The 121,896-nt window shown below is 33.2% G+C and overlaps 2 protein-coding genes and 1 long non-coding RNA gene across 15 annotated transcripts; all 3 read left to right on the top strand.

Annotated features, from left to right (window-relative positions):
- Nucleotides 1-15,576: 15,576 nt before the first annotated feature.
- LOC143257699 (uncharacterized) lies at nucleotides 15,577-31,701 on the top strand. 3 transcript variants are annotated; one of them, XR_013031983.1, is made up of 5 exons: nucleotides 15,577-16,228; nucleotides 16,623-16,812; nucleotides 22,798-22,937; nucleotides 26,152-26,472; nucleotides 28,611-31,701. It is a non-coding gene; the product is annotated as an uncharacterized LOC143257699 (long non-coding RNA). The 3 variants fall into 3 exon arrangements; XR_013031985.1 differs by having other exon boundaries at nucleotides 22,798-22,897; XR_013031988.1 differs by lacking the exon at nucleotides 22,798-22,937.
- A 17,515-nt stretch (nucleotides 31,702-49,216) lies between these two features.
- grsm (probable aminopeptidase NPEPL1 granny smith protein) lies at nucleotides 49,217-84,972 on the top strand. Of its 8 annotated transcripts, none has more exons than XM_076516804.1 (13): nucleotides 49,217-49,290; nucleotides 56,461-56,544; nucleotides 58,118-58,281; nucleotides 61,436-61,618; nucleotides 64,369-64,617; nucleotides 69,875-69,956; nucleotides 71,073-71,215; nucleotides 73,798-73,875; nucleotides 74,342-74,442; nucleotides 77,149-77,203; nucleotides 77,420-77,665; nucleotides 81,693-81,803; nucleotides 83,827-84,972. In XM_076516804.1, the coding sequence occupies exons 3-13, from the start codon at nucleotides 58,132-58,134 to the stop codon at nucleotides 83,974-83,976; spliced, it is 1,548 nt and encodes a 515-aa protein (XP_076372919.1). In that variant the 5' UTR covers nucleotides 49,217-49,290; nucleotides 56,461-56,544; nucleotides 58,118-58,131; the 3' UTR covers nucleotides 83,977-84,972. The 8 variants fall into 8 exon arrangements, with proteins under 8 accessions (XP_076372919.1, XP_076372938.1, XP_076372899.1 ...); XM_076516784.1 differs by lacking the exon at nucleotides 49,217-49,290 and adding an exon at nucleotides 49,440-49,692; XM_076516797.1 differs by lacking the exon at nucleotides 49,217-49,290 and adding an exon at nucleotides 49,440-49,554.
- Nucleotides 84,973-90,643: 5,671 nt separating this feature from the next.
- On the top strand, nucleotides 90,644-118,188 carry LOC143257722 (uncharacterized). 4 transcript variants are annotated; one of them, XR_013031989.1, is made up of 6 exons: nucleotides 90,644-91,775; nucleotides 105,856-105,997; nucleotides 107,142-107,351; nucleotides 109,021-109,161; nucleotides 113,109-115,317; nucleotides 115,761-118,188. XR_013031989.1 is itself a non-coding variant. In XM_076516768.1 (6 exons), the coding sequence occupies exons 1-5, from the start codon at nucleotides 91,031-91,033 to the stop codon at nucleotides 114,598-114,600; spliced, it is 2,730 nt and encodes a 909-aa protein (XP_076372883.1). In that variant the 5' UTR covers nucleotides 90,644-91,030; the 3' UTR covers nucleotides 114,601-114,616; nucleotides 115,094-118,188. The 4 variants fall into 4 exon arrangements, 3 of the variants coding, with proteins under 3 accessions (XP_076372883.1, XP_076372873.1, XP_076372890.1); XM_076516768.1 differs by having other exon boundaries at nucleotides 113,109-114,616; nucleotides 115,094-118,188; XM_076516758.1 differs by having other exon boundaries at nucleotides 113,109-118,188.
- Nucleotides 118,189-121,896: the final 3,708 nt, after the last annotated feature.

The raw sequence follows: 121,896 nt of genomic DNA on the forward strand, positions 1-121,896 counted from the left end.
ATATATAGATAGAAGAAAACATACAAAGTGGAATTAATGTTACATAGATATAACTCCAGAATGATAGCAAAACAATGAGGTCGTTAACTCAGTCAAATATGAATATCCTACTCTTCACGACTACATAACTTATTATCCTGATGTAAAAATTAATTCTAAAAATAGATAAGTGACTGAAACTCTCTTTCCAGACCAGTTTCACCGAAGAGCTGCCACCAATAAATAGAGATTAATTTGTTTAATTGATATTAAATCAGCTCCAGTTATATATTTATATTTTAATAATATTATCTGACATCTCTCCTGAAAGACTGAAATAAAACGTGACAGTTTGATTCGAGTTTCTGGCGGAGATTGAAGCTATAAGTGTTTCCAGTAAACTAGTGATTATGAAAACATTTGGCAGACAACGACGTCACACATGTAAACATTAATGAGAGTAGTCAAGGTTTTCTACCGTATCTCAAAAATTGTCAGTCACATTGTACTTCATCATATATCTCTGTAGAGCCATCAGAGACAACAACGTTATCCTCTGTACCATTATATATCTCTGTAGAGCCATCAGAGACAACAACGTTATCCTCTGTACCATTATATATCTCTGTAGAGCCATCAGAGACAACAATATATTTTCTGTACTATTATATATCTCTGTAAAGCCATCAAAGACAGCAATATATTATCCCCTGTTCCATTATATTTCTCTGTAGAGCCATCAGACAACAATATATTTTCCCCTGTACCATTATATATATTTGTAGAGCCGTCGGAGACAATACTGTTATCTTCTGAAGCACGATATAACTCCGTTGAGACGACTTTTACCTATCTATCCATCTATAAATATACATATATCTCTGGCTTTTATCCATCTACACATCCATTTAAATGTATCTTTCATCTATCGATCCATCCATCTGTATATATACATACCTGTCTTCTATATAAAGATATATAAACAGAAAGAAATCAACACTGAACAAACACTATCCAAACCTGTATAAAACAAGAGTGTGAAAAGTGTAGAACTATCCATCTGGAATTTTAAACATCATACACTTTCATGGAAAATGATGTAAGACACTTCTTCAATGTTTAGTAAGCTGCCACCGAGAAAAGAACGTTTCAATCACAAAACTCCATTTCTCCTAGTTAGGATTTTAAAAAAACACACCTCGTCACAAAAGCAACCAAGTTGTTCCACTTTGTTTGGTTTTGGCTTTCTTTGTCTTTCGGAACACGACAATGCACTCCACCGACGGTTGATGTTTACAGCAGACAGAGAAGAGACAGCTTTCAGGGCTTGTATCATAGCTAAGCCTACGAATAAACTTTGCTGAAGTTAACGACGCGTTCATAACTTGTCACTTCGTTAATGGTATTTTATCACCATCCAAACTCACATTGTTGTATAACAAGCTTTGGATAATATTTTCTGACGTATCGTTACTCAAAGCATAATTCTAGACGAGTTAAGTGACAAGATACACGACGGCTTGAAAGTCTGTTTTGCTTTCTAGCACGATAAGCAGTTTCTTCTGTTTTGTCTCTAATTCATGATTATCTAACTGACAGTTTGAGTTTTAACAATCAGTTTATCTGTTCATTTTCTACTGCTAATCTTTATCTCACTTCTATCTATCATCCATTCACAAGTATATGTCCTCTCTCTATCATCTCTACATATCTTTGTCTTCTATCCATATCTTATGTTTGTGATCCATTCATATGCACGTGTTTTACCTATCTTCGTGAGCTCACATCTTAGTCTTGTAAAAACCTAATGTTGTGTACATTTATCGATGTGATACCACATTTTAGTCTTGTACAAACTTGAGGTTGTGTACATTTATCTACGTGATACCACATCTTAGTCTTGTACAAACTTGAGGTTATGTACATTTATCTACGTGATACCACATCTTAGTGTTGTACAAACTTGAGGTTGTGTACATTTATCTACGTGATACCACATCTTAGTCTTGTAAAAACTTGAGGTTGTGTACATTTATCTATGCGATACCACATCTTAGTCTTGTAAAAACCTGATGTTGTGTACATTTATCTATGTGATACCACATCTTAGTCTTGTACAAACTTGAGGTTGTGTACATTTATCTACGTGATACCACATCTTAGTCTTGTACAAACTTGAGGTTATGTACATTTATCTACGTGATACCACATCTTAGTGTTGTACAAACTTGAGGTTGTGTACATTTATCTACGTGATACCACATCTTAGTCTTGTACAAACTTGAGGTTGTGTACATTTCTCTATGTGATACCACATCTTAGTCTTGTACAAACTTGAGGTTGTGTACATTTATCTCTGTGATACCACATCTTAGTCTTGTACAAACTTGATGTTGTGTACATTTATCTATGTGATACCACATCTTAGTCTTGTACAAACTTGAGGTTGTGTACATTTATTTATGTGGTACCACATCTTAGTCTTGTAAAAACTTGATGTTGTGTACATTTATCTATGTGATACCACATCTTAGTCTTGTACAAAATTGAGGTTGTGTACATTTATCTACGTGGTACCACATCTTAGACTTCATGAAACCTTGTAGAATGGACGGCAACTGCCTGTTGTGGAGACACAAGTGTAGAGGACGACGTTTCGAAAGTCTTCCGCCTTTCGTCTTCAGGTCAGTGTGTGTGTGTAAGTGTTGTCAGTCTAAGATCGACAACACCTTACACACACAATAACCTGAAGACGAAAGGGGAAGACTTTCAAAACGTCTTCCTCTACACTTGTGTCTCCACAACAGGAAATTGCTGTCCATTCTACAAAGTTACATCATGAATACTCTGCCTAAACAACCTATCAAAGAATACCTAAAGAGGTGTTACGGACCAGTCTCTATCATGAAGATCAATGACTACAATAAGAACGTTACAAAGCTCGCACACTGCTCTAATCATGTGACCTTCCTACTACGCTGCAGGGATTCCAATGTCATCCCAAACTTTCTGAGACTCAAAAAAAACTACTTTCACCAGAACTACTAAGATAAAAATGGCCCTTGACAATAGCAACAGACTGCATATAGAATAACAGAAACGGAAGAAGCACCATCTAACGAACACAACTGGAATACAGTATACTGAGCTTCAACAACTTCTCTCCACAAACATTAGAGCACTAGATATACTAAACCTCTACATCAGACACTATACAGCCAACCTAGAAAACATCAAGAAACAAGTTACAAAATTCAACAGACTCATCAAGACAAATAATCCTACGTCTATAAACATAGTTCACAATCAAAGTTCGAGAGTACTAAGTGCTACAGAAAATAAGATCCTTAACCTAGGTCTAAACTTATCCAACCTAGCACAGTTCCAACTGTTGACGCAGCTGCAACCTTAGAATCTGCTGCACAAAGCCTCCTGAACCCTATCGCTGGACAATTCCACATCAAACGTACACCATCTTCAGGAAGGCCAAGAAACCAAAACCGGACATCACTAAACACGAATACAGCGCACTGGACTGTCTAAAACAAGACAACAATACCAAGATTCTACCAGAAGACAAAGGAAACAGTGTCGTTATCCTACACGTCAACCATTATTACGCGAATATCAAACAGTTACTAAACAAACACCAATATAAAAAGGTCACCAAAGGCAGAGAGACTCATCAGTACAACACCGAACAAACTAAAGAAACAAGATTTAATCAACGAAAAACTAGCCAAAGATTCAAGATCCAAGGAAAGTTTCTCTCCTCAGTTTTACGGACTACCTAAGGTGCACAAACCTGATATACCTCTAAGGCAGGGGTTCTTAACCAGGGGTGCCCGCACCCCTAGGGGGTGCGAAGATGATTCCCAAGGGGTGCTAGGATGCCCATGAATAATTAAAGCAAATCTATATTTTTACATAAGAGTATGCTTTATATTTTTATATTTAAGTTTCCAGGGGGTGCGAGAAATGATTACTGATTTGAAAGGGGTGCAAACACTGAAAAAGGTTAAGAACCACTGCTCTAAGGCCTATTGTCAGTGGTCAAAACTCACCTTGCCATCTACTGGCTACTTTCTTAGTACCTATCCATTACAAGGAAACACTGATCATCACATTCAAAACTCGATAGATTTCATAGGACAACTCAGAAAGCTACACATGAAATCCCAGGACATTATGGTCAGTTTTGATGTCACAGATCTATATACCAATGTTTCAACCTCAGAAACTCTGCTCATCATCAGACAACGACTGCTGAAAGACAACTCTCAACCACACAGAACAGATATGAAAATAGACGCCATAATGGAACTAGCAACATGATGTTGTGTACATTCATCTACGTGATACCACATCTTAAGTCTTGTAAAAACCTGATGTTGTGTACGTTTACCTACGTGATATCACACATTAGTCTTGTAAAATCCTGATGTTGTGTATACTTATCTTCGTGATATAACATCTTAGTCTTGTAAAAACCCGAGGATGTTTACTTTTATCTACGTGATTTTATATTAAATAATGTAAATCGATTCATTGTCTTTCCTCTCGACAACCACTTCAAAATTCGCGACTGTTAGCTGAGATAACCCTAGACCAGCAAGCTAGTTCTGAGTGAAATTTAACAAACGCGTTATAATGCCGTTAAACGTGTACTAACATCATCTTACGACACACTTTAGCTAACTTTGTTTTAGCAGCTGGAGAAAACGTTAGTTTCATAATTAAATGGTTAGCAAAAAAATTGTTTGTTTGTTGGTTTTTCAAAGAAAATCCAGTTACTCTATTTTTGCAGTAACGGAAGGTTCGCGAATCAAATTCACGGAAGAACATTTGTTGTACGTGAACTGAAAGTGACGAAAATAAGTGTGAAGATGAGAAAAATCCACTCTTTCTTAACAGAATAAACCAGAAGAATCATATACTGGCTGATCGTTCTAGTCTGAAGGACTACTGTGCCATGATAGATAAAACTAGAAAAAATAAACCACATTTATACGAAATGTAATACAGGGGCTGTATTTGTGAAAGAAAAATAAAATGTGCTCGAAATAATCTGAAAACTGTCAGCGGTGTTGTTAATGAAAGAGTAAAAACACGCCATCAATGGGATGACAAGAAATGTCTATGTAAATCAGAACAAGGTTAATACTTACCTTGCAAGTCCTAACGCCCTCGAGACAGAAACGAATTTGGATTAAAATGATAAATTTTCTCTCATGATCCATATTCTCTCTATAGATGACCAAAAAGAAAACCGGAAGCATCTCTGTTCCACGTGACAGCATTAAAGTAACCCTCCCCAACCACACACACTCACACAAGATATGGAACTTGTGGATGACCAAAGCAGAAAAGTTAACCCACTACATAACTCAAGATCACGAACTTTAACACATATTTCGAATTGTGACAATTAAGTAACAAATAAATAGAACGGAGAGAGATTTGTACACAGAGAAAATGTTTACTGGTAATCCTACAAATAACAATATAAATAGAAAATATCCCACCAATACAACAGGCAAGGTGTCGCGTGTGCTTTAAGTATAGCTAACAACAGCTGATGAAAACTTTGATATAAGAAAACACCACAACTAACTTTGTAAGTTAAACGATGGTGTAAGATTAAACCACCAGATAAGAACAGACTCAAGATGAGTTAAGATGTTCTCACTTTAATTTCTGTAAACTTCATTGGATGTGTGAAAGTCAAGGCCGCACTTGGACTGTACTAATAAAATAACTCCAAACGACTCTAATAATGGTAGAGCTAACTATACTATCACATAAAACATACTTCATTGTGTTCATAAGACTCTGAAACACTGGCCTTATGATAAGAGTAGACGAAGGAGGCTAAAATTCATCAACAAGAAGTGGATACCTAACACTTCTTAAAATCACAGAGACCGCATGACGTCATCCTGCTGCTCCTCTACAATATTTTATGCGTTTAGATAACTTCAAACTCCATCTTAGAAAACTCAGAAAAACTGAACGATTCGGATCATTTTTTGCAGAGTGATGAGGACCCTCAACCTTAATGTGCTTCAAAACTTTGGTACAAGTCCAATCACATTTTACAGAGCTATTATCCCAAAACTGCAAACATGACCTATATCCCCATTATAAAAAATGCTTGAAAGTGATCCATAATCCGGGTTCGCACTTGGATCTGGGCCAAATTTGGAGAGGGTCGTTCCATGATGACTTTCCATATTGTTTGTTTGTTTTTAGGAATTTTGTGCAAAGCTACACGAAGGCTATATGCTATCGTCATCACCACCTACCGCCAACTCTTTTACCAACGAATAGTGGGATTGCGCGAAAATTCAAAACCCAACAATCAAAAAACAATTATTCTTGTAAGCAAATTAGAAAAGTAGGCGTCATGTAACCCAGTTGGCCCTCCAAGGAAGGTAAAAGTTACTATCCTACATGAGTAATCCGGTGTTTTAGTAAAGTTAATATATAGTACAGTACAACTGCAGCACGAAATAGGATAACCTCCTTGATTACACGGTGCTTTGGGTTAAATTATCACTGTGCAAATATCTATACCACAAGAGCGTTTGTTTAAAATCACGCACAGCGACAAAAAGTGAGATTGACTTTAACATTACAGCATCCCACAAGTAAGAGAGCAAATGTATGCGTTGTCGAGGCTCAAACTCACGGCCTGTGGATTAAAAGTCGAGTAAGCTAACCATCAAGCCAGGTGTGTTACAAGAAGGGTGATGTGCAGTGCATTTTGTACCTTGCGTTTATCATCAGTTCTCAATAAGCTATAACAACATAAACAGAACATTTTACAGATATAATTTCTGTATTTTTAACAGTGTTGCGGCATCATTATGCAACATTTACCTGTGTAGCTTAGTGTTATAAACTATGACATCAACTAATAGGGGAAGAAAGTTTCTTTCTAGTAGTGAAGTTAAACACAGTCAAGTAGCCTAATTTAGTTAACTATCAACATTTTAAGCCTTCTGAACGTAACTGAAACCGAAAACAAGGTTTCTGTCATACTGATGGATCGTAATTTTCTTCAGCGAATCCCGTAAATACTGTTCCAGTGTCAATGCTGAATGAAAGACCTCAATGTGACAGGCGTGTGGTATGGGCAAATTTGGGTTGAAATATTTTGTTTTGTTTCTTTATATTCGCGTTACCGAATACATAGACTGTTTAGTCAAGAGTAAATGATGATCAATAATCGTGTAGCGTTATTTTATCAACCGTTTATCCAAGCTTCAATTGAAAGAACGTATTACCTAAATTTGAAGGCAACAACTTATTACACATAATTTAATTAACCATGAAATGGACTTTTTCACGTACTTTGTAAGTAACGAGAGTATATTCCTTTAAAAAATATGTACTAAAATAGCTAAGTTCTACAGAAGGCGCTCTCTTCATATGACGAAATAAAGAAATAACCAATGATTCGTTTCTCCAATAAAAATGCTGATTTCGTAATTATCCAGTTTCGATGATGTATCGAATTAGAAGTTTTCAATAACTGTAACAGCTGTTTCAGCGGAAGAAACAATAATTAGTTTGTAGCAAACAACCAAACGACCACGATTCGTCTCATAGTGTAACACTAAAAATCTTCTAAGATTACGATGTACCCATTATTGTACTAATACAATCTAAAGAAAACATACTATAGAAAAGAATTATTGATAAACGTCAATCAGTCTTCACTTTTTGTTATTAAAAAGTGTGGATAAAACCTTTACTGTTCAACAGTTTCATCTATCACATCTTTGGTATTCACTGTCAACTGGACCTATTTTATTTATGTAATTTTCTGGTAATAATAAATAACATGATATTAGTTTGTTTCCAACGCCTCTATACACTTCGTATTTTCTGGTAATAATAAATAACACTCTCTGAGTTTGTTTCCAATGCCTCTATACACTACGTATTTTCTGGTAATAATAAATAAAACGATATTAGTTTGTTTCCAACACCTCTATACACTTCGTATTTTCTGGTAATAATAAATAACACTATATTAGTTTGTTTCCAATGCCTCTATACATTACGTATTTTCTGGTAATAATAAATTACACGATATTAGTATGTTTCCAACGCCTCTATACACTACGTATTTTCTGGTAATAATAAATAACACTATATTAGTTTGTTTCCAACGCCTCTATACACTACGTATTTTCTGGTAATAATAAATAACACGATATTAGTTTGTTTCCAACGCCTCTATACACTTCGTATTTTCTGGTACTAATAAATAACACTATATTAGTTTGTTTCCAATGCCTCTATACACTACGTATTTTCTGGTAATAATAAATTACACGATATTAGTTTGTTTCCAACGCCTCTATACACTACGTATTTTCTGGTACTAATAAATAACACTATATTAGTTTGTTTCCAACGCCTCTATACACTACGTATTTTCTGGTAATAATAAATAACACGATATTAGTTTGTTTCCAACGCCTCTATACACTTCGTAATTATTATTATTTTCAAAGAGTAGCAAAAATTTGTTGCTAATTTCGTGTTTGAAACTTCTTTCTTAATGAAAGTAAAATACACGAAATATTTCTCTCTCAAACTGTTCACATGTTATTTCTTAATTTCTTCAGTACATATTATATAACTATAGTAGCGATAATAAATGAGAACTAAATTTCACACCTCGTAGGTCACATGAGCTCAAACAGCCAATCAGTGCGTGAAGGACATAAAATAAAACAAAAACAGTCTATGTACAATACTATCACATATGTTTACTGATTATTATGTAAACTAACAAATACAGTTTCATAAGTGTTAATAAAGTTTATCAATTTTATCCGTTGTAAGTAACTACGTTTTACATTTATTCTCTGTTTTCTATACCTTTACAATGTTGACTACAAACCACAATCACTTATCTGAACTTCGGTGCACATTACATCCGCTTTAAAACAAGCATGTGAATAAAGAGGGCGCTGCTGCAGCTTTTTCTCATAAGAAAGGTAACGACTCGTGAAAAGTTGTAACTAGAGGAAATGACGTTATTTGTTTTCCGACTCTAATTAGTTACTCAATTCTTTGAACGTTTTAGTTTTTCTTTCTTAGCCAATTACACGATAATTTCATTTGTCTTTCTATAATTAACTTCCGCTTTCTCGGGATTCCACTAGGGGGTGTTAGTTTCCACGTGATTCACGATCGTCTCAATGTCACTCATACGTTCTTCTTTATTTTTACTTTTAAGTAGTTAAAATCACTAAATCACTAAAAAGGAATATCACGATAAGAAAACTATTAAAATACATTCCTAATTAGATGTACAGAATATAACCACGAAAATCAGTTTCAACAACACTCTATTCTAATGTCTTATAATAATCAACAACAATCACTGTCTTATAATAATCAACAATCAAATATTCTATTGTCTTACAATAATAAACAGCACTGTACTTAATGTCTTATATTAATCAACAATACTGTATTCTACTGTTCAATAACATTACATTCCACTGTCTTACAATAATAAACAACACGATGTTGTAATGCCTTATAATAATAAACAACACTATATTGTAATGTCTTATAACAAAAACAACACTATATTCTAATGTCTTATGATAATAAATAACATTGTATTCTAATATCTTGTTATAATCAACAACACTGTATTCTAATGTCTTATATTAATCAACAACACTGAATTCTTCTGTTCTTTAATAGCAACACTATATTCTACTCTCTTATAATAATCAACAACACCATATTCTACTGTCTTATATCAATCAACAACACTGTATTCTTCTGTTCTTTAATAACAACACTATATTCTACTGTCTTATAATAATAAACAATACTGTATTCTAATGTCTTATATTAATCAATAACACTGTATTCTATTGTCTTATAATAATAAACAAAACTGTATTCTAAAGTCTTATAATAATAAACAACACTGTATTATAATGTCTTATAATAATCAACAACACTGTATTACAATGTCTTATAATAATAAACAACACTGTATTCTAATCTTATATTAATCAACAACACTGTATTCTAATCTTATATTAATCAACAACACTGTATTCTAATGTCTTATATTAATCAATAACACTGTATTCTGTCTTATAATAATAAACAAAACTGTATTCTAAAGTCTTATAATAATAAACAACACTGTATTATAATGTCTTATAATAATCAACAACACTGTATTACAATGTCTTATAATAATAAACAACACTGTATTCTAATCTTATATTAATCAACAACACTGTATTCTAATGTCTTATATTAATCAATAACACTGTATTCTGTCTTATAATAATAAACAACACTATATTCTACTGTCTCATAATATCAAGCATTACTATATTGTACTTAACATATTTTTCCAAGTTCTACTGGACGAAAATCAGTTGTATTTGAGATTCGGTTACTTGGAAAAATCATTACTTTTGAAAAAAAAACAAAAAAAAACGTAATGTCTTATATTAATGTAATGTCTTTATCTTTAAGAAAACTAGAGTTTGTATCTGAAGATAAACCAAGACAACCTGTTTTAAATACTATGCGTTGCTGAGTCACTCAGGCTGTTATTTCTGCATCAGTATAATTGCAAGGAACATGTATGTGATATTCATTTCATTTTATTAACACCATCTAAACCTATTGAAGTAGAAGGAAATAAAACATTTAAATAACAGCGATTTGTAACAGAATTCTTGTGTTAGATTTCCTTAGTATTAAAATAACTAGCGAAGCCCTTCATTCGATTTTTGGAACAGTTTCGATATGTCTTTTGAACAGATAAATTACTATTACTTTAAGAAAGAGTTTTATCTTAATTGCATCTCCCTATTATACGTTTCGTTTTTTGTTTTTTCACAAATGATTAAACCAAAAATGTTCATACAATCTGAACTGAATTTAGTTTTTTTTAAACTAAATAACTGTTTAAACTAAAACAAAACAGCATTGTCAATCAATAGATAGTTTGTCACACTTTTTATTAAAACTACCAAGTTAATTCCCTCAAGTCTAACACACGGGAAACTCATTTTCAATCACGCTTTTATAATTAAACTTCATAAATACATTAGTTAATGCATATAAGTAAACATTGCATGCAAGTATTTAAAATAGAAGGTATTTCCTTTGTAAATTTCTAACTTATTTTATTCAGGTTAGTTCAGCAGTAACTCTGCAGGTTTACTGTGCAAAACAAAAATCAGGTTTTCAATACTCGTGGTAAGAAAAGCGCAAATAGCCCATTCTGTAACAATTGGTTTAACAATAAACAAGCTAAGTCTTCTGTCCATAATTAACAACTTCAAAGTGGTTAATGGTTTTGTTGAAACAACTTAATATTATTTCACATATTTCATTAAGGTCCACACGTTTCTTACATTTACAGTATACTGTATAACAATGATTTAAAGGGTTTTTTTATAAAACAAATAACTAAAAACCCACATATAAATATGTATAGACAGATAAATAAATAGACAGGCAAGCATACAATTTTTTTTTTTTTTTGGCTAAATGAGTTTAATATGATTAAGACAAATACACTTTGAATTACAGAAATAACATTTTAGTCCACTTCGCATCACTATAAGTATCATGTACACATTATTATTTCAATGCTCAATGCATTTCAAATAAGTTGTTGACTCGTGGCTTACCAAGAGTTTATCTTCATCAATGTCTACAGAACAGAGGGTGTTGTTGACTCTTCATAAAAGCTTCCAGTGTTTGTTTGTTTTAGTTCAAAATTACACACTAGGTTATCTACACTCTATCCGTCACGGGAACCAAACCCCAGATGTTTGTGCTTTGACTCTGTAAACTTACCACTGACTCATCGGAGGGACATTTTTTTCCAAACTGAACATAGGTCATTTCAAGAGAACCATCACCAACACCACTATCGTACGCGTGTTGATGGTTTAATAATTCATAGAGGGCTGTAAGATATCCAAGTCCCATTAAACGAAATTAGAATGAAAATCCATCCGTATAATAAGTAGCTTAAAGCTTCACCTGTCAATTTCAAAGCACCATCAACCCACGTGGGATCCAGATCATATTAGAGAGCTACCATGTGCTCCGCTGACGAGAATGTCTGTTACACGTGACATGCTTTCGGTTCTAAAGGACAGGGAATAATGTATTCATCCTTGTGAATGTAAAATAGCTTCAGTCACAAACATTTTATGTATTATACCATTCATTACAAACCATAATTGGTCTCTCCTAGTCCATTCACTTACCGAACTATGTCTTTCTTCCTACTTTCTATCTCCTAAATAAAGTATGGCCTGTTCTTCATTTTTTATATTCACGTTTTTTCCTACGTTTATCATAAATATCATAAACTTCAAAGAAGATGCCAGTTCATCTAAGCTTCTTTATTCAAAGTTTTTTCTCGTTACGTTAATGTATTTTACATTACAATATATATATATATGAAACCTTTGCTATGTTATTGTTATTCTCTGTTCGTGTACGTATTTTCTTCTTCATTTTTACACTGAAAATATATTTTGTGTGTAAATTTCAGGGTTCTATACCGGAAATTTACATTCTTTTCAATAATATATAACAAAAGAGTAGAATTCCAGTGCTTTTAAGGCCTTTGAAGGGTCGTTGGTATTTCAGTCTTTATGGTGGTATTTTACTCTCAAGACACTTTATTTAAACGTCATAGCGCGAACCTGAAAGAGAGCTGTATGAATTCGTTTATATGGTTTTTCATATTTAAAATCGTCAGAATCATGTCGATCCCTTAAAACACGAAGCTAATCTTTCAACTTAAACGTGAAATGGTTGAATCTTAACGTAAAGCATCTTATTCAAACTGACAATTGTATTCATTTTTACTGACAAGAAATTAATTGGTTGTTTTCTATAAAGTATCTTAGTAAAGTAATAGTTACTTCAGTTTCAGCTTCTTATGGTGTCAACCACTGAAAGGGTCAATAAAAATTATTTTATCTTCTCAGAATAGTAATATTTACTATTAACACATTAAATTGACTTATTTAGTCCTGTTTACTTAGAATACAATGACCGTATTCTTAACTTCTTACAAGCTTAACACATTAAATTACTGATTTAGACTTGTCTACTAAGATTACACTGACCATTTTGTTGACTTTTTACCAGTTTAACACATTAAACTAACTGATTTAGACTTCTCTACTTATATTACATTGACCGTTATATTATATTCCTACCAGTTTAACATGTTAAACTAACTGATTTAGACTTATCTACTTAGATTACACTGACCGTTATATTACATTCCTACAAGTTTAACACATTAAAGTACCTTATTTAGTCTTGTCTACTTAGATTACACTGACCATTTTAATACCTTCCTACAAGTTTAACACAATTATTAAACTAACTGATTTAGTCTTCTCTACTTGGATTACACTGACCATTATATTACATTCCTACAAGTTTAACACATTAAACTAACTGATTAAGTCTTCTCTACTTAGATTACACTGACCGTTTTATTTACTTCCTACAAGTTTAACACAATAAACTGATTTAGACTTGTCTACTTAGATTACACTGACCGTTATATTACATTCCTACAAGTTTAACACATTAAACTAACTTATTTAGTCTTGTCTACTTAGATTACACTGACCGTTTTAGTAACTTCTTACAAGTTTAACATATTAAAGTAACTGATTAAGTCTTGTCTACTTAGATTACACTGACCGTTTTAGTAACTTCCTACAATTTTAACATATTAAACTAACTGATTAAGTCTTGTCTACTTAGATTACACTGACCGTTTTAGTAACTTCCTACAAGTTTAACATATTAAACTAACTGATTACGTCTTGTTTACTTAGATTACACTGACCATTATATTACATTCCTACAAGTTTAACACATTAAACTAACTTATTTAGTCTTGTCTACTTAGATTACACTGGCCGTTTTATTAACTTCCTACAAGTTTAACACATTAAACTAACTAATTTAGACTTGTCTACTTAGATTACACTGACCGTTTTATTAACTTCCTACAAGTTTAACACATTAAACTAACTGATTTAGACTTGTCTACTTAGATTACACTGACCATTATATTACATTCCTACAAGTTTAACACATCAAACTAACTTATTTAGACTTGTCTACTTAGATTACACTGACCATTATATTACATTCCTACAAGTTTAACACATTAAAATGACATATTTAGTCTTGTCTACTTAGATTACACTGGCCATTTTCTTAACTTCTTACACGTTTAACACATTAAACTGATTTAGACTTGTCTACTTAGATTACACTGACCGTCATATTACATTCCTACAAGTTTAACACATTAAACTAACTTATTTAGTCTTGTCTACTTAGATTACACTGACCGTTTTATTTACTTCCTACACGTTTAACATATTAAACTAACTGATTCAGTCTTGTCTACTTAGATTACACTGACCGTTTTAGTAACTTCCTACAAGTTTAACATATTAAACTAACTGATTAAGTCTTGTCTACTTAGATTACACTGACCGTTTTAGTAACTTCCTACAAGTTTAACATATTAAACTAACTTATTAAGTCTTCTCTACTTAGATTACACTGACCGTTTTAGTAACTTCCTACAAGTTTAACATATTAAACTAACTGATTAAGTCTTGTATACTTAGATTACACTGACCGTTTTAGTAACTTCCTACAAGTTTAACATATTAAACTAACTGATTAAGTCTTGTTTACTTAGATTACACTGACCGTTTTATTGACTTCCTGTAAATTGAACACAGTAGACCTGGTTACCAGTGGGGTATTTAGGTAGGGGATAGATGGGTATCATCCCTAGGGTTGATGTTCTTAATGAGGGCCAGTTGATAATTTTATTATATGTAAAATTACGTATGATGTAGAACCCACACAACTCTTAAAGGGCTAGATAACCGTTGTTTTTAAACGTACACATAATAAAATAATTATCTTTCTGTGAGTTTAACGGTCGTGTTTATTTCTGACTTGACGTTATTGTTTTTACAACTGAAAATATGATAAAGAATCGTATAAGAGGCGTACCATAACGTTCTGTTTTAAATTTTTAACAAAGTGTTGAAATGTTAAATAACGTAATATGGTCCTACTTAGTTTTGGTGTCCCCCTTCTAACTTGTCGCCTCACATGTGTAGAATAATACGTTGGATTTCTCTTGGACCCTAGAAGATAATTGCTATTATGTCAAATATATTTAATAAGCAGTGACACGAGGGTTCTGTTGTATTGTAATGGAGACTGTCAAATATCAATCGTTGTTCTGGTTAGTATCCAATGTGATCAGATATTGCTAATACTTAGTTACCAATTACTGTGTATCTCAAGTTCCTGCTGAATATTCTTCTCGGAAGGGATTTTCTACAGTTGTCTTTGGTGAAGTTCGATCCCGGATTTTTTCATGGAAGAGCTGGTGTATGATCCGCTCGTCTGAAGTTATGTAATTAATTATAACAACGATTACAAAAATTCTGCTTAAAACGTTTCACACAGTCATAATTCATCTTAACTTGACAGCAGGAGGTTGAGTAAAGCAACGAGAAATAATTTAAAAGTTTTTTCTTTACTAAATCAATGCTTAAAGAAAGAGTGTAAGATGCGATGTAAGCGACTAGAGACCGTGCGGACAGCACAGTGATGTGTGTCCCTACTATAATCTTAGTTTCATGGTTTCAAAGTTGATGAATTTTGTTGTTCAGTGAAATGTTGTACGTCTCCCATATTTAAAATTCAGAACGGTGTTCCTCTGCGTCTCACCATCAATTTTGTTAGATAGCCACCACGTCCACCTAAAAACCACTGACGACGGCCACCAAAGATTGATTGCAAGTCCTTGCCCAAGTAGTCCCATGGAACTGGAGTAGTGTGGAAAAAGGAAGAAAACATCTATCGAATTTGGAAGTTTAAGAACAGCCAGCACAACGTGTTGGCGCGAGAAAAGAAACCGAAGTGCTGTAAATCTATTAGTGACGAAATGGTATATGTTGGTTGCCTAGGTAACAGAGCTGTATCTCAGCCATTGTTGTTTGGTTAAAGACAGTTATGGCAGTCTCGTGAATCACAGTGTTATCGTAATCAAATAAATGTTTGTATAGGTGTATCTGCGGGAAGCTATTATGTGAGCAAATGGATACTGGACACCCGATATGACGGCAAATTTGTTTTTCAATTTCCAGTAAGTAATAAGTTTAATTTGTTTTTAACTGAAAGCTGTCAGGTGTTAACATAGTCCAAACGTTCCGCTGTTTATTTATCTCTTGTTTAAACTGAGAGAAAAATGTTCATATTAAACCTTCTGCAACGTTCTGAAGTTATATAAACAGTATAATAGATAAATTAACATGAGCTACACTGGGTTTCCTAACGTATGATTTTTGCTTATTAGCCTTTAAAAATGTCAGGTTTCGTAATTCCAAAATTTAAAAATCTTATGGTTGGTGTGACATTGTGATTACTATGTTACAACTGTCTTTTCTCAAGTATATTAGCGATAGGTGATGTTGATTATAATTGTTTTCTATCAAGACTATTAGCAGTGGCTGATGTTGATTAAACTGTCTTCTCTGAAGTCTATTAGCGGTGGGTAATGCTGACTACAGCTGTCTTCTCTCAAGTCTATTAGCGGTGGGTGATGTTCACTACAACTGTCTTCTCTCAAGTCTACTAGCGGTGGGTGTTGCTGACTACAACTGTCTTTTCTCAAGTCTATTAGCGATGGGTGATGTTGACTTCAACTGTCTTCGCTCAAGTTTATTAACGGTGAGTGAGGTTGACTATAACTGTCTTCTATCAAGTCTATTAGCGGTGGGTGATGCTGACTACAAGTGTCTTCTCTCAAGTCTGTTAGCGATGGGTGATGTTGAATACAACTGTCTTCTCTCAAGTCTGTTAGCGATGAGTGATGTTGGCTACAACTGTCTTCTCTCAAGTCTGTTAGCGATGGGTGATGTTGAATACAACTGACATCTCTCAAGTCTGTTAGCGATGGGTGATGTTGACTACAACTGTCTTCTCTCATGTCTATTAGCGGTGAGTGATGTTCACGACAACTGTCTTCTCTATCTACCCTATCTACAGTACTACTTGTTCATGAAGTAACCCTATCTACAGGACTGCTTGTTCATGAAGTAACCCTATCTACAGGACTGCATCTTTATGAAGTTAGCCAAAAAACAGAACTACTCATGAAGTAAGCCTACAATCAGTACACTGTGTTGATGGAGTAAGCCTACAGTTAGTACACTGTGTTGATGAACTAAGCCTATAGTTAGTAAATTGTGTTGATGAAGTAAGCCTAAAATCAGTGCATTGTGTTGATGGACTAAAACTACGGTTAAAAGAGTGTGTTGAAGAACTAAGCCGACAGTTACTACATTGTGTTGGAGAAGTAAGCCTATAATCAGTGCTTTGTGTTGATGCACTAAAACTACGGTTACCACACTGTGTTGGAGAAGTAAGCCTATAATCAGTGCATTGTGTTGATGCACTAAAACTACGGTTACCACACTGTGTTGATGAGCTAATCCTACGCTTAATAGTTTGTGTTGGTAAGGTAAGTGTACGGTTAGTAAATTGTGTTGATGAAGTAATCCTACAATTAGTACATTGTATTGATGAAGTAAGCCTACAGTTAGTATATTGTGTTGATGAAGTAAGCCTACAGTTAGTACATTGTGTTGATGAAGTAAGCCTACAGCTAGTAAACTGTGTTGATGAAGTAATACTACAGTTAGTACATTGTGTTGATGAAGTAATCCTACAATTAGTACATTGTATTGATGAAGTAAGCCTACAGTTAGTACATTGTGTTGATGAAGTAAGCCTACAGTTAGTACATTGTGTTGATGAAGTAAGCCTACAGTTAGTAAACTGTGTTGATGAAGTAATCCTACAGTTAGTACATTGTGTTGGTGAAGTAAGCCTACAGTTAGTACATTGTGTTGATGAAGTAATCCTACAGTTAGTACATTGTGTTGATAAAGAAAGCCTGCATGCAGTTAGTACATTGTGTTGATGAAGTAAGCCTACAGTTAGTAAACTGTGTTGATGAAGTAATCCTACAGTTAGTACATTGTGTTGGTGAAGTAAGCCTACAGTTAGTACATTGTGTTGGTGAAGTAAGCCAACAGTTAGTACATTGTGTTGGTGAAGTAATCCTACAGTTAGTACATTGTGTTCATGAAGTAATCCTACAGTTAGTACATTGTGTTCATGAAGTAATCCTACAGTTAGTATATTGTGTTGATGAAGATCCTACAGTTAGTACATTGTCTTGATGAAGTAAGCCTACAGTTAGTACATTGTGTTGGTGAAGTAAGCCAACAGTTAGTACATTGTGTTGGTGAAGTAATCCTACAGTTAGTACATTGTGTTCATGAAGTAATCCTACAGTTAGTACATTGTGTTCATGAAGTAATCCTACAGTTAGTATATTGTGTTGATAAAGAAAGCCTGCATGCAGTTAGTACATTGTGTTGATGAAGTAAGCCTACAGTTAGTAAACTGTGTTGATAAAGAAAGCCTGCATGCAGTTAGTACATTGTGTTGATGAAGTAAGCCTACAGTTAGTAAACTGTGTTGATGAAGTAATCCTACAGTTAGTACATTGTGTTGGTGAAGTAAGCCTACAGTTAGTACATTGTGTTGGTGAAGTAAGCCAACAGTTAGTACATTGTGTTGGTGAAGTAATCCTACAGTTAGTACATTGTGTTCATGAAGTAATCCTACAGTTAGTACATTGTGTTCATGAAGTAATCCTACAGTTAGTATATTGTGTTGATGAAGATCCTACAGTTAGTACATTGTCTTGATGAAGTAAGCCTACAGTTAGTACATTGTGTTGATGAAGGAAGCCTGCATGCAGTTAGTACATTGTGTTGATGAACTAAGCCTACAGTTAGTACATTGTGTTGATGAACTAAGCCTACAGTTAGTACATTGTGTTGATGAAGTAAGCCTACAGTTAGTACATTGTGTTGGTGAAGTAATCCTACATTGTGTACGAATAATGAATGGAAAATTTAATTTCAGTAAACATTTATATGAAAAGCTAATTAGCAAAAATAGATTGTGGTTTGTACTCTTGGATACCTCAATATGGGAGCACTACACTGTTAGCCAAAGGTTTGGGGTTGAAGTCACTTATCGGGTTTATTCGTGTAAAAATGTATCTTAAATGTGTTTTTTCAGTTCGAAAGATAAAAAGCAAATAGCCTGACTTTAAAATACAAAAAAAGATAGAAAATATGAAATAATACATAAATAGCTCATAAATCCAAAACGAACTTGTTGCGGTCAAGTGTTTAGTATGCCTGACTGTGAATCCAAGGTTTGTTTCCCTTTGCCACAAAATCACACTTCGCTTTTCAGGATGTGGCGGGTCAGAATGACAGTCAAATCTGAATGTTCGATTAGAGTTTGTTTTTTGAAGTTGGCGCAAAACTACATGAGGGCTATCTATACTAGCGTCCCTAATTTAGCAGTGTAAGACTAGAGGGAAGGCAGCTAGTCATCCTCACCCACCGCCAAATCTTGGGCTATTCTTTTACCAACGAATAGTGGGATTGACCGTGATAGTTGCTTTTTGCTAGTTTTATATAAAACGTCCAAGCTTACAAAGTCCAATATTGTGCCTTGTTCAATTTAAAGATACGTAGAGACAAGACAAGATGAGAAAATTAGAACACAGTCAACAGATTCTAAGAAACATTTTGTTGCTGTCGTGTTTGGATAGTTAAATACAAACATGTTTATGACAAGAGATTTTGTTGTTTTATTTGTGGTTTTGCAGAAAAAGACCGGATAACAAAGTCCGATAGTTTTAATTGTTTAGTTTAAAGAAATATACGAGTAGTGTTGAAAATAAGGTGAGTATTACTAAATCAGATAATATTTATTACAACGTTTCATCCACAACTTAAACAGTTGAAATATGATTAAATTTCTCATCACAAGACGTGGAGAATCGAACAATGAATGTCTCGACAAAATATTAAATCAGGCATATATCTTTATTAGTGGTAACATCAGCTACATCCCTCTGAACATCTGTATTATTATCGTATTTAAATCACAACACATCCGAATGATTAACTTAAACAAAAACATCGTATGCCGCGATAAATCTCGGGTTCTGGATAAACAGTTAGGTTCTTCTAATTTAACTTCAGTCTAACACAGTCAGGCATTCATCTGAGTCTTCGGATAAAAACTGTTCAGTTATTAGATAACCTAACGAGTGTAATTAGTAAATAAAAACCTCTAACCTAGCGCATGTAATTATTAGATAAAACCCTCTAACCTAACGTGTGTAATTAATTATTAGATAAAACCCTCTAACCTAACGTGTCCAGACATAAAATAAAACAAGTTTTTAATTTGAATAAACAACTAGATATTCAGTTTCTTCGTTAATAATAAGGAAAAAAGTTATTTTATTTTATTAACTATAAGAAGTTCGTTATAAAACGGGGATTTCCATCCCTTTTTTCTTGGGAGGGAGGGAGCTAATATTCCCCAAAGTTATAATACATCCATTCTGAAGGAGGACTTTCAGCTCGTTCCAGTTCTATCTGTTGCTGAATTTCGTATTATACAAACACGTGAGTATGCTCGTTGTGTCCGTACTAAGTTTATATATTACGTCATACATACAAACCTGTTCATTTCCCCCCTCCCCCTCGAGAGCTCACTTCCCTCAAGGGGTCACTTATTTCTTCCAGTGAATCGCTGATGTGAAGAAAATACTTTCTTCAAATATGGTCTTTTCTTCCCCGAACGCCACCTATATGATTTTTTTCTTTACCAAATACGTCAAGTACATCGTTTTATGTTATCTTAAGCTGAAAAGGAAGAGAAAAAATAGAGAAAGCGAAAAACTTGTATTGGAGAGTATAATATGACGAAAACACCAATACTTTCACACGTGATTGTTTAAACGTCGCCATGTGTCGTACCATACACCAAAGCCGCCATCACGGGAGAAATACCATATTATATTTTCAACATTTTCGTTTCTTTGACCCAATCTGTTCAGTCACGTATGGTCACTTCTATTTTTCTATATTTCTCTTTTTAATTTTATAAATTGCGGAAATTCGCAGCTACGTTCATGCATGGTATGGATTGGTTTGTTTTGAATTTCGCGCAAAACTACAAGTTACAGCTGTATGCTGTAATTTTCTTCTGTCTGTTCTATTTTCCCTCAAATATTCTTCGTAAGAATAATTTTGTGAAAATTCTACTTTATAAATTTAATTTATAATAAACTACCGTGATTTGATTGGTTTGAACTTTGCACAAAGCTACACGAGGGCCATCTGCCCCTAATTTTGCAGTGTAAGACAAGAGGGAAGGCAGCTAGTCCTCACCACCCACAGCCAACTCTTGGATTACTCTCTTACCACCGAATAGTGGGATTGACCGTCACATTATATAACGCCCCCACGGCTGAAAGGGCAAGCATGTTTGGTCCTTTCGGGATTCGAACCCGCGACCCTCGAATTACGAGTCAAACGCCATAACACGCTTGGCCATGCCGGGCCGAGAAGGAAGCTAATCAACATCAACCACCGCCAACTTTTTGGTTACTGTTGTCTGACTAGATTGTGGAATTTGATTTTCTCACTGTAACACATTTACGTTCACAAAGTGCGAAACTAGTTTTTGAGTCAAAGGGTCTCTAACCATGAACCCCTGGGTTTAGAGTCCGAGTGCCTTAACCATCTGGCCACCGAGCCGCGCGGTGTAGAACGGAATTGCGTAACGACAGAATGTAAATTTAAATTTAGCGCCCTAGTTCGTATTTAACAAATTAATCTATATGTAACATATTTCAGTTTTCTTGGAATATTTAGAACAACGGTGTTATACGGGTTACTTGTGCGGCAAGTGGGTTAGCGGTTTATCTTAAGAGACCCAATAGTTCAGATACAGTCAAAACAACCCATCATTTTTTAATCTACTCTTACACGAACAGATGAGTTGACTGTCACCGTTCTGACGCACTCTAAGGGAAAGTGGTACATTACGGCTCGAAACTCGGACTTCCCAAATCGCAGCCACTAGGCCTTGTCAACCCTAGAAGCACAACACCAACAAGAATATATCCAAATAAACTCGTGTTTTCACTAGATGGCGGTGTAGTCGAGCAGCTAGCTACTTCACTTTTTGTTTTTACTCGATGTTTTCGTTATTTTCTGTTTGTTAAGTTGTTTACCCAGTAATAATTATAAATTAACAACGTTCCAGCAAAATGTGAAACACACTTACGAGATCAAACACAGTTTCAAAACTATAACAGTCGTATATTTTTGGAAAACACATTCGAAGTTCAAAACTCTGGAGATTTAAATACGTGTAAACACGTCAAGTGACGGTGTCGGTTTAAATGCACGCGCTAACGAGTACTGCTACTACCCAAAGTTCCTTACGAATTTTTATTCGAATTAGCTGTTTTTTTTTAGGGTTACACGTATTTAATTTCTCCTAAAATTCAAGTACTTATAACATATTATTCCCTTAAGAAAAAAAACAGCTAAAGAAATGGACGAGATAACTATTGTTTACGATCACAAATTACATTTATATTTCAATAATATTCCCAGACAAGTAATATTGCAAAAATTACTATTTCTTCCTTAAAAGGAGTGATTCATTTTAATTTTCTATTATTGAATAGCAAGAATAAGGCTTGGCGGTACCATTAATTAACCAACTAATGCATATCTTATGTTTGTTCTACAGAAAAACCACCTTGGAACATCTCCTGCCACTGTGAGAATTGAACCCTGGATCTTAGCATAGTAACTTCGAACACTAAAAGCTATGTTACTGGGAAACACATGTAATATGTCACCTCGTTTTGTTGTTTGTTTTTCCCTGAGGTAAATTACTGTCATTGTATAGATTATTTTAGGAATTTCACAATTTCAACGTTTTGGTGCTAAAAAACGTAACCATCGAAACTTGGTAGCTGTTTCTAATAGTTCAAATATAAAATTAATAAGAATGTTCAATGTTTTAAAATGTACAATAATTTATTGTACAATTAAAACATCCACTTGTTTTGATTGGAAAAGTTCCACCATCTTCAGGACACCAGAAGAAACGCATAAATGTTTATGTTTTCATACCAGGACGTTCGCCTCCCAGTGGCTCAGCGGTATGTCTGCGGACTTACAATGTTAAAAACCGGGTTTCGATACCCGTGGTGAGCAGAGCACAGATAGCCCATTTTGTAGCTTTGTGCTTAATTAAAAACAACAACCAGAAGGTGCACGTGGACAATTGGTATATTATTAATGTAGCACGTGATAAAATTCTTGACATAACATTGGATGAGATAACTTTAAAAAGTTAAGCTAAAAATGAATTAAACATAATATTTTCAAATTAATAAACATAAAGTTATTTTGAATAGAGGTACAGGCTCAGGTGCCACAGAATTAATTTTTTGGAAATTCTGTAGATGGCGCTGTATAATATGCAAACAATAAACGTGCACATGCTAGTACCAGAAGAGTAAAATTTAACAATTAACAGTTACTGCTCTTGCCAATGAAATATCAGAACAGGGCGGGAAAAGTTAAAACAATGCGCAACGTGACAACAAGGCTTTAAACTGACAGGTCGTAAAGAAACGGCACTCGCAGTTTCGGGCTTTGGCGAAGTATATAAACCATGAAACAGGAAAAAGGATGTTTTCAAACGACGCTGGTGAAGTATAATCTTTTGTCGTATCAACGATAAAACTTTAAAGTTGTAAGGGATACGATACTGACTTTCGTCCGTATCCACATAGTAGACTAACTCAGTAAAGTTGTCAGGGATACGATACTGACTTTCGTCCATATCCACATAGTAGACTAACTCAGTAAAGTTGTAAGGGATACGATACTGACTTTCGTCCATCTCCACACAGTAGACTAACTCAGTAAAGTTGTAAGGGATACGATACTGACTTTCGTCCATCTCCACATAGTAGACTAACTCAGTAAAGTTGTAAGGGATACGATACTGACTTTCGTCCATCTCCACGTAGTAGACTAATTCAGTAAATAATTAGTTATCTTCTTAAGCCTTTTAAGCTCGCGCGCTGACCATTACGTATGGTAATAGATGACGTCGACCTGAGTCCGCTGCAGAAACATTTCTTCTAAAAAGGGTACAAACTCACTTTATTATGTTTGTCGCCATCACTTCCTTTCTGACTGTTAGGAATTATGGTGGGCGTGGCTAAATCCATTACTGGGTTCTGAATTAACACCTTCCCTGATGAACTTCAAAAGGTCAAGGTTATTAACCTGTTGACTGCCAAGTATTTCAGCTGCTACAATACAACTATAATGCTTCTTCATTTTGTAACGTTTGTCGTGACGCCATTTTGGATCGAAAGTAAAACTATTTGTAAGTAGGTCAAATGCATGTAAGGTGCTGACATGTAGTGTTGAAGTTAGGTATTACTGAGAACGAATTAACTCGTCCGTGGCACTGTGTTACCGATCGGCTTGGACGAGTTATCTCGTCTACGGCACTGAACAGGTTAAAAGGACTTCTCTCGATCCAGATTATCACTTGTTCTACCGAAAGTGAAGTAAAGAAATATAGTTTAAAAGGTAACTGAAAACGTAACATTCGAGAATATGTAGAAAACATTCTAGAAAAGTACAGGATTGGATGAAATTTACCACAATGGATGGCCGTCTGTATTTCTCAATATAAACTTAATTTTTACATCGTAATTGTCTTTCTACTGAGTCATTGGTAAGTTTAAAGACTTGCGATGCTAACAATAATCCAGTGTTCGACTCCCCGTGGTGGACGGAACGCAGATAGTCCATTATGTAGTTTTGCACTAAATCTCCTTCATCATCAACTGTTGAACTTAAGCATAGGGGGCACTGTGCTTTCTTGTTATTATTTTATCTATAATTAAGCACAAAACTGCACAATGGGCTACCTATGCTCTGTCCACCACTGGTATCGAAATCCAGTTTCTAGCGGTGTGAGTCTGCTGTGCCACTGGGGGGCGTTTACTTATTAACTAAACTCACATCATGTCATATGTCATGTGGTCTATGTCTATTTGACTGAGTAAACTTATCAACTTCTACGAACCCAGTAGCTTGTAACGTAAAACACAAATATTCTAAGTATTTTAAAGTCTCTAATTAATAAAATTACAATATACAAATGAACAAAACATGCATTTAGTTCTAGGTCCTAAAACTGAACCAAAAGGTTTCTGTATATGAGATCGGACGGAATAAAATTATAGTTTTATTTTAACCCACATTTATCGTTTAACACTGTGGGTGGCGTTCCAGCTCCATTATATGACTATATTGTGGTACTTCTCGAGTCCGGAAACTTTATTAATTTGCTTGACCGTTTCTTTGATTTTTTAAGTTCAAATATTATGAAAAGAATATCTGCACTGTGGTCACCGAGGAGATCGAACCCCGGATTTTAAGGCCGTTGACTTATTGTTGCAGTCATGAAACATGTAAACAAATAAACCCATCCAAAATCGCTACAATTGAAAAAGACTTCACATTCCAAAGCTGAAAGAGTTTTATTTAGATGTGCTCATGAGATTGTGTTGACTGCTGAACAAACAGACAACCGATCCGTCTTATAAAAAAAAATTACACTAACATCATTTTTCATAAAAAGAGGATTGTTTTTTTTCTAGAAAACACAAACAAAACAAACGCTAGATCTTGTAGAAACTTTCAAATTCCAATAAGTATTTTAATAAATAAAAAACACCCCCTTGTGAGAAACCCCTGTTGCTCTCCAATTTTCGAAGTAATTTTTTTCTTATCTTAAAATTGAAAGCGAGCACAAAAGAGAAAGTAATAAGGATAATGTAAAAAATGTTGTAATGTATTCCTGATAAAGGCATGGTCTTAGTACCATGCCATAGAAAGGGAAGCAAAAAAAGGCTTAACTGATAGAAAAGAAGACAAACAGCAACACCCTCTGTCGGTCAATAAGACTTGTAACATTCTTACGCGGCCCATTTTAAGTTCCTTTTTTCTATTTCACAAAGTAGTGTTTTTCATGTTGTATAAATCTACTTTATTATGTTCACAGTTCTTTACAAGAACGTCCGCTGATCTGTGATGACAAGGATTAATGGTGCCGCTGTAGGACATTACCAGTTCACTGTTGGAGGTGGACACGCCAAACGAGGCGAGACTGACTGAATGTCTGAAGACTGGTGTGCTGACGTGACGAACCATTACCAACGCCCCCTGTACACAGATATCAATGTGCTTACTGAGAACAAACATCAACTACCAGCTCCGGACCTACCACTGTCAACAAATATAACTTTTCAGATCATAAAACACACGTAAATGATGAATTCGGTGCAAGCTATCACAAACTTCTTTTCTTTAGTTTCTTTGTAAGGTAAATATCATTGTTTATCTTTAATGTTAAAGATTATGAAAATCTTTGTTTTTTTTAATGTTTAAGTCGTGTATATCTCTAAATTGTCTGAATGTAAAAAATGGGGCTTTCCTTCTTGTTCTGAGCCCCTCAGTGGCTCAGCGGTATGTCTGCGAACTTACAACGCTAAAAACCGCGTTTCGATACCCATGGTGGGCAGAGCACAGAAAGCCCATTGTGTAGCTTTGTGCTTAATTCAAAACAACAACTTTCAGCTTTAAAAGCATATTTTCAAGTTTAAAGAAATTAATAACTTTTTCAGACTTCTATTTATTCAAACACTCGATTTTAACCCTAGAATTATTGATTAGGTTTCAATCCTTCATCAGCTGTTTAAAACTGTTTATGCACTAAGTTGTGTGCGAGTCTGTGAGTTTGTTGAGCAATACAGGGTCACTAATATAAGTCTGTTAATTAATACAGGGTCCCTAATAATATACGAGTCGCACACAAAAATGTATACAGAACAACATCAATATTTCAATAAGTTTCACTTGTAACTGTTTGGGTTACACTTCGTGTTAAATATCTTTTGTTTTAATTTTATACTCGTGGGTTTGCTACTCTAGCCGTCCCTAATTTAAAATTAATAGATAAGAGTGAGAACAGATAGTCAACTCTACCCACAGCCAGTTCATGGGCTACTCTTTACTAACAAAAAGTGAGATTGACTGTCACATTATAACACTTCTATGGATGAAAACACATCATGCTTGGTAACAGGATTCGAATCTGTGATCCTCAGATTCCGAGTCGATTTTAGGCAGTTTTTTTTTCATCGAGTATCATAACAGACAAAAACATAAAATTACCCAATGTGACACAATATGTGGACCTCACTGATGTGGAAACAAGTTAGTAATTTCCGAGGTAATCTTTCTGTTTTAACTCTTCTCTCACGGGTCAGAATAATACATAAGTTTAAAATGAATGCGTCCTTATAAGACAAGCCTTTAACATGTAGATGTAGTCAGAATAATACCGAAGTTTAAAATAAAGATGTCCTTATAAGAGAGGCCCGGCACTCGACTCGTAACCCTCGTCACACCAAATGTGCTCGCCCTTTCAGCCGTGGTGGCGTTATAATGTGACGGTCAATCCCACTATTCGTTGGTAAAAAAAGTAGTTCAAGAGTTGGTGGTGGGTGGTGATGACTAGCTGCCTTCCAAAACAAACAAAAGACTACATCTACATGTCAAATGCTTCTCTTATAAATTTTTTGAATTTCGCGCAAAGCTACAAGAGGGCTATATGCACTAGCCGTCCCTAATTTAGCAGTGTAAGACCAGAAGGAAGGCAGCTAGTCATCACCACCCACCGCCAACTCTTGGGATACTCTTTTACCAACAAATAGTGGGATTGACCGACACATTATAACGCCCCCACGGCTGAAAGGGCGAGCATGTTTGGCGCGACTAGGATGCGAACCCCAGATTACGAGTCGCACGCCTTAACACGCTTGGCCATGCCGGGCCAGATGCAGTCTTTCAGTTAACTTTTATGTCCCGGTGTTAGTGATAATGAACTTACTGTAGTGATTGGCTGTTAATCGAACTGTATTGATCGGTTCTGAAATTAATAGTGATGAAGCAGGAATAAATTCATAATAATCTTTGGTTCGGCAACTTTGATTTAAAACTCAGCTAACCCTAACAAAGTAATCTACCATTACTGAATGGCAGTTCGTCGACAACTTATGTTATATATGCAAAATAAGTGATACACTTATAAAATAAAACTTTTAGCTTTAATTAAAGAATTCCCCAAAAGGAAGCGAATAACAACACAGGCCTGCAAATTTAAACTTCGTAATAGCTGTTTTAGTTTTCATTACGGATTTTTCGTAATTTAGCTACGCAGATTTCGAAAATAATATATTTTTTCTATCACGCAGACCTGTATAATTCACTTACACAAACACTTACTTGAAAATAATAGATTTGATAGCTTTACTTTCCCTCGTTGTTATAACTACATCTGTACGTGTTTAAAAGGTTTTTTTTTTTCATTTGCAATAATGCTTTATTTACATCTGTTATAAATGGAGCAACTTGTTGATTCGCTTTACTGACACTAGGTGGTGCTGTTTTCTCTAACAGTTTTGTCCCAGCATTTGAGTTACATGACTCCTGAAGTCTACCCACAGATGGACGCGTTCACAATCATCAGACATTTGACAGTAAGAGGTTTCAGTTTTCTTTCTTTTAAAAAGGAAATAGTATTTCTATTCAATTCGAGAGTTGGTTTATCCTAAACAGACACTTTGATAAACAGAGGTCCTATGTTCAAGTCCGTATCACAGTTTTTTTTTTCATTTATTGGCTTTTATTCACTTACAATAATATTTGTTGAAAATTTTACTTTCTTTGATCCATGACATGAATTAAATATGGTAATAAGACACACATACAACTTTATTTTTTTGGACATGTAAATTCAAAACTTGAAAGTAGTAAACTAGGAAAAATTTTGAAAAGTAAAACAATTTGGTGGTAGTGTCTCAAAATTATCACACTAGTGGAGTTTTTAATAAGTGTTAACATTAAGAAAAGCTATCTTGACTCTTGTCCATCTACACCCAGATCTGTAAAGCTGGAATGAACATTTCTAACTTAACGTAATTTACAGGACAACGTCGACTGTGTAAATAGAAACAATAAAATGCCCCAATTTTTACTAAAAATATTCACCTTACATATGCTTCTGATGGAAGATAAATATGGCACCATGTCTACACAAAATACACCTTACCACCGTCTCGTTCTAACGAAAAATATTGTTCACAGTCATACAGATTTAGGGTTAGGAAAAAAGAAGAAACTTTTCCTTATCTCGTTATTTGTTGAGTCAGGAAAGAATAACACACTCGTTTTATCTGCACCAATCGACTCTTTGTTTTCTGTAACAACAAAGAAAGCAGCAAACACAGCTAACGTCTACCAGGTTGTTTTGTTTTATGCTCTCCCATGCAGCGAGCTCTTCGTGAATATAGAAAACACGATAAGATCTAGAAAGAACCTTCTTTCGAGGCTATGCATTGTAACATAGACTGTGTACGAGTGGATAGTCATAAATTATAGTTTAATATAGTTTTTCCTGTTCAATCGCTGAAACGGTAAAGTATCAAACAGACACGTCTCACAGCTTATGATTAAAGCATTATTTGAAATATGTCACACTTCAAATATTTTAGTATTATTTCAAAAGCTAAGATTATTATTTAAAACGACACTTCTTTTCTTGAAACATGGGAAACAGAGACTATCCAAAATCGTTTTGACAATGTAGATTTTGTCTGCTAAATCAGGGTCATAAGGAATACGGAACCATTAAATCGCCTGTCACTTAAATGAGCGACTTTTTGACAGAACATGAGTGTGTTATAAGAGTTACAGGTTAAATCTTACTGTTCCTTGACAGCACAGTAGCGGTGAGTGCTATTGTATAGCTAGCCCCCCACCCTCCAGTGGAAAACTAAACACGATTATTCGCAGATATCCCTTGTGTAGCTTTACGTAAAAAAAAAAAACTTCAAAAATCCATAGACTTTATCATAACTTGAACAGGAAAAAGTATTTTATTCTGGTTAAACTATGGCATATTTTTGAAAAATCTGTAAAAGCTTTTATCTTTTATAAAATACAGTTTCTTGTGTTATGAACACTTGTGCAAGGCTCTCAATGGTTATCTGCATATACCTGTCTCTAATTTTAAAGTAATAGAATAGAAAGAAGACAAATATATTGAAATCATAGACACATATTTTTCTCTCTTTGTTTTATAAGTGTTATTTCTCTTAACAAAATAAAAAGAAAATGCGTTACAGAATACATAAACATATAACAAACCACTACAAACCATGAACTGTGCTGTTTCATTCTCTCAGAACACTTCAGGGGCTGTGGTGTTTTATACTGTTCGCAGATAAAAAAACTTTTATATACTCTTCAAAACAAGAAACGCAAAAGGGATATTTTTGTTATTTTAAAGAGAAATATATGTAATAACGTTACAAGCTCAGAGTATGTGATGTTACACGTGTTAAGGCACTGATTGTCAGACCAAAATGACAATAAAAGTTTTGCACTTTGAAAACGGAGGAAAACATCGGATTTTTCGCCAAAACGCATGCGTGTCCAATAAATTTGTGTGGGAGATCTGCATGTTCTGCAAGTGCAACATGTGCAAAATCCCTATAAAAGTGACGGGTTCTCGGTTTCCATAGCTCAGTGTTAAGCCACCGACACGCAATACAGTTACGCCAAGACTGACTGAAGCACAAAGCAACAACGCCATTGGTCGCTTGGAAGCAGGCAAATCTTGATCAGATGTTGCCAGAGCTGTGAATGTCCACCCAAGCACCATCACAATGGTATGGAATCGTCACCAACAACATAGATCAACTCGTGACCGTCCACGATCTGGCAGACCTCGTGTGACCACGCCCGCACAAGATCGCAACATCCGGTGGTGGTCACCTTCGGGATAGGACCACCACTGCAACGTCTACTGCCTCAACCATACCAGGGCTGCGTAGGATTTCCGATCAGACCGTACGCAACCGTCTAGATTCTTAGGCCCCATGTGCAACCCATCATGGTGAACGTCAACGACGTTTTTCAACATGACAACGCCCGTCCTCACACAGCCCGACTCACCACTGTCTTCTTGAGACACCACAACATCAACGTTCTTCCCTGGCCCTCCAGATCACCAGATTTAAACCTCATCGAACATCTTTGGGACTAGTTGGACCGACGTCTGCGACGGCGACAACCTCAACCGCAGACTACCTCAGCTTTGCAGGCTGAGTGGACAGCCATTCCACAGGATGTGATTCGTCATCTCATCGCTTCCATGGGCAGGAGACGCCAAGCAGTTATTGATGCTCATGGGGGGCATACTCGTTATTGACGTTGAGTGACGTTAAACTTCACCTAGTGAGTGTAGACTTCACCTTTGCAGACTTTGGATGTTCAGCAATGAATGTGCAAAGTTTCACACGTCATGTCTCATGTTTTTCCTTTTGCGTTTCTTTTTCTTGAAGAGTATATATGTGATATATCTTTACACTATATTTGTCGTAAAACATTAGTATTAGGCCTAAAAGTAATGCCTAACGATAAATGTAAATATATATATGTGTGTGTGTGTAATTATTTAAGCTGTAACTGTTATAAAGTTTGAAAATAAAATTTAAAAATGGGAAAAAAACTCATTCATGATGCATCCAAGAAGACAGCTCAATAGGCAGGTAGTTTTAAAAACCACTATTTATGACTTAAGCCTTGCTTGTACACAACTTTCTAGTGTAATAAAATACTTAAAAGTTAGGCTAAAGGTATGCTCGCTACCTAATTACTTGATATGGATAAAACAGCCAAAATAATTACGAATCGTCTATATATGTATAATGCTTTCATCTAATTGTCACTAATTATTCCTTTAATTACACATTACAGTCGTCATTACTTTAGTATAAAGAAATTATAATTACTCTCAAATAACCGCTGTTTAATAACAAACCGTCTAACACAATTCGTGGTAACAGAAGTCGGTTAAACCCACATAGCTAACAATATATGAAAACCGTATATTTGGATGTTTTTTCTACTAGTCTCTTTAACAATGTTAAATTATTTACCTTTTCTTTTTAACTCTTAACAATTACTTATAAGTTGTTTTTTTTATTTTTTTAGTCCAGTGAGTTAACCAATGAGATATTTGCTACAACTGTGCTTGGCGATTGTAGTGGTAATAAAAATATATATATCAGTCATTAACGGTAGAGGAACCTACTAGACAGAAATCGTTGGAACAGAAAATTTATCAACCATGGTGTTAATAAATTACTTTCATCCAGGTAGAAGTTTTCATTAAGTATTTTACTCGGCGCTTAAATTTTGTTAGTCGATACAATAATTTTTGACAAGACACCTGATGTCACTGAAACTGTGTCAATTTTTGTCTACAATTTGCTTTTTAAAACAACTAATATGCTTGCCCTTTCAGCCGTGGGGGCGTTATAATGTGACAAACAATCCAATTATTCGGTTTGTTTTTTTGGAATTTCGCACAAAGCTACTCGAGGGCTATCTGTGCTAGCCGTCCCTAATTTAGCAGTGTAAGACTAGAGTGAAGGCAGCTAGTCATCACCACCCACCGCCAACTCTTGGGCTACTCTTTTACCAACGAATAGTGGGATTGACCGTCACATTATAACACCCCCACGGCTGAAAGGGCGAGCATGTTTAACGCGACGCGGGCACGAACCCGCGACCCTCGGATTACGAGTCGCACGCCTTACGCGCTTGGCCATGCCAGACCGCCCAATTATTCGGTGGTAAAAGAGTAGCATCAAGAGTTGGCGGTGGGTGGTGATGACTAGCTGCCTTCCCTCTAGTCTTACACTGCTAAATTAGAGACGGCTTGCGCAAATAGCCCTCGTGTAGCTTTGCGCAAAATAAAGAAAAAACTGTTCAGTTGCTTTGGAACAATTTCTTATTTCGGAGTGGATAAGTCTTATAATGCCTCGACTAACACTTGAAAGTTAAATTTTGTTCTGGTCTTAAAGGTTAAACTTCAAGGAGAACACTTCTACTTAATAACAGATCTAAAAGTTCCGTCTTCTTTGTTTTTAGGCACCAATCTACACCATGCGCTAATTTTTGTATACAACGAGAATAGCGAGTCTGATTATTAATATTATAAACCCTCAGTTTTACCGTTAAGCCACGAGTAGGAAAATAAATTTGTCTCCTTGTCGAATACAATTTAATTGTTTTTAATCATGTACTTTAAAAGGTGCATGAGTTTAACAGTCAGGTCAGAGACCCCTAACGTTCACCCATTATTTTAAAACTGCTGATCAGTGAGAAGGAAGCCGTTTAGCAAAATTCACTGCCACAGTGACTTTAATCGACTTTGAACCTAATAACGAGATTGACTGTTACCCTTACAACGCGTTCACATCTGGAATTACGTAGAGTGTTCAGTAAAAGTGCTGCGTTTTACTATCCATAAGACAAAACCTTTTTTTCATATTTCAACCTCTTTGTTACCAAAAATTTATAGCAACTTTGAATAATTGGTTTCAAATACACTGTTGGCCAAAATGTTAAGGCCAATGAACATAAAGAAAAAATATGCAGTTTGCGTTGTTAGACTCAACCACTTATTTGAGTAAAGCTTCTAAATTTGAAAATAAGAAAAGGGAAAATATAAATAAAAAGCTTTTTTAGCATTTAATAGGGAAAATGTGAACACTATGAAATTATTCTAAATACTAGCTGGTCAAAAGTTTAAAACCATACCAAAAAGAAGTCCTAAACAGGGTAGGAAATGCCCAACAAGAAGTCTCAGTAGTGAGCTCCACGGCCATCATTGCAAATAACTTCAAACATTCACTTTGGCATGGTCGATATAAGCGTTTACAGAAAGCTGGCTGGAATGTTATTCCAAGTGGTAAAGATGGCTTCACGAAGATCATGCACTGTTTGGAATTGACGTCCATTTCTATAGACTTCCCTTGCCATCCACCCCCAAACATTTTCAATTGGGTTCAGTTCGGGCGAACACGCTGGATGGTTCAAAAGAATCACGTTATTCGCCATAAAAAAGTCCTTTGTCCTGCGGGTACTGTGAATTGCAGCGTTGTCCAACTGAAAGATCCAGTCATTTCCACAAAAGCGAGGGCCTTCAGTCAATAAGGATGCTCTCTCCAACATGTCAGTGTAGCCAGCTGCTGTTTGATGCCCCTGTATAACTTGAAGCTCCATTGTTCCTTGGAAGGAGAAAGCACCCCAGATCATGATGGAACCTCCTCCACTGTATCGTGTAGAAAATGTCTCCGGGGGGATATCCTTATCGTGCCAGTAACGTTGGAAGTCATCTGGACCATCCAAGCAAATTTTTTCTCATCAGAGAACAAAACCTTCGTCAACTTTTCTACGTCCCATGTTTGGTGCTTCTCAGCAAAGTTTAACCGAGCTATTTCGTGGTGTGGAAGGAGGCGTGGCCTTTGAATACGTTTACGGTTTTTAAAGCCTTTCTCTCGTAGATAACGTCTTATTGTTCTTGAGCTGCATTCTGCGTCCGTAAGGGTCTTAATCTGGTTCGACAATCGGCTGATGTCTTGCCAGACAACCCGTCGAATCCTCCTGCTCAACGCCGGCAACTTTTCTTCAGCCGACCACTTGAAATTCTCGTTCCGTATTCCTCAGTCTTTTAAGATATTTGCAATAGCAGTTTTACTACGCCCAATCTCACCAGCGATGGCACGTTAAGAGAGACCTTGCTTTTGCAGCTCGACAATTCTGCCACGTTCAAACTCTGTCAACTTTTTAGCCTTTGCCATGTTTTTACCCAATGTAACACAGAAGATGTCAATTGGAGATGGTGACAACGCTTGTGCTTTAACACAAATGACTAAATTTCGTTACGTGTTTACCGATTAACGCTTTGTTTTAGTATGGTCTTAAACTTTTAACCAGCTAGTATTTAGGCTAATTTCATAGTGTTCACATTTTCCCTATTAAATACTAAAAAAGTTTGTTTGTTTTTTTTGCCTTTTCTTATTTTCATTTTTCGAAGCTCTACTCAAATAAGTGGTTGAGTCTATCAACTCAAAATGCATATTTTCTCTTTATGTTCATTGGCCTTAAGATTTTGGCCAGCAGTGTATATGCTTCAAAGTTGTTGCTTTTTAAGTGTAACTCAAGCTTGCGTTAAAAGTTGTTTTCTTAGTCACTGTTTAACTGTGCAAAACATTTCATAATGCAAACAACACAATGAAACCAGCCCAGAGAATCAGCATCTGGTGGTACAGTTAGAGCTGTTTTAACAAGTTATTTATCCGGTATTTTTTATAAATTTCTGTCTAAAAATAATGATTAAATAGATTCGTTTTTAAAAGAGAAGTCCGATTTTTTCTGACATTTTTTTCTGTTCTTTTAACTATTTATCTATAACATTACTTTCATCGTGTCTGTGGTGTTTTATTCTAACTAGAAAGAAATTAATAACACTACTTGATGATTATCGCCATTAACGGTCTTTTAATTCGGAAGTGATAAACTAGAAGGTTTGTTTCTGAATTTCGCTCAGAGCTACACGAGGACTGTCTGCACTGGTAGTTCCTAATATAACAGTGTAAACTAGTCATCATCACCCACCGCCAGCCCGTGATCTGCAAATTGAATGTGAAACGGTTAAACAACCAGGCCGTTGTCGGCTTTCAACGTGATTTAGGTAGGTATCTGAAGTCTCTATATTGTATATTGTAGCGCCATCTTTTGGAAATAATTGTACATATAATGATCAGTTTAGATATATTCAGTTAATGGAGATCGAATGTAATCTGTATATTTATAACCCAACAAAATTCCAGTTTCATGCTTATTTCTTTCATTACAATATTTAAAACATATATACGATCTTGTTTGTACCGTTCTATGGTGGCACAACGTTAAGCCTAACGACTTACAAAGTTAAAATTCTGGGCTCAATTCTCTTTGACGGACACATCAAATAGCCCACTGTGGAGTTGCTTTGAAACAAACTTTTTACTACATCAGGCCTCCGAGACGCATGCATCAATTATTTAGCCACTGCAACATCTCGCAAAAATAGAACCCATATTTGTTATACTTGATACATATCACTAAGAGACTATTATTAAAATGTTATTGTTTTCCACTCTGAGCTATACTCGTAGTCGTCTATCAATAAATTGAAAATCAATATAAAAATCCAAGATATTTCCTTATCGATTATCAGAAGCTGCAACTGTTATGACTGGTGACTTCATTTTGGAAGCATCCACGTTTTTACATCATATTATGTAAAATGCTGTCCATTGTTTTCCAAGACAAAAAGAAATGTATATTGCTTATATTTATGTGAAAAAGTTTTGAGATTTGTTAGTTTTTAATTTAATACTTTGTGTTATCTAGTTACATCGTGAATAATAATAACAAATACCACGTGTTTTCTTTTGTGTGTGTGTATGCATATATCTGCTATTGTACACACAACATGGCTTAAGCAAGACAAGACAAGAAACACAAATACATGAACTCAGATCAATGAGGCAACCATAGAAAACAGATGGAAATAAAAAACGAAATCAAAATTTTTTTGTGATCAACTGAAAGACCGTAAAGTCTTTATCCATTCAAAATCGATTGGTTGAAAAAAAATCAAAAATTCGATTTCAGCTTAAACAGTAGGTGGTATCATAAGCAACTTGGCATTAGTAACATTGTATCGTTTTTATTCATGCTCTGTGTGTAACAACGAATTCAGTAAACCACATTTTGTTCAGTACATTTAACTTAGTGATGGTTCTTAGTGTTTTATTTTAGCTGTTTTTGTTTGTTTTGTTTCGTTTCTCTTCAAACATATTTCGGTAGCAGTGACTTACTTTTGTTACATTAATCCAAAACATTTATAGTTTAATTGTTATTGTTTAACTACACCTTTGATAAAAAAAAACAACAACTTGTGCAAGTAAATATTATAGAAGTCAGAATATTACTAATATTCCACTCATTATCAAATAGCTTACATGGGATTAGAAAGTGTTATCTTCAAGGAAGAAGAAAAAGCCGAAATCAGGAGCCATGATGATCAAACTTTGGGGACTAGAATGAACTGATATTAGGTTAGTCGAAAAATAATAGCAATTTTAAATTTTAATAAGAAATAAAACATTCAACTTTATTAACCAAAACGGGAACGTAGTGAATCTACACACTCCAACAAGAAACAAGATTATTTATGTCACAACAATAAAACTCTGAAGTCCTAGAATTCAAACATTCTTTGAAGTCATTCTCTGCTGTTGTCCTGTTGTTGAATATTTTGTTGTGTGAAAAGTTGACAAATGTTTGAAAAACTGGTAGTTGGTGGGCGACAGGTCTTGGGAGTAAGGAGGTTGAGGTAGTTTGTTGAGTTTTGGGAACGTCATTTGAACAACGTCTGGTCGACCATTATTACGAAATAAAATTGGTCCTCTTTCATTAATTAATGATGGAATTTTTCACAAAACTTCATGAATTTCTTCCAATTATTGTAGTTACCTTCTTCAGTGATGTTCTGGCCCTGATTGAGCAAGCTGTAATAAATAATACTGGCCACAGACCACCATACAATGGCCATAATCTTATGTTGGTGAAACTTTGGCTTTGGGAAGTGTTTTTGAGCTTCGTCACGGTTAAGCCACTGCTTTTCCTGTTGTCGTGAAGGATCCACTTTTCGTCACAGGGGACAATTCGGTTAAGAAATGGGTCGTTTCTGTTACACGAAATCAGCATAGAGCACAATTCAAAAATACGATTTTTCTGATTTTCACTGAGTTTGTGTGGAACCTACTTCTGTAGCTTTTTCACTTTTCCAATTTGCTCGAGATGGTCCGAATATGTGGAAATGCCAACACACAATGCTTGTGTCATTTCTCGAATAGTTTGGCACGGTTTCCACCTTCACACACACACACTAATGTTCTCAGTTGGTGGACTCCAACAGCAGAAGAACGTCCTCCATCCTCGTTGGTGGACTCCAACAGCAGAAGGACGCCTTCCATCCTCGTTGGTGGACTCCAACAGCAGAAGAACGTCCTCCATCCTCGTTGGTGGACTTCAACAGCAGAAGGACGTCCTCCATCCTCGTTGGTGGACTCCAACAGCAGAAGGACGTCCTCCATCCTCGTTGGTGGACTCCAACAGCAGAAGGACGTCCTCCATCCTCGTTATCTCCATTATGAAACTTTTGGAACCAATGCTGTACTGTATGTTCAGAGGTGGTTCCTTCATCCCATGCTTGGTTGATATTGTAAGCTGTTTGTGATGTATTATGACCAAGTTTGAATTCATGCAAAAAATGATGCGCGACTTCTGTTTCTATCATTAATTGTAAGGGTCTGAAATATTGGAAATAAAGGTTTAGAATAGAATAAAATCACTATTGAATTGAAGAAAGCTTTAGTTTTTCAATGGTTTGCATGAAGTCGTTAAAAACGTAGGTTTCTTATCCCTATAGATGACTAAAATTTTTATATAAAAATCCGCCATTATTTTTATGGAAGTATATTGTGTTTTTATCAATCTATGTTCGCTTTAATTCACAGCTAATGTGGCATACTTTCAAGAATAATTATTTATTTACTCGCGGTATGACTTGTAGATACCGTAAAGTTTGCGACAGATAAATTAAAGATTCACTCACCATGGTCACTAGGTACTCGCATTTCGAGCGCTCAGTCCAGCATTTGCAACTGCACTTGACATACTTGATATTTGGAGTTACTTCAATTAGAAGTGAATCATAGTGAAATAAAGTTATTTTGAAAACTATTTTAAAGCAGATTATGTCTTTTTTGCCGATACATGACATATTTTGGATGAAAAGTAATTTCATTACCTATATCAATTTAGACTTTATATCTCAGTGTATGATGACAGTCACATATATCTATATCATGTCAGTTTTCTGTCTTTTTAAACAACAAAAACAACATAAAAATGAAATATATGCCCTTTATTTTCTTCGCGCATTATTTATTGAATTTTCACTGATTGAAACGCTGTTAAAAGTTTAAGGATATACTGTCTTATTTCTACCTAAACGTATTTCAACTTATCAGCCAAGCCCCTGGTGGAGGCTTTTCGATAACTTATTGTCAAGTATTATTAGTTGCGCAATTCGTATAAAATAAAGTGATATTTATTCGCTGATCACAATAACCTAAAACCGCAATAAATCGACTGAATGACAATTCCTAGGAACTGACATAAAAGGGGGAGGGAGATTCAAACACTGACCTCCTCAACACTCCTAGAGAAAGAGGCCCAATGTTTGGTTTGTATCAGTCCGTTTTAACACCTACAGAGACGCCTCTTCAGATTCATATATCAATATCAAAGAAATGAATAGTGTTTTTATAAAAGAACTTTTCACCAGTTTTCAATCGAAGAAACATGCTGTAGAGCCTTACAAATTATTGAAAGTGACGTCACGAAACCTTTACGTTTCTCTTAATGAAAATTAAAATGTATTGTTTCCTCAGTTGTTAACGGTATTGTCGGCCTTAAATCCAACGACACGTTACGAGGTTCGGCCAGTTTAGGATATTTTAAATTAATTCGAAGAAGCTATATTAAGCTAGCAGTGCAAAACAACCTGTATAATAACAAAAATTAAGTTAAAAAGTACATTAATATATTAAGTGGACTAACAAATACTATTAACAAAACTAACAATAAATATATAACACAATATGTTTTCAATACAGGTAGAGAAACTATTAAAATTAATACTTCTACTACTTAAGGTTTGGTTTGTTTTGAATTTCGCGCAAAGCTACACGAGGGCTTTCTGCACTACTACTTAATGAATATGAGAGTATCTTATTACACTATGTATATGACGTATTTTCTTGTTTCAGTTATACGTACAGAGTTTTTGTTTTTTATAATTTGTAAGTCATGATGTAGGCTTAGCTCGCCGTGACATTTACCAATAATACACCATTTTGATTAACAATTTAGTAATAAAACAACAATATAATGAATGTTATAATCCAGCAGACGTTGTTATAAAAATCCCGCTCAATATAGGCGTTATTATATTTATCCACGATCATCTTAATGTATATATTTCGGGTTCAAAACGAAAGGTTTGTTAACACATAAATCGCTTCGCAAGAGGCCTATTTTTAATACCAGAACTTATCAGTGAAGCTCAACAACGTCAGGGAAAAACTCAGTGAAACGCCATCTATATACATATAACAATAACTATAATTTAAAAATTTCGGTTATTATGCCAACCGAATCATGATGCGTAAAAAAAAGCCCATTACTAGAGCTATGATATTACAGGAGTGAAACAGACGGACAGAGAAAACTACCTCAGCAAATCAAAACAGTTCTAAATTATTTATAGATAGATATGTAATTATTCACTTAACATTTCCCTTATTTCAAGTTACATATATCCTAATATTTTATTATTATTAAAGCTTTATATGCTATTAGATAGAGTACCCGTCCTCTGGACAGAAGTTGTGTAACTTCATGTTTAATAAAAGGTTATCTTAAGACATGAAAAGTTCTTTCCCTTATAGTGTAAAAACGAAGAAACCTTCACAAAAACTGTAAAACACAAAACTGAAAATTTTTATGTCTCCCCCCATAAATCCACTGAACCTCAATACCAGGGGCGTAGCCAGGGGTGTTAACCCCCCATGGACCCAAACTTTTTAGACAAGTTCAGTTGCTACCTATGAAGTTTCATAAAGATCCGTGATTGCATGACAGATAATTTCACACACAACAAATGGTCAAATGCAAATTTCTGATTGAACACTTTTAATACAAGTTTTGACAGAACTAGAGAAATACAATCGAATATCTATGAAAGGCTCAAACACCTGTTTGTTCTTGCCAGGACATCTACAACACAGTTTGGTTCAACTTTAATATCACAGTGAATGTGTAATGAGGCCAGGCCATTCAATCGATCTTCATTGGTGGTATTTCTCAAACATGTTTTGAGTCTTCTGAGAGTTGAAAATGAACGCTCCACTGAGCTAGTTGACACAGACAGCGTGGCAAATACTTTCAACAGTCTAGAAATGACTGGGAACATTTCTGCATTGCACATTGCATATGCATCTATGACATTTTTTGGTCTGTTGTTTACAAGTGATTTGTACCAAACCCTAAGTTGACCTACTGCAGCTAGTAAAGTGCTGTCAATGTCAGCTTTGTATATATTGGCCAACTCTTTAATTTGGTCACATTATTGTGCTGTAGGTTCTGACCGTTCTGTGGTAGATCCTAATGGTAGTAGACACATGAAGTTTTTAAGGAAAGTTTTGTGACTGAACAGACGGTCACATATTTGTGAAAGAAAGTGATCAAAAATGGTACAAATACAACAATACGAAAGTACTCCTCAGGGCTAGTGGTTTGTGTGTTAGCACGGTACATCTGTCTTTTAGCCTGCCTTGGCATTATGATGTCAATTTGAAGCTCACTACACAGAGTTTGAGGCTCACAGAAAGTGTTAAATTCATTCACAGTATTATTTCTGAGTGAACGGATTACATCTTCCACTATTTCTGCGTGATGCATCGCAGCACCTAAATCAATGTTCCGTTGCTGCAGTAAGTTGCACAGAGGTAAACTAAAGGAAAACAATTTAGCAATGGTAAGTAGAGTTATGATGAATTCTGGCTGTGTTATAGAACACAACAATTGATTGGCTTGCATGGCAGAATCTCTGTTTTGTGAACCTGGTATGATCTCAAGAGCATCTGCAACTGCATGTATTAATTCTAGGAAGACAATGGCTGAGTCGTGCCTCTCAACCCACCGGGTGGGGCAGAGACCTTTCAAACTTTTTTTGATTCAGGTGCTTTATTCTCCACCGAAAGAGCCAAAACGTGCTTTTGTTGGGTGTATTGAGAAAGTTTTCAATGCTAGAAATTACTCCCATGCAATTTCGCACAGGAACTTCTTTACAAGCATCAGAAATTGCCAAGTTTATGGAATGGACACTGCAGTGTACATAGGGTGCAAGTGGGAATTTATCAGTTATGTGTCTCTGGACACCATTGAATTTCCCACTCATAGAGGTAGCACCATTGTACCCTTGTCCTCGCAGGTAAGCCATTTCAGTACCATATTTTGCCAGATTGGTTATGATAACATCAGCCAACTTTCTGCCTGTCACATCATAAACAGGTATAAATTGCAAAAAAAATCTCTCATTGCAACAGAGTTGTCATTGGCATCCAAATATCTAACACACAGCGAAAACTGTTCATTGCCTGAAATATCTGTTGTTTCATCAGCTAATATTAAGAAACACTTTGCAGCATTAACCATGTTGACCAAAGCATAAAGAACATGAGTATTACAGGCATTGATGATTTCATTTTGAATTTGAGGACTCAGATATGTAGCCTTCCTCTTTGTACTCTTAAGGCTTGCTGAAAGCTTGACATCACCCTTTGCCCTGTAGCGCAAAATTGCCCGAAAATTCCCATCATTATTGATGGGCTCCTCATCAGTTTCACCAACAAACATTGCACCAGAATCATATTTTCCCTCAAAGCTAAATCCTGTCTCCCACACAGCAATACAGTATCAATAATAGGCATCAAATATTGCCGGTTCTGTTTAATTTCTTGCTTGTAAGTAGCATCAAGCTGCAAGTGCACAGAAGAACTTGTGTTTACGACCTGTAAAAAACTGTTAGCTTTTTCTTTGCTGTCTTGGTGATACTGTTTCAATTTATGTACCTTGAAGTCTTTAACAGCCTTCTTCCAGTATTTGTATGGACATTTCACTAGTTGTCCCAATTTCTGGCTTCCAACACCAGCACCATCAGGAGCAAAAAGACAACAGTAATTGCAGAAAGCAACCTTTGCATGTTGAGTGTAGAGTAGCCATCTCCACTGTAAAAGCCAACGATACAGAGTGTTTGCATAATTTTTAATACAAAATTAATATAATGAGGAGTCGACTTACCTGTTTACCAATGCTGACATCATCAGAAATGTAATTTCCAATGTCCCAGACTGGACCTCAGGTGGTAGTGGCAGCATTGGTAGAAGGCCACGGTGATGACTCTGACAATTCAGTTGACAATTCTGATTCAACCTGATTGGCTGCAGCAGATTGATCAGGTTCAGCCTCATTAATGGGTTTAGAGAACTCATGCAGTGTCTTTTGCGTTTTCAGGCTTGACATAGTGAATGATTGTTTATCGCAACTTCTGTTTGTCAACGTCACAATGATTCACTATAGATGGCGCCAATGGTACTAGGTTAGTGTCATGGTGCTGACAGCCTGCCACGGTGCCACCCACTGTTTATTTGTGAAGTTAATTCTTGAAATCCAGGAAATCTGAACATACACTGTCTATGATATTTGAATACAGATTATAGACACTATGCATATATTCTGCACTCTCCTGAGTGATTCTATATTTTATATGTTGATGACAGGACTGTAAGCCTACTTTGCTGGGCCTGATAACTTTAAGTTATATATTATATATATACAAGCCTATATATTTATTTATGATTAAAAAAATAAGACAAACACCTCAGTGTGCCATTCTGAAATTTGTCAAAAAGGTGGTCTCAGAATGCATAATTCAAGTTTTTCTTTTATGTTTTTATTAAAAATTTCCCGGGGGTCATGCCCCCGGACGCCCCTGCTCTATACCAAATTTGGTGAAACTTCATTTACATGGGGATCAGAAGTGCCATAAGGGGGAACTCTCATAAAAACCGCAAAATACAAAACTGAAAATATTTACATACCCCCCACATGGACCAAATGAACCTCTCTACCAATACTAGTGAAGTTCCACACACAGCCTGCAAAGTAGTTACATGGGCATACAACAAACAGTACTATTATGTTTATACAGATACGATCTTCCAGATGACGTGAGATATAAAACTAATCGCTAATATGAGGAACTCAAGACATTCCCCACTTGCATTTGCACCTGTATTTCAAAAAAAACATCTAAGTTCCCAAGTCTGTCTTAGTTAGCCCTACTTTACAAATTATAGACAGTCCAATTATATTTATGTAAATGCTACTTAATTTATTATAAAGTTTGAATGTTTTACACATTTTCCTTATTTTTCAGGCGGCACAGTGATATGTCTGTGAGAAACCAGGTTTCGATACCCGTGGTGGGCAGAGCACACATAGCCCTTTGTGTAGCTTTGTGTATAATACTAAAACAAACGTTTTTCCAGGATACTTCAATGTTGTTTAAGCGGATAAAAAAAAAACATTTGTTTTTGTTTTCTGCTAGCTAATGGTTGCTTTTACTTTTCCAGGAGCGCGTAGTGGCATAGCAGTTAGCGTGTCCGGACTTTGAATCTAAGGATTTGTGGTTCGCGGCCTACAGCTGTAAAAATATGTTCAGTATTTTTGGGTTGTGAGTATTCGATCAGACGTGAGTAACTGAAATAATTAGTGTTGGATATTGTCTCCTCTGAAGTACATCAGTTCAAAGGTAAGAACGGCAATGCTTGAACAACATTTGTCGGTTACAAATCTGTGTCTTCCGCAGTTCTCTCATCACTCTTACAACTTTCCAATAGTTGCGAGAACATTTTAAAATACATTATTTCTCTAGTGTGCGAAAATCACGTCAAGCTGTGATTTATAAAATTACTTACAGCTTTCTATACTAGTAACTGTTATATATTTTAAAAACCTTACTAATCAAAGTAGGCCCTTGAAAAATATATAAACGTTTTTCGCCACCAAGAGATTTAAATATTTCGAAATATTAATTTATTAATCAAGTTTCAACATCACCTTTTATCATGGAAAATATTTTTAGTTGTAACATTGATATATAACTTTTTTAGCTAAAAAGCCCGCATAATAATGGATAAAAAAAATTTTCTACCTCATAAATAAAAATTTAAAGTAATTAGTTAGGTTTTATATACGATTTTTTTATCTTCAGAGCCCATTCATACCGTTTATATTACAACTAAAAAACTTTATACACTTAAAAAAGTCGTTTATCCATAAAAGGCTTAAAGCTAAAATAGGCTTAGAGAACTAAAAAGAACGTACGCAAAAAAATAAAAATACCTAAAATAGGCCTAGACAACTAAAAGTGCTTAAGCACCTAAAAGAATACTTAAACAAATAAAAAAGATTGAACAGCTAAAGAAATACTTAAATAATTAAAAATGACTCAAGTTGATCAGAAGACTTAAACAGTTAAAATTACTTAAGCAACTGACAGATACGAAAAGACTTAAGAAAACGTATTACATACCAAGTTTTAGGAATTTGCTCGTCTTACTTCTGGAGCTATTTTTTTCAATATTTAAAAGAAAAATAGACCAAAAACGTCATTAAATTGTTTTAAGAAACGTATTTTCCTTGTTACCATAGTTCCTTATAGATTTTTCCTGCAGTTTATTTTACCCTTGTTTACTTTTTTTTTGTTTCCAACAACATCTTGCGTTCCATCCAAGGTATTTGTTCAGCATGGAATGCAAACACTCACGTCATAATCAAACGGAGCAGTAAAAAAGGCCTTTCCAATAAATGTTCAATATTCAACTGATAGAGTACGATAATTTTAAATGGTATCAGTGTAGATTTAGAAAAATACAAAACATTATTTATTTTGCATGCAGATAACATTTCAAATGTAACTACCTGTTTGTTTTAGTTACAGTATTGCTTAACATTTACAAAAAAAATAAAAGAAAATTATATATATATATATATGAAGTTTGTTTTTTGAATTTCGACGATTATCAGATTCAGTTGTTTATAATTTCGAAATGATAAGAGTAGAGGGAAGGCAGCTAGCAAACACTACCCAGCGCCAACTCTTGGGCTACTCTTTATCAACGCACAGTGCTTCTGAAGCTACTTTTATCACTAAAATTAAAAATATATATATAGACAAAAGACGCCATTAAATTTTGAAATGATAAGAATAGAGGGAAGGCAGCTGGTAAACACCACCCAGCACCAACTCTTAGGCTACTCTTTATCAACGCACAGTGGAATTAACCATAATATTATAGCGCCCACATGACTAAAACGCCAAGCATGTTTGGTGGCATAATTCGAACTCACGACACGCAGATTGTGAGTTGAGTACTCCAACCAACAAAGACATGCTAGGTTATTTATGAAAGAATGAAATTAGGGAAGTTAAATAAAACCCATGTTGCGAAAATCTTGTTGCAATAAAGTTCATTTCAAGTTAAGTAAATTGGGGAGATGCAACGAGAACCTTTCATATCGGCCTAGAGTGTGACTCAGAAAAAGCGAAAACTTTGTGCTTAAAACACTTGATGACACCCATTAAGTACTGACCCATTTTATCCACTTTTTTATATCTAACGTCTTGACCTTACGACACAGGTCACTGAGGAATTCTGAACTAAGAGTATATCGGATTAGGAGCGACAGCTGCTGACTTTCACAACATACTTATATAATTAAAATTCAGCCTAAAGACATCTAGATTTGTTTGTTTGTTTTTAAGCGCAAAACTCCAAAATGTGCCCGATACAAGGATTGAACCCTGATATTTATAATTTTATAAGATATCGAGCTTACCAGTGAACCACCAGGAGGGGGGATGTAATATATAAGTTTACATACTACTTATTAAATATTCAACACCTCCAGGTTATTTGCATGTTGCAAACTACGTTTTCATCTGTCTGTGTTTTTGTTACATACTCTTTTTAAACTTGTTATAAAAATTTATATTGTATGAATGGGGATTATTATTCATGTTTTACTTTCTTTTCATTTTACTACTATGAACCAGTGGTTGACATACATGCGTTATAGGTGTGACAGCCAAATCTTACTATTCGGCCAGAGTAGAGTGGTTCAGTAGTTAATATGATGAACTATGAATCTATTGATCCAGTGTTCGCGTACCGCTACTGAAAACAAAATTGCGCTGCACTTTGGGGTACTGTGTGCGCTATAGGGAAGACCATCAAATCTTACTATTGTTCCAGCCACCGAACGTGCTCACTCTTTCAGCTGTAAGTTTGTTTTAAATGTTTCTTCTAACAATATTTTTGTTAACGTGCTCCACGTAGAACTTACATAATTTGTTTGTTTTTCGAATTAAGTACAAAGCTACATAACAGGATATCTGTGATCTGCCCACCACGTGTAACGGAACCACTTTCTAGCTGTTGAATACGCAGACTTACCGCTGCAGGGCTACTTAATGTAGATATTCTTTATACTCTAACCTTTTAGCAATCCTGTCTTCAGTCTTTTCATTTTTTATGTAACACTTTTTAAAGTGCCTCACGAAACGATTTTGCCCGAAATGTTGTAAATAAATATAACGTTTTTCTTATAGATGTGTGTTTTATCAATTTTTGAGAACTTTTCCATAAGTTCGCTATAATGTTGGGGTCAATCCCACCGTTTATTGTAAAAGGAGTAGCCGAAAAGTTGGCGGCGAGTAATGTTGACAAGCTGCATTTCCTGTAGTCTAATGTTTCTAAATCAGGAACAACTAGCGCAGGTAGCCATCCTGTAGCTTTGCTAGAAATTCCAAATGAAAAAAAAAATTCTCTGTTGTTCAGCCGCTGGAAACAGTTTAAATAAATTTAATTCTAACTTCTGACTGTGATTTACTTTTTGTTTTTCATGTGTGTGTTTTTACATGATCTGCATTTTCATTTTTAAAATTTTCTTTTTTCATGGAGTTGCTGTTTTGTATTGGCCAGATGGTTGACGCAATCAACTAGTAATGCAAGGGGTGCGGGTTCTAATCCCTGCTAACTACAGCTAATAATAACTACAGCGAGTAATTTGATTTCCATAACATCTAGTTTCTTAATCTTCCAAAACCTTGACTTCAGTTCTACCTTCAAATTTAGCTCATACTAACATACAGACTTAGTCTCCTCATTAAACACTTATTTCAGTACAAAGTTTAAGTACCTGAACGTTCATGGCTTATGCACGTTTAGTGACTGAAAGGTAACGCAGATTGGGAAAGAAAACAACAAGAAAACGAAATTTAAAGATTAGAATCTGTGAACATTTAGGATTTCTTTTGGTTTTTTTTAATTTGCACAAAGCTACTCGAGGGCTATCTGTGCTAGCCGTCCTTAACTTAGCAGTGTAAGACTAGAGGGAAGGCAGCTAGTCATCACCACCTACCGCCAACTCTTGAGCTACTCTTTTACCAACGAATAGTGGGATTGACTGTCACATTATAACGCCCCCACGATTGAAAGGGCGAGCATGTTTGGCGCGACGGGGATGTGAACCCGCAACCCTCAGATTACGAGTCGCACGCCTTAACACGCTTGGCCATGCTGGGCCACGAATATTTAGGAGTATTTAACATAACCAACCGTTTACTTCTTAAACTCAGCCACTCATTCATTCTTTCATAACTTAAAATCACAGGTAACAATATTTCGTAAAATGCTTTCTCTGTCATTATCACGGATCTACAGACCTTAAACTTTATATTAAAGTATGTTTACTCAGCTAAAGATTGCCCGATTCTTAATGACCCACAAAGCTATTTGAATCTAAAATTTCACACTTAAAACACGACTGTTTTGAAATAGGTCTGTAATCTATTGTGGTTTTATTCTTCCCTTCTCTTAACAACGTCTCTTAACAACTAAGTAAACTAATGATTACGATATTATAGTTTTAGTTAATAATAATTTGTGTAACACAGTTTTGAGATTACCCTAATAATGGAATGAATGTGTTCAGAAACGTTTGAATCTTATAAATAAAAAGCAGTCGTTTCATCTTCGTTACTAGACAGCAGTTATTTTCTTTTACACTTTTACTTTCTACCACAAACGCGTCTTGGCACACTGATTAATATACTTTTACAGTTAAAGTCTTTTGTTTGTTTGTAGATTCTAATCGGCTACATGCGCTATACTTAACAAAGATATCAAAACACACTTTTAGTGTTTACAAGAAGTAGTCTTAACATCAAATAATTAGCGAAAATAAAATGTTGTTTTTCTTTAAAAATGCAAAAATAGCTGAATTTAATAAAAGACAAAAATTTATCTAAATTATAAATATCAGAATAATCTTCAAAAATGAAGAAATAACACCTTAATATACTTTATTGCATTAAATTACATATTATTTCTCTCTTAGCCACAAGAGGTCTGAATATAAGAGAATATAGCGTACTCTAATGGCATTGACGTAGAATCATTTACGTAGAAAATAGGTAAAATAAAAGTTTTGAAATAATCAGAAATGCAGTAATAAGTGATGCTGTATTATTTTTATTCGTTCCATTTGCTTAATATGCAACGGTATTTAAATATATTATAAAAATAACCAATCGGTTATTTTTTTATTTTTCGCTACGATTGCATTTATTTTCCTTTTTTTTTTATCTTGAATCCGCTCGCCTTCTTTTTTTACTTAGCTTTTCAAACTGTGAGGGTTCGCCCATAGGCTACGGTGTTCCGAACCTTAACCTTGCAAAGTATTTTAAATTTAATGAATACTTAGGTATTTGCTGTTAATTTTTAATCCCTATCAAATCAGAAATAAGGGTCTGTTTACTATTTTAAGGCATATGAATTGGGATAATCGTAAATAATATATATCGTAAAGACTAACGGTAAGGTAAAACTGGTGATAAAAATCGTAGCATATAAAATATATACAAGTTTACTTGTTGCCCACTACTAACGTTCACAGTGGGCCTAATCGAACACCATTAAATTTAAACTTCAGCTAAAATCTGTAAACTATGTCATAGTATTTTGTATCTAATTATTAATGTGAATTAGAATATGTGTGCATAATTCCAGTATAGTAATATAAAAAAAAAATAGTATAAAATACTGTTCTCAGAAAAGTAAAATTATATCTATTAGACTGGGCAGTTTGAGTATTTAATTATATTATTAATATATCTTCCCCACTTGTTTAAGTCACGAGACAAAGTTACAAATGCATGTGACGTAGTACTTTTATTTTTATCCTTAATTATTGGGATAAGCAACTCATACGGACTTGGATAATAAGTAATAATGTACATATTTGTGTTTACTTTCTCAGTTATACCCTCTGGCAGTATCTATAACACTTTATAGAATCATAATACACTAATAGTAGTAAGTTTAAATATGTTGGGTGGCCTGTAGTATTGATATATCAAAAAAATCTAGTTGTTTTTGTCCATATTATGATTCTTTTCAGGCTGATAGTTGTTAATAGTGGGAATAATATAAAAAACTTATACAAGTGGAATATGTGGTCAACAAATTATCCATTGCTCTGGAATATGCTGACATTTATTATAATAGATATGAATGAAAATGAAATATGATTTCATTAGAGGATATACAAACTATTTTCATGACCAGTGGGGAGGTGTTATTATTTAGACTATTTTTGTGTGCGTATTATTTTTAGTGTGTTTTTTTTAATCCTCAGATAGAGACAGTGCACTGTATACTAAACCTTGATAATTTTGGTATAGATATATGAAATTAATCGCCATAGTTTTAATTGGTATCTATGTGAATTAGTAGAATAGTATTTTACTTTACAAAAGATCACCATAAGAGTTGCAAACATTTGTTTTAAAATAATTCCAGATGGTAGTTGGAATGTGTTATTCAAATTTGACAATGTCAGTATATTTGTACTGTGCGAGCTTTTCACCAAACTGGCTTTGGTTTTGGCTATTGTACACAACTTTAGTTTTCATTACTTGATATAAAGGCCAATGTTTTGATCAGCAAGGTTGACTCTAATAACCATATTGAGTATTTGTTTTTAAATACGATGGACGTGGTGGGTTAACTCTTGAATTTAGGTTAACCTGTCCAGTTCAAGTGTATTTAAGTTTTCTTTGAAAATTAATGTGGTTTTCTTTAGATAGATTTGTTAAGGAAAAGCAGTCTGTTGATGTTTTGACTTTGGAATGTTTTTAATATGTCTTAATTTATGTTACGTTTACTTGTAATTCATTGATGTGATGTAGTAGTAAAAGAGAGTATACACTTGGTGAATGTAAAAGTGTGACCTAGCAGAGAAAAAAACTTGAAATGTTCGGAGAAATGTATCCATTAACACTCCTACGAAAAGTGGGGCCTAATAGGCCCCAGAGCAACTTGAAAGGTTATTAATATTAGGCTAATAATTTTGTATTTAAATGAAATTGCCATTTAAATCCATTAATGAATGGATTAACGAGATTCCCACTGTCCCTATCTACTATCTAGCGAAACCACAGCCAGGGGAACGGGTTTGGAGAAATCAGGACTAGAAACGTCTTTTCGTAGGAGTGTTAATGCCTCGGGTATACATGCTGGTTATCATAGTAATAGGAATATTTAGTTGTTTTTAAAAGCTCAAGCTGATGTGTTATTAGGTTGTTATTGAAAGTTAGGTTTGGTTGATTGTAAACTGTTTAAAAATTTTAAAGGCTTAGCTATATCAAAAGGTGGGGAAGTTAGATACACTGTAGTAGAACTTATTTTTAAAATAAGAACTTTAACATTTTGTTAGATATTAAAGGTTGGTAATATAACCAACAATCTGTACAATTTAATTTTGTTTTTCTATCTACTTGTGTTTTGTTTATTTTTATAAGATCTCAATATTGAGATACGTAGCCATGTTCACCAGAGAACTGAAACTTTAGGAAATTCTACCTTTATATATCCAGTCCTTTCATATATCTTGTTTTCACATCTGTTAAATTTTCTGTTTTTAATTTTATCTTCAATTTATGAGAGAGAGGAGATAAAGGTACCAGTGCACTTATTGTGGTTTTTATATTTACAGAACAGAAATGTTATTATTTCATTCAAAATGGGTGAATGCATGTTTGATAGTTTGTTACGTATAGAGTTTCAGAACAACAAAGGATCTGTTCATCTCTTTTTAAACTATCCCATCCATTCAACTAAACTCAGTAATGAAATGCTCAAAGCCAGCATTTATCAAGCTTTCATTTGAACTGCGTTAATCCTTTTGGAGTACAATTACATTTTGGGCTGATTCCCAAAAAGTACAGTTATCCAATAAAAAATTCAATTAGGAATTTTATCTTATCCAGTCCTTTTTCAGTATGGAAAGGAGATAATATATTTATATTTTTGATATCTGCCACAAAAATTCCATGATGTACATGTAAATGATAAGCAAGTGACAAATGATGAACAGTGACTTGTACATTCTCTTTACCACCATATTACAAAACCTTTGTGTTATGTTGGTATCTGTCAGATACTAGACTACATATAAAAATGTTAATATATCAAGAATATGAACCTAAATTCATGGAACTGCTTATATGTGAGCTGTGTTTATGTAAACACATCCACTATTTACAGAGGTGTGGCATGATTTTCAAGGACGTAAGGGTATTCCTCATTGTTTTCAGTGGAGGAAAGGTTTTTGTGAATCCATGAAGTAAATCTGCTTGTTGCATCAAGTGGCTACAGGTGTCAAAGTGGATATGTAATGGTTAAATTAACGGTATTCACCACATCTGAGGGCAGATCCACCATGTTAGAAAAATATAGCTGTCTTAACCAAAGATGACTCCTACGTTGTCAGAATTTGTATTTATGTCCTCTGATTTTACATTTCTCACCATTAAATAGGAAAAACAAAAATCATCAACACTGAATTTCATTAAGGATGTTAAACACCTCAATCAGATCCTCTCTTCGTTTTTCTAGAGAAAACAATCGAGGACTTTTAACTTCTCCTTATTCCCTCTTCTATATCATTTTTTCTGTAAGTTATATTTCTCAACCCTACTCAAGGATAGTAGAAACTTACTATTCTTTCCATATTTCCTTTTGGTGTGGATTCTTGTACATGGTGAGGAGTACTTCCAGATAAGGTTCTGTTCTTTCAGTTTACCATCCCTGGGATCTAAATATCCACCCACGTGTTTGCCGTGCATGGTGACCCGTGAAGAGTAGGAGAGGATCCTGGTGGTTGAGGGGTCCAACCCTAACACACCACTTTGGCCTTGAATTCCTGTAGATGGATGGCCTTGAGGTGACCCCCCCAGGATCAGTTGGCTTGTCCACTTGGGTTAGGGTCAACAGAGTACCAGTGTTGGATATTTTCAGTGGGTGTTGTGGACATTGTGTCTGATGCTGGTGTTTTGGTATAGTGCTCACAAAACCCTGACGTCGCTGCAGTGGTCTTGTTTGACATTGTAGTGCATCTCCTCATAGGGCTCCATGTTGGGTGGGGTCAGTAGGTACCTAAATATTCTTTGTTATGTATCCCCAAATAAAAATAAAACAGTGAAAAACCAGACTATAAGTAAGCAACCACATATCGAAGATTCTGAACAATAGCCTTCAAATTCTTCAACATCTGTACTCATTTTCTGATATTACATTCTTTATCAGACAACTCTTTAGGGCAAATGTCTCCCTTTTTTATTCAGAAGAGACTAGAGTGGCTTGCTGTCTCTCCAAAGTCAATCAAAAAGCTATGTTATGAGGACATCTTGGTGGAAACATCCACTCCAAAACATAGTGAACTCCTCTTGTACTTGAGGACCATTGGGGACATGAAGTTACTCCCCATGCAACTTTGAATTAATCACAAGGAATTATTGTTAACAGGAATTTGAAGAACATCCTTGACTCAGAGATCCTTGCTGGTTTCTATACCCAAGGAGTTTCTGTAGTGAGGCACATCTCCACTCACAAAGATGGAATTATGATGCCAACCAGTGACCTAATTTTGACGTTCACATCATCACGCCTACTTGCTACTATCAAGGCAGGTTATCTGAATTCCAAAGTTTGGTCATACATTTCAAACCCTCTCAGATATTTCCAATGTCAATGGTTCAGTCACTCAAAGACATCATGTCATTGTTCCTTGATGTGTGCTCGTTATGGTGCCAAGTACCATAATGCCTATGAGTACAAAATGAACCTTCATTGTGTCAGTTGTAGTGGCTCTCACCCATCTTATTTTCGTTCATGCCCCAGGTAGGCAAAGAGAAAAGAGGTGCAGCACTTGAAAACGGTTCACAATATTTCTTACCCAAGGCTCGAATGGTACTGTCCATCATCACTCCATCTCAGAGGTATGCTACTTCACTCCACTGCCACAGTGGGAGTCATTTTCAAACTGCATGGAAAGTCTTTTGCTCCTATGGTTATGAAAGTTGAGGAGTCAATGTCAACACCCATCTCTGTCCTTACTATTCTTTCCAGCAGCTCCCTGTATCCACTTCCTTTGATTCTGGGTTTGGGCATATCCTTGGGTCCATCTTCTTCTCTGGCCCCAAGATGCAGAACGGTTATTAGTTCATACCATCAGTTGCTGGAATCTTCCAACAACAGAGACCTGCCCACTCAACCCAGGTCAGGATCGATAGAGGTCAAAAGACCTCTTTCTGCTAAAGAGAAAAGACTATCTGTTCCCCTTCACTTTTTCCTCACTTTTCTTGAATTATTGACAGTGACCCATGGGACAATGATCATTGTCCTATCATTGAGAGAGAAACTGGCCAGAACAATGTTTTGACCTTATTAGGTCATTTTCAGGTTAGAGTTTGTACACTGAGTCTCATGAACCTCCACTACACCTTCGCTGTTTGCAACTTTCTTTTCTCTATCCTTCGAAAATTCAATCCACACCACAGCATCCCACCTGGGGTTGTGTCTTCATTTCTCAGAGTGCAATGCTTTTTCAGAATAGACTGTCTGTCATTGTTTCCTTTACCCTTTGTATCCAGGCTCAGTTGGATGAATTGGGTCTGTTCTTGGATGACATTGCTGTATCCACTGGTCAGCCCATCTTACCATGGCTTATTACCATCCCCAAGTGTGACTTTACTTTGAGTCATCTGAATCAGGTGGCTACTCTCAATTGGAAGTACCATCTTCTATTTGTCAAACATCTTTCGAACCATTCTGTTGTACTCATCTGTATGGGTGATTCAAAATCAGGAAACTCTGTGGGCTCTGCTATGGTTTGCTGTGGTTCGGTTGTTGCACACAGGATCCTCTCTACAGCTTCTGTGTTCACTGCTGAATTGTGTGCTATTTCCCTTGCCCTGAATCACATAGAAGCTATTCAGTACATGAACTGTACTATTTATACTGACTTGCTTAGCTCTTTACTGGCCTTGGAATCGCTTCACATTAGTTCTCACCTGTTCTCATTGATATTCAGAAACGACTGGCCCATTTCTCTTTGTCATCCACTTCTCTCCAGTGTTTCTGAATACTAGGCCACGTCATAATTCATGGGAATGAGCTTATTGACACTGAAGCTAAGTCTGTCTGCTCTGGCACTATCACTGCTGTGCCTGTTCCATACATGGACTACGGTCCTGTATTCAAGGCTCAGCTCCGTGCCAGTTGGCAGTCGACTTGGGGTGAGGAACAAGATGACAAGCTTCTCCAGACAAAACCTTCTGCTGTACTTTGGCCATATCTGTAAGGATTGGAAGGAAGAAGTTGTCCTGGCTTGGCCAAACATTCCATATTGTTTCTGTAGGGATTGAAAGGAAGAAGTTGTCCTGGCTTGCCAAGCATTCCATATTGTTTCTGTAAGGGTTGGAAGGAAAAAGTTGCCCTGGCTTGGCCAAGCATTCCATATTGTATCTGTAAGGATTGGAAGAAAGAAGTTGTCCTGGCTTGGCCAAACATTCCATATTGTTTCTGTAAGGATTGGAAGGAAGAAGTTGTCCTGGCTTGGCCAAACATTCCATATTGTATCTGTAAGGATTGGAAGGAAGAAGTTGTCCTGGCTTGCCAAGCATTCCATATTGTTTCTGTAAGGGTTGGAAGGAAGAAGTTGTCCTGGCTTGGCCAAGCATTCCATATTGTATCTGTAAGGATTGGAAGGAAGAAGTTGTCCTGGCTTGGCCAAGCATTCCATATTGTTTCTGTAAGGATTGGAAGGAAGAAGTTGTCCTGGCTTGGCCAAACATTCCATATTGTTTCTGTAAGGATTGGAAGGAAGAAGTTGTCCTGGCTTGCCAAACATTCCATATTGTTACTGTAAGGGTTGGAAGTAAGAGGTTGTCCTGGCTTGGCCAAGCATTGGTTACACTTTTTTATCTTATCCTTTATCTGTGACTGATGCACCAATGTGTGGTGTGTGTGTGTGACACTAAAGTCACAGTAGCCCACATTTTACTGTCGTTATGACTGTGAGTGATAGCACCATTGTAGACATGTGTTTACCTTAGGTTCACCCCTGATGCTAGACAGTGTCGTTGGTGATGGTAACACTGTCTGCCTTACTAATGATTTTAAAATTTTTGGACCTTTTAACTCTTTTTAAATTTTTACCAGCTGTTTAAAATTTGTTTAGTTTTATTTTGATTCATTTTTATATTTTATATCAAATTTATCTTTATCTTATTTTTTACCAGTTGTTTGGTGCAGATAGCCTAGTAGCTTTGTGCCAATAAACACCAACTAACCAACTTCTCCATATTTACCCCACCATATAGCTGGTAAGTTGTGCTTAGTTATATGCAGAAGATCATTGATTGCTTAAAGATTTTCCTAAAAATAATCTCAAGAAAATGAGATGTTTATGTAGTTTTTAAATTGATTGTTTTATAGAAATTGTAAAAAGTAAAAAAGGTGAACTTGTTAGACTGTGACAAACCTGTAGTAATAAAGGTTATTGTTTGTCAGCTGTTTGTGTTGGTAACTTTGTTAACCTGTAGTAATAAAGGTTATTGTTTTTCAACTGTTCGTGTTGGTAACCTTGTTAACCTGTAGTAATAAAGGTGATTGTTTTTCAACTGTTTGTGTTGGTAACCTTGTTAACCTGTAGTCATAAAGGTTATTGTTTGTCAGCTGTTTGTGTTGGTAACCTTGTTAACCTGTAGTAATAAAGGTTATTGTTTTTCAACTGTTCGTGTTGGTAACCTTGTTAAGCTGTAGTAATAAAGGTTATTGTTTTTCAACTGTTCGTGTTGGTAACCTTGTTAGCCTGTAGTAATAAAGGTTATTGTTTGTCAACTGTTCGTGTTGGTAACCTTGTTAACCTGTAGTAATAAAGGTTACTGTTTTTCAGCTGTTTGTGTTGGTAACCTTGTTAACCTGTAGTAATAAAGGTTATTGTTTTTCAACTGTTTGTGTTGGTAACCTTGTTAACCTGTAGTCATAAAGGTTATTGTTTGTCAGCTGTTTGTGTTGGTAACCTTGTTAAGCTGTAGTAATAAAGGTTATTGTTTTTCAACTGTTCGTGTTGGTAACCTTGTTAGCCTGTAGTAATAAAGGTTATTGTTTGTCAACTGTTCGTGTTGGTAACCTTGTTAACCTGTAGTAATAAAGGTTATTGTTTTTCAACTGTTTGTGTTGGTAACCTTATTAACCTGTAGTAATAAAGGTTATTGTTTTTCAACTGTTTGTGTTTGTAATCTTGTTAACCTGTAGTAATAAAGGTTAACAGTTTGTCAACTGTTTGTGTTGGTAACCTTGTTAACCTGTAGTAATAAAGGTTATTGTTTGTCCACTGTTCATGTTGGTAACCTTGTTAACCTGTAGTGATAAAGGTTAATGTTTGTCAACTGTTTATTTTGGTAACCTTGTTTACCTGTAGTAATAAAGGTTATTGTTTGTTTACTGTTTGTGTTGGTAACTTTGTTAACCTGTAGTAATAAAGGTTATTGTTTTTCAACTGTTTGTGTTGGGGACCTTGTTAACCTGTAGTAATAAAGGTTATTGTTTGTCAACTGTTTGTGTTGGTAACCTTGTTAACCTGTAGTAATAAAGGTTATTGTTTTTCAGCTGTTTGTGTTGGTAACCTTATTAACCTGTAGTAATAAATGTTATTGTTTGTCAACTGTTTGTGTTGGTAACCTTGTTAACCTGTAGTAATATAAAATAGTAACTGGTTCATGTTATTTGTTCATTGTCCTTTGTTTTGTGTGGAAGCTGCTGGTTGTAATAACTGGCTTCACGTGTCACAGTTCAAGTCTGGGCTGTAGTAAATGTGTCACATTCATGTTTTATGTGAGGTGTCAGTACTACCATATTAGATGGTGAATAATTTTTTGTTTAACATGTACATAGGTGTGAACTAGGAGATGCCAAAAGGAATGATCAAGTTTGGGGGTCAGTTGTCTGTATCTGACCCCCATCAGAGTCCAGTGCTGATAATAGGTCAGACTAAACACTTGTCTAGAATAACGTTTAACGACGTGAAAATGAAACTGGAACCGAAGGTGACTGAAGAGGCAAGTGTGTTTCTGTTTACTGGGAAGTTGTATGTGTTGTTTGATGTGTGTTTTACTGTTTTCAGGCACAATAATCAGGTTCTCAGTAGCTGTTACAACATTAAGTGGACAAATCCTTGAACCATTACTATTAATGAGATCCCATTTTATATACAATGCCTGAAATGGATATTGTTCTTTTGGGTTTGTGAAAAACTTTAATAATTCAATGTGCCTCTACCTGTGATAGGTAATGAATTATTATATGGCATAAGACAGTAAGTGAAACAACACTTTTAAGAGAAAAGGAAAAAAGGAAAAACCCAATATTATCAACATTCTGAATGTAAACTTTCTCACTGATCCATTACAAACTTAAAGTAACTCCTACAGTCAGCACGTTATTGGACAAGCTACCACATCTGTGAGTAAACATCAGAACAAGACTTCCTCTCTATATTCAGATCTTTTACTAAACTAAATTTATTGTTCAAGTACATAATTTCTCAAATCCTGGCAATTTTAAAATTCAAATGAAATCAACTCTGCTGTCCCTAAATTTCAGTAAAAGACAATAGAAAACTGGAAAATATTCATCTTTGATTCAAATGATCTTGTCTGTGAATTTTGTGTGTAACAGTTCTTGTACTGATATAAAAACAGAACTCAGTAATCCAGTGGTATTCAAACCAGGTTTTTCTATACATTTGCACCATCCTTAGTGTCATTTGTTTTAAGAGAATAGACTGAATAGTTTACTCTACAGTTAACACTGTGTTTAGGTGAGTCTTCAACAGATTATGATTGGATCAAATAATACAGGCTTTGGTTCATTGTTTTTATAGTTTGAAGCAGGATAGGAAAACAAATTGGGTTAACCTAGATGGGCCAAAATGTCTCTTGTGTAATTGAAGAGTTTTAATCTTAGTTTTAATCAAAACTGCAGCAATAGTAGAAGTTGAAACATTAGTTTCCAACAATTCACATGTACTAGAAATCAGGCACACCTGTAATATGTGGAATCTCATAGCAAAATTATATGTACAGCTGGTAACATAATAGTTCAAGGGAACAGGACTACAAGAAGTAATCTGTATATTTTATTGGTTTGTTTTTAATTTGTATTATAGTATTAATACATTGCATACTCTTATAACATTAACACATGTACGTACTGTTATAATATTAACACAAATACATATTATTATAACATTAACACATGTACATTGTATTATTATAACATTAACACATGTACATTGTATTATTATAACATTAACACATATGCATTGTGTTATTATAGCATTAACACAAGTACACAGTATTATTATAACATTAATACACGTACATAGTATTATTATAACCTTAACATACGTTCATAGTATTATTATAACCTTAACACATGTACATAGTATTATTATAACCTTAACACATGTACATAGTATTGTTATAACATTAACACATGTACATAGTATTATTATAACCTTAACACACATAATAGTATTATTATAACATTAACACATGTACATAGTATTATTATAACCTTAACACACATAATAGTATTATTATAATAATAACACACTTACATGGTATTATTATAACATTAACACTTGTACATAGTATTATTATAACATTAACACTCGTACATAGTATTATTATAACATTAACACACGTACATAGTATTATTATAACATTAACACACGTACATAGTATTATTATAACATTAACATTCGTACATAGTATTATTATAACATTAACACACGTACATAGTATTATTATAACATTAACACATGTACATTGTATTATTATAACATTAACACATGTACATTGTATTATTATAACATTAACACATATGCATTGTGTTATTATAACATTAACATATATGCATTGTGTTATTATAACATTAACACATGTACATAGTATTATTATAACATTAACACACGTACATAGTATTGTTATAATAATAACACATATACATTATTATTATAATATTAACACTTGCATAGTATTATTATAACATTAACACTTGTACATAGTATTATTATAACATTAACACTTTCGTTACATAGTATTATTATAACATTAACACTGCGTTACATAGTATTATTATAACATTAACATAACGCACATAGTATTATTATAACATTAACATAATGCGTTATAGTATTATTATAACATTAACACATGTACATAGTATTATTATAACATTAACACATGTACATAGTATTATTATAATAGTTACACACGTACATATTATTATAACATCAACACATGTACATAGTATTATTATAACATTAACATTCGTACATAGTATTATTATAACATTAACACATGTATTATTATTATACATTAACACATGTACATAGTATTATTATAACATTAACACATGTACATAGTATTATTATAACATTAACACATGTACATAGTATTATTATAACATTAACACATGTACATAGTATTATTATAACATTAACTCATGTACATAGTATTATTATAACATTAACACATGTACATAGTATTATTATAAGATTAACACACGTACATAGTATTATTATAACATTAACATTCGTACACAGTATTATTATAATAATTACACATGTACATACTATTTTCCATATTCCTTAGGAAGTTTTTCAGTGTTATTTCTGTGATTTTGTTATTACATTTTAGTGCTGATAACGTACTAAATTTGAACTTCGTATCCTGTTGGTTATTTCAGGATATTAATTGTACTTGAGTCGTTTTTAATAAAACATACACATGTTGTAACATTTAATAATGTTTTTATTTAAGCATGAGCTTTAATTATCTTTCAAAGAGCTGATTCTTCGGTGGGAAGTTTAAGTTTGTCTCAGTGATTCAGCATAAGTCTACCAGACTAAAATCTGAGTTTCGATACCCCTGGTGGACAGGGCACAAATGGTCCATTGTTTAATTACAACTAACTGAACTTTGAACTTAGTTTATTTGTATAAAGTTTTAAAATTATATTATTTAAATTAATGTTGAATTCATTGATGAAAGGGTAAAAAAAAATTAGGTTTTCTATTTATGTTTAATCAAAAGGTTTAGGCTGTGTATCTGTGATGGCTAATTAAGAAACTGTCCAATTTTTTGTACTTGATCGCTGACAGCCAGTGAGATTTAAAATTGTTACATTAATTGTGGTAAATTTCAGACCTTCAAGTCGGCTGTGGAGATGTTACATCCTTCCCCGACAGACGTCTGCTCCCTCTATTTAAACCTTGCAGCTGTTGCAGCTCTGCCAACAAAATGTTCTAGACACAACAGTCCAGCACAAAGTCATGCCGTTACCAAGCTCGTGAGGAACTGGTCCAATGGGACTGATGAATCCATAGTGGTATGCTCAAAGTAGATTTAAATATTATAATACAGATCAGTTAGGTACTGAAGTCAGTGACAATTCATTTAGGCACTTTTATTTTCTGAATTTCAGATATAGTTTATTCTCTTTGAAGTGTTTAGATATTTTATTATAAAACAAAACATCTTAAAATGGTTCTATTTATGTTGGTTCTGTTGGTGAAACAAATTATTGAAACAAATAATTAATTATAATTATAATTTTCAGCTTTTGTAAAGTGCTTGGAAAAGATGATATACTAATAAAAACAGTTAACATAATGAAATATGAAAGTTTCATGGAAAGTCAGTTCTAAACAACATTTCCTACACCTGCTGAACAACTTGTTTTGAAAATGGTGCAACATTTATAAATTGGTAAACCATGTTAATAAATATAAGGAAAGCATTGGAAAGACACTTGAAACAGAAAGTGGGTTTCTTTCTCTCTTGATGTACCTGTGCAGCAGTTTTTACCATTTGTTTTAATCATCCTATAAATCAGAAATATAACCACCTCATTCAAATTATATATGTATTATTAATAAACCTGCTTTGGTTCTAGTGGAGGCATTAAAATAAGTATCTTAGCAGATACTTCAATAAACCTTTGAATATTTCTCAGATGAAAACATGAACATGCTTATTCATGTTTTATTCTACCTGTTTATACTGAGATATATACATAAAATGTGGAATTGTAATATTGAAAGCAATTAGTTTTTATCTTTTCAACAGAACTGCTGGGTGATAACGTTATGTCTGCTTGATTTACTGTTACTGTGTTTGATTCTGTTTAATTTGAATGTATAACTTGATAAGTTTATTGAAAGATTCATTGGTGTTAAATTAAATACCATCATGTTTTCAAACACTAAAAACATATTTATTTCTAATTTTCTTGGTGAGTGGCTCAACTGCATGCTGTGATTCAATACCCATGGTGGGCCGAGCATGGATAACCCATCCTGTGGGTTTGAGCTTAAAACACACCAATCAGCAAATAAACAAATTGTCAGAAATATAATATAAAAATCTGACAAAGCATTGAAAACTAAACTATCTTAACATTCATGATATAATAGGCAGATATTTTTTTAAGTATTCTTCATGACTTGTCTGTTTCAAATTTCCTGTCATTTGAACCCTGCAATTAAAAGACTAAAAGGTTTTTAATTAATACCAGAAGTCATTATTCGAGCAAGATGATGAGAGTAAAAAAAAGTTTATTTGATGTAAAGTATAGGAATTGGAAATGAACAGATTATTTGTATCATTGTGAGTTTCATTTATTGCACTTCATGAGGCTTTAGTGACTTACATTCACATTTTATTTGAATACTTTTTGTTTATGTTATACCAATTAATATAGAATAAAACTGTAACTAATAATCCATATTTTAATGGTGTATAGGTTTTCAGTTCTTAATTTTATAAGGAAATAATATTAAAAATCCTGAATTTCCCATGTTAGTGTGAGAAAAGTGACAAGTTTTCAGTAGGCTTTCCATATTCTCTACTTTAATCACCACCCTCCAACAAATACAAAATTTAATGTAAATAATTCACTATAAGATCATCATTGCTCAGACAAACCATAACTTTTAATTTTCTTTGGTTACAGAGCTATGAAATAGAAAAATCAGACCCATACTTCCACATCCACCTGTCACATCCTCTTTTTCACTATTTGTTACTAGTTACCTTTTATGTTAAATTCTGTATTATCCATAACAAATAGAAAGTTGACGTTTTTATTTATTTGAACAGAGTTGTCAAGTTCTCTTCCAGCTTTGTTTCCAAGGAAAATATAATGACTAGCTAGAATGAATTTGTGAAAGCCCTTAATGTATAGTTAGAAAGTCAGAAAAATTGTCATAGGTAGAGAAAATTGTCTGTGTTTTCCATGTTATTATTCTATGTTCGTTGGTGCATTATTTGATTAAATAAAAATTATTTTTTGCACTACTACTAGTATAAAAGTAGGGTTAATTGTTATCAACAGTTGATAGCAAAACACTGGAAAGTGATTTATTTCCTGTTTTATATCTTTATTTTTTATTTATTTTTATAAAAGTTACTAAAATGTAAAAATATGGATTGCTTTATGCTACTTAAAGTTACGTTTGGTAAAATAAACAATAATAAGAATATAATAAAGATATGCACATGAGCAGCTCGGAGTAGTTCGTGGATAATGTAATTTGATTACATAATGTTAGCTGCACATTTTCCAAGATATTTAAAACTTGATAAATACATGTATACTGTTATGAATGTGAAGCTACTAAGGATAAATGAATTGTTTCATGTTACAAATGAAGTCATTCTACAGAAGAAGAAAAAAAAGAGTAACTTAGATTTTTTTATTTTTGGTGGTCACAAGGTCAGTCAAATTGACTCACCTTGTATACAACTAGGATAAATAAAGTATAAAATTTTGCTGTAAGCAAACATTTCAAATGTATTTAGAAGGTTTTAGAGGTTGCTCAAGTGAAATGATGTTCGAGATAAAAAAAAAGTGTTTAATTACAACATCAAAAATCACTTTGCACATGAACTGTTTGAAACAAATACTCCAACGTAGGGCAGTGTTTCTGCTAGTGTAAAGAATCATCTTTATGTGGCATTATTTTCTGGACAGAAACCTTCAAAACATTAGGATTTACTGTTTATCTTTTGTTTTGTCTTTCACTTAAATTATTTGTGTCAAATATAATCAGAACACAATTTCTTTTACGTATGTAGATTATATGTGAGAAGAAAGATGCTTTTGCTTCAGCCTGTGCTGTAGCTCGGGCTTATCCACTCTATAGCACCAAATCCAGTGGTATGTCTACATCACATAGTGTAATGGTGGAATTTTTGATTGTCAATGATGAGAACTTGAACGAAGCAGATCTTCAATGTTTGACTGTTGCTGCTGAAGGGGTTCAGCTAGCTGCTCGTATAGTGGACACTCCTTGTAGTGAGATGAACACAACAGCTTTTCTTAAGGTTTGTATTGGACAATATTAGTAGTAGATATAATGGTTTTTCTTAAGGTTTCTTTTGAACAATATTAGCTGTGGATTCAGTGACTTTTCTTAATGTCTGTACTGGACAATATTAGTAGTGGTTATAACAACTTGTTTTAAATTATGCATTGGACAATATTAGTAATGGATACAGTGGTTTTACTTAAGGTTTCTTTTGAACAATATTAGTCATGGATTCAGTGACTTTTCTTAATGTGTGTACTGGACAATATTAGTAGTGGATACAATGGTTTTTCTTAAGGCTTATATTGGACACTATTAGTTGTGGATACAGTGGCTTTGTTTGATGTTTGTATTGGACAATATTAGTTGTGGATACAATGGTTTTTCTTAAGTTTGCATGGAACAATATTAGTTGTGGTTATAAAAACTTGTTTAAAATTATGTATTGGACAATATTGGTAGTGGATCCACATTTGACTGGTTTGTAAATACACACACACACACACACATATAATGATCTGTGCCCAGATAACAATTATGTTTATTAAAGTTTATTGTGTAAGTGAATATAAAACAGGATAAAGAGATTTGAAAGTTAAAGAAATTAAATAGAGACATGTAATACAGAAATATGTAACAAAATTAAATAGAAACATGTAATACAGAAATATATAACAAAATTAAATAGAGACATGTAATACAGAAATGTGTAACAAAATTAAATAGACATGTAATACAGAAATGTGTAACAAAATTAAATAGAAACATGTAATACAGAAATGTGTAACAAAATTAAATAGAGACATGTAATACAGAAATGTGTAACAAAATTAAATAGAGATATGTAATACAGAAATGTGTAACAAAATTAAATAGAGATATGTAATACAGAAATGTGTAACAAAATTAAATAGAGACATGTAATACAGAAATGTGTAACAAAATTAAATAGAGACATGTAATACAGAAATGTGTAACAAAATTAAATAGAGACATGTAATACAGAAATGTGTAACAAAATTAAATAGAAACATGTAATACAGAAATGTGTAACAAAATTAAACAGAGACATGTAATACAGAAATATGTAACAATATTATTTACAGGTTTTTACTTCACAAGTTGCAGTAAGATCTTTTAACTTGCAACATACTAAATACGAGGCTTCCTCAAATTTTATACTTCAGTTATTCATTTGTGAGATATCCTTGTTTGAATGGCCTTCGACGATGAAGTTGTTTTGATTCAGTTGTGAAAATATCTTGTATTTTCCCCTATTCTAATGGTTTCTTCCATTATCCCTTCTGTTTTTCTTTCTTTTTGTTTGTTTGAATGTTTTTGATCACTTTAATTTGTAAAATTTGGTGTAACGTCTTGGTGGTAGATCTAAACACTTTTTGTTTAGTTTTGGGATGAGTTGATAGCAGTTTCTTCATGAGATTTGAGACTTTTCTGGCATCAGACAACTTGGTAAACTTTACCGATTCTTTCTGTTGTCAAGAGTGGAATAAACTTTACTACATATAACATATCTGTTCTCTTTTTCTTTTTGTACAACTTTTCACTGTCTGTATTTTTGATAAAAAACACTACATTATGAATTGCTTGTTATTTCATTTATGGTTGGTATAATATACATACATTTGGGGTGAGTTAATTAGTACTTTATAAAACATTTATAAAGATGTATGTATCATAAAAATTAGAAACCATCCATTGATAGACATGTTTATAAAGGTTGTATCTTCATTTTCATAAAGAGGATACCTGTACATTTGAGATATATAATATGAACACTAGGATTAGTGTTACAGCATGATTTTATGATTTAAAAATAGTTATATATGTCTCAAATTTTTATACTCTCTGAGTAATAGAACAGTTGATAGACCTAAGTTTATATTCACCGAGTAACAGAAGAGTTGATAGACCTAAGTTTATATTCACCGAGTAACAGAAGAGTTGATAGACCTTAGTTTATATTCACTGAGTAACAGAAGAGTTGATTGACCTTAGTTTATATTCACTGAGTAACAGAAGAGTTGATAGACCTTAGTTTATATTCACTGAATAACAGAAGAGTTGATAGATTTTAGTTTATATTCATTGAGTAACAGAAGAGTTGATAGACCTTAGTTTATATTCACCGAGTAACTGAAGAGTTGATAGACCTTATTTTATATTTGCTGAGTAACAGAAGAGTTGATAGACCTTATTTTATATTTGCTGAGTAACAGAAGAGTTGATAGACCTTATTTTATATTTGCTGAGTAACAGAAGAGTTGATAGAAGTTAGTTTATATTCACTGAGTAACAGAAGAGTTGATAGACCTTAGTTTATATTCACTGAGTAACAGAAGAGTTGATAGAACTTAGTTTATATTCACTGAGTAACAGAAGAGTTGATAGACCTTAGTTTATATTCACTGAGTAACAGAAGAGTTGATAGACCTTAGTTTATATTCACCGAGAAACAGACCTTAGTTTGTATTCACTGAGTAACAGAATAGTTGATAGACCTTATTTTATATTTGCTGAGTAACAGAAGAGTTGATAGAAGTTAGTTTATATTCACTGAGTAACAGAAGAGTTGATAGACCTTAGTTTATATTCACTGAGTAACAGAAGAGTTGATAGACCTTAGTTTGTATTCACTGAGTAACAGAAGAGTTGATAGACCTTACTTTATATTCGCTGAGTAACAGAACAGTTGATAGACCTTAGTTTATATTCACTGAGTAACAGAAGAGTTGATAGACCTTAGTTTATATTCACTGAATAACAGAAGAGTTGATAGACCTTAGTTTATATTCACCGAGTAACAGAAGAGTTGATAGACCTTAGTTTATATTCACCGAGTAACAGAAGAGTTGATAGACCTTATTTTATATTTGCTGAGAAACAGAAGAGTTGATAGACCTTATTTTATATTTACTGAGTAACAGAAGAGTTGATAGAAGTTAGTTTATATTCACTGAGTAACAGAAGAGTTGATAGAACTTATTTTATATTCACTGAGTAACAGAAGAGTTGATAGACCTTATTTTTTATATTCACTGCTTGAGTAACAGAAGAGTTGATAGAAGATAGTTTATATTCACTGAGTAACAGAAGAGTTGATAGACCTTAGTTTGTATTCACTGAGTAACAGAAGAGTTGATAGACCTTAGTTTATATTCACTGAGTAACAGAAGAGTTGATAGACCTTAGTTTATATTCACTGAGTAACAGAAGAGTTGATAGACCTTAGTTTATATTCACTGAGTAACAGAAGAGTTGATAGACCTTAGTTTATATTCACTGAATAACAGAAGAGTTGATAGATTTTAGTTTATATTCATTGAGTAACAGAAGAGTTGATAGACCTTAGTTTATATTCACTGAGTAACAGAAGAGTTGATAGACCTTATTTTATATTTGCTGAGTAACAGAAGAGTTGATAGACCTTATTTTATATTTGCTGAGTAACAGAAGAGTTGATAGAAGATAGTTTATATTCACTGAGTAACAGAAGAGTTGATAGACCTTAGTTTATATTCACTGAGTAACAGAAGTGTTGATAGACCTTATTTTATATTTGCTGAGAAACAGAAGAGTTGATAGACCTTATTTTATATTCACTGAGTAACAGAAGAGTTGATAGACCTTAGTTTATATTCACCGAGAAACAGACCTTAGTTTGTATTCACTGAGTAACAGAAGAGTTGATAGACCTTATTTTATATTTGCTGAGTAACAGAAGAGTTGATAGAAGTTAGTTTATATTCACTGAGTAACAGAAGAGTTGATAGACCTTAGTTTGTATTCACTGAGTAACAGAAGAGTTGATAGACCTTACTTTATATTCGCTGAGTAACAGAACAGTTGATAGACCATAGTTTATATTCACTGAGTAACAGAAGAGTTGATAGACCTTAGTTTATATTCACTGAATAACAGAAGAGTTGATAGACCTTAGTTTATATTCACTGAGTAACAGAAGAGTTGATAGACCTTAGTTTATATTCACCGAGTAACAGAAGAGTTGATAGACCTTATTTTATATTTGCTGAGTAACAGAAGAGTTGATAGAAGTTAGTTTATATTCACTGAGTAACAGAAGAGTTGATAGAACTTATTTTATATTCACTGAGTAACAGAAGAGTCGATAGACCTTAGTTTACATTCACTGAGTAACAGAAGAGTCGATAGACCTTAGTTTACATTCACTGAGTAACAGAAGAGTCGATAGACCTAAGTTTATATTCACTGAGTAACAGAAGAGTTGATTGACCTTACTTTATATTCACCGAGTAATAGAAGAGTTGATAGACCTTAGTTTATATTCACTGAGTAACAGAAGAGTTGATAGACCTTAGTTTATATTCACTGAGTAACAGAAGAGTTGATAGACCTTACTTTATATTCGCTGAGTGACAGAACAGTTGATAGACCTTACTTTATGTTCACTGAGTAACAGAAGAGTTGATAGACCTTAGTTTACATTCACTGAGTAACAGAAGAGTCGATAGACCTTACTTTATATTCACCGAGAAACAGACCTTAGTTTGTATTCACTGAGTAACAGAAGAGTTGATAGACCTTAGTTTATATTCACTGAGTAACAGAAGAGTTGATAGACCTTAGTTTATATTCATTTAGTAACAGAAGAGTCGATAGACCTTAGTTTACATTCACTGAGTAACAGAAGAGTCAATAGACCTAAGTTTATATTCACTGAGTAACAGAAGAGTGGATTGACCTTACTTTATATTCACCGAGTAATAGAAGAGTTGATAGACCTTAGTTTATATTCATTTAGTAACAGAAGAGTCGATAGACCTTAGTTTATATTCACTGAGTAACAGAAGAGTTGATAGACCTTAGTTTATATTCACTGAGTAACAGAAGTGTTGATAGACCTTATTTTATATTTGCTGAGAAACAGAAGAGTTGATAGACCTTATTTTATATTCACTGAGTAACAGAAGAGTTGATAGACCTTAGTTTATATTCACCGAGAAACAGACCTTAGTTTACATTCACTGAGTAACAGAAGAGTCGATAGACCTAAGTTTATATTCACTGAGTAACAGAAGAGTTGATTGACCTTACTTTATATTCACTGAGTAACAGAAGAGTTGATAGACCTTAATTTATATTCACTGAGTAACAGAAGAGTTGATAGACCTTAGTTTATATTCACTGAGTAACAGAAGAGTTGATAGATTTTAGTTTATATTCATTGAGTAACAGAAGAGTTGATAGACCTTACTTTATATTTTTCTTGCTAGGAAGTTGAAGAGGTTGGTGTTGCTTTAGGTATTAAACCAATGGTTATTCAAGGCCATGAACTTGACCGAAAAGGATTTGGAGGTAAATTAACACCATTAATACTCTGTTGAGTGTGTATGCAACTATTTTATTTTATTGTCATCTGAAGATATAAATTAATAAAATCTAGCATGGTTTTTCTGTCTAATGGTGAAATTACTATCTATATGAAGATAAAAGATATATAAATTGCATCTCTGTGTTTCAGTTATATTATACATTCCTCAGAATCTGATTATTGTAACTTGAGGTGTGAGTTTTTCTCCTTAAAGTTTTTCTACAGACTTTATTTTCAATATGTGTATGGCAAAGAACAAATGTTACATTATGTATTACATGTTTCATTAATATTTATCAGAAAGTTCCATTTTGTACATCCAGTCAATTTTATTTTAAACTGTTTTGTGACCTTAATTGCTTACTAACATAGATCTCCACTGTAAATCATCCAACCAGAACAAGGCTTATCTATCATTGACCGGTGACTTTTTAATATGAGGTCACAGTCATGTTGTAGGACATGATGTTTTACCAATGCAGTCATTATTTCTAATAATTATAGTATATTTTGAATAGATAAATTATTGTATTTATGTGTATTGTTTAAATACAATAGTGTTTTAAACTCACCGTAAAGGGTTTATCTCTGTCACCTATAATACTTGCTAATGTCTTTTTTATTTTAAGGGGGGACAGCTATTTTTTTCCATTTTCAAAATCAAAGATCTTAGCAGTCCTCACTGGTACTGTAATAACTATGGGTTCACAGTTGAAAGAACAGATAGTTTAGAAATATCAAGTTAATATCAAACTGATAACAGAAACTGAAACCTTACTGAGGAAATAAACATACACCCAGAAACCTGTAAGAGAATATAAACCAATCAGTGTCCACACTTCAAACAACCAAAAGCATGACCATCTTTTCAACTTTTACTTATGAAATACACTAGGTATGAAGTATTTAAGGTTGAAATATCGGTTCTTTGGTGTGTTTGAGGTGAAAATATTAATGCTTATTAAGTAAATTCAAAAGTTGATTTATAAGTTAGCATTCAGGGTGACCTCAATATTCATGGGTCAAGAAATTTTAAATACACAGTTTTATGCTTTAATCAACAGTAAAACTTGTTGTTAACACATAGCCCCAATGTCTAGGTATTTTTTCGGTGGGTAAGGCAGCGTCTCACCCTCCTGCTCTTGCTGTGATAAGTCACACCCCCGAGGGAGCACAAGAAACAATAGCCTGGGTTGGCAAGGGAATCGTTTATGACACTGGTGGTTTGTGTATCAAAGCCAAGGTAAGGTTTGTTTTAAAGTGTTTCTGGACCAAACATAAGTTAGTGTTAATTTTAAATAGGCAGTATAGTGTTACCTTGTTTTTTCTTCTTCTAAACAAGATGTGTGTTTCAAGCTTTTATTCTATTCAGCGGTGAGCAGTAAACTAGACTTTTGTCGTTTCATTCTGGACGAGGCTTAACCAACCGTTTCATTGGATTCTAGAAAATAAAGATAGGAATATTAACTTGTTTAATTATCTTCTAGATCTAAAATAATTATTTATCCACCTGTTTTATGTTTACTTTGACTGAAGGTTTTACCAACTGTTTCACTCTATTATAGTCTAACAAGACAGGTACACAAACCCATTTTATTATACACTAATGTGAATGATATACAAACCCATTTTATTTTATTACAGGCTAATGTTAAAGATATACAAACCTGTTTTATTTATTATAGACTAATATTAAAGACATACAAGCCCATTTTATTTTATTATAGACTAGTGTTAAAGATATACAAACCCATTTTATTTTTTATAGACTCATGTTAAAGACATACAAACCTGTTTTATTTTATTGCAGGCTAATGTTAAAGATATACAAACCTGTTTCATTTTATTATAGACTAATGTTAAAGACATACAAGCCCATTTTATTTTATTATAGGCTAATGTTAAAGACATACAAGCCCATTTTATTTTATTATAGGCTAATGTTAAAGACATACAAACCTGTTTTATTTTATTACAGACTAGTGTTGAAGATATACAAACCCATTTTATTTTATTATAGACTAACGTTAAAGACATACAAGCGCATTTTATTTTATTATAGACTCATGTTAAAGATATACAAACCCATTTTATTTTTATTATAGACTAATGATAAAGACATACAAGCCCATTTTATTTTATTATAGACTAATGTTAAAGATATACAAACCTGTTTTATTTTATTATAGACTAACGTTAAAGACATACAAGCCCATTTTATTTTATTATAGACTCATGTTAAAGATATACAAACCCATTTTATTTTATTATAGACTAACGTTAAAGACATACAAACCCGTTTTATTTTATTACAGGCTAATGTTAAAGATATACAAACCTGTTTTGTTTTATTATAGACTAATGTTAAAGACATACAAGCCCATTTTATTTTATTATAGACTAATGCTAAAGATATACAAACCTGTTTTATTTTATTATAGACTAATGTTAAAGACATACATGCCCATTTTATTTTATTATAGATTAATGTTAAAGATATACAAACCTGTTTTATTTTATTATAGACTAATGCTAATCACATACAAGCCCATTTTATTTTATTATAGACTAATGTTAAAGACACACAAACCTGTTTTATTTTATTACAGACTAGTGTTAAAGATATACAAACCCATTTTATTTTATTATAGACTCATGTTAAAGATATACAAACCCCTTTAATTTTTATTATAGACTCATGTTAAAGATATACAAACCCATTTTATTTTATTATAGACTAGTGTTAAAGATATACAAACCCGTTTTATTTTATTATAGACTAGTGTTAAAGATATACAAACCTATTTTATTTTATTATAGACTAGTGTGAAAGATATACAAACCCGTTTTATTTTATTATAGACTCGTGTTAAAGATATACAAACCCATTTTATTTTTATTATAGTCTAATGTTAAAGATATACAAACCCATTTTATTTTTATTATAAACTCATGTTAAAGATATACAAACCCATTTTATTTTATTATAGACTAATGTTAAAGACATACAAGCCCATTTTATTTTATTATAGACTCATGTTAAAGATATACAAACCCATTTTATTTTTATTATAGACTCATGTTAAAGATATACAAACCTGTTTTATTTTATTATAGACTAACATTAAAGACATACAAACCTGTTTTATTTTATAACAGGCTAATGTTAAAGATATACAAACCTGTTTTATTTTATTATAGACTAACATTAAAGACATACAAACCTGTTTTATTTTATAACAGGCTAATGTTAAAGACATACAAGCCCATTTTATTTTATTATAGACTAATGTTAAAGATATACAAACCTGTTTTATTTTATTATAGACTAATGTTAAAGATATACAAACCTGTTTTATTTTATTATAGACTAATGTTAAAGACATACAAGCCCATTTTATTTTATTATTGACTAACTTTAAAGACATACAAACCCTTTTTATTTTATTACAGGCTAATGTTAAAGATATACAAACCTGTTTTATTTTATTATAGACTAATGTTAAAGACATACAAACCCTTTTTATTTTATTACAGGCTAATGTTAAAGATATACAAACCTGTTTTATTTTATTATAGACTAATGTTAAAGACATACAAGCCCATTTTATTTTATTATAGACTAATGTTAAAGACATACAAACCTGTTTTATTTTATTATAGACTAGTGTTAAAGATATACAAACCCATTTTATTTTATTATAGACTAGTGTTAAAGATATACAAACCCATTTTATTTTTATTATGGACTCATGTTAAACATATACAAACCCATTTTATTTTATTCTAGACTAATGATATAAAAACCCATTTGTTTTATTCTAGACAGCAATGACAGGTATGAAGAGAGATTGTGGAGGTGCAGCTGGGATACTTGGAGCTTTTTATGCATCTGTAAAACTGGTTAGAAACATTTAACAGATATATTACACACTACATTTATAGTTGTGGATAATGTTGAAGATGGATAGTACGTAGATACATTAGTCCAGTATTCATATGATGTGATACATGAAGAACATGCCTTAAAGGTGTGATTGGTCTTAAAATAACCTTGTATACGTACTTTCCAAAGATCTCAGTGTTACCTAAAATTGACTGCTGTTCTAGTGATATAAAGGTTACATTTGGACATAGTACCAAACCTTAAGGATATTAAACTAAATTAAGTTTTAATGAATACTGAGTGTAATTATAAGTTTGCATTATAAAGCTATTAACCTAAGATCCTTGAGTGTTTGTGAAATGTCAGACTTTGTAGAAAATAATTTCATTGGTGAACTGTAAGAAATATGCAAAGTTCTTTCACTTGATATATAAAATTAAGTGTCTGTGTGACTTTCTGGAAACTTTTGTTTTGTCTTTGCAGGGTTTTCGTAGCAACCTTCATGCTGTGTTCTGTCTAGCAGAGAACGCTGTAGGTCCAAATGCTACACGTCCAGACGACATTATTACTATGTACTCGGGAAGGTAGTTCTACTAACTATTAGTTTCTGATCATCCTTACCTAAATTAAAAATTCATATTTTCTCATACAAAAACGTTTCTTTACAAATAATATTGATTGTTACTAAAGCCTGGTCACATCTCATAAATAAATTATTCATAATATTGTTTCTTTATCATTTCCAGGAGCAAAACCATAAGCTGAAGTAAATTATTTATATTATTTTACTACCAAAATAAATGGTTTGTATGTGATTTTACTTCTAAATCAAATGTTTTATGTGTGATTCTACTACCAAAATAATTGGTTTGTGTGTGATTTTACTTCTAAAACAAATGGTTTGTGTGTGATTCTACTACCAAAATAAATGTTTTATATGTGATTCTACTACCAAAATAAATGGTTTGTGTGTGATTCTACTACCAAAATAAACGGTTTGTGTGTGATTCTACTACCAAAATAAATGGTTTGTGTGTGATTCTAGGTACCAAAATAAATGGTTTCTATGTGATTTTACTTCTAAAATAAATGGTTTGTGTGTGATTTTACTACCAAAATAAATGGTTTGTGTGTCATTCTACTACCAAAATAAATGGTTTGTGTGTGACTCTACTACCAAAATAAATGATGTGTGTTATTCTAGGAACCAAAATAAATACATTTTGGTGATTATAGGCAGTTTTTAGAAAGTAACGTCATAACTTAATAATTGATTGAGGTCAATTATAAGAAGTGTCCAAATGAAACTCTTTCAAATTTTTGACAGTGGTCATACAAGTTAACTGTGTTTTTGATTCATGCTTCTACTTCTGAATATAGTTGGGCAACTAATATACTGATCGACTGATCATCTGTCCCATTGATTGATTCCATACAACCATGATCATTGTTGTCACATGAAATTTGAATAGTTTGTGTAATCAAAGCAGTAATTCTAGTTTGTTGATTATTTCTGTGATATCAGTATTTAATCTCTTATTGTATCCGACTTATCACTGTGATCAGTGCTCATGGGTAATAATTTTAAAATATATTAAAACAAACTGTAAAACCAGTATTGTTCAGTAAATAAAGAAAATCATAAAAAATAGTCAAACTGAAAAACAGAATAACACTAGGTTTATTGTATCACAGTATAAATAGTATGAAATATCACAGTATAAATAGTATGAAATATCACAGTATAAATAGTATGAAATATCACAGTATATATAGTATGAAATATCACAGTATAAATAGTATGAAATATCACAGTATATATACTATGAAATATCATATGAAATATCATAGTATATATAGTATGAAATATCACAGTATATATAGTATGAAATATCATAGTACAAATAGTATGAAATATCACAGCATACATAGTATGAAATATAGTACAAATAGTATGAAATATCACAGTATAAATAGTATGAAATATCACAACATAAATAGTATTAATATCATAGTATTAATAGTATATCATAGTATATATAGTATGAAATATCACAGTATATATAGTATGAAATATCATAGTACAAATAGTATGAAATATCACAGCATACATAGAATGAAATATAGTACAAATAGTATGAAATATCACAGTATAAATAATATGAAATATCATAGTACAAATAGTATGAAATATCACAGCATACATAGTATGAAATATCATAGTACAAATAGTATGAAATATCACAGCATACATAGTATGAAATATCACAGTATAAATAGCATGAAATATCACAGTATAAATAGTATGAAATATCACAGTATAAATAGTATGAAATATCACAGTATAAATAGCATGAAATATCATAGTATAAATAGCATGAAATATCACAGTATATATAGTATGAAATATCACAGTATAAATAGTATGAAATATCATAGTATATTTGAAACATGATGTTTAAGAGTATTCTTAACTGTAAGAACACGGATCTTTTCTTGTATTTTTTAATTTTAAATTTGTCCAATTTTACCTACAGGCAAATATCAGAACTAAAAGAACCCGATGATATGTGGTACATTACACGTTTTGTTTTACAAGTCATAATAAAGTGAAACTGACTTTAATTAGATTATTAAATAATTCTTCAACTTTCTCCCTGTTTAGAAGAGTGAAAAATATGTGTTCTTGTTTAATGAAGATAGAGTTATGGAATTGAAATGGGTACAGTTATACAAATACAGCAATTAACTTAACCCGATGTAAGAGGTTTGATTGGTTGGTTAGGCCACATTTATTGTGTTGTGTTAAGGTTTGGGCTTCTTGCCAAAAATGACATTGAATGATTAGAAAAGTTTCAGAAGAGGTTGACTGGGACGGTACTTGGTGTGGAAAAGGGATTTCTCTGAGATGTTTAAGATTTGTAAGAGATTTGATAATGTTATTTAGTGGTGAAAATGATAAAACTAGAGAACACATATGAACTGTGACAAGGTAGGAGTCAGCTTTAGGATGATTGTATTTTGTAGTTGTCTTCACATGTAGTAGGTGCAACTAATTTAAGAGAGCATGAGTGAAATCTTAATAAATATTTGAATGAATGATAAAATCTGACATTGAGGTTTTTAAGGGTTCAGTTTTATTTGCTGGACAGGACATCCTAGCTGAACTAAAAGTCTCATGTTAACCTTTAATGTCCTTTCATGTAACATCTACAGACACAGTATTAGATTGTTCAATTGCTGACATTTCACTTAGTGTATGAAGAATTTTTCATTTTCTAATAATACAGAACTGTCGAAGTCAACAATACTGATGCTGAAGGAAGATTAGTTCTTGGAGACGGGGTAGGTAGTTCTTATCTTTCTCTGATGATGTTACAAGTTACACTTATCATGAATTATTGTATGAAGATACAAATCATGGATTACAAAGGTGTTACATGGAAATTTTAAATGGTTTAAGCTGCCACAAGCTGTGTTTTATTTTATATGTTTTGCAGAATTCCTTCCATATGTTTATCCGTATAATTGTGTCTACTAAAACTAACTTTATTCCCCTAGGTTGCATATGCTCAGAAAGATCTACATGCCAATATCATCGTTGATATGGCAACTTTGACAGGAGCCCAGGGTACAGCCACAGGAAAATATCATGCAGCTTTGTTGACAAACAACAGTGACTGGGAGATAGCTGCTGTTCAGGCTGGTAAGAACTGCGGAGACCTTGTCCACCCTGTACCGTACTGTCCCGAGCTCCACTTCAGTGAGTTTTCAAGTGCTCTGGCAGATATGAAAAATTCAGTTGCAGTAAGTTGAATTTTATTTTGTATGCATAGGAACTACGTCTTAGCATAATAAAAGTACTTTATTATCAATATGTACAAATAAATTAAGTTTTTATTTCTAAAGGAGATAGATAAACTTTCAGTCTCTGCTTGTCTAAGCAACATGCAAGTGTTCGTTTTGACTTTAAAATTTTCTGGTTTTGTTTTTATGAACCCTGTGTGACATCGTGTGTTCAATGTACATTGCTAATTACAGTATAAATATTACTAAAGTGTAGCCTAATATTTATCGTACCCATTCCTTTCAAGGTACAGAGATATAAGCCAGAAAATCAAACCTACTTGTTACACCCTCCAATCACAGCCTCTCCTTCTGTCGCACAATTTACTGTTAATTATACCTAACATTTACTGTTTTATCACTTATAACTACTAGAAAGACAAAACTCTAGCTTATCAAATGACATAATTTTCTTTGATCTCAGTGGATAATTTCAATTATTCTACTACACATTGAAAGTTGGTATCATGTGGTTGAAATTCAACACTTCATATAATTATAGACAGTTATGAATTCCTGAGAAAGCCAGTCATGTTACAATAGTTATAGGATATTGTTTGCTGTGTGCATGTTATTATTTTGTGTTTGTAAGTGAATATTTCAAATAAATAAATAAATAATTATTTAATATACCATACCATTATTACAAAAAGTAGACTTTAAAATTAAATTGGTAGGCTGACTACAACACCAAAACAAAGGAAAATACTCAATTGTTTCCATAAGTGTTTGTTTATTACTAAAAAGTAATTAAGATGTAAAAATTAAAAGATTATTAAGTTACAAAATAAAATATTTGTTCACTAAGTGTTCTTGTGAGCAGCTTTAATATGATAGCTTCAGTTTATCATTCAGTGTGTGGTTTGTATTGCAGGATTATTAGTGAGCAATGAACCAATAACATTAGATATAAACTGTTGTGAGTCTAAAGCTGTTTAGGATGAATAATTATTATTTTCTGTTACAACCTGAGAAGAGAAAAAGGGTTGTTTGGATTTATATGTAATTTTTTGTGGTAATGACAAAGTTGATTATTTTGACCATGTCCGTATAGTGTTAGGGTGTAAAGAAAATAACAGAAAAGATGTAAAGTTTTATAATAAAAACTCATTTAGGAAGTTCTAGAAATTATGCAAATGAAATATGAGAACTGTGAAATGAAAAAAATTTATTTAATCTTCAACAAGAAAATTACCTTGTGTTCAGTTTAACTAGTCAAATTTAGAGACTACAGGCAAGTCTTTTGTAAAAATAATTCATTCAAAACCTGATTTTTTGCATACAAAATGTTTGCATTGTTTACTAATGGTTGCCAAATTACATTAAGATCCACATACTCCATTAAAATTTGTAGTATGGATACTTTTGTGGTTACAGAGTCGGTCAATATGGCTGAGCTCGTATGGAGAGAGTTAAACAATTTTCTCAGATTTTGCAGAAGGTTCATTGATTTAAACAAAGTGAAAGAACAAATATTTTCTTTATATTTAATTATTAATTCACATTAAAAGTCAAAAACAAATTACTGAAACTCTCCCACCAAGCCGTTAAATGGCACCTGAGGTTTCATTGACTCATCTATATTACAAGCACCAATAAAGGTAATTATAAATCAATAAAAACTACAAGATTATGTTCTAAATATCTTGAACTATTTTGTATGTATCATTTGTATCTGTGAATGAATTTTTATATTTTCTCTTTTTTTTTTTACATATGAGCAAAAAAAATTACATTCAAATGCAAGAATTTATATATTTCAGTAAAATAATCTGATAACTTGATGCATTATTCTCTAACAATAATCCAAATACTCATGATGTAATTAGATATACAGATAAGTCCTCTTGTGTTCCAGTGTAGACTTCATATTCAATATGAAATTATAAAGAACTTACACTTTCCATTCGTACGACTTCAACAGTGAATGTTTACAGAGCAAACTCCAGCTGTATTGCAATTACATGCTAAGTAAAAGTTTTTCAATATCTCGTGAACAGTTTCATTATCCATGTAATGAGATAATCTTTCAGAAATGTGGATCGTACTTACATATTTTATGGGTGACTGGTTATCTATGTGTGAATAAACTTACAAACTCAAGTTTACATTATTTGACATTTCAGCTTGAATAGTTTTCTATCTCACCTTGGGTACCATCTGTGAATGACTTGGTGCAGTTGTGGCATTCTTGTCTGTACAAATTACTGACTTTGCACACCAGTCGGTGGTGCTCACACACTGCACCGTATCAAGCAATTAAATAATTTTGCTTGTACAAAACTGGCACAAAGATTGAGTAAGATCGCTTATTTTGTGTTAAGTGCATAGGGGACAGTCAAAAGTAACAAGTTTGATTAAATCAAATAGTTGTTTACAGAATGTTTTTTTGTTTGATCAACATGTTACGAGGGGTCACATACCCCACAAACTGGTGGGCCCATAATTCAGTTCATACATAATTTAGAAAAGGATGTGAAGCAGGGTGGATCCATGAACTCCAGTTGGTAATTCTAGGCCTAAATGTGATGACATATTCACAGTACAACTGTCTAGTGTAGACTTCTGGTCTGTAGTTCTAAAAACAGTGAAGAAAAGGCTCCCAATATAAGATTTATTAGAATTACAACTGTCAGTTTAGGATCATCTTCTACCCAGTATGAAATTCATGCTCAACTATTTCTCGATCGTGATGCTATTACACGACCTTTGTTCGAACAAGTTGCTTCTTTGTAACTCAGATAACTACGGTCTGACTTATTAGTTACTGAAAACAAGATTGCTGTGTCACACTGTCCAGTATGGTGTCTGTAGTGCTGGAAAAATCATTTTTAACATTCAGTATTGTAGTGTCATACACAACATTTAAATTAGATGAAGGAATGTACACATGAAAATCAACCATGTAATTTGTTTATACCCAACATTTTGGCTTCCACTTTTTGTAGAGGTTACATTTCAACTGTTGTTATTGCATGGTACAGCAATAGTGTACATCAATATGAAGTGTTGCAATAATGTACATCAATATGAAGTGTTGCAATAATGTACATCAATATGAAGTGTTGCAATAGTGTACATCAATATGAAGTGTTGCAATAGTGTACAGCAATATGAAGTGTTGCAATAGTGTACATCAATATGAAGTGTTGCAATAATGTACATCAATATGAAGTGTTGCAATAGTGTACAGCAATATGAAGTGTTGCAATAGTGTACATCAATATGAAGTGTTGCAATAGTGTACAGCAATATGAAGTGTTGCAATAATGTACATCAATATGAAGTGTTGCAATAGTGTACAGCAATATGAAGTGTTGCAATTTTTATGAATAATACTTCTAGTGTAATCTATGGCATCTCATCTATAATGTCATCTGTGTAATAACTAATAACAGATGGAAGAACAAACATGATCTTCATTACAACTTTTTAAAAACGTATATAGATGTCATAGGTAAACTTACTGCATTTCATAAAATGTAATGTTCTCACAGAACTACAGCAAACAAAAATTTACACATTATCTTACAACAGGCATTGTTGCTAATTTGATGTATTATCTATCTTTTAAACTTCCTAACTAATACTCAGTGTTTGATGTTGTGTCTATTGTGTGAATTAATTGTCTCATACAGAAGACATCAAAATTGACCTTATGTTTGATGTTGTGTTTATAGTGTGAATTAATTGTCTCATACAGAAGACATTAAAACTCTGACCTTATGTTTGATGTTGTGTCTATAGTGTGAATTAATTGTCTCATACAGAAGACATTAAAACTCTGACCTTATGTTTGATGTTGTGTCTATGGTGTGAATTAATTGTCTCATACAGAAGACTTTAAAACTCTGACCTTATAAGGTTATATGATCACTCAGTGTAAGTTAATGATATAAAGGATTCAGACTTCAACTAGTTATAATGTTGTGAAAGTTTTGTTTCCATGTTAATCAGTTTTTGTTCTGTTACTCTGTTGTTTCTTTAGGATCGTTCCAATGCTCAGCCCTCTTGTGCAGGGCTTTTTATAGGAGCTAATCTTGGATTTGATTACCCTGGAGTGTGGGTTCATGTGGACATGGCCTATCCTGTCCATTGTGTAAGTACATTCTATTTTTTGGACAGTATTTTTGAAACTTTGGGTGAAGTTCATTCCATGTGATTTTTTGTTTATTTGTCACACCATAAAATAACCTCTTGTTGCACCATTTGTTTTTACTGAGTTTTGTTATTATTAATACTTGGATTAAAAATCACTGTAGGTAGTTATAACTTACTTCTGGCCTCCTTTGTAAGTTTTTGGCCTTTCATAAGAGATACACTAATGAAATATTACAAACTGTAAATCAGTGATAAACCCAATAACATAACATACACTGGTCGTTTGTGTCTTTATGGGAAGCTTAAAAAATAGACAAAATAACCACAACCATAATTAGAATTAAAATGTTATTCTTTGAAAGAACAGTTTCAACTGCTACTATCATAACATTTAAAACCATCATTTATCAGTACATTGGTTAACATTAATCACTAACAGTTAGCTGGACGTGGTTTTAATTAGCAGAAGTTTCTTGTTAAAGTTGTCAGTTATGTAAAGTATTGATGTATAATGGATGACACTTCTATAATACGTTTCTTGATATTGACCACATGAAGAGTACAATCTCTGTTTTTAACAGACTTCATTAAACTCCTACATCTGTAGTCTTATATATGTTATATTCTCCTTAAGAAAGGAGAAGGATCCCTCAACAACTATAGAATAAATCTTTGTCCATTTTGTGTGAGTAATGATATGGATTACTTCTGTTCTTATAGCAAAAAAAAATAATAACTATCCTGCAGTTTTATCAAACAGTTTTGTAACAATCATAATAACTATCCTGCTGTTTTATCAAACACTTTTGTAACATCCATAATAACTATCCCACTATTTCATCAAACACTTTTGTAACATCCATAATAACTATCCCACTGTTTCATAAAACACTTTTGTAACATCCATAATAACTATTCCACTGTTTCATCAAACACTTTTGTAACATCCATAATAACTATCACACTGTTTCATAAAACACTTTTGTAACATCCACAATAACTATCACACTGTTTCATAAAACACTTTTGTAACATCCACAATAACTATCACACTGTTTCATAAAACACTTTTGTAACATCCACAATAACTATCCCACTGTTTCATAAAACACTTTTGTAACATCCACAATAACTATCACACTGTTTCATAAAACACTTTTGTAACATCCACTGGAATGTATTTCATTAATTACTTCTTACACACACTTCGTCTTTAACTCTGGATTCTTTACAGTAATGAGCTATCACCTTTTAAAAGTAAAATTCTTTGATACAAAATTAGCTAAGTGATAGATAAATAACTACAGTAAGACTTTATTTATGTCTGGATATGTTTCTTTAGGAACAACGTGTCTCGGTGTGTGTATTTCTTTCTATTATTTACACAAATATCATATGACAGACTGAAATTCCCTGTAAACACTATTGATGTTGAATCACCTTACTTGTATAGTAAAGTACTGGGAACAATAAATGTTACTTATTATATTATTTAGTAATCTGTTGGCTGTTCCTGAAGCCTGACTGTTGTTATTCATAGTTCTGATTGTAGCACCAGTAACTTTTTCAAGTGTACAATTTGGCTGCATCAATTCATTACAGCATAATAAAATTCTTTACGTCAGCTTCTTTGTGCTGTTTGTTCTGACTGAGAATAATTGATTTTTTGTGTGTATAATTTTCATGAAACTTGTTAACCCAGAAAGTATCGGCAAAGGTTACGAAAACCCACGTAACAATAAGAACACTTTTGTACACCAAACTGTCCTGTATGCAAAGTGGATGTTTTATGTGTCATTTAAAATAGGACAATTATCTAATAGTTATGTCTATGTATAAAGCAGTTGGCACTGCCAACACTGGAAAGTAATTATTTTGACTTGACATGTTTTTATTTTTAATAGATTCAGAGCTTTCCTCCTTTTTACAATGTGACATAATGCAGAAAAAGCACCAAACCCCTTGCACTCCTGACTGTATGTCAGATTTGTAAACAGACTAATTTTGTTTATTTTTTCTAGGGTGAACGTGCCACTGGTTCCGGGGTAGCTCTTCTTGCTACTCTCTTTGGCCACGAATCCCAACAAGAACTGCTACGTAACATTTCACCATTTGAGCAGGCCAATGGTCCGGTACTGGAAAATGCCAGTAAAAAAATCCGCCTTGTTTGACAGCCACTTCAGCTTAGGCTTTAAAACACAGGCTTTGTGTCATAACCCAGTTGTCCTGGGTAGCGAGGTCAGTGTTAACCATAGCAATTCCTATTTGGACAGGAAATTGTTGAGGAAACTTGTTTTTTGTTTTTTTTAACCAAGTCTGACTTCTGTTGGCTCATTTTAATATTCTAGAACCCTATGAAAAAAAATACAATTGTTTAATAAGAAAATTAACATAATTTTTTTAAATATAATGATCAAGATTATCAGTTTTTTTGTGTGTATACGTAATGGTTACATGCAAGTATGAATATGAACATTTTTACATTAAGTTTCATGTTGATTTTAGTAAGGTAAGACCTACCTCAAACCTTAGAATTCGTAGTTTTTATAAGTAAAAGTAAGATAATATTAAAACCAGGAGGTGGTCCGATGTTTGCTGGAAATGAACTGCGGGAGGTGGTTAATAAGACCATTAACAAATCTTTGTTTTTATTTGTTTGCTACTATTTTTATTGTTTAAAACCACTAGTTATCTTTCTGTTGCTTAAGTTGTTGTTGTTTTTTAATGTAGCCCTTCACCTCCCATAATATATACTTTTGTTGTGGTAAAATATAAAAGAACTGTTATATACAAAGATATATATTTTTACTTCAGCTAATTAAGATTGGGTACTAGTTCACACGTGAAACTAGTTTTTAAATCTGTTTCTATTTTGTTAAAGTCTTGGACGGGTTAATCGAGCTGATTGGTGGAGAGTTTCAGTCAACACATTTTATTGAATATTTCAAATTAAAAAATCTACAGTTGTACAGTAGTTCTCAACTAAAACTTTAAAATAATAAGAATCATTTTAAACTTCTTCCTTTTGTAACAATAAGGTATAAATTTCAATCCTGTACATTAATACCTTATACAAGTACTTTTTCTCTACCATTATTAACAAATGCACTTTATTAAATGTTAATTTTGACTACTAGATCCTGAAATAAAAAGCATTTATGTATCCATGCTTTGCCTACTTTATTGAAATTCAATTTGTGAATAACATACATGTTTCTATCCACCTGTCAATCTTTCATAGGGCTAAGCAAGTAGCAAGTTAAAACAGCTTTAACAAAAGGGGGCAGGGTTTAATACTACATGATGCAAACGTTTCACTACAGTTATGTTGGCACCATTATACATTTGTAAAATTCATGGGATACTGCAAGATGTTTTTATATTAACATTTAAAATCATTCAAGATATTGTAAAAAAATATATATATTAAAATACAATATGGAACTGAGATTCTTTGGTTTGAAACCTGTTTCTGCCAAAACTAAATTCGCACTAATTACTTTGGGGGTTGTGAGTGCGTTTAAGTGTGACAGTCAAATCTAATGACAAGAGTTTGGATTCCTTTTATTGCTTGAAAATTAAAGACTGCTAATGCGCAAGGCACAATTAAAAATTGTTATAAATTAGTGAAATTAGATATACTTTTTATTAAATGCATATTTATTATAACATACCTAAAAATAATGTTATTTCCAGGAGTTCAATACTTGTGTGAAACCGTGACGTCACAAGTCGTTTGATGAAGAAGACACGCTATTGGTTAAAATACAATCGTTATTTATACAAAACAATAAAAAGTCCATGTTGTGACCAAATTCTTGTCCGTAAGACTGTTAAAACACCTAATCAGTATGTAAGTAACTGTCCATACGTCATGATAAAGGGATTTTGTATACTAATTAATATAAATGTTGTCTTTCTTTTCTTCATGGTAGTTTTACAAGAAGAAATAAATTCTGCATTCGATTATATAATGAAAAAATGTTTATTGCCAAATTATAGAGCTCTTTACCTATTCATTCTCCTTGTTTTGGCCCACCTTAGTACGTCTGCGGAATTATACTGCTAGAAACCAGGTTTCGATACCCCTTGCGGGCATAGCACAGATAGCTCTTTATCAAGCTTTATGTCTAATACCAAAACTTTTATTTTAATTTTAGTACTTTAAATAACAATAAAGTCAGCACACAGTGAGAGGAAGATGTGTCCTTGGTGAAACATTTACAATCTAGGTTTTGATCCAAATAATAATAACACTAGGTTACAGAATACTAGGATGAACGTGGTATATCACAGTGTTTGATGGGAATATCTTCAAGATAAAGTTTTACATGTATAGATAAAAACATTTGTTGCACTCATTTATCCACGTGTTTCTTTGGTTGTGACAGTTTGTTTAGAAATGGTGGTTGACACTTAAGAAGATGTGATACATTAGACAGCCCTGTTGATATAGATAAGTAACGGGTAAGTTCGTTGCTCTCTGCTGAAGTGAAAAAACAAAAAAAATATACGTACGTGAATTATACGGCTGGGACAGTTTAGGTATAACCAACTCTAAACTTGATCTGCTAACAAATGTGAAAGGGAATCAGCAACAATCGCCGTCACAATGTCATCTGGCTCTTTCAACCGAATCACAGATTTGACTGTCACTTTTATAACGCGTTTACAGTTAATAATGTAGAACATATTCAATGACATCAAATCTTAAACTCCAGGTTTACTCGCACCCGAACTACTAGGCCATGTCCTACCTTCATTATTAAATACCTAGCGACATCTTATGAACTGTTTGGTCATTTTTAACGGATATAATAACTTGCACCCAAGTGTGGTTTACAGTAACTCAAGATCGTCAGTTTTTATTAGTTTTTTTAACGCTTGACGTAAAATTATTTTACACGGAAAAGTTAGTAACATTTTATATTCGCTGGAACACACTAGATTTTTTTTTTTACATTTTTCTGGAAGAAAGAAAGATTATATAATATTTAGGCAAAATACAAAATATATTTCGTTAAAAAAACTAAGAAATTTAAACCAAAGAATTATCAATAGAAGAAATGACATCTATTTCATTCAACAATATAGAAAGGAACAACTAACCCGAACTTTGTAAAGGTAAAACTATCAAAAAATTTTAATACATACACAAACATTCTCCAAAATTTACAGAAGAAACTACTTAAAGCCATGTTGAACATGAAATACAAAGAACTACATGACTTACAAAAACATGGACTTAGACCATCAACTGGCATGCTGCATCAAACCAGAGATTTACTGACTTATACAATGAAACATAAACCAAATCAATACTAAGAACGACAGAGACAAAAAGATCTGCTAGAACAAAAAACTAAGATGTAAACAACAGAAAAGACATCAACACGACAAACCGTTGACTAACCTTATAATTAACATATCCGACCGACAATTAAACACAGACTAGATACATCTACTTAACAAAGGACTCAACTTCGCAATAGCACCAAGGTACATTCCAACCATAGAAATCAAAACATGTTTAGAAGATCTAGCCAGGAGACTTGTGATACTTTCTACAGTAAACAAGAAAACAACCAGCAGAAAGAAGACAACTTAGACAATTTTATTGACATCCAACAGCCAAACTTCCCAGGTAAAATTAAAAATTTATATTTTCCAGAAACACCAAAAAAACATCTTAAACGAATTTTTCAAAGAATTTTATCACAAAACCATCAACATAATTTCACAAAACAGAAAGCTAAAAACAATCTTACAAAAAAGAGACATTAATTCCATTAAAAACTCAATACAGGACAAAAACATTAAAATTCTAAAAGCAGATAAAGGTAACGCTATAGTCATTATGAATACGAATGATTACATCGAAAAAATAAAGAACATCCTATCAGACACGAACAAATTTAAACCAGTACACACAAATCTAACAAAGACACACGAAACGCAACTATACAAAATACTGCTAAAAATGAAAAAAGCCAACACAATTTCACAGACACTGTATTCCTACCAACGCAAAACCGACTCGCGCACACCACAAATATACGGCATCCCCAAAACTCATAAACCAGATTGTCCATTACAACCAATAATGTCTACATATAAATCGTTTAATTACAATCTTGGTAAATACATATCATGGGCATTATCCAAATATGTAACAACAGCCAGCTCATTCATCAAGACTCTTTTAATTTCAAGTCTAATCTAAATAAACTTAATCATAAAGCCTTAATGGCCAATTTCGATGTTATATCCCTCTTTACAGAAGTTCCAACCACTGAAGCCTGCAAGATAGCCTTAGAACTCTATATCCGCGACCCTAACCCATCTATAGACATTCCCAGCAACCCTCATAGAATTCTCCACGATGAAGACAAACTTCATGTTCAACAACCAAAACTATATACAAACAAATGGCCTAAGCATGGACAACCCAATATCACCAGTTTTAGCCAATATTTTTATGACATAAGTTGAAACACAAGCAATTAACACAGCATTACATCCACCACTATGCTGGTACAGGTATGTAGACAACACAGTTGCGGGATTCAGATCTACAGAACACACACTCAATTTTTTCAATCACATTAACTCTGTAAATCCCAACATTAACTTCACATGTGAACAGAAAGAAAGCAATCAAATATCGTTTCTTAACCTCAAAATTACGAGAACCGACACACAATTTAAAACAGAAATCCACCGAAAAATCACCCATATGGACTATACATTCCTTGGGACTCACTCAGCACATGAAACAAAACAAAAACTCAACATACTAAGAAACCAAATAAACACAGACATAAAACTATGCTCACCAGATAAAATTAAAGATGAATTAGACAAAATAAAACATACTTCATCAACATCAATAAGTTTCCTCCACAAACCCTAGAAATCATTATACGCACACACCTAGACAGAAAGCAAAATCAACCAACTAAAGTAAATATATCTCACGAATCAAAAAATCACGAAACCATATACTGCTGTATGCCATATATTCCTGACATCAGCAAACAAATAACCAACATCTGGCAAAAACTAGTAACAAAATATGACATTCCAGTTAATACCAAATTTATTCAAAAACCAGGCACACAACTAAGGTCTATACTATGTAAAAACTACACTGAGAAACACCACACCAACATTATTTACAAAATACAATGTGATAACTGCCACGACTTCTATATTGGAGAAAAAAGTAGAAAAATGGAAACCATATTTAAAAAACATAAAAAAGTCACCTTCACACGTTTTCGAACACTGCAAATCAATAAACACAACATAACCATAGAAAACACTCAAATACTCAATGAAGAAACAAACATAAACAAACGCAAAATTAAAGAAGCCTTACTTATACAACAACTTAAACCCAAAATAAACCAATAAAAAAAGAACACCCTTATATCTATATTAAAAATAATAAAATAAATAATATAAAATTATATATTCAACATCTAACACCGCCCTCTACATTCCGACCTCAGTTACACAACCCCTTTCAAACATGTGGTCAGCATCCGGTCAGTTATCTCTCTTTGTGAACCTGACGATGACCGAAGAAGGTCGAAACGTTGTTCGCTCCTCTACGTAAAATATTTTCTCAACCAAAACGAGCCGTTTTTACATATATATTTCTTTATTGCTTTAATATAATGGCTTATTTGGTCTTATTCTGGTACTTTTCAGCTAGTGTGTAAAAAAGTTAACAGTATTTATGTATTGAATATTATTCATAAGTCGTCCTTATGTTCTGTATTCTCATCTGGAATTTCAGGGTCTTACGATAGATGAAATTAGGTATAAGTTCAGGAAGTGCTGTAAAAAGTTGTTAATAAAACGTACTCTGCGTGAGAAATATTCTGTATACAATGAGTAAATGATTTGTAATTTGAATATGATACGTTGTCCTAATACGTTAGGGCACGATTGAAATTATAGTTGTTGCTTTTCCAGATATATTTTCACAAAATTTAATTACTTACCTTGTGTATTTTGAAAGTTTTGACATTACTCTAAAGAACCTTGTACGTAATCTCAGCAAAATAATAATGTGAAACAATCTTTCATATGCTACAACAACAATTTTTAATATTTCTTTATATTATTCTAAGTTATGTTTTTAGTGTTTTAATTTAAATGTTAGCAATAAGATGCATCACATTAAGATAAGAAACTTCAACTACTATCTAGACATGGATGAATTAGTTATAAACACTGAGTAAGCAGCTCAATGAACGAAGTATTTATTGGGTGGCGCTTGGGAAACCATTTAATTCGTCAGTGTGTAAAATTTATGGATCGAATAAAATTAATTATTAATTTAGTCAGTCTTGTCAATCGAGCACATCTCTTTTGGACGTTATTAATATAATAGATTTATAGTGGCTTCGAAGTTTGTGTTGAAAGTTCGTTTGTTACCTTGGGTTGTATCAAAGTGAACGTACCTTGTAGAAAACGTTACTGAGACAATAGATTAATGTGTTATCGTTACTTGGACCAAACTTGGTATTTTGTTCATCAAATAATCAAAACGAATCTGCTCGACGATATTATACATTACAATATTTTTCATGGTTTAAAGCATAGATGGTAACAGTCCTGGGTTTCACAATAGGCAAGACTAAGTAGGTTCTTAGAGCCTCAACAACGCAGAGGCACACACAAAAGAGAGAATTGTTTTAGTTTGTTTTGAATTAAGCACAAAGCTACACAATGGGCTATCTGTGTTCTGCCTACCAGGGATATCCAACCCCGGTTTTTAGTGTGTAAGTCCGAAGATGTGCCACTGGGGGGCGAATTGTTTTAGAAAAAATTTGATATTTTAAAGAAAACATGGACGTAGTTATCACTGCAATCAGAAAACCTAGAAAGAAGCTATTTTAATTTTAGCATACATCTAAGTTTTGTTTCATTTCGAAAGATAAAATTTATTTTACGATTTAGTATGTTTTTTGTTTTTGTTTTATAAATTATATAAATATGGGCACCATAATATTTTCATTGCTTAGGGTCTATAAATGTCTTAATCCGGACCTAGACGGTAACTTATTTCATAGTAAAAATATTTTGCGTCACAGGTATCACCTATCTTTTTATTGGAAGTAATGGTAGGCGGTTGCCCCCTCTTATGGCAGAATATTAAAAACACAAGGTGCGCTGAACTTATGCGCTATTGGTTCGAAGTGACCCGTGTTTATGGCTCAATGTTTGGGGAAACAGATAGACGTAGAATACACGGTGTTATTTAATATTTCTCACGAATGTATTGCGAGTCTAAAGGCGACGTTGCCGTTCATCGCATTTCGTCAGTTCATGATGAGTGAAGGAAATTCTCCTATTTCGAGCATGCAAAATATTCACCATTGTAATAAATACGATGGGAAAATAGCAGGCTTGTACGACCTGGGAGATGCAATAGGACGCGGCCATTTTGCAGTGGTCAAATTGGCAAGACATGTTTTCACTGGTGAGAATGTTGCCGTAAAAGTAATTGACAAAACAAAACTGGATGATGTATCTCGTGCTCACCTGTTCCAAGAGGTTAGATGTATGAAACTGGTGCAGCATCCTAATGTAGTGAGACTTTACGAAGTGATAGACACGCATACAAAACTTTATTTGATACTGGAGCTAGGAGATGGGGGTGACATGTATGATTATATTATGAAACATGACAAAGGAGTGGACGAAGAAACTACAAGGAAGTTTTTCCAACAAATTGTTCATGCTATATCGTATTGCCACCGACTTCATGTCGTGCATCGTGACTTAAAGCCAGAAAATGTAATATTTTTTGAGAAACTTGGAATGGTGAAATTAACAGACTTTGGGTTTAGTAACAGATATTATCCTGGACAAAAACTTGAAACTTCTTGTGGGTCGTTAGCCTATTCTGCGCCGGAGATTCTATTGGGTGATTCGTATGATGCACCCAAAGTTGGTGAGTACAAGTTCTGAATGACAAAATGTAGATTTGTAAAGTTTTAACTTTCATCTGTATCAAGTTTTATTATTTTGTTGTTTGTGGTCAGTTTCTTGTATGCTTGTTATTAGTTGATGAATACCATATATCATGCATTAAATTTGTGAGATATAAAGATAATTTCATTCTCGTGAATATTTGTGTTTACCTATCATATTTGTAGAGTTTGGATATGTGACATTTAACATGTGGAAAACAAGTGACTGTTTATTACTTTACAACTGTTCTTGCTTACCTACTCTTGAAAGTTTAGACCATTTTCTACCTTTAAGGCTCACTCCACTGGTGATGACAACTCAGTCCCTAATTCTGTTACCCTGTTAGAAAAATAAAACTGTTTAACGGGAACCTAGCCTGCCTTTTTTCAAGTTGTAAACATTTGACATTGTGTAACATAAATATTTGTTATTGGATGTCACAGAGTATTTTCTCAGGAAAGAAAACTAATTACTATATTTTATAACAGAGCTTGGAAAAAATATCAGTTCTGTTTTGACAAGAGCTTGTACCAGGCATAAATGTCTTGTAACCACAATGTCATTTGTTTATTTCTGTTTTTGTTTGAAATAAACACTGTTCACTCTGGATGTGTTGTTGTTAGGTAAATATAGCATTAACAGGGTATGAGAGAAAGCTTGGAGATCTACTAGATGTATGTTTTATATCTTTAAACGTATTTCCAGAAATGTGTTTCATGTGAGAGAAACACAATAAAATTGCAAAAGTAGGAAGGAAAGTTAGATGTACTTCAGAATATCATATACTTCAATCTGGAGATCACATGATATCATGTACTACCATTGGTAATGATAGTATATACTTCCACTGGAGATCACATGATATCATGTACTACCATTGGTAATGATAGTATATACTTCCACTGGAGATCACATGATATCATGTACTACCATTGGTAATGATAGTATATACTTCCACTGGAGATCACATGATATCATGTACTCCCATTGGTAATGATAATATATACTTCCACTGGAGATCACATGATATCATATACTTCCACTGGATATCACATGATATCATATACTCCCATTGATGATAATAACATATACTTCCACTGGAGATCACATGATATCATATACTTATATTGGTGATGATAACATGTACTTCCACTGGAGATCACATGATATCATATACTTATATTGGTGATGATAACATGTACTTCCACTGGAGATCACATGATATCATATACTTCCATTGGTGATGATAACATGTACTTCTACCAGATATCCCATGATATCATGTACTTCCACTGGAGATCACATGATATCGTACTTCCATTGATGATGATAACATGTACTTCCATTGGTGATGATAACATGTACTTCTTCTGGATATCACATGATATCATATACGTCCATTGGTGATGATAACATGTACTTCCACTGGTGATGATAACATGTACTTCCATTTATGATGATAACACGTACTTCCACTGGAGATCACATGATATCATATACTTCCATTGATGATGATAACATGTACTTCCACTGGAGATCACATGATATCATATGCTTCCATTGATGATGATAACATGTACTTCCACTGGAGATCACATTATATCATGCATTTCCATTGATGATGATAACATGTACTTCCACTGGTGAAGATAACATGATATCATATACTTCCATTTATGATGATATCATATACTTCCATTGGTGATGATAACATGTACTTCCACTGGTGATGATAACATGATATCATATACTTCCATTGGTGATGATAACACGTACTTCCACTGGAGATCACATGATATCATATACTTTCATTGGTGATGATAACATGTACTTTTACTGGATATCACGTGATATCATATACTTCCATTGGTGATGATAACATGTACTTTTACTGGATATCACGTGATATCATATACTTTTATTGGTGGTGATAACATGTACTTTTACTGGATATCACGTGATATCATATACTTTCATTGGTGGTGATAACGTACTTCTTCTGGATATCACATAATATCATATACGTCCATTGGTGATGATAACATGTACTTCCACTGGTGATGATAACATGTACTTCCATTTATGATGATAACACGTACTTCCACTGGAGATCACATGATATCATATACTTCCATTGATGATGATAACATGTACTTCCACTGGAGATCACATGATATCATATACTTCCATTGATGATGATAACATGTACTTCCACTGGAGATCACATGATATCATATACTTCCATTGATGATGATAACATGTACTTCCACTGGAGATCACATGATATCATATGTTTCCATTGATGATGATAACATGTACTTCCACTGGAGATCACATTATATCATGCACTTCCATTGATGATGATAACATGTACTTCCACTGGTGAAGATAACATGATATCATATACTTCCATTTATGATGATAACATGTGCTTCCACTGGTGATGATAACATGATATCATATACTTCCACTGGTGATGATAACATGATATCATATACTTCCATTGGTGATGATAACACGTACTTTTACTGGATATCACGTGATATCATATACTTCCATTGGTGATGATAACACGTACTTTTACTGGATATCACGTGATATCATATACTTTCATTGGTGGTGATAACATGTACTTTTACTGGATATCACGTGATATCATATACTTTCATTGGTGGTGATAACATGTACTTTTACTGGATATCACGTGATATCATATACTTCCATTGGTGATGATAACATGTACTTCCACTGGATATCACATGATATCATATACTTCCACTAGTGATGACATATTCTTCCACTAGTGATGGCATGATATCATGATACATGACTATTGAATTATTTTTTCTGTTTAACTATTAAGAATCTTTGTTTTATTTGTTGCCTTATAGAGAGAAATTTTAATGTAATGAAAGTCTTACAGCTAGAAATATTTACTAGTACTAAAATCTGTTACAGTAAAGTGACTTTGTTATTGGTTCTGTTATATTTGGCATGTTGAGAGTGATTGTAGATCAGTAACATAAAGCAACATTTATACTATCGTGAGTTCTTGAGGTTCAGATAAACTTGTTATTGTTTACTCTAGTATGTGAAGAGGCCTTCGTACAAAGGGCTATTATTTTGAAATACTTGTAAGCCACACAGTAACTCATAATCATCAGTTGTTTGAGTTTGTCAGTTCTCAGTGACTTTCAAGTACAGGTTTAGAGAAGAAAATGTGATGGTTTGGATATATTCCTTCTACTAGGGTTACACACTGTACACTCTAACCATATAGTACTTGTTATTATATACTGCCTAACAGGATAAATGTTATATAGATGGAGAGTACCATTGGTTATTATGTATACTTTTCATTTTAAAGTTACAGATATTAAAAGTGCAATTGCATACAAGTTTTACACACATGGTATATTTGTTGGCTGGCTAGAAACAAAGATATAGATTACTCGTAAATCAGAGTTTAACCACATATTAGGATTTTTTCATAAGATTCTTTTAAAAATACTTCCATGTGATTTGTCACGTTTTTCTTAGTTTTTTAAATACATACAAAAAAGAAAAATCTAAATAAAAACTGAAGAAGTGTTATCAAATTTTGAAACATTATTACACCTTGGTTCTTGTACATCAGATATATATATATATATATATATGTAGTGTGTGTGTGTATGTTTCAAAAATAAATATAAAAGAGCAATATATGCTTAGAATTTTTCAAAACTCTTGAGAAAAGAAAAACTAATAGTCGTGTAAACAATTTTCCACACACAAGAGGGACCATTTATGAATGTTTATAGCATTACTGTAAAATTAACATTGTGTGATGAATAGTAAGGGATAATCTTACTATTAATCATTTATTTGTCAGAATTATGATCTCTTTAACAAAAATTTGTATTTAATTGGTGTGGGAGAAACGTGACCCCAAGTTTAACGGGTTTTTTTTTTCTTAATTTACACATGACAGCATAACCAATGTCTGCATTTCTAGACTTAGTAAAATCAAGTCTGGGTCAGTGTTACCAGATTTATAGCTGTTGACATAGTTTGTTTTTTGTTATTTGGCAGGTTGTGTCCTAGCCAGACAGTCTGATTAATGACCTGCAAAAAGACATCTGAAGTCTTTAAAGAAGTGTTTGATGCTGTTACATCATAAAAAAAATAGTTTAATTTTTTTTAATAGTGAAATTACACTAAATATTTCTAACAACCTATTAAAATTATATTGTGTTCAATTTCAACTGTTTTTTGCTGTAGGTAAAAATTCCATAATTTAAATTTTCACATATAAATGTTGCTTTCTTTTTCCAATTAATAACTTTTATTTTGCATAATTTTATGTTGTCAGCCACATAAAACCCTGGGCCCAGAACAAACTATTGTGATACATTTCTGTGTGGTAATGTAAGTTTAACGGTGTAATGATGCACGTTTTACATTGTGGTGTTTAATGTCATGTCCATGTTTTAAATGTAAAGGTCAGACTAGATTGCCAGACTTCTTTTGTTCTACAGTCTTTGTAACTGTGGTGTTGCTTTTCAAGAGATCGTAACGTAACTTTCTGGCTATAAGTGTATGTCATCCTCTCTTGGGTATTTACTCTCATGTATGTGTGTGTAGAGCTTTTATTTGTAAACTTGGCAACAATATATACCTTCACAAAGAAACAAATTATTTAGTAAAAACTTTTTTTCACTTAGAAATTACTGAGGAAAATACTGTAACTTTGGTAGTTTTGTCTTGTCATGTTGTTAAGAAATAAACACACAACTGATATTTTTATTTGTGCCAAGTGTATACAGAATATATCAAGTTCAGTTGCTTGTTTCTTTGTAGTTGCCACGAGTTGGAACCTGAAGTGAAACCTTCCATCACGTTTTGTTATACAAGTGATTTAACAATACTTTTCTGGTTTTCTTATTTAAATTGTGATTATTCAACTAGTTTTTGCTCTGTCAGTTTTTTTGTATGTGCAAAACATTTTGGTTAATGTTTAGATCAGTTATAGAACAACACGTCCAAGTGAAAACATAGCCCCAATGGAGGTCAGCACTACACAGGTGGGCATTAACCATTGTGCAATTTTGTTGACTTGCATTCAAAGTTTATTGAACTATTTTATGAATTTATCTCAATAAGTTTGGAATCAAATTGTAGATTATAATTCAAACTTTAATATTATATTTCAGTTAATTTCTGAATTTAAAAGTAAATATTAAAAGAACACATCAAAATATAGATTTTAATGGGTCAGACAATATGTTGAATGCAGCACTGTTTAAGTTAGATATTTGTGATGTCAAAGCATTAAGTCTATAGTTTTGTACAAATTAAGAACTTGAGCAACTAATATTGACAAGTTGGAATATAAAATAAGAACCTGGTATCTTTTTATTTTGTTGAGACATGGCTTATGTATTGAATCAAACACGATGGTCCTTTTCAACTCTTTTTCAGTCCCTTATATACACTTACTAAAGTATATGATAATGTTGAAAAGGCTACCGTGTTCTTTTGATTCAAGTTTTCAAGTTGTGTCTTTATTACGGTTGAAGTTTCATTTTTTTTTTTAATCTATATACATCTTAGTTAATAAGCAAAATAAATTATAGTGGAATTCTATGGTATCAGTGTAGTTACTTATAGTATTTTGATTATTTAACTCTCTATATATAAAACTGTAAAAAAAATGTTTGATATCCTCCACATGGAAAATTTTAAAAGGCTTAGCAACCTGTCCCCAACAACAACTGAATACAAAGGACTTAGCAAGAAGAGATGATTGTTTGCTTTACTTCTTGATTTATTGTTCTATATTTTAAGAAAAATAACTTTAGTAACTTATTTCTAAATAGTAATAATCTGTTTACATATATGATATATGTATAATAATTGAAATATGACTATATTACAAAATACAGCCAAGACAGTGAAGGTTAAAGGTTAGTTTTATATTATTGAATACTTAACATGGGTGCGTGTGTACCCTGTACACGTGCCCTGTGTACGTCTGGAAGGCCAATATAATAAATAAACTTTATATAAATATATAGTGTTATGAGACTTAAGCTTTGTAGACTAAACACTTGTATTTTCATGCTATAATCTGTTGTCATTCTAGCATGAGAAAAGTATAATTTATATTTAGTTCTTAATTTTTTTATGATAGTTACAAGGTTGGTAAGTAACAGACCATGTGTAGAGTATGGAAAATAACATGAAATATAAAGTCTTGCTGAAAACAAACCTTTGAAATGTATTTATGAGCTTATAGAGATTACACAAATAATATTTGAGATTTTTGGGACAAAGATTTTTTTCATCGTAACATGAAATCACTTTGCACTCAGACTAGTAATGAAACAGACTCTATTTTCATAAATGGATATTTAGTAAAAATTTCATTTAAAATTTGATTTTTTGTATACAAACTACTTGTAATCTTTATTAAAAATTTGCTAAATTTTGTGAAGATACACATGCTGTATCAAATATTATGGTGCGAATACGTAGAACTGTAATATATTATACCAAGCCCTTAGCAAAAGGGTTAGTACAATGTTATAACCACATGCCGTCGTTTTCTGCTTTACTTGCCATATTTATGATATTTATAAGCAATGTGCAGGATTTAAACTTTTCTTTCTGGTGTTAATTTTAACCCTGTTACCATTCCTTTCTGTTGTGTTAATGCTGAGATGATGTTAATTAGTGTTTCATTCACACCTGTGCTTCCGAAGTAAGTGGTGTAAATCCATGGAGAATAGAACTGCACTGTGTATTTTTTGAAAAGTATCATTCCTTGAAATGTTTAACACATATTACTGCATAATGCTTTGAAGTCAGTTTGTGGCACATATTAATGTATTGTATCAATATCCAAGAAAATGACATGAGAAGTCCGAAGTCCACATTGCAACATTGTGTCAGTTAACCCTTAAATGGCAGCCATCATAAATTGATGCTACTGCCTACAACATTTCCGCTGTTTAAGGGATAATGTTTATCTTTAATGTAATCATTTTATGAATAAATAACTACATTGTTTTTGTTTTAGGTGCAAACATTTGTTGTAAAATAACCACTGATACAGGTTACTTATTCTTACATGAGTCATAAGCATTTCTGTCACGATGTGTTGTGAGGTCCAGGACAACCCCATGATATTGTCTGCATTATATGCAATCCATTTGAAGATCTCATATCTTTCATTGCCTGATTGTGGTTTCCATGTGTTTTGTATATTTTTGACCAGTAAAACAAAGACCTCTCCTAAATTTTTATATACAATAAATATAATTCCCCTAAAATTTTTTGTGTGTTTTCACCTCCAGGTTAGGAGAGTATGTTGTTTGTGTTATGTAGTAGAGGACCCTAAGTACTTTTTTGTTTTGCTGCATGAAAGGGAGATCCTGATATAATCTGATATTTTTCTTCTTGCATGCTTATCTGCCAAGAAAGAGTGGCACATCTGTATGTTTGTTTTGTCCCATGAAAAGTAGGCCCTGATATTATCTGATATTTTTCTTCTTGCCATGTTTTCTACCCAGAAAGAGTGTATGTATCTGTAATGGCACCCAGGACAACATAAATAGTGGTGTAAGCCAACTTCATACACGTAAGTTACTGTAAATAAACAGAATTGTTGTTATTATGGTAAAGATGTTTCATGCTTCTTGTCAGGAATTTCAGAAAGAAAATTTGTATGTCAATGTGTGTATGTATATATGATCTTGTATTACTTCAATGTGTATATGTATATATGATCTTGTATTACTTCAATGTGTATATGTATATATGATCTTGTATTACTTCAATGTGTATATGTATATATGATCTTGTATTACTTCAATGTGTATATGTATATATGATCTTGTATTACTTCAATGTGTATATGTATATATGATCTTGTATTACTTCAAAGTGTGTATGTATATATGATGTTGTATTACTTCAGTGTGTGTATATGTATATGTGATCTTGTATTACTTAATGTGTGTATGTATATATGATGTTGTATTACTTCAGTGTGTGTATATGTATATATGATGTTGTATTACTTAATGTGTGTATGTATATATGATGTTGTATTACTTAATGTGTGTATGTATATATGATGTTGTATTACTTAATGTGTGTATGTATATATGATGTTGTATTACTTCAATGTGTGTATGTATATATGATCTTGTATTACTTCAATGTGTGTATATGTATATGTGATCTTGTATTACTTCAACGTGTGTATATGTATGTATGATCTTGTATTATCTCAATGTGTGTATATAATCTTGTATAACTTATACAAAAAGAAAATATTTTCCTTTCATCATGATGCACTGACATAGAGCCAAGAGTTACTGTAACAGAAATGATATTATTTCTTCTTTCAGGTTGAGGCATCTGCTGATCTCATAATCAGAACATATATCATCATATCATTCCACACTCACATATTTTATTGGTAATAAATTACAAGTTTTCTCCTTTTATTTTGTGCAGTCATTGATGACTAAACTTAAACTGCAGTGTGTGATTTGACACAAAGTCAACAAGTGATGACAATGTATAAATAATTAACCACTGGGTTAAGATAGGCACAATGAGGGTCAGTGATCTCTTGTTATTATTTCTTCAGACATTATCATGTAAGTTGTAGTGACTGATTGGATTTGTTTCTCAGCATATTTATGAATTTTTTGTGTAATTCCTCTTAATGTGTTAATAAATGTGTTCCAGGAATGCTAGTCAATTGTTCCTAATGAGCCGGTCGACAACTTATAGTTGTACGTGTTAAAGAAGAAGGTTGTTACAAAGGAGATCTTTCCCTTTCTCTGTTCACAATTATTCACTTAAGGTTTTGAGTGTTAAATAACTATACAAACAAAAACATCCAGTGTATAATTACACATAAATGGAAGAGAACTGAAATACACCAAAACTTTATGGAGAGTGTACTGATTTGTGAGTTGTTCAAAAACAAAATCCAAATCCATAACATTCCAGTCAGAATTATGGAAATAGTGGAAGCTCATTCTCAGAGAGGTATGTGTGTGAGCCATTACTGCCCCAATGTTTTGTATTATATTCATATTTTGTTAGTAAGTTGTTGCTTTTGTTTTTTATACATAATTCACTTGGTTATATGAATACACAGTATCATGATCAGCATGTGTGTGACACCACCTTTATTGTATTTTTACCATTATTTATCAATATGTATTCATACACTTAGGTCATACTGATGTGTTTATATTGTGATTTAGAACATCTAAGACAGGAATATCTCTTGAATTTAATAACATTAGAAAAAAAAGATATGAATCAATTTTTGATGCCAGAACCATCTACAAAGTGGTCTGCAACAAGTCGCACACAGCCATGGTAAACGAATTTTGGCATATTTGTAACTATTGAGAATCCAAAGAAGTAAGTGGCAAAAGCCATCCACGTGTTTCAAACAATAGTATGTAATATAATCAACAAAAAATATTTATCTGGAAAAATGATAAAATTTGCTTCAATGAAATTGGTATTCATGATATTCCATTGGAAGGCATACCAGCAAGTCCTCAGGTGTGACTGGAATGTTGAAATGGGCACTGGGAAATCGTTATCCCTGTACATTAGATGGAATGTAGAAACATCGAGTGAGGAGTTGTGTGTTTTGGCACACAAATTTTAAGACTGAACTCTATGTAATGGGAATTGTGGTGCAGGTCTGTTGTCAAGATGCATGGAAGTGTTCAGAGTAGGACCAGAAATGATGACATGAACTATAACAACATGGTGAGGGCCCAAAATCATTTTAACCCTTTGTCAGTGAGTCAGCCATTATTGATCAAGTCATTGATGGTTTACAGAATTTATGCTCAAAATTTAATGGAACAACATTATTATTAATGTATGTCAATATATCTGGCATCAAAACATAGTTTTTGATTATTAATATCATATAAGTTTTAATTTTGAAAGAAAATACAAAAACAACAACATTAAGTCTTCACTCATTATGTGCTCCTTCTTGGTTTTCCCACTTTTAATTTGTGTAATTTCTGTAGTAAAGCTTTCTTAATGTCTCACATAAACAGAGACTAAAAAATTATTAGGTCAGCTGTACAATGAAAACATCCTGGCTTAATTTGTTGAAATATCTATGTATTGTCAAACCCATGATAGAAGCCCCAAATTTAAAACTGCCTGTCTTAAACTCAACAAAAGCCAAGAGTAAAGTTACTGTTACCCAGGTGATCTGTATTTTTTAATGAAAATGAAATTAAACAGCTTTAAGAAAAGGTGTATTATTGGTAACTAATAACTGTGTTATATATACACAGACGTGCTTCATAAGGCTGCAGTGTGTTATTGGTAACTAATAACTGTGTTATATATACACAGACGTGTTTCATAAGTCCGCAGTGTGTTATTGGTAACTAATAACTGTGTTATATATACACAGACGTGTTTCATAAGTCCGCAGTGTGTTATTGGTAACTAATAACTGTGTTATGTATCCACAGACGTGTTTCATAAGTCCGCAGTGTGTTATTGGTAACTAATAACTGTGTTATATATACACAGATGTGTTTCATAAGTCCGTGGTGTGTTATTGGTAACTAATAACTGTGTTATATATACACAGACACGTTTCATAAGTCCGCAGTGTGTTATTGGTAACTAATAACTGTGTTATATATACACAGACGTGTTTCATAAGTCCGCAGTGTGTTATTGGTAAGTAATAACTGTGTTATATATACACAGACATGCGTTTCACAAGTCCATGGACTCTAGTATAAGACAATGGACAAGCACAGGAATTCTTATTAATATGGACCTTGTTCTTACCCTGTTGAGATGTCACTGAGGTTGTTTGATGTTACATCCTTTGGAAAGATTTTATTATGCATCGTACAGCCATATTTCAGTTGGGGTCTTGCTGTGTGGCATAGTTTGTGGTTACAAGTTAATCCAACCTAAATACTAAATTTCATTTGAGGCTCCTTCAAGTTTAGAGGGGTGCTCCTGTCATTTCTCTATTTCTGAATTAAATAAGTTTTAATGAATGAACTGTGTGTGTTATGTATAAATCATTGTTATGATGTTAAAGAGGTGAAAGAGTATGATTATAATTAATTATACTCGTCAGAAGACATTAGTATTAAATGTAATAAATTTGTTTAACTTTTAGGGTTTTCCAAAATGAAGAAGGGTATATAATAGTATTTGAACCAAATGATAAGTGCCCTATTTTGAACTGAGCATAATGAACTATCCAATAGATATATTTTTGATAAAATTAAGCTTCAACAACTTCAGAAAGGAACTATAATTTCTAAACTGTAGCATCGATATATAATGCTAGGTGTGAGTTTGATCTTCAGTTGTAAATACTAATGTATAATGCAAGGTGTGAGTTTGATCTTCAGTTGTAAATACTAATGTATAATGCAAGGTGTGAGTTTGATCTTCAGTTGTAAATACTAATGTATAATGCAAGGTGTGAGTTTGATCTTCAGTTGTAAATACTAATGTATAATGCAAGGTGTGAGTTTGATCTTCAGTTATAAATACTAATGTATAATGCAAGGTGTGAGTTGATCTTCAGTTGTAAATACTAATGTATAATGCAAGGTGTGAGTTTGATCTTCAGTTGTAAATACTGATGAATAATGCAAGGTGTGAGTTTGATCTTCAGTTGTAAATACTGATGAATAATGCAAGGTGTGAGTTTGATCTTCAGTTGTAAATACTGATGAATAATGCAAGGTGTGAGTTTGATCTTCAGTTGTAAATACTGATGTATAATGCAAGGTGTGAGTTTGATCTTCAGTTGTAAATACTGATGTATAATGCAAGGTGTGAGTTTGTTCTTCAGTTGTAAATACTGATGTATAATGCAAGGTGTGAGTTTGATCTTCAGTTGTAAATACTAATGTATAATGCAAGGTGTGAGTTTGATCTTCAGTTGTAAATACTGATGTATAATGCAAGGTGTGAGTTTGATCTTCAGTTGTAAATACTGATGAATAATGCAAGGTGTGAGTTTGATCTTCAGTTGTAAATACTGATGAATAATGCAAGGTGTGAGTTTGATCTTCAGTTGTAAATACTGATGAATAATGCAAGGTGTGAGTTTGATCTTCAGTTGTAAATACTGATGTATAATGCAAGGTGTGAATTTGATCTTCAGTTGTAAATACTAATGTATAATGCAGGGTGTGAGTTTGATCTTCAGTGTAAATACTAATGTATAATGCAAGGTGTGAGTTTGATCTTCAGTTGTAAATACTAATGTATAATGCAAGGTGTGAGTTTGATCTTCAGTTGTAAATACTGATGAATAATGCAAGGTGTGAGTTTGATCTTCAGTTGTAAATACTGATGAATAATGCAAGGTGTGAGTTTGATCTTCAGTTGTAAATACTGATGAATAATGCAAGGTGTGAGTTGGATCTTCAGTTGTAAATACTAATGTATAATGCAAGGTATGAGTTTGATCTTCCGTTGTAAATACTGATGAATAAGGTGAATATTTTATTGAAATTTTCTAATATTTAATTGTATTACATCTCTGGGAGTGTCTGCAACCATACTTGTAGGTTAATCCACAACTACACAATACATTAAATTTTCTCGCTGAAGGCTGTAGTAAAATAGCCAACTGTCCTGTTAAATCAGTGGTTCCCAACCAGGGGGACAAGATAGCATTTCAGGGGGTGCGAGATAACATTTTTTCTTTTTCAAATGTTTCATTTTTGTTTACATATCATTAAAAACTCATTATAAAAATTTGTTTTGGCCACCTTCACCTATATTCTTAAATAAATAATTACTGTGAGGGGTGCAAGAACATATTAACTTTTTTATGGGTGCAGGGCATAAAAAAGGTTGGGAACCACTGTGTTAAATGAAACTTTGAATTTATCAGTAAATAAAATCATTGATATTGAATAATATAATAAATAAGATTTGCTTACTCATAAACATACCTTAACATTATACTTTCATTCAAGAGATTAATTTGTATTGGTATGTTTTTAGGACTAACCTAATTCTACTAAACTGTGTGAACCATGTGAGATATTATTGTGATTACAGTGTATTTCAAGTTGCTTGTTACGTTTGGCTGCTCGTAAAGGTTAACGACATCTAATTTACTATAGTTTGTTCCTGTTCTGATGTTATTACTATACAATTTATTTTTACATGAATATTTTTACAGTGATGGTTCATTAAATGGCTCATGTTGGATAATTTTAAGGCACTTTTGAGTGTTTGTACCTTTTTAAAAAAACAAGATAAAAGTAGGTGTGTGTGTTTCACATAATAGATCTTATTAATTGTGATTGCAATCAATAATTCTGTACTTATAATGTGACATGATGTGCTTATGATATTATGTAGTTGTCAATGTTACCAGTAAATAGTATGAGAAACATGAGACTGGATATGTCCGTGCGTGATGATATTTGTTAAAAACATTACTCAGTAAGGTTTGGTCTTGGTACAGTTTTTTAAAAAACATTTCTCTACTACATATCTAGCTTGTTTTTGTCATGAATTAGAATTGTGCTTCCACAGTTCGAGATCAGCGAACTAGATGTACTAGTGTCCAACTACAAGATTTTGCAAGTTCTGTAAAATGTCCAGAACAGGTGTTGACAGTAACTTAAGGAAAGACGACAGTTTGAGATGACCAAACACATAATGTTTGTTTATATCTCATTTTTATCAATTTTGTATGTTACTAATTACAGAGACATTCAAGGATTTCAAATATTTCTTATATAAATTTTGTTTTTATAAATCTAGGTATTAAACCAGTGATTTCAAAGTTTCTCTCTAATCACCCAGTTCATCAAAATAATATTGATATAACGTCTTGTTGAAAATTATATGACGACTGAATCGGTGTAAGAGCTTATAAACAGACTGAAACAAAGTGTTGTCAACAGTCAACGTTATGATCCTATAAAGTAATTTGCCCCCTCAAAGTATCTTGTTTGCATTAGTAGTTTTATAGAAAAAAAACTTGCTCATTGTCATTTCAGATGTGTGGAGTATGGGTGTGATATTGTACATGCTTGTTTGTGGCCACGCCCCTTTCCAGGAAGCCAATGATAGTGAGACTCTGACAATGATAATGGATTGTAAATATTCGCTTCCAAGTCACGTGTCACATGGATGTAGCAAGTAAGTATGCACGTGACACATTGACATTTTATAAAGTTGTAGAATGTGATTAGTATAACATTTTTAATCGGTCTCCAGATGTCACCCATATTCTAGTTAAACACTCAAATATTGTTTTAAACACACATATATTTAGCCATTTCTGAAGTAAAATATCCCTGACTCCTTTTCACATATACTCTCACCATCGACTACATTGTACCAAAAATGAGATGCTTACAATAGTAGATAGAAAAATACAGTTCCTGGCAAACTGGATGATCTTCATGATGTCATTAACTCCTTTTGTATACATGACCATCTTCAGTTTGCTCCTGAAGAAGAAAAGTCCACTTTAGAATATTCAGTGCTGAAGTAGTTTAAATATATGTGTATATGTATGTGGTCAAATCTAAATATTTTAAACTTACGTTAAAAAAGAAATTCAAATTGTATACTAATTTTTGCTGTCTTCAGTTCTCATAAGGATTGACAGATTTAGAAAAATATGTAGTTAATTACTTTAGTAGTTTTTATATACCATGTGTCATTTTTTAGGTTATAATGTGTGAAAATGATGCATGTGGTACGTCAAAGTATATAGGTGCTTAATTTTATATTTATGTAAATTTGTTTGTTTTTCATTACTTAAATTTTGCTTATAAAGCTGCTAATTATATCAACAAATACATGGAGCCACACAAAGAGTGCGTATTGTTAGGTAACACTTTTGGATGTGTTTTTCATTTTTATGTCTATCTGTACAAAACAAATGCAGAACTTGGATGAGTATGCACATGGTGTTAGATACACTTACTTTTATCAGAGCTATTAAGGACCAGTTGTTCTACAACTTGCTTTATCTTAGATATTTATACTCATTGAGGAATGCTAATGAACTTCTGTGAGAACCAGCAGTCACATGTTGATGATTGGTTAACTTCTGTGAGAGTTTGCAATTGAAAAATGAAGAGTATATTTAAATTATATGAGAAATGTAAAGCTTATTTTACTTTATTAACTTCCACGAGAATTTTAAACAAAAGTATTATGGAATATTTTTTAGGTATCTTAAGTTTTTGCTTATGATACGAGCCAGCAATACAGTTTATTACAGACATTTAATTAACACATGTTTTTGCATAATTTCTTTTGAAACGTTCAGTCTGATAGCAAGTATGCTGGTACGAGATCCAGAAAGGCGAGCCACGTTAGAAGAGATTGCAAACAATAGCTGGTTAAACTCGGGAGATCTCATTCAGCCAGCCGATTATCTACCTTTAATTTCTCACGAACATCTTTCTGAGAAGGACCACGCACTTATTATCCAGAAGTTAGTGAAGGGGAGCATTGCTTCAAAGGAAGAGATACTAGAGTAAGTGCTTGGCTGCTTCTGTGAGAACCAAAGCTTGCTTCAGCCTTCAAACATGTACATATAAATATGTAGAAAAAAAATAAATTTTAATTGGCAGTAAAGTGTAGTTTTTATTGCAAGATTTATTGTGTTTTTCATGCTTCTTATGACAGTTTTACAAATAACCAATGACTACTACTTTCTGTTAATGTTTTAATCATTTTCTAACTACTTGTTCACTTTTTACACATCCGTCGAATGGACACAACATCTATAAAGTTTCAGTGTAGCCATATCCCTGATAGCTGTAACTTTTACAAGAACTGAAACCACAGTTGCAAGTTTATGGAATGTAATTCTTACTTTGGGCTACATATAAGTATATAAAGCTGTCAGGATCCATACTTTAAGATTTATATTCTTTAATACTATCGTTTGTTTACATTTTATATTTGACCTGTATGAGGTATATACTTTACTTTTAGAAACTGTTGCAATTCTATCCATTGATATATAGCGCCATCTGTTGGGTTGAAAATATATTTATGTATTTACCATTTATAAAAGAATATGTGCATATTTATGAAAACATTAAAACTGGATACCCACAGACCAGTGAAGTAAGCTTGTAGCGATAGTCCGAGTTGTCTAGGGACTAGGTGTGAACTTGATCAGGTAGGTAGCATACAAAATAATTGCCATTTTGTAAATTCTTCAATTCTTGTGGCTGAAATGTCAACCTATGTTATTAAGTATTTAATTATATCTTTAGTACATTGCCTCATAAAATAGAAAGATGCAAGTTACAACTACAAAAGTTTTTAGTTCCCCACACACCAGAAGGAAACAGAAGACTATAAATATTGTTGGTAACAGTATTGACGAGGGTGCTTTTCTGTAACCATCACAGAATGTTCAAATATAACTAGTTTAAGTATAAAATCTAACTCAAGAATCAGTGAAGAAGTACAAGTGGAATTCGTTGTTAATGTGGGTACTTGTAAAGAAAACAATTTAAAACACCCGCTTGCACTGGAGCTGTGTTAGAAATAAGGCTCTAAAAAAACTTTCTCAAAAACTATAGTGAAAATGTGGTGTAATATTTGATCGCATGTGCCTTTATTTGCAGTTTTCTTTTTATTCCTAAGAGAGTGGAGTGAGGGGAAGGAGTTAAGTGTGCGTACGGTCAAGTTTTAAACTTCATCAGGTTTGTTTGGCCTAAACAATTTCTTTACTTCCAAACTTAGACATTTTACACTGTAGTAATTCTGATGGTTTATTCTTACATACACTTGCCATGTTGAAAAACGGTTTGCAAAGACGGTTTCTCTGTAAAGATGTCTGAAGACTACATCTCTCAAGTAGTTGGAAATGTCTTAAAGGATTTCCAAGGTATAACACAATTGACATAATTCTCCAATCAAGTGTGTGCTCAGAATGATGCAAGTTGTGCCACCAAAATTGTAAGAAGTACTGTTTATTGACAGTATAAAGGTTCTTAGCTTGAATGACAAGTACTGGCACAAACAGAATGCATCGATAAACCTTCTTGTGATTGGTCATGCAGATATGTATATAATGTTTATTTAAACCCTTGCAGTTCACTGTTTAACTATAGTTGTTGTATATAACTATGGAAAGTTGTATGGTTGTTTGTTAATACGAGACGTTTCTACTGATTTTTTTTTAGAGCGCTAAAGAAGAATGAATATAATCACATCACCGCCACCTACTTCCTGTTGGCAGAGAGAACTCTTCGAGGTCAGCGGCAGGAGAAGGCTCGTAGAATAAATCGAACTTCCAGAGGAGACCTTTCGCCTGTTACATCAGGGTTAGTAAAGTTAGGAAATTGTAACACTGAGAGACATTTAGCCAGTAAACAACAGAATGTTTTGAAGATTTTCTTCACAGGAATATTTTTATTTCAAGAGTATTGTGAATGTGCTTAACCTTAAGATCTGACCTGTGTTTAATTTGGGAGTTTTTTGTGTTTTTTTTAATCAATGTTTTGGATAAAATGTTCTGCTCATATTAAATCTTTTAAAATAACTCTGGTACTCAGCAAAGCAGTATTATTACTAAAGTTAAAATAATAGGCTGTGCAAAATAGTACAACATAACTAAACGATTATGGTCATTTAATGGGGTTAGGGCATATATGAATTACATACACATCCAACTAATTAAACACTACAAGTGTTATAACATGATGTTCAATCCCAGTTTTAATTTGTAAAACACACCTCAAGAGTAGGTTGGCTCACTTAGCTGTCTTTTCTCTAGTCTATTTCTTCTGAATTAGAGACAACTATTGCATATAGTTCTTGAGTAGCTTTAGCAAAATTCAGTAAACAAACATTAGAGCAAGATGTGGCTTAATGGTTTGTTATGTCCAGACTATATAGAGTCTTATTTATCTACAATTTTGTATTTGGGTCTATCTGTCTTAAAAATACGTGCCACGCTTTTTGGCCACAGTTGTTCCATAAGAGTAATGTTAAAGTCCTGTTAGTCAGTCAGGAATGAGTGGATAGTGGGTACTCGTGTGTAGATGTGTTTTGTAAGGGATGGCTAGTACGGGGTGCCGTTTTATAGTTTTGCACCAATATCTGAAACAAACAAACCTTTAACTTTATATATACAAATGCAACTAAACATGTAGCCGAGAAATTCCACTTTCAAGAGAAAAATTATCTTCAAAACCTGTGGTAGTAATTTATTTACTTGGCAATGTTTTAAGAAATATGCACTTTTTCAAGTCTGTGAGTTGACTCTGTCAGTCCGACCAATCATGTGACCTCTAAAGTCTTTATAGATTTAATATTACAAACTTCTAATATAGTGTCTATATCTTCACAAAATTTGGCAATCTTTCAGTTAACAATATATATTCTTTCACACATAAAAAATCATATTGTTTTTGGTAAAGTATTTCTAATAAACTAAAATAAAGTTTTGTCCTTGAAAATATAGTATTTCTTTTGCTGTGTGCAAAGCACTTTTCATGATAAGATTAAAAATACTTCATTTCAAAAACTGCAGATTTTCTTTGTGTAAACCTTAAAACATACTAAACACATTTCAAATATTTCCATTAAAACTTTATACTTTCTCTGTTATTTTTTCTACCCTATTTTTATACAGGCTTGGGCAATTTGACCAACCTCATAATCACAAAAAAAAAGATTGAAATCAATCTTTTTTTTTTTCTCCCTTCTAGAATGACTTCATTTGCAACATGAAACTACATTCATTTAAACTCCTAACAATCTTCATCTATTTATCATTATGTTTTATTATTTCATTGACCCTTGAACTGTGTCTAACTACTATTCACACCATTATAAGTTGTAAGTTACTTGGGAAACTTTTCACTTATGCTGTTGAATTGTTACCCATGAGCCACTCACTTGCATGCCTTATGAAACCTTTGTTTTATTATTTATTTTATGCAATCTAGTCTGAATAACAATAGTCTGTTCATAACAATTAACCCTACTTTTTTATACAAATAAAAGTAGTGCACAAAATAATTTTTATTTAATCGAATAATGCACCAACGAACATAGAATAATAACATGGAAAACACAGACAATTTTCTCTACCTATGACAATTTTTCTGACTTTCTAACTATACATTAAGGGCTTTCACAAATTCATTCTAGCTAGTCATTATATTTTCCTTGGAAACAAAGCTGGAAGAGAACTTGACAACTCTGTTCAAATAAATAAAAACGTCAACTTTCTATTTGTTATGGATAATACAGAATTTAACATAAAAGGTAACTAGTAACAAATAGTGAAAAAGAGGATGTGACAGGTGGATGTGGAAGTATGGGTCTGATTTTTCTATTTCATAGCTCTGTAACCAAAGAAAATTAAAAGTTATGATTTGTCTGAGCAACGATGATCTTATAGTGAGTTATTTACATTAAATTTCATATTTGTTGGAGGGTGGTGATTAAAGTAGAGAATATGGAAAGCCTACTGAAAACTTGTCACTTTTCTCACACTAGCAAGGGTAATTGAGGATTTTTAATATTGTTTCCTTATAAAATTAAGAACTGAAAACCTATACACCATTAAAATATGGATTATTAGTTACAGTTTTATTCTATATTAATTGGTATAACATAAACAAAAAGTATTCGAATAACATTTGAATGTAAGTCACTAAATCCTGGCTACCTGTATAGTAAGTGATTCCCATGCAGGTAGGATTAATTACAATTATGCAAACATTTTGAAATGTCTCCAAGTAAATAAATTACTACTATAGTTTTTAAAGTGATTTTTCTTTGAAGTTCTAAATTTCATTATTGTTGCATTTTTGCATTTTTCTACTAAAACACGTATTTACAAGCTTTATTATCTGACATTTGCTGAACGTGGACAATGCCAGATAGACAAAAATTGTAGTTAACAGAAGTGTTTTGTTTTAGAACACTTTGCAGTAAAGATTTTGATACTCTAAAGTGCAGCATTTCTAAACCGTCTGTAACAATACTAAATATTGTAAAAAACAACAACATAAACTGTATGCAAATTTTGATTTCTTGCTAGAATTAGAAGCCATAACTTCAGGATATAGAAAGTATTTAAAGGTAAAGCAAGTATAATGTAAATCACAGTGCAGGTGGCTAACTACTGAAGCTTGCTGGTGGAAAAGAACTTAAGCAAGACTACAGAAGCATTGGATAACTACAGTTCCAAACTTTTAGAAAGTTTTAAGAATGTTTAGAGACATTCTGAATAGAATTGTGATGAATTCCAGTTCCTACAGTTGGCATTGGTATTTGGAGATATTGAAGGTTTTATGGTTGGAAAATCCTTCCAGATGCAAAAATATCAAAATTTTTACTGTGTGTAAAAACATTGTTTCCAATAGTCAAGTAAGTATCAACATTGAAAGGAAGGACTGCTTTTAAACATCAAACTTGTCATGAAGAAACGTTTTAACTATCAAAACAGGCCTTAATAACTGAAGGACTTGACTGCTTTTAAAATGGGAAGATCAAACTTGTCATGAAGAAACATTTTAACTATTAAAACAGGCCTTAATAACTGAAGGACTTGACTGCTTTTAAAATGGGAAGATCAAACTTGTCATGAAGAAACATTTTAACTATCAAAACAGGCCTTAATAACCACAAGAAATAATTAGAACAAGAATGCTGCATAAATTTTAGAAAATCAGCAGGTCACAATCTATAATATGGGATATAAGATGTGTTCTGGTCTGTTGAGGTGACTGTAAAAGGGTTTATGCCCAAACCCCCAACAACCTACATCTCAATCACTATTCACTGTCTGCAGAAAGATGTCATCTGTTCTCCAATTAAAGTTTTCAATGACTGCAAGTTTTTACTTATCTTGTATTTTACACTTTTTTATTAAGAAAGAAATTTTTAGGTACAATAGATAAATGTCTGATTTGTTTTTATCTGTAAAAAAATATGGTTTGCCAAGAAATTTATAAGGATTAATTTATTTATTTTTTATAAGCCATTATGTAATTATTACTAACAGTGTATTGAGTTTTGTAATTATGTAATGTTCTTTCATCCATGGGGACATTACAATGTTATGGTAGAGGCTACTATTTATTTGTAAAGAGTAGCCCAAAAGTTTTTGTTGACTAACTGCCTTCCCTCTAGTCTTTCACTTCAAGACTAGTGATAAGTAATTAATACTGATAGCCCTTGTGTATTTCGGAAATTCAACCAACAAAATTATAATATTCCATTAATCATTTAGTTTTTTTGTTTCTGTCTTCAGAATTACAGGTGACTTCTCACCAGGTCAAGAAAAACCAAACTCAGTACTTCAGAGTTTAATATCACCTCGAGTGGTAGCAAAACCACTTGGTTCAACCAACTTTCTTGCTTCTTCAAGTTTCTCATCCACTGTTGCACAGAACGGCCAGTCGTATTTGCCGATTGTTCGTAAATGTAGCGTAGTGCGAGAGGAAGACGATGGCTTGGCAAGGCTGTCACCCTCACAAGCCTCTGTACCAACCAAGAAAGACAAAAGCAACATTCCTCTGGGGTCTCTGAGCACTTCTGTTCAGCCACAAACTGTGCAACGCCCCTCACTTCCTCTTCTTTTCCATAGTAGGATAAAGTCCTCGACTATTAATCCAAAACTGTCTCCAGTTTTAGCATTTCCAACTCAGAAATTTAAGACGTTGCCTTCATCTGGGCGAGGGCTCCATGCTGTGAAAAGTTCTCCCCAGTTACTTCTGAATGAAATAGATGAGGAAGTGGCATCAGACACTGAACCTTCCACAAAGACTCTCGGTTCCAAACACTCGCGAAAACACTTCCACAGTGGAAAGCATAGTCCACATTCTGTTTTATCACATGCAATGTTTCGTCTGGTAGGACAGCGTTCAAAAACAGGAAGATCTCGTACAACCAGCTGCAGTAGTTCTGAGGCAAGTGACGATGATGGGGAGGGGCTTAAAAGAAAGATGGGAAAATTGAAGAGTTCGGGGAGGAGAGACAGCAGTGAAGACCGTTCGGGCGAGGGGTCGGGGGGGTCGGGTCGACCCGAGCCTGGAGCTGGAACGTCTCATGGTAACGTGAGCAGAGGGGAAGGGGGTGGCCAAAGTTCTGTAAATAACAAGTCGGGCAGCAGTAATAGCAACAGTAACAAGTCACAGAACAAACAGAACGAGGCAGTAGAAGAGGCCAGCCTTTCTGTACAACCTTCCTCTGTTAAAACTACCGTACTTTCGACAGACAGCACCGACAGCTTAGACATTGAGCAGTGTCTCACCAGTTCTGTTTCTTGTGATGACCTTCTTGTGAATTACTCGGAGGACAACCAGTTAACAACTTCACAAGACACAAAATTTCAAGATGAATCTCGGAAAAAGTCAGAAGAGGATTCATTATTTGCAAAACAAGAAGGTCATGGCAACTTGACTTTCCAGGAATCTTCAAGTTTGACAGATCCATCCAATAAAATTCCACTCAGTTTAAGCTTAAACACTGGTTTTACTCTCCTTCAACACATTGAAAATCTTCCTTTGTACAGCAAAACTGACAGCAAATCGGCCAAAAAAGAGCAAGGGCATAGACTGAAAAACATAACTCATGGACTGACACAACTGGTACATTCTGCAACCAAGCTTGATATCGGTCAGAATGGCTGGAGGGAACATGGCCGATCTAAAAGTGTGACGAGAAACATCCAGTCTCTTGAAAATGAATGCCAAGTTGTTGTTGACACAAAGCTCTCCTCCAAGTGCTGTACTTTGTGTTAACTAGTTATTACTTCTGGTAAGAATAAATAAATATGTAGTTCTCTTGTTGCCCAGAGCAATGTCATAAAGCTTATGAGCCATTTTGTTTTCTAGAGATCAGGTGTGATATGCCTGTATGTTGTAAGATATAAATCTGAGCAGACAGTGGGCTTGTGAAAATAGACAGTGTTTTTAGGCTTGTGTAAATAGAACTTAGGTTGATTTTACACCCTTGTGGTCATGTAACAGTTTTAACATCTATGCCACCATGTTATTGATGAGTTTGAAAATTGATTTATTAATTTTTATCCTGCACAATCAGTTGTTCAGAATCCTACTTAACACAAAACCAAATACTCGAGGTGAGTAAAAGCTGCTATACAAGTCTATTAGACATAATTTTCAATTTTTATAAAATTAATTACTGCTACTTTGATATTTTGAAGGCACTGCCTTAGTAGATTTTTAAGTTAATCATCAGTAATTATCTGTTTTGTTTGTTCCCTGTACATAGTTGTAGGTTAGTGGCAAAATTTTCATGTGTTCAGAAGTATGAACTTAAAGTCACAAAAGAGCAAAGAGTGAACGTTTTTTTGCTGAAAGTCAAGAACACTACACAGAACCAGTTGCAGCAGGGCACTAAAGAAGAATGTTGGTGTATGAGTAGGCTCTAGTCACATACAACATTACTCCTGTAACAGTATGGTCCACATAGATAGCAGTGTTCTCTTCATACTGGTAAGAATAGTGTTAGAAATTACAAAAATTAATATATACTCTCAGCATATGGTAGCTTTCAGACATACGTGCATGTGAAGATGGTCATGCACACACACAGAAATACATAAATATACTCAAATATATGGTATGTAGATGTTTCATTAGATTCTTATCTCTTAGATCTAATGTCAGGTAGTTTACAGAACATCGGACTTAAAAAATATCATGCAAATATCTTGCCTACCAATGTATATCTTTTTAACCCACACAATTCTAACTACTGTTTTCCTTTACACATTTTGATAAGTATTTCATAATCAAAAAATATTTATAGGTCACTTAAAGCATATTTACTGTAATTTGAAGACTGGATCTAGTTTCTTTTTTGTTCTTTCTCTGTTTGTTACACTAGAAAGATTTTAAGTTCCTCTTGTAACACCTATTTTTTTTTTTCATCACAGTGGTGAAAGAACAAATCCTGTTATAAACATGTCCCTGCATCAACTAAAGATTATGCTGTCATTTAAACACTAAGTAGAAGTGCTTAGTGACCCTTGTCTAGTGTACAAGTTGTATCTTTATAATTTAGTGGCGAGATTAAACAACTGACAAGGGAACAACACCCAATGTCGTGCTAACGTGTTTCCTTCGTCTTGAAAATGGATCCAGTTAAAATTTATACTAGTTTAAAAAGTAACAGTTGATATAGTTTTAACATCAACCCTAACTATATTTATTAATGTTTACAAAGCACAAGAATGTTAACATTATGGAAGTAATTGACAAACAAAGGATTACTTGACTAAGTAAACTTGTTGAGATATTACTTGTGTATCTAATAAGTATGCTCTTGTTCCAGAAAGTTCTGTAGTATTGCAAGTCTGTACATTTCAACAGTTAGAAATTCTGTGTCTTTTCAACTCAGCTAAAGCCTCTTTGTAGTGGTTCCACAGTAATGGATGTGAATTGTGCAAATATTGTGTGAAAGAGGACACACAGTGGGTGAATCTCTAACAATTACATACCCATAACTATTTATCTTTCATCTTTTTAATATTGTTGGTGATTGTTAATGGGTACCAGTAAGTGCTAGACAATATCTGTATCTTTTATTGTTACTGAAAGTTCAGGAAATCTCTTATTATTCATCTCAATTTGATGGTATTTGGACCAACAACTCACATGAGTTGAATTAAACTGTTTTAAAAAATCGTAAGTTGTAGTTCCACATACAGATTTCTGTAGTACATTGTTAATATAGTATCATTCACTGACTACCTTGATCTTGAGTACCATGTTAAAATAAACTAACAGTAGTACCAATTGAGCTGGACATGTTGATCTTGAGTATCATGTCAAACTAACAGTCGTACCAATTGCGCTGGACATGTTGATCTTGAGTATCATGTCAAACTAACAGTAGTACCAATTGAGCTGGACATGTTGATCTTGAGTATCATGCCAAACTAACAGTAGTACCAATTGAGCTGGACATGTAGATCTTGAGTATTATGTTAAACTAACAGTAGTACCAATTGAGCTGGACATGTAGATCTTGAGTATCATGTCAAACTAACAGTAGTACCAATTGAGCTGGACATGTTGATCTTGAGTATCATGTCAAACTAACAGTAGTACCAATTGAGCTGGACATGTAGATCTTGAGTATCATGTTGAACTAACAGTAGTACCAATTGAGCTGGACATGAATATCTTGGGTATCATGTTGAACTAACAGTAGTACCAAATGAGCTGGACATGTTGATCTTGAGTATCATGTCAAACTAACAGTAGCACCAATTGAGCTGGACATGTAGATCTTGAGTATCATGTCAAACTAACAGTAGTACCAATTGAGCTGGACATGTTGATCTTGAGTATCATGTTAAAATAAACTAACAGTAGTACCAATTGAGCTGGACATGTAGATCTTGAGTATGATGTCAAACTAACAGTAGTACCAATTGAGCTGGACATGTTGATCTTGAGTATCATGTCAAACTAACAGTAGTACCAATTGAGCTGGACATGTTGATCTTGAGTATCATGTTAAACCAACAGTAGAATCAATTGAGATGTACATGTAGATCTTGAGTATCATGTCAGACTAACAGTAGTACCAATTGAGCTTAACATGTAGATCTTGAGTATCATGTCAAACTAACAGTAGTACCAATTGAGCTGGACATGTAGATCTTGAGTATCATGTCAAACTAACAGTAGTACCAATTGAGCTGGACATGTAGATCTTGAGTATCATGTCAAACTAACAGTAGTACCAATTGAGCTGAACATGTAGATCTTGAGTATCATGTCAAACTAACAGTAGTACCAATTGAGCTGGACATGTAGATCTTGAGTATGATGTCAAACTAACAGTAGTACCAATTGAGCTGAACATGTAGATCTTGAGTATCATGTCAAACTAACAGTAGCACCAATTGAACTGGACATGTAAATCTTGAGTATCATGTCAAACTAACAGTAGTATTTGTATACCTGATGTAATATTTGAAATCTAATTTATTTTATGAACAACTTATTGTTTTTTACATTTCCAGTTACCATGGTTATCACTTGGAGTGTGTTGTGTTAACTTGTATTCATTATAATTATGTTAATATATCGTATCGTGATACCAGAAGGCTATAAAGTCTGACAGTAATTATGATAGATAGATGGTATAATAACTAAAAGCATTAATATTGATAAAATCTTTAACCAAAAAGTATTAGATGAAGTTTTATGTTGTAACAGTTTGAGATAAACAGTGTGAAACAATTAACTCTAGTTTGTGGAAAATTTCAAATAAATTTCAAAGTTTTCATAGTTGCTTTTTTTGTTGTACAGTTGAATGGATGATTAAAACAGTTGATATTCTGACAGTAAGTTAAAATAGAGATCGTGATTGATTAAAAAATTTGCCAGTATAGTTCCCAAGCTCACATGGGAAGGATATTTGCATCATTCACTGTTTATCTTTTGAAAGTTCCTGAATGAAATCATCTCTTTCAAAGCTTTCGATCTAAAACGTGACATTTAGGAAAATTATGAAAATGAACACTTGTAGAGTGTAGTTATATTGGGTTTATTACTTTTCACAATTACTTCATTCAGCCAGCTACTGCTGATATGCCATCAACAAAACCTTTATGAAAGCAGAATTTTAAAAACATTAATAAAGTTTTAAGAATATAGTTGTTAAAAAAAATAAAAGTATAATTTTTCAAGTACTGCAAAGTATTAATTCTTAAATATTCCACAGAACTAAAGGAGACAAACATTTAGAGTTGCACACTGCATCATCTGTAAACTCCTGTGTTATAAGTGTTAGTTAATGGTTGGTAGGTTGTGTAATGTTAAGTTAAATGTGGTTGATGTATTATACTCTGAAGTTCCATACATGACTTGCAAGAGTCAGAAAAAGACAAACATCTGAAAATCAGCTTTATAGGTAATGCAGTGGAAATCGATAAGATAATTTGCTTGAAAACAAGCGTCACGTTCTTCATCATACAGACCTTCTGGGTCAAATGTTTACAGATTCAGTTTTGGATAAAACCTGATAATGGTTTTTGTAAGTTTATGTAACATGTGGATAAATTATCAAAATTGATTTTAAAATCTTGATATTTACATAATTACTAAAAATTTAGCCGTGTGGATCAGATAGAATCTGTTTCTGAGTTCTTAGAAACCATAATATTTTGAGTTTGCTTTGAACTATATTTATCAAAAGTTCCTAACAAGGAACAACAAAAACTCAATTTATTTTAATGCATCCAGATTTTAAACTACTTTGAAGAATTTCATTGGGTTTGTACTTGTTTCCAGAAATATAAAATATTTACATATTAGTAGGTTGTTTTTACTCTCTCAAGATAAACAAGTTTTAGTACAACAAATGTCAGTATTAATGTTAAAGAGCCCAGAGAAGATAAAATCTTGCAGAATAGTTAACTAGATTGAAAATCTATTGATGTGAGTGCCACCAATAACTGTGAAGTTTGACTGTTGTTGGTCGTAAATTACAACAGATAACCATGGTTACGCTCTGCTCTAAATACTGTGTGTAATGACTGTTTCAAATTAAACTGAATATCAGATAAAACTCCTACATATTATTTCATTTTTTTAATTATGTAGAATACATAATTCAGTATGGACATAAAATTGAATAGCCATCTAATGGATGATTCCTTTAATATTTATTTTCATGAAAATAAAAAAACAAGAAAGCTGAAATGGGGTGTTTTTATAACAAAAGTAACAATAAATATAATAATACATATTACTTTTTTACACAAAGGAAAGACACCTGTGTTTTGAAATTAGGCCAGTATTCAACTAAGCACATAACTTGTGTGAAATACTTTACAAATAAAATAAAATTGAAATGGGAGATCAACAGCATTGTGTGGCGTGTTTTTTACATTAAAACGTTTGTCTGAGTAAAATACAGGTAAAGTGATTCTGAATGGAAAAGCCAATATGCAGTCTGGGTTCAATGGCAAAGATATTTGTTAGCATTTATTTGAGAACATTGAAAGAAACATTCTGGGCACACAAATGCAAGAGTATTATTTATGTATATTAATTGTGGTTTTAGTTTGGAAATTGTGTTTAAAATGGGCTATTACATTTTCAGACATGTTCGAAATTTTAAAAATGACTCGTGTTTGATCCAAGTATGTAGAAGATAAAAACCCAAACTTGTGCACACTGTAATACTTTTGGGTCTGTGGGCACTCAATATATAATGGGTGATTATGTAATTGCAGGCCAGCTGCTGAGACTCGTTTTATTCAAAGTAAACTACAGCAAATGTTTGATGAACAGGGATGAGTGACTGGGAGAACTTGGTTGAGTAAGATAAATGCTTGATATGTAGCGAAACTCCCACGTCTGATGAACTTTACGATCTCTGGTTCAGTGTGTACCACCTGAAACAGCCCGACTTAGACGTCGTGGAACTCATGAATCTTACGAGGTTTTTCTTCACAAAGAACAACCAAACATCCTTAGGGGTAAGATGCAGTCCAGACGTACATGATCCAAAAGCTTCAACCTGTTTCGTATGTTTAATTTAGTATCTGATTTGTTTCCGTTGTTTCCTCTTTCAGTATGTGTTTAATACAGTACCTGTTCTCTCTTTTACCACTGTGTAGATCTATTACCCTTTTCTGGCATAATTTTTTTTATAAAATACGTTTAAAAAAATATAGAGTTATATACGACTGTATCAATGCATTTACTGAAAACAAAATGCCGCTAGTTCACGTTTGAGGCCTGGCATGGCCAAGCGTGTTAAGGCGTGCGACTCGTAATCTGAGGGTCGCTAGTTCGCATCCCCGTCGCGCCAAACATGCTCGCCCTTTCAGCCGTCGGGGCGTTATAATGTGACGGTCAATCCCACTATTCGTTGGTAAAAGAGTAGCCCAAGAGTTGGCGGTGGGTGGTGATGACTAGCTGCCTTCCCTTTATTCTTACACTGCTAAATTAGGGACGGCTAGTACAGATAGCCCTCGAGTAGCTTTGTGCGAAATTCCAAAAAAAAAGTTCACGTTTGAACCACAAGGAGTTGGATAAGTCGGAAAACGGAGGAGTTTATAATTCCGGGAGTAGATTAATAAAGACATACAACTTGATTGTAAAATGAGGTTTAACTAGAGTTCACCGATATCAAATATTGAGCATAATACCAAGGTCTACTTGCAATCATTATCTGAAAATACACGTTTATGGGGTTATGAAGAGTAATACGTTAAGGCAGACATCTTAATAATGTACCTACATGTGAGTTTCATTTTTTTTTTCTAGTAAATATCAGTTTGGGGAACTTTTAATCGAAGTATTTTCGGATTTTTTAGGAAAAATAAAAGTTAAGATGGGTATTTTATTGTCCAAAGTTTGAAGACACCTTCACTGACAACGTGCTATAGCCACACGATTCTTCTCTGAGAAACAACATTAGTACCTTGTTACACTCAATAAGTTTACGAGATCCTCATTATAAAATACAAACACTAAACATTTGCAATTAAACTGGTTACATTTATTCTTAAAAAAACATTATTTTAATATTTTGTTTAATAAGACCAAGTTAAATGCTTTAAGTGGACTTTTGCACTCACCTATTATATATATGTATTCTGTGGCGTAGTTTCACAGTGTATGTTTTTCATCTTCAACAATACATCTGTACTACAAACACTGGCGCTGACTTTAATAGTACAGGGATAATTTCTAAAGAAACCAACAAGTATTTGAAATTTCCTAACTTGGATGCCATCTCGTGCCACATGTTGGATAAATGGTGAGGTCATTGACTTCAATACTCAGACAAAGCCATTTCAAATTTTAAATCGTTAACAAGAGGAAAGATAACTCGTCAGAAGCACCCATCACCTACACAGATATTCTTAATTGAATAGAAATATTACTGCCACTGTAATAATAAAAGTGTGGTATGCAGAAGCATGTTTTATGTTTTTTACCTTTAGTCAGTAAGATGATATTCGAAGTTCACAGAGAAGTTTTAATGTCCTCATAAATGTGTGCGCACACGTTTTTATCTGAATCTGTAGTTTTAATAAC

Source organism: Tachypleus tridentatus, chromosome 1 (assembly GCF_004210375.1).
Source record: "Tachypleus tridentatus isolate NWPU-2018 chromosome 1, ASM421037v1, whole genome shotgun sequence".
NCBI classification, from domain to species: Eukaryota; Metazoa; Arthropoda; class Merostomata; order Xiphosura; family Limulidae; genus Tachypleus; species Tachypleus tridentatus.

Excerpts from the sequence above, each read along its gene's own strand:
- LOC143257722 (XM_076516758.1), top strand. The coding sequence starts at position 91,031 with ATGGCTCAATGTTTGGGGAAACAGATAGACGTAGAATACACGGTGTTA. Across the intron at positions 91,776-105,855 it reads GTATGATGCACCCAAAGTTG|ATGTGTGGAGTATGGGTGTG; the intron begins GTGAGTACAAGT and ends TTGTCATTTCAG. Across the intron at positions 109,162-113,108 it reads CTTTCGCCTGTTACATCAGG|AATTACAGGTGACTTCTCAC; the intron begins GTTAGTAAAGTT and ends TTCTGTCTTCAG.
- grsm (XM_076516804.1), top strand. The coding sequence starts at position 58,132 with ATGCCAAAAGGAATGATCAAGTTTGGGGGTCAGTTGTCTGTATCTGAC. Across the intron at positions 61,619-64,368 it reads GGACTGATGAATCCATAGTG|ATTATATGTGAGAAGAAAGA; the intron begins GTATGCTCAAAG and ends TTACGTATGTAG. Across the intron at positions 77,204-77,419 it reads GATTAGTTCTTGGAGACGGG|GTTGCATATGCTCAGAAAGA; the intron begins GTAGGTAGTTCT and ends TTATTCCCCTAG.